Below are 144,179 nucleotides of genomic sequence, written 5' to 3' on the forward strand. Positions count from 1 at the left end.
GGGAAGACACCAGTTGTTAGTGACAGGTTGAAGAGGTGGGTTAGGCTTGAGATGAAGACTGTGATAAGGTTTGGAATGAGGTGGGACGGTATTGGGTCAAGTTCACAGGTGGTGAGATTTGATTTGGAGAGTAAAGATGATTTTCCGTGATGGCTGAGAGGCTGGTTTTGAAGGAGGAGAGTTGAGTCGTTATGAGGAGGGTCTGTGGGGACTTTAAGCAAAAGCTTTGCCTTATGTTGGTCACGGAGAGTGAAGGAAGCGTCAGAGAACCTCCAGAGGCAGACAAGTGGAGGCAAGTGACCAAAAGAAGCAAGAAGACCATGGAGACACCACCAACCACGCAACTGAGAAACAGATTCCAAGGACTTGTGGAGGACGAAGATGGCACACCTAAGGATGAGGAACTACCAGCAAGCAAAAGAGAAAAGAGTACCCAGAAACACCCAGAAGCGACAAGAAAAAGGACAGCCAAGAAGGGAAGAAGAGTGGTGGTGGTGGGAGACTCACTACTGAGAGGAACAGAAGCAGCTATCTGCAGACCGGACATAACCGCAAGAGAAGTATGCTGCCTCCCAGGGGCGAAGATCAAGGATGTTACCGATAGGATACCGAAGCTCATCAGTTCCAAGGATGTCCACCCATTTCTTCTGATACATGTTGGCACCAATGACACGGCAAAGAAGGACCTACCAACAATCTGCAAGGACTTTGAAGCATTGGGGAAGAAAGTAAAAGAACTGGATGCGCAGGCAGTTTTTTCTTCTATCCTTCCAGTAGACGGGCATGGCGTCAGGAGATGGAACAGGATCCTTGATGTGAACAACTGGCTGAGACGATGGTGCAGACAACAAGGATTTGGATTCCTGGACCACGGTGTGAATTACCTCTATGACGGACTCCTTGCCAGAGACGGACTACACCTCAACAAACCCGGGAAACACACATTCGCCAGGAGACTCGCAACACTCATCAGGAGGGCGTTAAACTAGAAGAAGAGGGGATGGGAAGAAAAACGCCGGACACGAACATGCAACCAGAGAACATACTAATGAAAGATATGAAGTGCGACAAAGAAGGTCCAAGACAAGATACTTGGAAGGGAGGTAAGAAATTTCTAATACAATCCACAGGGAGAAGATTGGAACAAAACAAAATCGTGTAAACTGTGTGCTAGCAAATGCCAGGAGCCTGACAAACAAGATGGATGAACTGGAAGCAGAAATATCTACAGGTAACTATGACATAGTGGGAATAACCAAGACATGGTTAGATGAAAGCTATGACTGGGCAGTTAACTTACAGGGTTACAGTCTGTTTAGAAGGGATCGAAGAAGTCGGAAAGGGGGTGGAGTCTGTCTATATGTAAAGACGTGTCTAAAGCCTACAATACGGGAGGATGTATGGGAGGGAAATGAGGAGGTCGAGTCCTTATGGGTGGAGATACATGGGGCAAAGAACAGTAATAAAATTATCATAGCAGTCTGTTATAAACCACCAAATATAGCAGAAGCCACGGAAAGTCTATTAATGAGACAAATAGACGAAGTAGCAAAAAATAACGAGGTGATTATAATGGGGGACTTCAACTACCCCGATATAGACTGGAAAACCGAAAGCTGTAGATCTCAGAAAGGAAACAGGTTTCTGTCAATTATCAAAGACAATTATTTGTCACAACTTGTGCAGGAACCAACTAGAGGGACGGCCCTTTTAGACTTAATATTAACTAACAGGCCAGACAGAATAACTGAGGTGCAGGTCGGGGGGCACCTGGGAAATAGTGACCACAACATTATACAATTCCACATGTGCTTCAGTAGGGTGCCAAGCAAGGGAGTCACAAAAACACTGAACTTCAGGAGGGCAAAGTTTGATCAGCTAAGAGATGCCCTTCACCTTATAGACTGGGATAGTATCTTCAGTAATAGGAGCACGGATAGAAAATGGGAAATTTTCAAAACAGTCCTACATAGTCACTGTAGAAGGTACATACCTTATGGGAATAAAAGGGCTAGGAATAGGAGGAAGCCAATGTGGCTAAATAAGGAAGTCAAGAGGGCAATGAAAAACAAAAAAAGGGCTTTCGGTAAACTTAAACAAGAAGGCAGCGAGGAAGCGCTAATATAGGGAAAAAAACAAAATCTGTAAGAAACAAATAAGAATAGCAAAAGAGGAGACAGAGAGACTAATTGCCAAGGAAAGTAAAACGAATCCCAAACTGTTCTTTAACTATATAAACAGTAAAAGGATTAAAACTGATGGAGTTGGCACATTGAAAAATAACCTGGGTAAAATCATAGAGGGCGATGAGGGTAAAGCAAACCTACTCAATAGCTTCTTCTCCACTGTTTTCACAAAAGAAAACAATTTATCGGAGGAAATGCAGAGTGATAAAGTAAACCCTCCGCTAAATATCACCCACCTAACCCAGGAGGAAGTTCAGAAACGCCTAAATAATATCAAAATAGACAAGTCACCAGGCCCAGATGACATACACCCCCGGGTACTAAAAGAATTAAGTAATGTGATAGACAGACCGCTGTATCTTATTTTCAAGCACTCTTTATGGACAGGGACTGTCCTACTAGACTGGCGCCAAGCAAATGTGGTACCAATATTCAAAAAGGGGTCTAAAAGTGACCCTGGGAACTATAGACCAGTCAGCTTAACGTCTGTTGTGGGTAAATTGTTTGAAGGATTTCTTAGAGATGCTATTGTAGAATATCTTAATGATAATAACTGTCTAACTCCATATCAACATGGATTCATGAGGGATCGCTCCTGCCAAACAAACCTGATCGCCTTCTACGAGGAGGTGAGCTCACAGCTGGACCGGGGAGAGTCAGTGGATGTTGTATACCTTGACTTCTCCAAAGCGTTTGATACCGTGCCACACAAAAGGTTGGTATATAAAATGAGAATGCTTGGTCTGGGGGATAATGTGTGCAAGTGGGTAAATAGCTGGCTGAGTGATAGAAAGCAGAGGGTGGTTATCAATGGAGTAAGCTCAGGGTGTGTCAGGGTTACTAGCGGGGTGCCTCAAGGGTCTGTCTTGGGCCCTATATTATTTAATATATTTATTAATGATCTAGTGGAAGGGTTGCATAGTAAAATAGCAATATTTGCAGATGATACTAAACTTTGTAAAGTAGTTAATACAGATGAGGATAGGGCACAGCTACAGGAGGATTTAGATAAATTGGGGAGTTGGGCCAAAAAATGGCAAATGGGGTTCAATGCCGATAAATGTAAGGTCATGCACATGGGAAAGAAAAACAGCAGTCACCCATACATATTAAATGGGAAACCGTTGGGGAAATCTGACATGGAGAAGGACCTGGGCGTCTTGGTTAATAGCAAATTAAATTGGAGTGCCCAGTGTCAGGCAGCAGCTGCGAAGGCAAATAGAGTCATGGCATGCATCAGAAGAGGAATAGGGGCATATGATGAGAACATTGTTCTTCCTCTGTATAAAGCGCTGGTAAGGCCGCACTTAGAATATTGTGCACAGTTCTGGGCTCCGGTGCTCAGGAAAGACATATTGGAGCTAGAGAGGGTACAAAGGAGGGCGACTAAGGTAATAAAGGGAATGGAGGGAGTAGAATACCCAGAGAGGTTGTCAAAATTAGGCCTATTTACGTTGGAAAAGAGAAGGCTTAGGGGAGACCTCATAAACATGTATAAATACATCAGGGGGCAGTACAGAGATCTCTCCCATGACCTGTTTATACCAAGGATGGTGACAAAGACGAGGGGGCACACTATGCGTCTGGAGGAAAGGAGGTTCCTGCACCAGCATAGAAGGGGATTCTTTACGGTCAGAGCCGTGAGACTCTGGAACTCTCTGGGAGAGGAAGTGGTGATGTCCAACTCACTTAATGAATTCAAGAGAGGCCTGGACGCCTTTCTTGAGAACAATAAAATTACATCTTATGCTTAGTGATAGTTAATTAATCCAGGGATTTAATCTGACCGCCAGATTGGAGTCGGGAAGAGAATTTTTCCTCAATGATGTAAATTGGCCTATACCGCATGTTTTTTTTTTTGCCTTCCCCTGGATCAACGCTGTGGAATAGCTGCAGTGCACAAGAAATAGGCTGAACTCGATGGACGCTTGTCTTTTTTCGGCCTTATAAACTATGTAACTATGTAACTATGCAACTATGTTGTCAAGCTTTTGCTTGAAGAATAAGGCAAAGTCTTCAGCTGAGATGAGAGGAGAAGGAGGAGGAGCTGGTGGACGGAGGAGAGAATTGAAAGTACTGAATAGCTGTTTAGGGTTGTGATACAGGTATGATATGAGAGATGAGAAGTAATAATAATTTTTATTTATATAGCGGAATAATAACATATTCTGCAGCACTTTACAATTAAGTAGGGACATATACAGACAATATAAACAATACAATGTATCATATTTCAACAGTTACAGGAGGATTGAGGGCCCTGCTCACAAGCTTACAATCTATATGGAAATGGGGGGACACAATAGGAGGAACATGGTCATCAGCCAGTATCTGTCTAAGGGCAGTTACCGAGTGGTATTTGGTGCATGGAGGATGTGGAGACAGATGAGTACACAGGGGCAGATTAAGATTAATATTTAGGAGGGAACAGGGGAGTTAGGTTGGTGAGTTGAGGTGATAGGCTTGTCTAAACAGATGAGTTTTTAAAGCACGTTTGAAGACATGGGGGCTAGATATCAGTCGGATTGTTTGGGGCAGTGCATTCCAGAAAACTGGCGCGGCACGGGAGAAGTCTTGGAGACGAAGGTGTGAGGTTCGGATTAAGGAGGATGTTAGTTTTAGATCAGTTGCAGAACGGAGGGCATGGGAGGGGCGACAGACAGAAATGAGGGATGAGATATAGGGCGGTGCAGAACTGTGGAGAGCTTTGTGGGTGAGAGAGATGAGTTTGTATTGTATTCTGTGGTGAATGGGTAACCAGTGCAATGACTGGCACAGGATAGAGGCATCGGTGAAGCGCCCTGATAGAAATACGACCCTGGCTTCTGAATTCACTATGGATTGGAGAGGAGAGAGTTTGTTTAGAGGGAGGCAGATCAGAAGAGAGTTGCAGTAGTCCAGATGAGAGTGAATAAGAGCGACAGTAAGTGTTTTTGCTGTATCAAAGGTGAGAAAAAGTCAGATTCTGGAGATGTTTTTAAGGTGCAGGTGACATGAGCGAGTGAGTGATTGAATTTGGGGAATAAAGGAAAGTTGTGTGTCAAATATGACTACAAGACAGCGAGCTTGCTGCTTGGGAGTTATAGTGGCGCCACCCATTGAAATTGAAAAGTCAGGTATAGGTAGATTAGTAGAGGGAGGAAAAACAAGGAGTTCAGTTTTGGAGAGATTCAGTTTCAGATATGATGTTAGAGACAGCGGACAGACAATCACTGGCATTTTGTATTAGAGTGGGGGTGATGTCAGGTGAAGAGGTGTATAGTTGGGTGTCATCAGCATAGAGATGATACTGGAACCCAAATCTGCTGATGGTTTGCCCAATAGGGGCAGTATACAAGGAGAAGAGTAGGGGGCCTAGGACTGATCCTTGTGGAACCCCGATAGAAAGGGGAAGATTATAGGAAGAAGAGCTGGCAAAAGATACCATGAAGGAGAGGTCAGAGAGATAGGAGAACCCGGAGAGAGCTGTGTCCATGAGGCCTATAGAGTGGAGCATAGTGGGGAGGAGCTGGTGATCCACAGTGTCAAAAGCGGCAGAGAGATCCAGGAGAAACAGCAGGTAGTAGTGACCATTAAATTTAGCTGTTAGTAGATTATTTGAGACTTAGTGAGGGCAGTTTCAGTAGAGTGTGAGGAGCGGAAACAGGATTGTAAAGGGTCGAGAAGAGAGTTATCTGAGAGATAGCGGATCAGATGGGAGTGGACCAAGCGGTCCAGGAATTTAGAGATGAAGGGAAGATTATAGACGGGTCTGTAGTTAGCAGCGCAGTTCTCGTCCAGGGATGGCTTTTTAAGTAAAGGGGTTATGATGGCATGTTTGAATGAAGATCGACAGATACCTGAAGAAAGAGAGAGGTTAAATATTTGAGTTAGGTGGGTAGTGACAGCTGGGGAAAGGGACTGAAGGAGATGTGAGGGAATAGTGTCACTGTTGCAGGTTGTAGGGCGAGAAGAAGCGAGTAGTCTTGTCACTTCTTCTGTGACTGGTTCGAAGATGGAAAGTGAACTTGAGGTGCAGGAGGGAAGGGGATACAGACTCTGAGGGGCTTGTGCAAGAATGTCTTGATGGATATGATTGATTTTTTTGTAGGAAATAAGTGGCCAGATCGTCAGCACAGTCTGTTCTTTAGGGCTCAGGAGGGAGTGAAAGGTTTCAAAGAGTCTTTTAGGATTGTTGGCTAGAGTTGTGATGAGAGTGGTAAAGTAGACTTGTTTAGCCAGATGGAGAGTAGAGTTATAAGTTTTGAGCATGAACTTATAGTGGATGAAGTCTTCTGCCGAAGGTGATTTTCTCCACAAATGCTCTGCACACCTTGTGCAGCGCTGTAGAAAACATGTTTGCATTGTGTGCCAGGGATGCGGTCTATGCCAGGTCATTCTGCGTGTAGCAGGTGCTGCTTCATCCAGGGCACTCCACAATGTGTTGTTATAGTGTGACAAAGCTGAGTCTGGACAGATGAGGGAGAGGATGGGGGCTAAAGGTGACTGTAGATTGTTCATAAGTTGCTGGGTATTAATGGCACGTAGATTTCTGTGTGTATGGTAAATGGGGGTGTCCCGGTTGAGGAGACAATTCTTGACAGAGAAGGAAAGAAGGTTGTGGTCAGAGAGTGGTAGAGGGGAGTTAGTAAAGTCATGCAGCGAGCAGAGTTGTGAGAATACCAAGTCAAGAGTATTCCCATATTCATGTGTAGGAGAGTTAGTAAGCTGTGAGAGGCCAAATGAGGAGGTTAGAGAAAGAAGATGAGAGGCAGATGAGGAAAGCGGCTTATCTATGGGTATGTTAAAGTCCCCCATGATGAAAGTGGGAATTTCACAGGATAGGAAGTGTGGAAACCAGGTGGCAAAGTGATCCAGAAACTGATGGCAGGGGCCTGGAGGGCGACATACAACTGCCACTCGCAGGGAGAAGGGTTTGAAGAGTCTAATGGTATGGACTTTCAAGGAAGGAAACATAAGTAACTGGGTGGATGACCTGGAAAGCACATTGTAGTGAAAGGAGCAAACCAACACCTCCACCTCGTTTGCTCTCAGGTCTGGGGGTGTGTGAAAATTGTAGGCTGTCATACGAGAGAGCAGCTGCGGTGATTGTGTCAGACTGCTGGATCCAGGTTTCAGTGAGAGCCAGAAGGTTAAGGGAATTTGAAAGGAAGAAATCTTGGATATAAAGGAGTTTATTGCGGGCTGAGCGCGAGTTCCAAAGAGCACAGTTAAAAGAGGCAGGGGAAGGCAAGCAATGAATGTTTATCAGATTGGCAGGGCTTCTGTATGCAGTAGATATGTTTTGCTGCAGTGAGCAATTGCGCGGCATTTTGACAACTTCTGTTACTAGACAAGCTACTCCACTCCCTTTCTTTGGCAGCCTCACAGCGGTACACTTTGTAGATGAGGGCCAGAAAGAACATGTGCTCCAGTAGATGGCAAGCACTGAATCAAGTGGCCTCTGCTCCTCTTCCTCCACATTAACATCACACACAATACAGTCCTCAGAGGTGGAACCTCAATTACCCTTGTTTTCCCCCTCGTCACAACTCTCCAACCGCCCAACTGACTGTGGGGAACCACAGATGGATGAGTCTGCAGAGCTGTTCACACATTCTATTCAGGGGCATCAGAAGTCTGATCCAAAGCTTCACAGACTCAAGAGGGGGAAAGCATGGGTAGCGATGCCCAAATTTTTTTTCAGTTTGATCTAGGGCCGGACAAAGTAGGGTCTGAGCAGAATCAAAACCCTCGTCACTAGACGTCAACCCCTGGGGGTGGAGGTGATCCTGATGAGACTCAAATACTTGAGGCGCACGTGGACTGTACTGTGCTATCAGGGCAGGAAGAGGAGGAGGGTGACTCTCAGGGCGAGAAGTGTGAGAACAGAGAGGATGACGATGAGGTTGTAGATATCATTTGGTGTAAACCCAGAGGCATGCACCTTTTGACTACTACACGCATGAACTGGCACATGCGCGATCAACATGTGCTAATCTGGAAATCTCACTGTGCTAAAATGTAGACTAGCGGGCCTCGCCAACCACCGGCCGCCCCATCAACCGCATCTTCTGCTTCTTCCTCCTCTGTCACCGTGGCAAGTGTTCTCACACAGGTCTCCGGCAGCAGGACCTCCATTTGTTTACCCGCTACAGTCGGGGTGAGTGAGAGCCCGTCAGCTGTTATGGAAGTGGACATGCCTGCTGATTTTGACTGATGTCAGACACCAAGCTCAACCCATCTTTCTCAATTCTCCGTAACATCTCTGCCTGCACCTCTGTCACAGTCCAGCAGCTTGTCGTGTTCTTTCTATTCCACCCTCTCTCAGCACAGCCCTCAATCCCACAGTTGTGGTCATGTAAAAGATTGTTTCCTCCAAGAGATGCCAAAGTAAAGAGTTTGAACTTCACCACCTCCAATCTGTTGGCCCTGGAAATGCTGCCTTTCCGCCTAGTGGATGAAGACGATTTCTAACAGCTGATGGCCGTCGCAGTCCCCCAGTACGAGTTGCCCAGTCGGCATTACTTATCTAAGAAAGCTGTACCTGTGCTACACCATCATGCTGCAGACAACATCACCGGTTCCTTGAAAAAAATCTAGGTCTGACAGGGTGAATTTCACCACTGACACCTGGACAAGCAAGCATGGCCAGGGGCGTGACATCTCACTGACTGGGCACTGGGTGACTCTTGTGGCTGTTAGGACAGGCGGGGAATGGGCTGCTCCACAAGTCTTGGAACCCTCAAGGCTTGCAGGGTGCTTGGGGATGGAGAACTTAACCACTACCCACCAGAAGATGGAAAACTAAACTACTAGACAACAGGGGTTGGAGAGCTAAACTACTAAACAGCTTGGGTTGGTGAGATATGGCTTGCTGTATCACATTAGGAACTGAAAAAAAAAATAAGATTTTTAAAGGTGTACTCGTGCATGGAGCACAATAGAAGCAGTGCACAACCGACTTCTATGAAATGTGCCCTGCTGTCTTGGTCTGGACCTCACTAATGGAGCAAGAAAAAAAAATTAGCTGGAAGATCGATTTCACAGCCAGACAGGAAGCTATACAAGTATACTATCTGACTTAGAAGCAACCGTCTAGCTAACTACCTAAAATTTCTAATAAATCCAGGAGCAAACCAGGAGTATCCTCTCTGATCCCTTATAGTCACAAAATGGCACTAAAAGTACATGGCCGTTCTTTATATAGAGATGAACTTGTGATTTCAGCAGCCAATGCCATAAACCCTTGTGTCTGGACACTGTGGATGCTTTCTGTTCCCTGATTGGCTAGCCGCAATTTGCACACATATAGTTAGGGGGAAAAAAACAGATTACAAGCATGCCGCTCTTTTGAGCTCTCCCCATCCCCTCCCCCAGGGGCGTACCGTTCATAGCGGCAGCCCACGCAGCTGCTATGGGGCCCCTGAGACGGGGGGCCCGATGTGAAACAAAATCGGATCCCTCCATCCCGCACCACAATCTCAACAGTATCTGCATCTTAGGATCTGCATCTCCGTCAGGACCTCCAGAGGATTCGGTGGGCCTGGAGTCAGAAGGACCCATCTCTGCTCCTCGGCCTACACTGTGTCTGGCAAGCAGAGGATGCCAGTGTCTGCTCTGTAAGATGAGTGTGCAAATTGAAGTGGTCAGTGGGGCGCTAGAAACGGGATAAGGCGCTGGAAAAGGATAAAACAAACCTCTTTATTAAAGTATTAATGCCCACAACGGGTTTCTGCAGCGGTCTGCTGCCTTCATCAGGTGGAGTGATGAAAGCAGCAGACCGCTGCAGAAACGCGTTGTGGGCATTAATACTTCAATAAAGAGGTTTGTTTTATCCTTTTTCAGCGCCTTATCCCGTTTCTAGCGCCCCACTGACCACTTCAATTTGCACACTGTTCACTTTTCCCTTGGGAGTTGTGGCTGGAGGCTGCAGAGAACTGGATACAATTTCAGCTGCAGGACCTGCGATGATGTCATCACCCATGTGACCCCACCCGGAATCACATGATTGGAAGCTCCATCTGCTAATCCAGAGGAGACACTGAAGGCATCGTGGCAGCGCTAGTAGCTGTTTAACCTGGGTTGTGCGGTCTGCACAACCCACTCAGGTGAGCAGACCACTGTACCTGCACGTATATTCTATTTCCATACAGGTTCACACAAGCACTGCGCTTTTCCACCCCACCCCCTTTTTTGTCTTGCTCTGTAAAATGAGGCTCCGCTCACTAGCTCCGGCCTGCAGCTCCAGCAGAGGGCTGCTCCCAGCATGGCCCCTGCTCCGCTCTCCCCCGCCTGCCTTCAGCCCTGCAATTTGCAAGAAAGCTCAGCAGTCGGGCCCTGGGAGATAGGAGGCTGCACCAGAGAGAAATGCATCATGTGGAATCATCTGCAGAGAGGGTAAGTCCATGTGTAATGTGTGTGTGTGCATATATGTGTGCATGTTTGTGTGTGTGCATATGGCACCGCACTGGGCCCCGCTTCCACCCGCACTTCCCTGCCGCTCGCCCGCACAAAATGATGGGAATGGAAACGTCTTCTGACGCTTCCTCCTCTATTATTATTGTTCGCGCTGATGGCCAGAGGAAGGGGCCCAATGCAAGCAATGATGATGGAGGAGGAAGCTTCAGAAGACGTTTCCATATTCATCATGATTCCTTGACATATGATGTCATTACAGGGCGCTCACTGATCTGAGATGTCCAGTGCTTCACACTGCACGCTGAGTGCACTGGCGCATCGGGTGGAACCAGGAGAGGTGAGTATTGCATTTACTTTTTTTAAAATCAGTGACCAATGGCTATAATACAGTATGAGGAGTGCATTATACTGTGTGGAGGACCATGGGGAGTGCATTATACTGTATGGAGGACCATAGGGAGTGCATTATACTGTGTGGAGGACCATGGGGGTGCACTATATTGTATGGAGGACCATGGGGAGTGCATTATATTGTATGGATGACCATGGGGCGTGTATTATACTGTGTGGAGGACCATGGGGGTGCATTATACTGTATGGAGGACCATGGGGGTGCATTATACTGTATGGAGGACCGTAGGGAGTGCATTATACTGTGTGGAGGACCGTAGGGAGTGCATTATACTGTGTGGAGGACCATAGGGAGTGCATTATACTGTGTGGAGGACCATAGGGAGTGCATTATACTGTGTGGAGGACCATAGGGAGTGCATTATACTGTGTGGAGGACCATAGGGAGTGCATTATACTGTGTGAAGGACCATAGGGAGTGCATTATACTGTGTGGAAGACCATAGGGAGTGCATTATACTGTGTGAAGGACCATAGGGAGTGCATTATACTGTGTGGAAGACCATAGGGAGTGCATTATACTCCATGGAGGTGCATTATACTATATGGAGGATCATGGTGGGCACATTATACTGTGTGGAGGACAATGGGGGGGGTGCATTATATTGTGTGGAGGACCATAGGGAGTGCATTATATGCTATGGAGGACCATGGGAAGTGCATTATACTATATGGAGGATTATGGGGGTTCATTATACTATATGGAAGGCTATGTGGGGCCATTATACTATGTGGGGTCTATTATACTGTATGCAAGCAATTATACAGTATGCAAGCAATTATACAGTGTGAAGGTTTGCGTGGGGTCCTTCATACAGTGTGGGGGCCTTTATACTGTTTGGAGGGCTAGTGCAGGTCATTATACTGTATGTAGGCCCAATATACTGCATGGAGGGCTGTGTGGGGGTCACAGTTGGAGGATCATACTGTGTTGGGGTCATCATACTTTGCCCTGGGTGTTGAGGTGGGGTACAGTAAGGTTATTATACTGTGCATGTGGAGGAATTCACCATGGGGGTATCATACTGTGTTTGGGGGGCACTTTTGTTTGCATAATACATTATGGGGGCAATGAAAGGGGAATCTAAGATTTCAACATGAGGAAAATTACTATGTAAAGGCTGGAAAGTTGTGATATGTGCTCTTCTGTGACCCCGACAATTATTTAATTTATTTTTGGGGGGGATGGCCCAATTAGCACTTCTGCTATGGGGCCCCATTATTCCATAGTACGCCCCTGCCCTCCCCTCATCAAACTTGTCCCCTCTGCTCATCATACACCACCACTACCTTAGCCAAAGTGATGAAAAATACTTTACTGGCAACGCAATCATTTCCTGCACTTTTACCGATTTTTGCAGATTTTAAGAAAAAATGTTAATGTTTCCGATCACGAATCTGAATGTGTCGTTTTCTTGTCCCGAATTTGAAATTTGCGAAAGTTTTTCTATCATATTCGCTCGTGACGATTCAAACATAACACCGAGCAGCTGTAACTACTCGGTCCTAGGCCAGAGCATACTTGCCGAAAGGGTTAACAGAACATACTCGCTCATCACTAGTCGCTAAGTGTGACGGTACCTTAAGGACCAGGGGGCGCTCATTATGGGTGGAAGAAAGGAGATTCCGGCAACTAAACAGGAAAGAGTTCTTTACAGTCAGAGCAGTCAGACTGTGGAATGCTGACCACAAAAGATAATGATGGCCGACATTGTAACAGCTTTTATACAAGGACTGGATGATTTCCTCAGTGCACATAACATTGTTAGTTATAGTTAAATTAGTGACAAAAGGCACTGACATACAGAGACAATCCCCGCATGCTTTGTAGCCAACATGCTGGCGCAGGGACCCGAACAAGTCCCTTGAGCACTCGCTATCCTCAGTGCATACCCGAGCACCCTCGGCAAACTCGAGTAACACGCACTTGCACTCATCACTAGTGACAGCAAGTCATGGACAAGAAGCACTGATGTTTTTGGTCTCAGAATTGCCATAATGCGACACACTTCTCCATGTAGCCTCTCGGATAGTCGTCGTCTTGTCCTTCTGAAATTCTGTGGAGCCAGATCGCATTTAAAGCTGCATCTTCTGAAAATTTTACCCAGTGACGTAAAAACACGTCAATGACACATGTAAGACATTTTTCATTATGTTCTACCCCCCAACCTGTGTGTGAACAAAGCCTGAAGGAGCATTTCCCATTAAATTTGCAGGTCAGATGTCAGTGGCCTTGTGGTATAAAATAGCATCCAAAGTATCTGCAAGAAATATTATAAAAGCAGCGCTAACTAGTGCTACCAAGCAGTATATATATATTTTGAAGCAATTGTTTTAAGATCACATACTAGTGGCAAGGAGCAGAGTCGAAAAAGACTGTTCCTGGTACCTGGAGGGAATCCTCTTGATACACGGTAAGTCTTTATTTTTTAATCCGACAAGCAGCGATATCATGTTTGTTGTTTTGTACATTTTAAAGTAGATACAATTATTAGGTTATTTTTTTTAATATTACAATATTTAGTTTCAACCTTAGGTCCTTTAAGATACATAAAAAAACAAACAAAAACAAAACAAAAAAAAAACTGCAATCGTGTTAAGGAAGGTGAAGGGGCAGAAAAAAACCCAAAACAAAATTACCCAAAGCAAAAAAAAAAAAACTAAGATAAAAAAAACGAAATAAATTCCACATTCCAGAAATACTTCACTCATTCCTTTTTAGTAGAGTTGTCAGAAATGTTACAATGGCATGAGCTGGAAATATTTATAGGCATTTTGACTGACGCTCATGACGTGGCACTGGTGATGTTGTAAACAGCAGAAAAACAGGGACTGCCAAGGTGACAAGAGTATGGAGGCAAAGGCCAGCTTCTTCCAACAGGAGCACACCAAACAGTGACGTGATGACTTCCTCTTACACGTGCCGACACCATCATGCTACGTAACTGTATTCATCTGCTGACGCTTGACTGCGCTCTATGTACTGCTTGTCTATGAGGACCTCAATACACTTCTTTATCATACTGATGCTTGGGTTAAATCGTGCTCTGGACTGGCTGATGACCTGAGGAGGGACAGGAACAGAAAATTACAATCACGTCAACAAGAAACATTTCACATTCACTGTAAAAGGAAATACAGATGAAGTTTGGTAGGATCTAGACTTCTGATCTGCAGCTTAAAGGGGGTGTCCACTAATGGATAATTTCAGCCAGCTTAATGAATATATGACCAATTAAAATAAAAATGGTGCTGCAGTCCCAGCCATGTGGCCGCTGCTGCAGTCCCAGCCATGTGGCCGCTGCTGCAGTCCCAGCCATGTGGCCGCTGCTGCAGTCCCAGCCATGTGGCCGCTGCTGCAGTCCCAGCCATGTGGCCGCTGCTGCAGTCCCAGCCATGTGGCCGCTGCTGCAGTCCCAGCCATGTGGCCGCTGCTGCAGTCTCACGAGACTCATGTGACTTGTTGTGTGCTATCCATGAGCGGCCACTTGGCAGCTGCAGACTTTACTATTCCATCAGAGTGGACATCTGCCCTGATGGAATATGGGTGAGTGGCCGCTCATTGGCTGGAGATGGCACATGACACTCACTGGAAACAGCAGCACTGACAGGGCTGGAACGTAGCCGTTGAAGGAGGGGAGTATATATATTATTTTTTATTTTAATAAGGGCACCAAATTGTTTAAGTTGGGTTTGTCCAGTAGTAGACAGCTCCTGTAAGGCCATGTATAAAAGTTTGCACAGAATTTTTTTTTATTATTATTGTTCATTGGCTTCCTCCATGCCAAGTTAAGAAACTTTCCAAATTGTGATTTCCTTAAAAAATGTTCTACCATTTCAATTTGGGGCTGCAGTATCGCCAAGTGCTTTATGTAGTTGAGTGCTCAGCAAAAAAAAAAAAAAAAAAAAAAAAGATACAAATCCATCAGAACTTTGGCTCCTGACAGGTTTCCCTTCTCTCAGTGTTAGATAGAGCAGCAGGGATAGTGGCTGTACACAGATCTCCATACTGTGGACTGGTGAGAAAGCAGGTACAATCGCCGGAAGGAAAGAGGCAACGTGCTACAGATTATGAGGAATGTACATGAAAAGGAAATAAATGCAGGGCAGAAGCTGTGCGGATATAGGAGCTACTGAACATAGCAGCACCCTGGAATCACATAGCTCAGATCCAGCATGCATTACAGGCAGAGGCACTCCTCAGAACAGAAAAAAACAACACAAAATCAGGTTGCAAACTGCACATGAAATCTGGAAACTAAAGAAAAGAATGAAGATTGTGGACTGATGCTTAGTGGTTAACATTATTTAATAAAAGCACCAATATATGGAGCATCGTGGCTCAAGGGTTAGCACTGTTGCTTTGCAGCGCTGAGGGGTCCTGGGTCCAAATCCCACCAAGGACAACATCTACAAGGAGTGTGTATGTTCTCCCCATGTTTGCCTGGGTTTCCTCCAAGTTCTCCGGTTTCCTCCCACACTCCAAAGACATACTGACAGGGAATGTAGATTGGGAGCCCCAATGGGGACAGTGATGATGTCTGTAAAGCGCTGTGGAATTAATGACGCTATATAAGGCAGTAAAATAAATTAAAAAAAAAGTGCAAAAATGTTTTTTTTTTGTCATGTTAACGGACTGTGAAAAACTGGTGTGTGAATGCGCTCTAACATTTATTACCTAACCAGTGACTGATCAATGTTTGCTGCTGTACTATCTCTTTAAGGAAAAATTCCTGAAATAAAACATAAGATCGTGTTTAAACAATGCAGGTATGATACAGGATTGAACCCAAAAATAAGCAGCACCAATTTTAACGATTCACTCAGATTTGGATAAAACCAAAATTCAAGAACTGTCCCTAACTTGACTTAAACCAGCATATAGCGTCCATAATATAAAATAATAAATCCACACTTATCTAACCATCATCTAGACACCAGCAGAGTCCTACCATACAGCTAGTGACAGCGCTGCGTGCGGACTGGCTGTGAACGTGTGCGGTATGGGCCATGGAAATGCACTTTGTGAATATTTGATGAGAACGATGCTTTGTTCATAGCCTATTAGAGTGATGGCTTATGTAATGAACTCAGAGTGACAGCTTCTCCACAACATACATGGGATCCCAGAGAGCGCAGAGGACAAGTCACAAGGTGAACTCGCATCCAGGTGTACAAGTATCTGCTGCAAGTCCGAACTTTTTCTACATCCGGACACACACACACGGCTCCACTGTTCCATTTCTAAATCACTGGAGCCTTATAGGGATTTTTCTCTTGTACTATAAAGTCATAAATTAAAATGGATCTGTCACAACACTATGCAGCCCTAAAAGATAGTCTCAGGATTAAATATTAATTTAAATCAAGTAGAAAAACAAAAACAAGTTTTCAATTGTAATCGTTAAAAGAAAAAAAGTCTCGATATTAAACATCCACACAATATTTTGAATAATTGTCAGCAGAGATGAGTGAACCCGAATTTAAAAGTTTGGAGTTCATACGGGAGAGAGTCGGTGTCCATTGCCCAGCTCTGAACACGGACTTCTTTTGGAATGCAGTTTCAATGTTCTGAGTTCCGGGGGAAAAGAGACGAGAGAGAAAGAGAGAGGGGGGGGACAGAGAAGAGTCGAGAAAGAGAGAGGGGGGGAACAGAGCAGAGACGAGAAAGAGAGAGGGGGGGGAACAGAGCAGAGACGAGAAAGAGAGAGAGGGGAACAGAGCAGAGACGAGAAAGAGAGAGAGGGGGGGGAACAGAGCAGAGACGAGAGAGAGGGGGGGGAACAGAGCAGAGACGAGAGAGAGGGGGGGGAACAGAGCAGAGACGAGAAAGAGAGAGAGGGGGGGGGAACAGAGCAGAGACGAGAAAGAGAGAGAGGGGGGGGGAACAGAGCAGAGACGAGAAAGAGAGAGAGGGGGGGGAACAGAGCAGAGACGAGAAAGAGAGAGAGGGGGGGGAACAGAGCAGAGACGAGAAAGAGAGAGAGGGGGGGGAACAGAGCAGAGACGAGAAAGAGAGAGAGGGGGGGAACAGAGCAGAGACGAGAAAGAGAGAGAGGGGGGGGAACAGAGCAGAGACGAGAAAGAGAGAGAGGGGGGGGAACAGAGCAGAGACGAGAAAGAGAGAGAGGGGGGGGAACAGAGCAGAGACGAGAAAGAGAGAGAGGGGGGGGAACAGAGCAGAGACGAGAAAGAGTGAGAGGGGGGGGAACAGAGCAGAGACGAGAAAGAGTGAGAGGGGGGGGAACAGAGCAGAGACGAGAAAGAGAGAGAGGGGGGGGAACAGAGCAGAGACGAGAGAGCGCGCGGGGGGGGGAACAGAGCAGAGACGAGAGAGCGCGCGGGGGGGGGAACAGAGCAGAGACGAGAGAGCGCGCGGGGGGGGAACAGAGCGCAGAGAGCGCGGGGGGGACAGAGCGCAGAGAGCGCGGGGGGGACAGAGCGCAGAGAGCGCGGGGGGGACAGAGCGCAGAGAGCGCGGGGGGGACAGAGCGCAGAGAGCGCGGGGGGGACAGAGCGCAGAGAGCGCGGGGGGGACAGAGCGCAGAGAGCGCGGGGGGGACAGAGCGCAGAGAGCGCGGGGGGGACAGAGCGCAGAGAGCGCGGGGGGGACAGAGCGCAGAGAGCGCGGGGGGGACAGAGCGCAGAGAGGGGGGGACAGAGCGCAGAGAGGGGGGGACAGAGCGCAGAGAGGGGGGGACAGAGCGCAGAGAGGGGGGGACAGAGCGCAGAGAGGGGGGGACAGAGCGCAGAGAGGGGGGGACAGAGCGCAGAGAGGGGGGGACAGAGCGCAGAGAGGGGGGGACAGAGCGCAGAGAGGGGGGGACAGAGCCGAGAGAGAGGGGGGACAGAGCCGAGAGAGAGGGGGGACAGAGCCGAGAGAGAGGGGGGACAGAGCCGAGAGAGAGGGGGGACAGAGCCGAGAGAGAGGGGGGACAGAGCCGAGAGAGAGGGGGGACAGAGCCGAGAGAGAGGGGGGACAGAGCCGAGAGAGAGGGGGGACAGAGCCGAGAGAGAGGGGGGACAGAGCCGAGAGAGAGGGGGGACAGAGCCGAGAGAGAGGGGGGACAGAGCCGAGAGAGAGGGGGGACAGAGCCGAGAGAGAGGGGGGACAGAGCCGAGAGAGAGGGGGGACAGAGCCGAGAGAGAGGGGGGACAGAGCCGAGAGAGAGGGGGGACAGAGCCGAGAGAGAGGGGGGACAGAGCCGAGAGAGAGGGGGGACAGAGCCGAGAGAGAGGGGGGACAGAGCCGAGAGAGAGGGGGGACAGAGCCGAGAGAGAGGGGGGACAGAGCCGAGAGAGAGGGGGGACAGAGCCGAGAGAGAGGGGGGAGAAGAGCCGAGAGAGAGGGGAGAAGAGCCGAGAGAGAGGGGAGAAGAGACGAGAGAGAGGTGAGAAGAGACGAGAGAGAGGGGAGAAGAGACGAGAGAGAGGGGAGAAGAGACGAGAGAGAGGGGAGGAGAGAGAGGGGAGAAGAGAGAAGAGACGAGGGGGGGAGGGGGGAGAAGAGACGAGAGAGAGGGGGGGGGGGGGGAGAGAGAAGAGGGATTCCAGCTCCAATGTTTGGGTGCTCATTGTTATCAATGGGTTTCGGGTTCCAAACGGAAGTTTGTACTATCAGAACCCGAACTTCTATAGGTCCGTTCATCACTACTGGTGAGAAAATCCGTCAGTGTTCAAGAGGATCCAGGAGGGGGGACTGATCTACTCAAGCATGTGTGACCACTGGAGCTGGACACATGAGGAAGATGCTCCAGGGGGAGTCATAAGAAACATGTAGCCGTATTATCTAGACAGAAGCTTTTTCTTTTAATACATGTTTTGAGTGATCTGATACGTGGCAGCCCTTCCCTGGTGAATATTAGAAGTCTGATGCACTCGGTGATGGTTCCCATCTGTCAAACAGCATCTTGGTTTTTTGTTTCAGTACTGGCAGCAAATCTTCAGCCCCATCACAGGAAAAAATAAGCATTATGCCGTCCCCATAGCATCCAGAGATTTTTATGTAGTTGCTCTACTAGAGGAGGGTCCTGAATGGTGGAAGTCCCTCTATAACTAAATATTCACTGATACAATATTTGAAAATAGATAATTTACACAAAACAAAGATTTTAAAGAGGACCTGTCATCCAAACAGATCTAGTTTTTTTTAGTAAATATTAGTATTCCTCAATAAATATTTTTAAGCATCTTTTCCTAAAACTCTGCTAGTCCTACAAAATAAATGTATAAATTGACAAGTGGATGTTACCATTTGGCAAATGTGAGTGTCCATAAACAATAAGAACTGTTACTCACTGAGGGATCAGTTTACAGCTGGTGATTTTCCATGATGAAGACTATGGAGAGGGGAGGTGGAGCAAAGCAGAGTGAGACACAGACACAATGTGCTGCTGCTTTCCAGTAAGCATGCGACTTACTCCGGTGCTGATTGCACAGCTACACTACTCAGTACTGGTCTATAATGTCCTCCATGCTCCTGTTGCTTTTGAACATGTGGTACATAGATAAGAGGGCAGGAATCTCTGTGTGTGCTGTGAATGGAAGATATCATAACGACTCTCCAGGAACTAGCTCAGAGGCAACTGATGATTGAAGATAGAGCCTGCAGAGGGGAAAACTGGTGAGAAATGCACGATACAAGTCACCTGAAATTACTGCTACACTTTAAAGAGGTTGTCCGGTTAAAAACAAAAAGCTCCCCAGGAACTTGGAGTTATAAAAAAATAAATTAGGTTATATTCACCTACCGGCACCCACCTAGATCCAGAGCAGGGTGCCCTTTGGTGGTACGAGCTGACACAGAAAAGAAGAAGTCACCGTTCCACTAGCAGCAACACCAGCAGGTAATTTCTGATGACGTGTTGCTCATGACAGGATGCTGCAGGTGGAAGAACAACTTCTCCTGTTTCTGAGTCCGTGCAGACCATGGAGGAGCTTATATTAGATCCAGGTGGGTGCTGGTAGGAGAGTATCATTTACTTTATTTTTTACAGCGCCAAGTCCCTAAGAAAGTTTTCTTTTTGCCAGGACCACTTTTAAAATGTTATACTTTTCCAGGCATAATAAACAGAGGAACAGAACAGGGCAGATTCTGAGAACACGATGCTACAGAAATGGTGTTTCATGGGGAATACAGATATTTCTTAAAACTAATAGGTTTGGAGATCTGACGGGTCCTCATCAAGAAACTGACAGAAGAGGACAACATGAATAATTATGCTCCATATGCAGAAAAATAAAACCTAAAAGCAAATGACTAGGCCGTCAGGATTGCTGGGAAGGAGCCAATAAGTCGTAAATTTATTCCTTGATCTGCATTTCATCTGCATCAGCACATGCAAATATTTCTAGCAACCACTTACCAGTCTGCCTGCAATCTGTGATAAGGTATGGCGGAAGAAAAATGTAAATGGCAGGGAAGTGAGTGCTGATTATACAGGGTGTAGCCATGCAAGAAGTGAAAACCAGAAATGTACGGAGACACCGCCAAGGACGGTGAGAACAGCTAAGCAATGTAATGTGCAAATGGTAACATCTGAGGAAAGCAGGCAATCACTCTCACTGCCCTTGGTGGCGAGGATGTCCTTCTGTATTGTACAGCTCATAATCTAATTATCTCTTCTCTCATGATATATTTTTCCAGAAAAAAAACTCACTTTATATATGAATGAGTCAAAGAGTTCGGTTGTGAAGTATTGTCATTTCTTTTCTACATTCTAAAAAAAAAAATTCTTAATACTTACAGCATTCAGCATATACAGAAATAATTTCATATCTCCATACAAGTCACCCGTGTGCTAACCTCTCGGCTACCAGGTGGCCCATGATGATGGTCATAGATGTAATGGTAAAATCTATAAAGCCATCTCTTAAGAAGGGATGTGTCACTCATATTGAACATTGAAGATGGCTTAATCATAACTTGGGAAATTAACAAGAGCTAGCTCTTCACCTGACCCTGGTTTAGTTATGACCTCCTGCTGTGAACAGGTAATTGAAGTAGCTTATCTCTTGGAGATAGACAGAAGGTCTGGACTCAGTACATGTAGGAAACCGAGAAGTGACAAATCTATCACCGCGGGAGAAAACTCGTTTCATCTTCAAAGGAATTATAGCAGACTTATTGGAGCTGGATTCAAGTTATGAATATTGTTTTTTTGTGACAGGTGTAGGTCCTATAGTTATGGGAGAGATATTTTTGGCGTTGTGACAAAGTGGCAAACATAACGCTTTTACTTACATCACTGGGTGGCCTGCACATCAGTCCCAAATTAATATCGGACAGATGGGACAACGATATATAGGCCATGGTTTCTATCTAAGGAAAGCTAAAATCGTGATAGGAAATGTGGCATTAACATCTCCCACCTGAGACCTCCAGGGAAGCAGATATCCTGAAACTCGGGGGATCTCAATTTTTTGGGACGTTTGAACAGCCTCAATCTGAGGTCACCCAGGGGAGGTATGAGGGAGTGACTTATCTGATAAATAAGCTGAACAAAGATTCTCCATTCAAACCAGGTCAACATAGTGGGCTTTTGTAACCTTCACATTTCTAGACGTCTCAGCACTAGAAGCTTTTTTACTTGTGCACTTCAAAGACTAATCTGAAGCTAGCAGGATCATGGGACAGGATTGTAACTAGTTCTACCTAGAAAAGGAAATGCTCATGACATTCAATTATTCTCCTGATTAGAGACAACCACTCCATAACAATCACATAAGAGCAAACACAGTGGTGGGTCTGTGGTGTAATGGGAACGTTAGGTCATCTCAAGTGGAAAATTAGGTTATGTTAATTCTTATATCTGCAGAAATTGGGGTCAGGACATGTTTTTCTCTTTTCCCATCTTACAAATGTAGAACTTTCATGGATGTCATCAAGATGTGGACACAAACATAGACGTTGGTACCGTTGCCATTTACGTTCTGTAATGCCGGCTGCTATTTTAGTCCTGTGCAGTTCGGGCGAAGCTATGAACAATGGGTTTTGCACAGGAAAGTTGATAAATTTCTGATTACAGGGGCCTTGATCCTGCTACTCCTCATAAAACTGCTGATCTGTGCCTGGCCATGCTTTACACTGCAGCGTTTTTTTTCTGATAAATGTGTTCTGATATACAGCCAATAAGAACATTAAAGTATGGAGAGCAGTATTTGACAATATATTTCTAATTAACAGACAAACCAAAAAGTAATTAACACTTATACAGAGCTTTTAAAAAGCTTGCGCCGATCTAGAAAATGGGTCTCTTATCAGTAATGTCACTCAAAATACCTTAACTGGAATTTCACTGATTGGCGAGAGAATTAGAGGGAAAAAAATTAATAAAGAATAAAAAAAAATTAATAAATAAAAATGCCATGAGCGCTGCTTTTGGTCAAAGTAACCAGCAAGGTCCAGGAGAGTTTCACTGACCACCACCATGAGGACACCACGCTCTGTGAAGCAGAAAGTGGCTCTCAATGTCAAAGACGAGTCCTTACCTCCTGTATCAATGCGTTATGTCGTAGTATTTTGCGGGCTTTCATGATACGGACTATAGCAGCTTGAAGATACATTTTTCGGTCTTCATCTACAGCACTTCGGGTCTGTTCCACTTCCTATAGACACAAAGACAGACAATTAGGCAGTGTAGTTCTGGCTGCACTTTATCCTTCTCACCAGGGCTGTGGAGTCGGAGTCGTGGAGTCAGAGCTCATTTTGGTGGAGTTAAAGTCAGTATAAAATGGACCGACTGCAACTCCTAAAATATATAATAAACTGGGTACAGTAGTTCAATGCAGTTTGTGGGGAATATTTTTTCATAAGAATTTGGGAAAGTTATGAAATGTCCTATAAATGTCTGTCCTATTCCTGATCTAAGGGTCTAGACTTTTAGCGGAAATTAATCTGTGTTACAGTAAATGTATCACTTAAACATGAGCCATGTATGAGGGAGTCGGATTCGGAGGTTTGGCTTACCGACTTCACAGCCCTGCTTCTCACTACATTTACCTTAGAGGGAATCTGTTGGCAGGTTTTTGCTACTTCCTCTGAGAGCAGCCTGATGAAGGCAAAGAGAAGCTGAATCCAACGATCTATCACTTAGTTTACTGGGTGCAGCCGTTCTCACACAATCAGAGTTTATAGGTTTAGCAATATAGCAGAGCTGAGGAAGCTAACCCCGCCCACACCAGGCTTTGTATATGCAAAGTCCATAGACAGTGAGGTGCCTATCACAGAAGGGGGTGGAGTTGGATTAGCAGGAATGCACTATTGTGTCCTAGCAATCAAGCTCCTGGTGCTAAAACAATCATTACAAGCAAACAAAATCACGGAGCTTCCAGCGTTTTTCTAATCACTGAAAATAAGCAGCAAACAAAAAAGCAACATGTGGGAACAGTGAATTCTGGCTTCTCATACACTTGCTGGTACAGCCAGACACAGCTGAAATTTACATAAAAATCTGCAGCAAATACACAGCAAAACACAACGTGTGTGCACATACCCTGAGGCTGTGTGCCCACGAAGCATTTTCCAAGCGTTTATGCTGCGGAATTTCCGCAGCGTAAACGCTTGGTAATCCGCACCCCATGGTCCCCAATGACAAGCCGCAATGTCAATGCCCATGCTGCGGATTTTTCCGCAGCATTTATGCTGTGCTCAAAAATCCGCAGCATGTCCATTAATTTTGCGGACACGCAGCGTAATCGCCGCCATTGACTTGCATTGGACCGCGTGACATCCGCATCACTACATGTGGATAAGCGGATATCACACGGTTCAATGTGCAGATGGTACCCAGGTCTGGAGGAGAGAAGACTCTTATCCAGACCTGGGTACCATAGAAACTGTAAAAAAAATAAATAAATAAAAAAATAAATAAATAAAGATTATACTCACCTTTCGATGTCCTCCCGGTGTTATCTCCGCTGCGTCCGGTCTCTTGCATTGCTCGCGCTGTTGTGAAGGACCTGCCATGACGTCATTGAGTCATGTGACCTGACACATGACTGAATGACGTCACCGCAGGTCCTTCACAACAGCACGAGCAGTGCAAGAGACCGGACGCAGCGGAGATGACACCGGGAGGACATCGGAAGGCGAGTATAATCTTTTTTTTTATTATTTTTTACCATTCTTATTCTTTTTTTTTTTTAACTAACTTGGTCACACTACTATAAATCCATGCCATTTTGCCATGACTAAGACCATCTGTCGAAACATGTTGGCTTAAGCACTGTGTAACTCCCTGTTTGGATTGAAGATTTTATTTTCTGCATAAAAAATTTTGGAAATTGGATACCACTCCGCTGGAAAACTTTTTCTTCTATGTCGATTACTGGTCACAGGACGGTGTCCGTGCGAGTGAGTATCTAACGGGACAGATTTATACTACTGGCTGGGGAGCTGCATCACCTCCTTTTACCATGGATGTATATAGTGTGACCAAGTTGTCAAGCACTTTCCAAGTGATGCTAAAATCGCTTGGAAAATCGCTTGATAACTCGCATGCAGAAACGCTTGACGAACGCTTCTACCTGGTGGGAAAAACGCATGTAAAATCCACATGCGTTTTTCCTGCCAGGGAGAAGCGTAAAAAATATGCAGCATTTCTGCATCGTGGGCACATAGCCTAAGAGAGACATTGCTGAAATCAGTGTTTTAAACCCTACCTCATGTTGTCTTCAGATTCATAGGAAAAACATGCTGACAGACTCCCTTTAAGGCAATTGCCCTGCTGTGACCCTGAAAACTATATGATGTACAACCCATGTCCTATTTATGATGCTTAACACTTTCATTTTCCTACATATTCGCTGATTTTTAGCTGAACTAATGGCAGATTTGTAATTGGAGACTACAGTGTAGATTGCAGAAATTCAGTTCAAGAGGTGCTGATTTCTATTAGAGAAAGAACATCAGTTAAACACCAGATTGAATTTTGAGAGCAGATCTCATGAATCCACATGACATTCATAATGATGTAACCCACAACTCTGCGGCATTCAAAAAACTCCTTTCCGGGGCAGGGTGAAGCGAAGCCAGCGTGGTGAGGCTACGAAGCGGGCAAAAAAACATGCCAACCTTTCACTGTTGCCGTTTTTTTTTTTGTGATTGCATAAAAAGCAAAGCATTTGATTTTGTGGGGGAACGACTGTTTCGGACGCAAGAGTCAAACAATTGCTTAATGAGTAATTTGCAAACTGCATCCACCCCAGTATTTGGCAGCATCGTAGTCGCACCAAAGCCATGACCCGTCCGCTGTTTGTTCTAAAGCCCTCAATGGACTTTTAATTACAAGTTATTTTGCCCGTCTCTCTGATGCACAGGAGCACTCGCTTTGTTGAGCACTCGCTTTGTTCTCCATGAGAAAGCTGCTGCCAGACATTTCTGGCGGTGACTTATCTTAGGGAGAAGAAAAGGATTGTCAGACTCCTCTGAAATCAACTGTTGAGGGCCCCCATACACATTACACTGTAGGGGAAACCCATCAGTATCAGTGGGTTCGGACCATGTTAGTAAGGCTAAAGCTTCGCATACACTTTAGACCAAGCTGAAAACAATGCAAAAAAATCAAGGAAAAATCAAAGGTTAATAGATAAACTAGGTCAATAGCCGGCCACCCATCGCCCTCTGGTCACACTACAGACAAAAGTAGCTTCTGGGTTAATATGAATCCACATGCCGGCCATTAAACCCTGTGTGTCTGCACTCACTAAAAATCTTTGAAGTGTAGTCATATGAAACAGCTACACTAATCTGCCAAATATGTGATTACAATTAATCCAGAAAAATATCACAGGTTCATTTCTGAGAAATGAATGAAACAAACATTCTATCAAATTCATTAATGTGGTATTCCCATCTCATACATTTATGGCAAATTCATACAATAGGTCATAAATGTAGAGTAGACACCAATGGGACCTAGATCATTCTCAAGAACAGGGCTCTCAAACACGTTGGTGGGGAGGTGGTGGGACTCTCACTCATTTGTATCGCAATTTTGACCACCTCTTCAATGAAGGTAACACGGAGCAGGACCCTCATTATGGAGTCAGATGTAGGGGTTATTGGTAAAACCCTCATATAATAAGCATTTGCAGCACAACCCATTTAGATTAAGATTTAGGCTCAAGCACTGGGGACAGAACAATGAGATGGAACACCTCCATTACAAAGTGGCTAATTGCATGATTATATGAAGACATAAAGAGGCCTCCTGGGAAACTTCATGACGTAAAAGCAAGCCAAAATATAAACCTTCTCAAAGATATACTGTTTAATTAAAGTAAAACATGTCCTCTTTAATTTAGTAATTAAAGTTGTGGCCCTTTAGAAAGGACAGGATGAAGTCGGGCTCTCCACGGTCTCACACACTTGAAAGCTGTGTGAGACTTCCTGCCAGTGAGCTGGGAGATAACAGTATGAGGGATTGTGTAAAGCACAGAAGAACAGGAGGTCTGTGCTGCGGATTGACTGTAATTATATTAGGATCAGTATAACATGGATTCTTGTGTATTACAGTGTATCAGGTGGAGATGCAGGAAGAAATTGAGGTAAAATATGTCACAGCTACTCAGCGTGTTCTGTGTATATGTAGAGAGATAATAAACCCTTTAGAAGCAGCTATGCCCTCATCTAATAGATTATCCCTTTATAAGCAGCCATGTCCTGCTCTTGCAGATTTTTCAATTGAAAACAATTCATCTATTCCGCGGAAAGGTGATAACTTGTTGATCGCTGGGGATATGACTACTGGGACCCACAATGATAAGCAGGAAGCAGGTTAAATGAAAGTAAAACCTGCACCACTGTAATACTTAATGAAATCATCGAATATGCTAAATATATGCATTTGAGAAAAGTCTTATTTCATATTTTGTCTCTTTGTTTGTGTTTTTCTCAGAAGTGATAGTCCCCCTTTAAGATACACCATTATTCTTTGCAAATTTTCCAATCCAGCTCTACTCACTAGGACATCGATGAGTGTACAATTAGATCAGCCTGCGTAGCGGAAGCAATACACTGCTAGTGGTGGACAATGTGCCTGATTATATATTATGTATACTCATAACGAACGATTGGGTCAATTAAATATTTGTATTTATAATTCAATTATTAAAAGGGTTATTCGAAGAACCAAAACCTTTATCCGGGACAAGAAGAGAGGAGGCACCGGATCAAGAACAGAGACGCCCATCTGAGCGGACCGCACCTTAGGTGGGTATAATAAAAGCTTTTTTTTACCTGGTATAATACCCTGCAATACTTCTGTACTGCAGTGCATTATGCCCGTCATTGTGACATGCATTCGTGTAGTATTGATAGCAGACCTGGTGGACATTGTCAGGTTCCAGAGTGCCATAGTAACACGTGCCATGAGGCCCAGGCTGCGTGGCCTAAATGTGCTACAATGGCCTGCAGAGTTTCCAGACTTGTCTACCATCAAGGCCATCATTGATTGGCAATTACAAAGGGAGCTGCCAGCAGCGGATCTTGATGGTTTATGTGCCCAAGTGTATTAACATATTTACAGTATATTGCAAAAGTAAGCACATTTAAAAACAAGCCTACATGGTCCATATCTATCCATCAGTGGTTCATCTGTTTTGATGGGCCAGAGTTGTCCAGCAGGCCCATTAAAAAAATAAAAACACCCATAACAATGATGGTAGCATATCAGCAGTCTCCTGGTACTGGTAAATATCACTAGGCAATAAATACCATTTTAGCACACAAATGTGAATTTTCCACAAATTAGATGTGAATGAGACCTTGGTGACCCACTGGTCAAAAATGAAACTTACCTGTGGTGTATCCTTTTGCATTGGTGTAGTGATTTTGAATTTCGTCCTTTTACTGCTGAAATTCATATTTAATGAAAATATTGATTCGACGTCCACATCTTCCTGCAGAGGGATAAAAAAAAACGAAGATTCATGTATAAAACGACATCATGGCAGAGGCCCATAAGAAAGGAACCTAAATGTGGCACTTAGTGGCCGAAACTAAAATCTATCATTATGTGTCCGGAACCCCAATCCTTCATCTCTTCCTGCGCCAGATCAGAGCACAGAAAATCCAGTGGAAAGTGGAGGTTTATTAGGCAATCCTGTTTGTTTTTTTCCATCTCAACCACGGATTCGAAAATATGTATTCAGTTCGGGAAAGTAAAGAAAATAAGAACTGGCTCACCATCTAATGTACACAGGGGTGTACAGACGTCCCTTTGATGGCAACTGTCAAGGGAAAGAAGGATTGGACATGTCTGATTTGAACAAACCTGATCCTTTCTCAAGGAAGATCAATTCCTGCCAGAGTTGTATGGCAACAGCCATATCGCTTCCCACACAGAAAACGTGCACCCTCAGGTGAGTGGAGCGTGCAAGTGTTTGAAGGAGCTGGAAGGCTTAGCTTTTGGTTTTAGAGACTCAACTCAAGACATGGTTGTCACTTGTGTATGAATGCATTGGCAAGAGCTGTGTATATAAAGATGGATACATGCATTTACTAGGGGTGTCCGATACCTGGACAAGGTTAAAGGGGTTGTCCTGTTCGAAAGATTATTGCTGCAAATGCACAGGGTCCAGCATCGCCTCTTGATGATCCTCCTCTGTTTGTGAATTGGCTGCAGTGTCATGTTTCTGATGTCAGTTTGACAGCACTGCAGCCAATCACTGAGCTCAGCTTTGCCGCCAATATAGCTGGCTCGGTCAACAAAGACTGGAGCAACGACGAGAGGCAACTCTGTACCATGTGAGGGTGAGTAAAAGCTCAGTTTGTTTTATTGCTTTTGGGTGGGATATTTTTTGGACTATAAATCAATTTTTTGACTATAATCTAATGCCCATGAGAACAACTAGATAGCCTGCCCTAAGGGAAAACATAGATCAGATGAGATGTGTCTTGGCACTGTTACAGGTTATACCAGGGCAAAGGGGAGCCTTCCCTATGCCTTAAGCTAGGGGGCCTCCTAGTTTATCCAGGTCACACGGATTACTTTTGATGGTGAAGATGCCAGGGTCACAAGCTTTGTTATGCTCCTATATCAACCCTAATCTGTCACCCCCCCCACCCAGGGAGGTGGGAAGCTGAAGTGTATAGGAACACACTAACCAGAAAAACCAGGGAAGACGGACAGGGATAAATGAAAATACCAATCATACAAAATGCACTCACAAACAACAGAGTGGGAGACAGCAGAGTTCTAGGAAGGAGAAACCAAATAGGAGATTATGAGGATGTGTAAACAAAAACTCCAAGCAACAGTCTTAACAAATCTCCAAACACCGCCTCCAACTACACCTCCAATTCCAGAACCAGGCAATATGAACTAACACTGGCAATCCCAGAAAGTACCAGGAGCTTTCAACAAGACAGATTAACCCTTGCACTGCTAGCAAGTAAAAAAACAGCACTGTTTAATAAGATTTTGTGCTTCTAAACAGTGCAGGAGTTTGTGAAACCAGACCTCGCTGTCTTCTGGCCCCTCGCTGTCATGGTATGCCCATGATAAGATGTATTTGTCAACATGCATGTGTTCGTGGAAATTTGGAGCACATCAGTATGAATGGAGAAACTTAACACTGCAAAAGCCTAGTCAAAAAAGCTCCGGGTGATGATATATATAAGTGATCTTCCTCTTAAACTCGACTTGCAACATGAATAAACTCATACCTTGTCAGAATCGTGGTTTAACATTTTCACGTCCAGTAGAGATTTGATGGTCTTGGTCAGCTCCTTCTCATTCATCTGAGTGCTGTCTTGTAGCTCCTTATAGGTGACTGATTCACTGTTGTTGAAGGCAAGCAGGACGGCCATTTGGTATGTAGTGACCATAGCTACGTACGGTTTAGACAAGTAATTCATTTTCACTTCACCTGTATGGAAAGAAAATATGTTGATTTAAAGATATAAATTCAGCTAGTGTTCAACACTCGTCCACAAACACCACAAAACTTTTGTACATACAAAGTCTAACAGCACATGCCATGATTTGTCTTGGTTGAATTTGACCACCTCTATATTAAACTGGGGGTACAGTAGAGGCCCAATGTACCCCAACCGTAGCCCCTTTTTACAACACATTCCGTATGACTTCCAGACCAGTTTTTACACGGCAAATGTGATAGGATCGTAACTCGTGTTGAGTGAACGTGCTCAGATGTGTTATTCAAGCACACTCGTGTGCTAACAGAGTATCTTCGGCGTGCTCGAATACTATGCTCGAGTTGCCGCGTCTGCATGCCTAGCGGCTGTTCGCCAGCCGCAACACAGCATGGATTGCCTAACAAACAGGCAATCTGTGCTGCGTTGCGGCTGTCGAACAGCCGCGGGACATGCAGCCGTGGCGACTCGAGCATAATATTCGAGCAAGCCAAAGATACTCTGTTAGCACATGAGCGAGCTCAGATAACGCCTTATCTGAGCACGTTCACTCAACACTAATCGTAATCTCTACAACTCCAGCTCTGTGTGATGGATGTGTACAATGCTTTATATAAATACATTTGCTTGCAGCGTTATTACATACCCTGGACTGTTTAATGGGGCTTAGTACTAATGGCCTCTGCTAGGGAGCCGCAGCCGCATACACTAATTGAGTCGTGTGACCCATCAGGTCAATATATAAATGAAGGTGTCTCGCAGCACTCCAATATCGGACAATTATAGAGGGCACACAGGCCCAAAGATGGGTGCACCGTCAAAGAATTCCCAAAGGAGTCCACTAAGAAACAATTCAATTGAAGAAAAAGACAGCGTCCGAATTCATTGGAAAAAAAAATTCAAAGTTCCATTTATTCTGCCATAGATGAGACGTTTCGATCACCTATGGTTTTTTTTTCATGCTTGTAAAAGACCTATGGCTGGTCGAAACGTCGCATCTATGGCAGAATAAATGGAACTTTGAAATTATTTTTTCACATGAATTTGGACAATGTCTTTTTCTTCTATCGGGTCAAAAATCACCCAGTGAACAAATGCACAACATTTCACGAACCCTTCAAATAAACGCAGCATGTAGTAATGCAAATACATACAGTACAGACCAAAAGTTTGGACACACCTTCTCATTTAAAGATTTTTCTGTATTTTCATGACTATGAAAATTGTACATTTACACTGAAGGCATCAAAACTATGAATTAACACATGTGGAATTATATACTTAACAAAAAAGTGTGAAACAACTGAAAATATGTCTTATATTCTAGGTTCTTCAAAGTAGCCAGATGACTTGGCCTCCACAGTCTCCAGACCTGAACCCAATCGAGATGGTTTGGGGTGAGCTGGACCGCAGAGTGAAGGCAAAAGGGCCAACAAGTGCTAAGCATCTCTGGGAACTCCTTCAAGATTGTTGGAAGACCATTTCCGGTGACTACCTCTTGAAGCTCATCAAGAGAATGCTAAGAGTGTGGAAAGCAGTCATCAAAGCAAAAGGTGGCTACTTTGAAGAACCTAGAATATAAGACATATTTTCAGTTGTTTCACACTTTTTTGTTAAGTATATAATTCCACATGTGTTAATTCATAGTTTGATGCCTTCTGTGTGAATGTACAATTTTCATAGTCATGAAAATACAGAAAAATCTTTAAATGAGAAGGCGTGTCCAAACTTTTGGTCTGTACTGTACATTTAGTATTCTACGTTCCCCATTGCTAAGTTCCAGCTTCAGCACTACGTCATATGCAGATCTTACCTGTACACAGATAGTGCAGCCACGTCAGCTTCCGACCACTGAAATGCTGGTTGTAAAATAATTCAAACTGAAGAAAAAAAAATAAACACACGGATTGCATCAATCACAATCTCTAGCAGAAAAAAATAAATAAAAAGTGCACCGTCTGGAAAGTGCCGACACCCCTTTCACAGTACTCGGGGGGTCGTGGGAGCCATCTGACTGTACCCTTATAGTAAATGTAGGGATTGGGGAAGAAAAGTAATGTCTTATTTTCCTCTTGCCCGCTTTGCTGAGCAGAGGGTGCATGTATATGGGGGGGGGGGGGTACGAAGAGATAACTGCATATGGGTATGTGAGTTCCAGTGACGGGTAATCCATCACTGGGGCTCACACCAATCATAGGCACAAGGGTCCTAAATGCTGTGTGAATGCAGCATTGGTCGCTTGTGGAGGCTGTCATTATTTAAAGCCCCCACCATACACTTTAGATAACGAAGCCATCTCGCCTGTCTCTCTCATACAAAAGGAGTGCTCAGTTGTCTGATCTATGCAGTATTCTCTACGAGAGAGCGGCAGCCGGCCACCTCCTAGAGAACTGGCAGTCAGATATCGGACATGACCAATCCTTATCTCCCCAACATCACCTTAGTCTAATATTTAGGGGGGCTTTAAAGGATAGTCGAGAGTCACACCCAGCTACTTCCCATCGGTCCCATAGACTTTGAATGTCGCGCCAGTGTGCATACTACTGTAGACCTCCATTCCATTCAAACAAGGAGGACCCCCGAGAATTAAAGTCGACTCTTGAGGTGATCCTACAAATATAAAAAACCCTACAGAATGTATAAAAGCTTGCACTTACCATCTGAACGCTCTTTTCCAGTTCCTGAGGGATGGCAAATGTGGAGGATGGAGCCTGAGTCAAAGGCCATGCACCAGCCTAAAATAAATGTGTGCAGAAATCAGACATTGTACATTAAATAGCAATACAGAACAGGCAATACACTGCCCACAAGGTCTCATTCAGATGGTGTTTTTTTTTTTTCTTGTACGGAAAAAACACCAAGGTTACTTACCGGTAGCCGGTTTTTCCTGAACCCATGACAGCACACCTTGCGAGAGGGATCCGTCCCACCAAGGACAGGAAACCATCTGAAATAAAAGGGTGGTAGCTCTCCCTCGCTTCAGATGGATTACAGAGCATTGAGAGGACCTCCACAAAAGGTTAGACACATAACCAAACACCTACAATATATATATCACCCAAAACGTAAAGTGCTTCACCAGGGAGTGAGAAAGACAGGAGGGGAAACTAAGGGTGCTGTCATGGGTTCAGGAAAAACCGGCTATCGGTAAGTAACCTTGGTGTTTTCCCCTCACCCATGACAGCACACCTTGAGAGAATTTTGGAAAATATGAGCACCCTAGGGAGGGACCACCGCCTGAAGTACCCTTCTCCCAAAGGTAAGGTCAGAGGAGGATAGATCCAACCAATAGTGCTTGTAGAAGGTGGATGGTGCAGACCAAGTAGCAGCTTTACATATCTGGTCAATTGAGACGTCTGTTCTCTGGCCAGGAGGTCGCTACAGCTCTGGTGGAATGAGCTTTAATACCGTCCGGTGCAGGAACACCTGTAGATGTATAAGCTAGACAAATGGCCTCCCTAAGCCACCTAGAAATAGTTCCCTTTGATACCCCGTGACCTTTCCTACTCCCCTGAAAGGCCAGAAACAAGGACTTGTCTCTCCTCCACTGACTAGTCATGTCTATGTACTGTAGTAACGCCCTTCTAAGATCTAGATTGTGGAATCTAAGCTCTCCGGGGTTTTATGGGTTACTGCAGAATGAGGGAAGCACAATCTCTTGATTACAGTGGAATCTGGAAACTACTTTCAGAAGGTATGCCGGATCTGTACGTACGACAACCCGGTCATCGTGAATTTGGGTGTATGGGGGATCAACAGAAAGGGCCTGCAGGGCCTACGGGCCGACGTTAAGGCCACTAGGAGAATGGTTTTGAGGGTGAGGAACTTTGGAGAGCTAACCTGCAGGGGTTCAAATGGGTCACCAGAGAGTGGGTTTAAAACCAAATTCAGGTCCCAGGGAGGAACTCAGAGCCCGAACTGGTTTAGCTCTGGAACAGGATTTAATGAATCTAGAGACCCACCTGTTCCCCGCCAGGTTGCAATTATAGAGCGCCCCTAGGGCGGACACCTGAACTTTAAGTGTTCCCGTAGCTAACCCCAGGTCAAGTCCCTTCTGTAAAAATTCTAGGACATCTTTAATTGGAGGTTTATCAGACAATGAGGAGTCTATAAAATCCAGGAATATTCCCCAGATTCTGGAATAAATCTTAGTTGTTATGGGCTTCCTACTACCCAATAGGGTGGAAACTAGGCCTGGTGAAAACCCCCTATTGCTCAGTAACAACCTCTCAAATTCCAAGCCGCCAGATGGAAACCTTTGGCTTGTGCATGGAACATCGGCCCCTGGATGAGAAGGTCCGGCCTGTCCGGCAGGACCCAGGGATCCGAGATCGACATTATGCGAAGCAGGGAGAACCAGGGTCTTTTTGGCCAAAAGGGGGCTATCAGAATTATCCTCACAACTGTCGGGATCATTACTATCGGTGGAAAAGCATAGGCCTTCCTGAACTTCCAGGGTATCTGGAGAGCGTCTACAGCATAGGGATTCTCTGTTGGATTTAGTTAACAGAATCTCTCCACCTTCCTGTTCGCCCTGGTGGCAAACAAATCTATGTCTGGTGACCCCCATAGTTGGATAATCTGTTGGAAGACTATTGGGTTTAGAGCCCACTCTCCTTGTCTTAAAGTGTGGCGACGGAGGAAATCTGCCCTTGAATTTTCTACCACCCGGATGTAAAGAGCACTGAGGGATGGGAGATGCTGTTCTGCTAGTTGCAGGATGCTGTTTGCCACTACCATAAGGAAGCGTGATCTTGTTCCTCCCTGGTGATTTATAAGCTACTGTCGTCCGATTGTCGGACCTGATCTGGACATGGCGACCCTGTATGTGGGGAAGGAAGCCTATCAGGGATTTCTCCACTGCCAAAAGCTCTTTTAGGTTCGATGATGTTTCTATTTCGTGACGTAGCCAGAGCCCCTGAACCGAGAGATCTGCTAGATGACACCCCCCAGCCGGAGCCACTTGCATCTGTTGTAATTGTATGGTCGACTGGTCTGGACCACTGCAAGCCTGAGGTCAGATTCTCCCTGTTTGTCCAACAGGAGAGGGAGTCTACTGTCTCCAAAGAAAGAGAGATAGTATTTTTTCTAAATTTGCGTTGAAGGATTTTTGCGCCGACAGGACCTCCCACTGAAGAAGCCTCATATGACTTTGGGCCCATTTGACTGCCGGGAGACAGGAAGTCATGGAGCCTAGTAGGGACATTGCTCCACTCAGGGACATCACTGGAGACTTTATGGCCCTTGAGACCAGGCTGATTATTTTGCAAACCTTGTCTTCCGGGAGGAAGCAGGATTGGAGTTGGGAATTTAGAGTCAAGCTCAGAAAGATCTGAGTGCTTGAGGGGGATAGTTTTGATTTTTGAATATTTATCAACCATCCTAGCTGATGTAAGGCTGTCCTGACCTCTAAAAGTTGAGAGGAACAGTGGTCCTCCGATTTCCCTATTATCAGAAAGTCGTCCAAGTAGGGAACAATCACCACATTTTTGATTCGGAGAAAAGTTTGTCACCTCTGCTATAACCTTTGTAAACACTCTCTGTGCTATCGAGAGTCCAAAAGGTAGGGCAGTAAATTGGAAAGGTCTCAATTCCCCTTGGATAAATAGGGCTACCCTTAGGTACTTCTGGTAGTCTGGATGGATTGGGAAGTGATAGTAGGCATCTTTTAGGTCGATAACTGCCATGAAACAATTGTGGTGTAAGAGTTTTACTGCAGAGTTCACTGATTCCATCTTGAAAGTCTGGTTCTCTATCAGTTGATTTAGACTTTTGAGGTTGATAATGGTCCTTAAGGACCCATTTGTTTTTTTTAATCACGAATAGGGGGGAATAAACTCCCCGTCCCCATTGTGAATTTGGAGCTTCGTGAAGGACCTGCTTGTTGACTAAATCTAGCACTTCCAACTCTAGGGCTATCGTCTCCTCCCTGGACTTCCTCCTGGAGGTGATCATGAAGGTTCGGTGAGGGACTTCACTGAAGTGTATCTTTAGGCCATTCTTTAGGATACTTAACACCCAGGGATTTGAAGTGATGGCTTCCCAAGCTGGGATAAAATGGGAAAGCCTTCCCCCGAACTCTAGCCTTGCATCATTGGGGAGATTTTTTGGTACTGGAGGATGGCCCACCAAACATGTAACCACAGTCCTTTTTAGATCTGGGCTCTCATCTTTTCCTTTCTCCCAAAGGGCGACCCTGGTTAAATCTTTTCCTCCGAAAGTAGGACCTTTTTGTGTCCCCCGTGAACCCTGGGAAACCTCTCTTTCTGTCGCCAGCCTTCTCCAAAAGCTCGTCCAGTTTTTGGCCAAACAAGAGTTTACCATCACAAGGAAGGGAACATAGTTTATGTTTAGATTGTAGGTCTCCTGGGCAACCCTTGAGCCACAGGGCTCGTGTGGCAGCATTAAATAAGTTAGCAGACCTGGCAGCGAGTTTAACCGAATCCGCTGAGGATTCGGCAAGGAAAGCGGACGCTGCTTGTAGTAAAGGTAGATTGGAGAGGATTTTATCTCTGGATACCTTTTTATCCTTGAGCTGGTCTCCTAATTGTTGAAGCCATACTATGAGTGACCTAGCGACACAAGTGCCTGCTACCGCTGGCTTCAGGCCCCCTGCCGCCGCTTCCCAGGTGTGACGCAGGAAGGAATCTGCCTTCTTATCAAGAGCATCCTTTAGACTGCCTGAATCTTCCAGGGGTAGGGATGATTTTTTCGATGATCGGGCAACAGACCCGTCAACTTTAGGAATTTTATCCCAGGACCCAGAGACACTATCCTTGAAGCGGTACCTTCTTTTAGAGGATGAGGGCAACACTCCCGATTTCTCAGGCTTCCTCCATTCCCTGTCTATAAGGGTCTGAATTTTAGGATTCACTGGAAAGGAGCATCTGCGAACATAATGTCTTCCAGGGACCTGGCTGCCTTTTCCTCCCTCAACCCCATGGTAGATCTGACCGCTCTGACTAAAGACTTGTCAGTATCCTCAATAGGGAAACAGGGCCTACCACTGTCTGATGAAGAGGATGCTGAATCACTGAGGCAAAGATCCTCTGACTGGGAGGATAAATCATAGTCGGAGGAGATATCCTTATGGGATCTCTTCTTCCCCTTAAGTAAGCCTTTCAGGGAATCTTGAACCTCTGTACGGATTACGGACCTCAAATTAGAAGCAAAATCCGGGGTGCTCTCAGCTATGGTTTGGTTAATACAGCTAACACAAAGCTGTTTCTGCCAATCTATGGAAAGGGGGACTTGGCATAAGGCACAAACCCTGTGCTTCTGTTTAGCGCTACTCTTCTTAGGTTCCTAAGGAATGAAGCACATAACTTTCCATTACCATTAAGTGACATTCACGAAGATCACTCACCCCTGAAGTCACAAAAGGGTACCGGATTTGGAGGCTGTGGCGGGACATAAGATGAATCCCTTCTGGATGGCCTTGAAGCGTCCAACACCTTACTTCTCCTGCTGCCGCTACGGTTGCTGGAGCGGCCGTCTGTGTGAGAGGCGTCCGACTGCTTCTTCCGCTGGCGTTGTTGAGATAGGAGGGGTCAGCTGCTGCTGCTCCTGACTGTCCTGGTCTGCCATAGCTGCTATACCACAAGCATGAGTATAGGCAGCGTATGACCAGGACAACCCCTCCACCTTAAATAGGGCACATCCGGAACTCCCTCCGGTTCTTGTGTCCTCGCCCCTCCTGACAGCCGCCGGCCGAGGTTTGAAAAGCCGGCCGGCAAGCGCTTACAGGGCGCCGCCATGTTGGATCCGGGTGCCGCCCTCCGACGTCATCGGGCACGCCTCTCCCAGCGTGCACCGCGCCGTGACGTCAGGCGCGTCACACCCGGAAGACGCCGCTTGCGGCGTGCGGCCAGCCAGGAGCCTGCGGCAGTGAGAGGACAGCGCAGCGGTCTGCGGGGAGCCGGAGCCCTCCTCACCGCCTGCGCACGCTCGGACATGGCTCCAGGGAACCGCGGACGGCGCTTCTGGAACCTGGAACCCGGTGCACAGGCTGGTGTCCGCTCTTCCACACCGGAACAGGCCCAGGTAAGTATGGACATCTTCTTCAGACAGGTTCCCATCAAGGACAGGAAACCAACTGAAGCGAGGGAGAGGTACCGCCCTTTTATTTCAGACGGTTTCCTGTCCTTGGTGGGGCGGATCACTCTCTCAAGGTGTGCTGTCATGGGTGAGGGGAAAAAGACCATTTTTCATCGTTGTGTCTGATCCCCCCCCCATCAGCATTTTGTCTGATTTTCATCAAAGTCCAAAAACAAAAAGCAAAGCTTGGTCTAGCCATTACAATGTTAATAATGGATGACATCACTGTACTGTGACATTCACAGACCCATGGACTAATTTTGATCCGTGACTCGGACCAAACATGGACATGTCTCCTTTAGTTTTTTGCAAACACTTGGTCATCAAAAAAACATGGACATGTGAACAGCCCCAGTTAATATTCCATCCGTGAAAAAACAGAAATAGAACATAGAAATGAAAAACGTATGTCTGAATGAGACCTTAAGCCCCCTAACACATTAGATTAACAACGAGTTCAGCAGACGGTCTAATGTGTATGGGGCAGAGGATATTTCTCGGGGAAGGTAAAGGGATGGTTCGTTACTTCAACTTGATAACCTATCCTCAGGTTAGGTCATCAATATCAGATGGGTAGCGGTGCAATACCTGGCACCCCCGCTGAGCTGTTGTTCCCGGTGTCGGCGGAGCTGAATGGAGTGGATCTGCGATACCCCACAGCTGTGCAGCTCTGCAACTGCTCACATCCGGATGCCACCGGCACTGGGAACAGATGAACGGCGGGGGTGCCAGGTATCACAACCCAAATGATCTGATATTGGTGACCTATCCTAAAGATAAGCCATCAATATAGACATGCTGTACAATCCCTTTAAGGATTTAGCATGTCTGTTTTCAGTCATGAGATCCTTTTATTCTCCTTGAGGTAATCCATCATCATCAAAGTCTGGCAACAGCTTTCTCATAGATGACCACAGGAGCCCTCAGCCAAACCAGCACCTATGTGTATGGTATATTGGGACAAGATGGCTGCCTCAGACCACCTACAGAAGCTGCGGTGTATATGGACTGATACATCCGGGTATAAATTTATGTTTGTATATTAAAATATATCCCAACAAATGATTTAAAAGGGGTTTATCATCATATATATCTATTTTTTTTTTTTAAACCATCCAAAATGTTCTAAAATAATAGAATTACCACTCCCTCAGTGCTCCTCTTCCAAAAGGTGCTCAGTTTGGTGGATGGGCTCCATAGTTCCTGTTCGGTTTGGACATTCATGTGAGCGCGTCAGCTGATCAGTAGTTGCAGCGATCACATGCTCATCCAGACTGAGTAGTTAGTACAGAACTGGTCCTTTTACATCCTGTTCCAGCCCAATAGATATGTGAAAGCTGCAGCCAATCACTGGTCACAGCGGTAACACGTGAGCAGTCTTGTTTGGCCAGAAATATTACTTGAATAGTTTAATTGTTCTGGCTCATACAGGAAGGTCGGGGGTGTAATCCACTAGCGCTGTGCGACCCAGAGCGTTACCAATCCAATGTGTGAACCGTCACATACACATCGCACTAACAGACCAAATCTGCACTAAAGCAATGATCACCCGCTGCGTGGTGTAGAGGAAAGCTTCCTGCAGTTCTGATAATGACGTCCTCTAGTGGAGATACAGGTGATGACAGATTGGCATTGTTCGGATGTTATTACCAGTGTGGGTGAAGTCACAGAGTTGTCAGACCGGTGCGTCCGTCTATTTGCCAATAACCTGGGATCAGCAGTAAAAGGTATATCCTCAGCCAGGGCTGGGCCGCTGATACACAGATTATGTTATCAACTACAACAGTCAATTAATAACATTTTAAAAATGCACAATTTGTTAGAAATCAGCACGATATAAAGCCTTGGATAGAAATGAGGAATTAAGAGCAGGAGACACCTTAAAGGTGTGAAAATCGATGAAATAGGACAGTCGGATAAGTCACCAATCTTATACGATAGTCCTGGGTGACTACCCCGACACCTGCAGAGTTACAGCGCTGCTTCTTTTACTTCCACTTTGCTTTCATTAATATTTACGATTTGACAATCCCTTTAAAACCTTTTAGACCTAATTAAGCTGGTGTACGTACTGTGAAACTTTATGTCAGAATAGCTGCATAACACTGATCTTAACATGAGCTATAAAGAGCTCACGAGTCCGAGTACATTCAATCTTTGCCCACGCAGCCTGAGATCTGCGGCTTGTACTAAGCAGTGCGAGATCTCCTCAGCAGCAGGGAGGAGGGACACTGCTGGAGCTGTCAATTAGAATAGACTTTCAAAATCGATTATATGGCCAACCTTAGATGGAATATCACGGTAAGTACACCAGTCTCACTAGGTCTATTTAAAAATGGATGCAGTTAGGATTTTGGAAAATCTCATGACAGATCCACTTTTAATTAGTATGTAAGGAACATTACATTGTGGGTAGTGATCCATCTATCATACTCTTGCCCCCTGCAAGTCCTCCACCCACATGCTGTGGGCCTTCTTTTCACCAAGGTCAGATCTGTGTGTTACACATAATATATGACAACTGAAGGGACAACTTACCTGTAATACATAGATCTGAAAGCTGATGCCCAGATCTACCACTGTGTCTTGGTTTCTGATGAAGTTGTTAAACTTGTTATTCAGATCGGCGCTCACGCTCATGTCCGTGTACATTCGATGCAGCTTACTGGTGAATTCATACCCGCACGCTTGCTGTAACAAAAGTATGTAATACTGATTAGAACAACATTTGACCAGGTGAAAGTTACTTTTCATGTTATCAAATCACTAAAAAGGGGTATTTTCAAGTTTTAAAATGATCCCTAGCCCATATCTTCCCGATCTCTGGGGGGGGGGTCAGACCTCGGATTCAGCCCCAAGTCTATAATTTTATCAGAGTATTTATTAACCTAAAAAGTTTTACTTCTACAACAATGGAATAAATAGAAGATGGGAGCACTTAGCAAAGACCAAACAGAGCTCCACTTCAGTGCCGGATTTTGCCACAAAGCAAATATTGAAGAAGGGAATTGAGCCATCAAATCTGAGCCCCCTCTGCCCAAGACCCCAGATAATATGTTTCCTCCATAGTACATATGGAGGCCACATAGAAATAAAATAATAAACTACTCCAACGCTCCATTTCAAGTGCACCGGCTAGCCACGCATCAATGGTGTAATCACTGGATATAAAAAACAAAAAATATGCAAAACTTTCTGCACGTCTGTCTGTCCCTTTAATAGAAGTCTTGTAAAGCCGGCTTATGTGTTCTTGCAAATGACCCAAGCGGCCTCTGCTCTGTTACTATATGTATTCGTTGCCTGTTCATCCACTTCCCAGAAATAAAACAAGGCAGGAGACGGTCAGAGGGGGATCGATGTACCACTCTGAAGGGTTTTCATGTAGCAATCAGTGGATTTAACAGTCCTTTGTTATGTATTCAAATGAGACACCCTAAAAATCGTGGTTTTACAGCGCCCCCTCCTGTCTTTTACAGTCCTTTTCTAAATAAGCAGTTCAGGCCATTAATAAGACAACCCCAAAAGACAATTTTAAGATCCCTGCAACTTCCCATCCTTGAACATCTTTTTGTCTTGATGGGTCTAAAACTCTGGTCTGAATAATTTGCTAATTTGGGTTTTACATCACTACAGGTTTTTTTTCTCCCTCATCTGAGAGCAGCATGATGTAGGGATAGAGACCCTGTTTCTGGCGATTTGTCACTTACTGGGCTGATAAAAATCACAGTTTTCTCTGCTGCTGCTCTCCCAGCTCTCTAAATGCTGAGCTCTGTATGACCCCGCCCACACCACTGATTGGCAGCTTTCTCTGTACACTGTGCATAGGCAGAAAGCGGACAATTAATGGTGGGGGCAGGGTTATACAGAGTTCATGAATATGGAGGACTACATGGCAGTAGATTTTTACTAGTCCTGTAGTGATAATCTCCTGCTGATAAAAGTTATTCTATCACAATGACAGCAAGCAGCTCAGTAAGGGACATCTCTGGTATCAGGGTCTCTGCGCCTCCATTATGCTGTTCATAGATTAGGTGGTAATATCCTGTTGACAGGTTCTGCTTAAAGGGTTACTCCCATCATGGACATTTTTTACCTATCCACATAATATGCCATACTGTAATTGTCTGATAGATGTAGGTCCCAGGTGTGCAGCACAGATGACTACGCCACATGTGTATGGCTTATTCACATCTATGGAAGATTTGATAATACCAAAGCACATCTGCTTGACTGATTTAGAAGTAAACGTGCAGCTCCACCCTTATGCGCGTCCATCTCTCCATTTCCGGCAGAGCAAGACTCCTTCTCAAGGAGGAGGTGGGATCCACATCTGTCAGACTTACGACCTGTGCATTGGATACAAGCCTCATCTTTCGCTGTTTTTGACTATCAAATGCAATTTGCCTACAAAAATGAAATCTAACATTACCTTTAATTTATTGATCATAGTTTCTTCGGAGTCCATGGACATTGACAGGCCGTGGATCAGTCGCTTTGCCAGCATTCTAGCATAGAACTAAGAAGCAACAGACACATATTACACCACGGATGAAGGAGGACGCCATCGGGTGAATAGAGGAAATAAAACATTTCTTAGTAACTAGATTGTAAATGTTCTGATCCTTACAATGTCTGAGTGGACAGACTGGAATCCAGAGCATTGTGTAACCAGGGTACGGTAACCCAAGCACACCAGATATCCGACAGCTCAGTCATCACATGGATAACGTTATCAGCCCTGATCCTCCAGTAACATGCACATTGCAGCAAGCCGGGGGTCTGCCTCTCACTAGTAACATCAAATATACTTTGGGGACTAACATAACGGGATCTAGATGAAAATCATATAGTATAAACCCAGCACCAATAGCAGGAAAAAGATCAGTTAAAGGAGTTGTCATTTAGAATATGTGATTAGTTGTATAAAAGAACAAAAACAAGCTGTGCATTACTTACCCTCCTGGGGTCCCGCACAGTATCTTTGCCCCTGCCTTGGTCTCCGTTATGTGGCTGCAGTGATGGCATTTACATGGCTGCAGCTAGTCACTGAGCTCAGCGATACTCTGCCTGTGTAGACGGCAGCGATGTTGATATGAAGACAGCACTGCAGCCCAACAGAGACCAAGGTCACGGTGGCAATACAGACGGTAATCAAAAGGGTATTCCCATCTCCAAGATCTGATCCCAATATGTAGTAGGTGTAATAATAATAATATTAACAAATACCTCCAATTAGTAAAGCAGTGTAGTTCTTCTGATTCGCTATGCTGCTTACCGCATGTGCAGGGCATTGCAGTAGCTTAGGTATCCAAGGTTATGACCACTCATACAGTGACCGTTAGTTGCTAGTGGTCGTAACCATGGATCCATAAGCTACTGCAAAGCCTGCACATGAGGTAAGTGACATAGGTTATGAGGAGAACTATACTACTGTTCTAATTGGAAGAAATTTGCTAATATCATCATCATCACTACTACTACATATTTTAGGATCTTGGAGATGGGAATACCCCTTTAAGGCATAGTTTGTTTTTTTCACAAATAGCAGTGCAAATGGGTTAAAAGTTTTCTCTGAGGGGATAACCCCTTTAAGACGATCAAGGTGCGGAGTTCCTCGGTGGAGAGCGCAGTTGCTGCACATGTGTGCTGACGAAGCTTCAGGAGGGTACTCATATTTGGTGCTTCCTGCCCCGTTTTATTAAATCTCTGATAACCCATTTAAGCAAAACCATCTCTCTAACTTAATCACTAAAACACAGAAGTTGGAGAGGAAATCTTAAGTGTAACAGTTGTTTTACAATTTTTATTCTATAAATCATTAGCAGACATGAAAATAAGGAACTTTCTAATATATCGTATCAGAAAAATCTGCTTCTTTCTCCTCCTGGACTGATGATTAATTATAGAAAAATTCTCACTTCACGGGTAAAATCTGTATTCAGTGAAGACAGATTGTTACATTACTGAGACAGGAGATGGCAGCAGTTTGTTTTACGATTCTATGTAGACGGAAGTGGGTGGAAGAGGGAGAAGCAAAAAGGCAGCGCTCTTCCATCCTCCCTCCTTCCCTCTACACTGAATCTTATCAGCACCAACTGTCATCTCCTATCTCAGCAATACAATCATCTGTCTTCACTGAATACAGATTTTACCCGTTAATTGAGAATTTTGAAAATGAATGATCAGTCCTGGCAGAGAAAGAAGCAGATTTCTCGGATAAGATATATTACAAAGTTCCTTATTTTCATGTGTATTATCGATTTATGAAATAAAAATTAAAACGCCAAGTTAAACTTTGAAGAAAAATCAGTCACCATGTTTTTGTTGCCCCAGGTGAAGGATAAAGTAAGGACAGAGACCTTGATTCTGCAGTGTGTCACTTCTAGGTTTCTTGCTGTAGATTTCATAAAATCACTTATCTGCTTCAGCTCTGCTAGGCATCTTAGTGATTAACTCCTGCTATATAGTCCTCAATATTTATGACCTCTGACTATACCCGCCTGATTGGCAGCTTTCTGCCTATGCAGAGTGTACACAGAAAGCTGCCACTTAATGATGTGTGCGCAGGACTAGCAAAGCTTCAGCATATAATACAATGCTATTAGCAAAACTACAAACAAGGAGTCCAGTAAGTGATCCAGCACTGGAATCAGGGTCCCTGCCCTTATTTTATACTGCCCTTAGACGGAGATGCATAAACCTGGTGACAGATTCCCTTTAACCCCTTTCGGTTATTTTTTAATGGCACATTTTTTTATGTACCGTATATTCCGGCGTATAAGACGACCTGGTGTATAAGACGACCCCCCTACTTTCCTGTTAAAATATAGAGTTTAGGATATATTCACCGTATAAGACTACCCCTTTTCCAACGCATACCAAACACCGGTAAAAATTAAAAAAAAACAGATTTGAATTTAACATTGTCCTTTTTTTAATTTAAATTCTTATGACATGCAGGTATATAGCAGGAAAACTGTCACTCATAAACATATTAAAATAGGGGGGACCCCACGTCATTTTTTGGGGGGGTCCCCCATTCTAATAGCTAGTAAAGGCTAGGTATTCAGCTGGGGGCTGATATTAGTAGCCTGGGAAGCTCCGTGGGTATTACCCCCTTCCCAGCCGTCTGCTTAACCTCCGCTAGAGACTATAATGATGGTGGATCCCACGCCAATTTTCTTTTTAAAAAATCCTTTATTTTAACACTAAATGACAATTGAGGGGTTAATAAAGATGCAGTCCCTAAATTATTAATTTTGTAATTAATTTTTCCCAAAAATGTTGACGTGGGGCTTCGCCATATTTTTGTGTCCAGCCAGGTACAGCAGGCAGGAACAGGCTGCACCCAACCACCAGCTGCCTATTTGTACCTGGCCGGACACAACAATATAGGGAAGCCCTTTTTTTTTTTAAATTATTTCATGAAATAATTTAAAAAAAAAATACGTGGGGCTTCGCCCTATCTTTGTGTCCAGCCAGGTACAACTAGGCAGCTGGGGGCTGGAATCCGCAGCGCAGGGAGGCCCAAGCTTTCTGGGCCCCCCCCCGCTGCAAATTGCAGTCCGCAGCCACCCCGGAAAATGGCGCGTTCATAGAAGCGCCATCTTCTGGCGCTGTACCCAACTCATCCAGGGCCCTGGTGCGGTGGCTCACTGGGTAATAAAGGGGTTAGGGCCAGCTTGGCATTATCAGCTGGCCCTAAGCCCGAAATTCATGGGGTCACGCCAATATTAGACATGACCACCATGAATTTCTAGTAAAGTAATTAAAAAAAACACAACACCCAGAATAAAGTCCTTTAATTGAAATAAAGACACAATTTTTTAATGTTCTAAATTAAACCATACTTACCATCACGCCCATTCCAGCTGAAGCCAACGATCTCCTGCAATAAAAGTAAAATAATAAAGCAACCTCATCTTTACCTCTCCATGGTTCCCAGGACCGGTCCAGCTCTGCTACATTCACATGACAGGCTGCACCGCAGCAGAACGCTGCCGTTCAGCTTGCCATGCGGCAGACACTGAGAAGCGCAGGCATGCTTGCGCTCCTCAGTGTCTGACTGTGACGGCATCCAGATGAGCCGAGATCATGTCCAATGAACTCGGCTCACCTCATGCACGTCACTGACAGCGTGGGAAAATTCTCCTGCTCCCCGCATGCGCAGTAGAAGTTTCCCACGCTGTCAGTGACGGACGTCCAGGAGGTGAGCTGAGTTCATTGTCGGCTCATCTGGATGCCGTCACAGTCAGACACTGAGGAGCGCAAGCATGCCTGCGCTTCTCAGTGTCTGTGGGATGACAGGCTGGATGGCGGCGTTCTGCTGCGGTCCATCCTGTCATCTCGATGTAGCAGAGCTGGACCCGTCCTGGGAACCATGGAAAGGTAAGGATGAGGTTGCTTTATTATTTTATTTTTATTACAGGAGATCGTTGGCTTCAGCTGGAATGGGCGTGATGGTAAGTATGGTTTAATTTAGAACAATAAAGATTTGTGTCTTTATTTCAATTAAAGGACTTTATTCTGGGTGTTTGTGTTTTTTTGTAACTTTGACTATGGGGTTAGTAATGGGGGTGTCTTATAGACGCCTCTCCATTACTAACCTGGGCTTGATGTCAGCTGGCATTATAAGCTGACATCAACCCCAGCCCTATTACCCCACTGCCACCGCTACAGGGCAGTGGGAAGAGCGAGGCTAAGTGCCAGAATTGGCGCATCCTATGAATGCGCCATTTCTGGGGCGGCTGACGGCTGGTGTTTCTAGCCTGGGAGGGGGCTAATATTCATGGCTCCCTTCCTGGGCTATTAATATCAGCCTCCAGCTGTCTGCCTAGCCTTTGCTAGCTATTAAAATAGGGGGGACCCCACGTCATTTTTTTGGGATCCCCCATTTTAATAGCTAGTAAAGGCTAGGTATTCAGCTGGGGGCTGATATTAGTAGCCTGGGAAGCTCCGTGGGTATTACCCCCTTCCCAGGCTTCAAACATCTGCCCCAGCCGTCTGCTTAACCTCCGCTAGAGCCTAAAATTAAGGGGAACCCCACGCCAATTTTTTTTTTAATAAATCCGTTATTTTAACACTAGATGACAAGTACAGTAACCAGCACTGTCCCTGTACTTCATATATATGTGACTGACATGTTTCTATCTATCTAATCTATGTGTGAAGCTCTATTCTGTCTGTTATAAATTGTCAGGTACCGCTGCTGAATTGCCGGCCGGCTTTTTTAAAGAGACGGTGCATGAAAACACTATTATTTGTTTTAATAAATCCTTTACACTAAATGACAAGTACAGTAACCAACACTGTCACTGTACTTCTTATATATGTGACTGACATGTTTCTATCTATCTAATCTATGTGTGAAGCTCTATTCTTTCTATTCTAAATTGTCGGGTGGCGGCTTATGCGGCTGCTGAATTGCCGGCTTTTTATATATTGTCACAGAAGCGATGCGAACTTCCCTGCTCCGGACACAGCGCAGCGCTTCTGTGACAAGTGAAAGCTGTCGCCACAGAAGCCCTGCGCTGTGTCCGGAGCTGGGAATACGCAGCGATGTGTCAGTTTCAGCACAGAAGCGCTGACTGTCTGGACCTACCGCCGCCGTATTTTAACTCCCTCCACCTTATATTAACTCCGACATGGCAGGGATACGGCCACGGCAGCTTATTAACACCCCCAGAGTATCCCCGCATGTCAATTTCTGAAAGTTCAAAAGCATTACCGGCGTATAAGACGACCCCAGACTAGACAGAAGATTTTTCAGTCTTCAAAAGTCGTCTTATACGCCGGAATATACGGTACTATTTTGGGAAATATATTGGATATGGTGAATAAAAATCTGACTTAAAAGAATACTTTTTTTTCTATTTGATAAATGGCCTTTTATTAAACACAATTCTTTACTTGTGTATGCCAGTATAGTGTGGATATACCTCCGTTCAGGGAATATAACTGCACCGATAGGAAGCATTACAGAATGTGAAAAAGGTATGAAGACGGCTGTTCAGGTTACGCTGATGTAACACATACCTTCTGGAAAACATCTTTATCGTCTATGTACTTGAAGACGGTAATAAAACTTGTTAGCTTGTCTTCCACCTCATTCTCCGTCATTCCTTTGGCTGATTTTTTCAGCATGTTATCACAGTATTTGGCCAGCTGTGTGGATTATGGAGACACAGATGACAAGGCATTAGTCTTACACTACAGAGGACAGCTGCTCGGATTATGGAGAAAAAACATCATTTATTTTACTTTATTGGTCCACATTTGGGGCCACATTCATATAGCACATAAGAAATGGCTCTCCCTATGCCCCCTGAGACTTTTCACGAGGCCCCGTCTTTAATCCCGTAAGTACCAGACCACTTTCAGCTTTTGTGCTTTAACCCCTTCATGACTTGGCAATTTTCCGCTTTATTTTTTGCTCCCCTTCTTCCAAGAATCATAAATGTTTATTTTTCCGTCAATACAGCCGTTAGAGGGCTTATTTTTTGCAGGACGAGCTCTACTTTTGAATGACACCATTCACTCTACTCCATAATGTACTGGAAAACGGGGAAAAAAATCCAAGCGCATTGAATTTGCAAAAAATGTAAAAAAAATTCAGAAATTTGTAAAAAAAAATTAAAATGTGTGTATATATATATATATATATATATATATATATATATATATATATATATATATATATATATATATATATATATATATATATATATATATATATATATATATATATATATATATATATAGGCTTTAATTGCCATTTTCCAAGACCCGAAACGCTCTCATTTTTCAGGATCTGGGGCATATTTTTTGCGCCCTGAGCTTTCCTTTTACTGATACCATTTTGGGGTACAGTAGATACAATGTTTTGATCTTATCGCAAAGTTACGGCGGCCAAAAATTTTTTAATTCTGGCATTTTTATTTTTTTCTCATTACGCTGTTTACCAATCAGACTAATTTATTTTATATACACTGCTCAAAAAAATATAACGTCAAGTAAATCAAACTTCTGTGAAATCAAACTGTCCACTTAGGAAGCAACACTGATTGACAATCAATTTCACAAGCTGTTGTGCAAATGGAATAGACAATAGATGGAAATTATTGGCAATTATCAAGACAACCTCAATAAAGGAGTGGTTCCGCAGGTGGGGACCACAGACCACATCTCAGTACCAATGCTTTCTGGCTGATGTTTTGGTCATTTTTGAATGTTGGTTGTGCTTTCACACTCGTGGTAGCATGAGACGGACTCTACAACCCACAGAAGTTGCTCAGGTAGTGCGGCTCATCCAGGATGGCACATCAATGCGAGCTGTGGCAAGAAGGTTTGCCGTGTCTGTCAGCGTAGTGTCCAGAGGCTTGAGGCGCTACCAGGAGACAGGCCAGTACACCAGGAGACGTGGAGGGGGCCGTATGAGGGCAACAACTCAGCAGCAGGACCGCTACCTCTGCCTTTGTGCAAGGAGGAACAGGAGGAGCACTGCCAGAGCCCTGCAAAATGACCTCCAGCAGGCCACAAATGTGCATGTGTCTGCACAAACGGTTAGAAACCGACTCCATGAGGGTGGTATGAGTGCCCGACGTCCACAGATGGGGGTTGTGCTCACAGCCCAACACCGTGCAGGACGCTTGGCATTTGCTACAGAACACCAGGATTGGAAAAGTCGCCACTGGCGCCCTGTGCTCTTCACAGATGAAAGCAGGTTCACACTGAGCACATGTGACAGACGTGACAGAGTCTGGAGACGCCGTGGACAGCGATCTGCTGCCTGCAACATCCTTCAGTATGACTGGTTTAGGAGTGGGTCAGTAATGTTGTGGGGTGGGGTGGCATTTCTTTGGAGGGCCGCACAGCCCTCCATGTGCTTGCCAGAGGTAGCCTGACTGCCATTAGGTAACGAGATGAGATCCTCAGACCATTTGCTGGTGCGGTTGGGCCCTGGGTTCCTCCTAATGCAGGACAATGCCAGACCTCATGTGGCTGGAGTGTGTCAGCAGTTCCTGCAAGATGAAGGCATTGACGCTATGGACTGGCCCGCCCGTTCCCCAGACCTGAATCCGATTGAGCACATCTGGGACATCATGTCTCGCTCCATCCACCAACGTCACGTTGCACCACAGACAGTCCAGGAGTTGGCCGATGTTTTAGTCCAGGTCTGGAAGGAGATCCCACAGGAGACCATCCGCAACCTCATCAGGAGCATGCCCAGGCGTTGTAGGGAGGTCATACAGGCACGTGGAGGCCACACACAATACTGAGCCTCATTTTGACTTGTTTTAAGGACATTACATCAAAGTTGGATCAGCCTGTAGTGTTTTTCCACTTTAATTTTGGGGGTGACTCCAAATCCAGGCCTCCATTGGTTAATAAATTTGATTTCCATTGATGATTTTTGTGTGATTTTGTTGTCAGCACATTCAACTTTGTACAGAATAAAGTATTCAATGAGAATATTTCATTCATTCTGATCTAGGATGTGATATTTGAGGGTTTCCTTTATTTTTTTGAGCAGTGTATTTTGATAGATTGGACTTTTCCGAATACAGCAATACCAAATATGTACTTTTTTTTTCATTAGTTTTATTTTTAATGGGGCAAAAGGGGGTGATTTGAACTTGTGCTTTTATTTCAATTTTTTTTTAAAAATTGTTTTTACTGTATTTAATAGTCCCCCCCCCCCCCCTTAGGAGACTCAGCATTGTTATGGACAGCTAAAATTACGATCTCCTATGAATGCCAGCTACGGGTTGGCTTTCACAAGACATTTGTAATGACAGGCACAGGGGTCACCAGCAGACCCCCAGCTATCATGGCAAACCATCAGCTCAGCGCAATCACATCAATTACGGGACGCTCCCTGCGGCGTGTTAAATGCCGCTGTGAGCACGGGAAGCATCTGTCTGCCATCGCGCTCACACAGGTCTGTGAAGCAGAAAGATCTCACCCAGAGTGTGAGCGCAAGGGGAAGAATCACTGCCACACTTCTGTGCTTTCAGGAATCTGCTCCCTGCGCTCGCTGTCAGACCCTTGTCAGTGCAGGTATCATATGTTGTGCACACTGGGAGTGTGGAGTTGGGGGGGAACTCCAAGAATAACGCCAGGGGGCATATTTCAGCAGATGAAAGCTTGGTATTTATTGAATGGAGCATAATTTTTAATTACAAAACCATTTATTTCCAGCTTTTTTGCTTAGCTAAATATATTCTTTATGGTGGCACAACCCCTTTAAGTGCCACGGTTGGCATCTAAATCGCAGGTATCAGAGCTTGCACCAGCTGTATGGCTGGAGATCAGCTCCTTAACCGGCTATAAAACACAAGGACCCGAGCTGTGGCAAAAATGTGCGTCACAGGTCGTTTAATGTGAAGCTTCACTTTAAGGGCTCGTTCACATGACCGTATTGTCGGTCCGAGTGCTGTCTGTAGAAAAAAAAAAAAAAAAACGCACAGCACTCGGACCAATGTTATTCAATGGGGCCGTGCAGATGAGTGATTTTTTCAAGGACTGAATCTGCGCATGCAAAAATTTTTTTAAAAATCGCAGAGTCCCCTAGTTTCTTCCATAAATCAGAAGGCAGGTCTGTGTGCATCCAAAAACAAAAAAGACGGATGCACAGTATGGCATCAATTTTTTACAGCTACATTGCAATTTTGTAATATAGGAAACTGTAAAATGATTAATAGCTGCTGTGAAAAAAGGATTTTATATGGATGACAAGTGAGAAAAACATAATCGGACTTTTCTGGATGACTTTTACATGCTGGTGTGAATTTGGCCTAATAGAAACCCATTATTGGTTTGGGGAGAGAGGACTCACCAATTCAGGTGCTTTGCAGACAGATTTGGGTTCTTTGTAGTTGACGACACACGTAAGAGCCTGTATAGAAAAAGCAGTAAAGTATTAACCCAAATACACCGTCCGGGCCACAGGGAGAGATCTGTACATCGCTATCATGTCATTCAATCCAGCAGCTTTCCTCCCATATACCATCATGACACTAAAGCTATAATTACACTGAAAGATAACAGTGAAGGAGTGTCCGTAAGACGTCTCGTTTCACAATCATCTTTCAGTGTAAGCAGGCTGCCGATCACCTGATCTGGGAGCAAAATGCTCATTATGTTTTGTGCAGCGCAAAAGAATAATTCTCGGCCGCGCATCATCCGGTGTAAACAGGACTCGAGCTGCAGAGAACAATGGCCGCCTATGTGCACCGAGCAGTCTATTACTGACCGGTCAGGGCGTATCAGTCACTGCGGCCTGTGTAAGCATGCTATTAAAACAACTGTTTAGTGATCGGCGGTCATTTAAAGCTGCTGGTCGGATTGTGACAACACAACTTAAGGCTAAAAGTCTGCCTAAATTACACCCCTTTTGGTAGAATTGGATTGATATGGCCATTGCTTTATGACCAGGAATTGGGCTGTAGAAATAAAAAAAAAAAAAAAAAAAAAAAAGGGAAGGTGACGGCAATAGTCACGGCTTTGTGTTATGTAATGAGTGCACACATCGGGCGGGCTGCCACCATCAGGCAAAACACTGCAACTGCATAAAGAAAAAAAAAACTTTTTTAAAGTTACAGGAGAGCAGTCTGTGCTTTGAGACACAAAAGAAAATGAGCATGTCCGTACATAGCACAACGATGGTGAGACTCTGACCGCTGTGTCAGCTAAATACGGGCAGTAATACAACAAGTGACATGAAAATGGGAATAAAGAACAGAAAAAGAAGATGGAAGACCGATAATAGATGATCATTTCACCGCTATATTTGTTGTTCCATTCATGGTCTGTGGGACTGGCGGAGGAAACTCTGCAATCTGTGCAAAAAAGTGGCGGCTAAGCGTCATTCCGACAGAGCTCTGTTCTCAGGATAAGGCAGGGTCCCACCGGTCGGACCACAATTGATCAGAAAGTTATCACCTAATCACCTATTCTCTGGATAGGTAATATCTTTCAATGCTGGAAATGATTCTTTAAAAAGGGGTTGTCCAGGGAAAACAAGTTCTCTCTTATCTGCAGGATGGGGACTGGACCACTGGGACTGGCACCGATCAGGAAACTTTGTGAGGTGGCCGCACAAGGTTGCAGCGGTCTTCATTCAGTTTTATGGGAGCAGTAAAATATTCATCCGTTTCAGCAACTTGCACACATCAGCTCTTCCTCTCTGGACGGCAATCAGGAGGAGAGACAAAGCCGGGGTCAGCCATTCTCCCGACAGGCGAGATTCCTGAAGATGGAACCAGCACCCGGAACAGTCATGTCACATACATTCTACACACCATGAATGTCTTAGATAATAATACCACTCTGGATTTATTGTGGCCCTTGGGATTAGTTCAGTCTGACAATGTGGCCCTTGGACCAGAAAAGGTGGTGCTCCCCTGCTCTAACATTATGTGACCAGGGCCCGACGTTCACAAGTGTTCTCCATGTTAGTGACCATCTTCTCTGCTGAAAGCTCAATAACTTTTCTCTACACTTCTAGTTTGACGTACCTTGTCTAGTGCGCTCATAAAATGTTGATCTCCGTTTAAAACGGTGTTGACGAGCTGGACAAATTTACTGTGGACCTCTAAGACAGACTCCACAAACAGGGTTGGCATCTGGAAGCGAATAAAGGCAGGAGAAAAAATAATTAAATACATATTTTACATAAAAGTGTAATATTGAAATCAACCTATGGAACAAATGGTTGACAAATTTTTTTTTAACCGCTTAAAAAAGCTATTTTATTGTTTTGTATTTTGTATCTACAGCTCCCATGCAGATCCATGCGTCTCTACGGTTCAACAAACAAACTCTTTGTAATCTGATCCTGCAGTCTTACTATGACTGTCCCCTACTTGAAGCTAAGCTTCCCAACAACATAATTAGACCATATAGTCTTTGTTCGTAGCCCGTTACATAAATTATAGGTTTGCTACGTAATTATAAGCTGGATATTCGGCAGGTCGTACACAGGAGATAGAGGTCGGTCAAACACCTGCCGTGAAAAGAAAAAGATCAAGTTTTGAAATTCCAAATTTGTGTCTTCCCTGACATTATCTGTCGAGGGAGAGTTGGGAAACTACCAAACATCAGATGGGTTCAGCCATTTTTGATCCAATGTGAATGGGGGTCTCTACACTCATTGAGCTGTGGGAGGAAATCACCCAGGAAGAATGCGGAGAACGCTGCACGTGACTTACTATACATGCACCTTCCTTCCCAAAAAACCTATAAAATAACAGGCCCAAGAGATGAAAAAGTCGGATCCACATGGATAAAATAACTGTGCTTAGGAAATACTCACATTTTCCTGAGAAAGATTACTAACAGCTCTAAGGCCCTCATCGTGGATATGGTTTTGTAATTCCTGAATCATGTGAGGTAAGCCATTAGATACAGCACGAAGAAGGGTGTACATATTGGCCATGTCTGGAAGTAGGAAAAACAGACCCATGTTACGCACAGGATTCAGATTTATGCCATGCAGGGGCCACAAGTGTTACACCGGAACCCGTAAAGCTAATATACCCTGATATAGCCCTGATTCTTCACCAATTCATCTTCTCACCCATTAGATCTGTAGGAGGAATCTTTTGCTCGACACACAAGGCTGAGTAAATACAACAATTGAAGGGGGCTGGCTTGGCTGATCTATTGAACTGCAAAGCCAGCTCCCCTCATACATATCACTAGTCATGTGCTAACACACAGGAGAAAACCCCTTTTTAACCCCTTTACGACATGTGCCGTAATAGTATGGCACACGTTGTATCCCCCTGTTTAGTGCGGGCTCCGGCACTGGGCCTGCGCTAAACCAGGCACATGTCAGTCGACATGTGCCCGCAACAGCCATGGGTGGAATTGCGATCCATCCGCGACTGTTAACTAGTTAAATGCCGCTGTCAATCTGACAGCGGCATTTAATGGCACTGCGACGGAAGCGCGTCACTTACTTCGCCCATTTGTGACCCCGTCACATGATCGTGGGTCATCGATGGGTTGGCATGACAACCCAGGGTCTGCAGCAGACCCATGTGGTTGTCAAGTCCAGATTTCTATGAGAGCCGCCCAGTGGTTGGTGCTCATAATAAGTGAGCAAATCTGCTACATACAGGCAATCTGCTCATCGCCTGTATGTAGCACAGCTGATCAGACAACTGCAGCTTCTAGTCTCCCATGGAGACTATTGAAGCAAGCAGAAAGTAAAAAAAAAACAAAACAATTTTTTTTAAAAATAAAAAATATATAAAAGTTTAAATCTCCCCCCTTTCGCCTCCATTAAAAATAAAACAATTAAAAAAACCTCCACATGCACATATTTGGTATCGCCGCGTTCAGAATCGCCCGATCAACATAAAAAAAGAATTAATCCGAACGGTAAATGGCGTAATGAGAAAAAAATTCAAAATGCCAGAATTACGTTTTTTGGTCACCGCAACATTGCAATAAAATGCAATAACGGGCAATCAAAACATCGGATCTACCCCAAAAAGGTACCAATAAAAATGTCAGCTCAGCGCACAAAAAATAAGCTCTCACCCGGCCCCAGATCCCGAAAAATGGAAGCGCTGCGGGTCTCGGAAAATGGCGCCATTTTATTTATTTTTTTTTTTTAAGCAAACTTTGGATTTTTTTTCCACCACTTAAAAAAAAGAACCTATACATGTTTGGTGTCTACAAACTCATAATGACCTGGAGAATAATAATGGCAGGTCAGTTTTAGCATTCAGTGAACGTGGTAAAAAAAAAAAAAAAACCACAGAACAACTGTGGAATTGCACTTTTTTTTGCAATTTCACTGCACTTGTAATTTTTTCCCCCGTTTTCCAGTACACGATATGGTAAAACCAGTGATATCGTTCAAAAGTACAACTTGTCCTACAAAAAAATAAGCCCTCACACGGCCATATTGACCGAAAAAAAAAAAAAAAAAAGTTATGGCTCTGGGAACAAGGGGAGCAAAAAACGAAAACGCAAAAACGGAAAATGCTCCAGTCATTAAGGGGTTAAGGAACAAATCTGGACCAGAGCAAATAACGGGACAATGGGGAAACCACCATAATTAAAATATATTAGTGACAAATACACTAACCCCTTCATGACCGGCCTATTTCCAATTTTTTTTCCTCCCCCTTCTTCAAACAGCCACAACTTTTTTCTTTTTCCGTCCCCATAGCCGTATGAGACCTTGCTTTTCTTTTGTGAGATGAGTTGATCTTTTGAATGACACCTTTTACTTTATCATGTGATGCACTGGAAAGTGGGAAAAAAAATTCCAAGTGCGCTGAAATTGCAAAATAAAAGGTGCAAATCCACAAGGTTTTTTTTTGGGGGGGGGGGGGGGGGTATTTACCATACTCGCTATATGGTAAAACTGACCAGGAGATATGACTCTCTAGGTCACTACAATTATGCAGATAAACATATAAAGTTTTATTATTGTTTAAGTGATGAAAAAGAAATTTGAAAAAAATTTTTTTTTTTTTTTTTTTTTGCTTGTGTCACCTATTTCTGAGACCCATAACATTTTCAGTTTTCAGGATATGGGGCTGGGTGGGGGCTTATGTTTTTACTGATACCATGTTAGGGTAGATACGATATTTTTATCGCCTCTTATTGCAATGTTGTGTCAGCCAAAAAAAACTCTTGCGTTTCGATTTTTCTTCTTGTTACACCACTTACCAATCTAATTACCGTATTTTTCGGACTATAAGACGCACCTAGGTTTTAGAGTAGGAAAATAGAAAAAAAAATTTAAGCAAAATATGTGGTCACGATGCCCTGTTAAGGGGGAGCGGATTTGCTGCTGACACCGGTATAGGGGAAATGCCCCCCCCTTCCTATTATACGTGGCCCCCATCCTGATATGCATGCCCCCCCCATCCTTGTCCTTGTACGCATGGCCCCCCCCCTCCTCGTCCTGGTACGCATGGCCCCCCCCCCTCCTCGTCCTGGTACGCATGGCCCCCCCCCCCCCCATCCTCATCCTGGTACGCATGGCCCCCCCCTCATCCTCATCCTGGTACGCATGGCCCCCCCTCATCCTCATCCTGGTACGCATGGCCCCCCCCCTCATCCTCATCCTGGTACGCATGGCCCCCCCCCTCATCCTCATCCTGGTACGCATGGCCCCCCCCCTCATCCTCGTCCTGGTACGCATGCCCCTCCCCCCTCATCCTCGTCCTGGTACGCATGGCCCCCCCCCTCATCCTCGTCCTGGTACGCATGGCCCCCCCCCCTCATCCTCGTCCTGGTACGCATGGCCCCCCCCCCTCATCCTCGTCCTGGTACGCATGGCCCCCCCCCCCTCATCCTCGTCCTGGTACGCATGGCCCCCCCCCCTCATCCTCGTCCTGGTACGCATGGCCCCCCCCCCTCATCCTCGTCCTGGTACGCATGGCCCCCCCCCTCATCCTCGTCCTGGTACGCATGGCCCCCCCCCTCATCCTCGTCCTGGTACGCATGCCCCCCCCCCCCCCATCCTCGTACGCATGCCCCCCCCTCCCTCATCCTCATCCTCGTACGCATGCCCCCCCCTCCCTCATCCTCGTCCTGGTACGCATGCCCCCCCCCCCCATCCTCGTCCTGGTACGCATGGCCCCCCCCCCCTCCTCGTCCTGGTACGCATGGCCCCCCCCCTCCTCCATCCTCGTACGCATGGCCCCCCCCCCTCCTCCATCCTCGTCCTGGTACGCATGGCCCCCCCCTCATCCTCGTCCTGGTACGCATGGCCCCCCCCTCATCCTCGTCCTGGTACGCATGGCCCCCCCCTCATCCTCGTCCTGGTACGCATGCCCCCCCCCCTCATCCTCGTCCTGGTACGCATGCCCCCCCCCCCCCCATCCTCGTCCTGGTACGCATGCCCCCCCCCCCCTCATCCTCGTCCTGGTACGCATGGGCCCCCCCCCTCATCCTCGTCCTGGTACGCATGGCCCCCCCTCATCCTCATCCTGGTACGCATGATCCCCCTAATCCCCATCACGCTGCACATAAAAAATAAACACTCATACTCACCTCTCTTCTCTCCTCCAGCTGCGTCCTGTCTGCCCACACTGATCTCGCCATGTGAGCCGCGCATGGCGTCATTGCCATGCGCGGCTCACAAGGAGAGATCAGCTGCCGGAAATCACTACTCCCCACGACAGGACTGTGTGCGCGGGGAGCAGTGACTTCATGCTCCTTAATAGCCGGCACACAGCGTAGCCGCAGCGGGGCTCCTGCCAGGCGATCGCGTGTGCCCGCTATTAAAGGGCATGAATATTCACCCCCTCTCCACACCCATGAGCGTGGAGACTGGGTGAATATTCATGCCCTTTAATAGCGGGCACACGAGATCGCCTGGCAGCAGCTACGCTGTGTGCCGGCTATTAAGGAGCAAAGCGCCAGGCTGCCTCCTGTGCCCCGCTCCCCTCACAGCGTATATATTATATATATACACACACACATACATACAGTACAGACCAAAAGTTTGGACACACCTTCTCATTTAAAGATTTTTCTGTATTTTCAGGACTATGAAAATTGTACATTTACACTGAAGGCATCAAAACTATGAATTAACACATGTGGAATTATATACTTAACAAAAAAGTGTGAAACAACTGAAAATATGTCTTATATTCTAGGTTCTTCAAAGTAGCCACCTTTTGCTTTGATGACTGCTTTGCACACTCTTGATGAGCTTTTATGGTTTTATTTTTAATTGGGCAAAAGAGGAGTGATTTGAACTTTTGTATTTTTACTTTTTTCATATATTTTCTTTTATTTTTTTACTGTATTTAATAGTCCCCTTCATGGACTGGAAGCTGCGATCATTTCATTGCTTGTAATATACATAGCAGTGCTACAGCTTCCCATTGCTGGGTATCCAAATTCGGGACACTCTCCTGTTCGACCCTTATTCACATTAACATCAATTTGTCAGCATTAAAGCAGAGGCGTAGATGACAGCTGAGGTAGGTATTGCTGCTTTTGTATATTTTTTAACCGATATGTAACTTTTGGCAAAAAAAAATAAAAAAGTTACCCATTGGACAACCGCTTTTAACAATGTAATAACAAATACAACAATATCCACTTACCACTTCTCCTTTCTTGCCTAATGATATTGTGACATTCTGCATGTAGGAACTGCAAGTGGTCGGCGACCATTCTCTGTTGGCATTCATGTATCACTTTAGTATATGAACTGGGGTTTAAATACTTTCTACATCGAATTTCTTCATCTTTTAATCTACCTAAAATCTAAATGGATATATAAACAAAAATCATCATCACAACAAACACAGATCAATTTAACACAATAGTTCATATAAAGGAAACAAAGGCATGTGTATTGTTAAAGGGGTATTCCCATCCCCCAGATCTTATCCCAATATGGAGCAGGAGTAAAGACCCCGTCTCACATAGCGAGATTGCTGCTGTGTCACAGTTTTGGTGACGCAACAGCGACCTCACCAGCGATATCGCTATGTGTGACACTTTGCAACGATCAGGCCCCTGCTGTGAGGTCGCTGATCGCTGCAAAGTGTCCTGGACCATTTTTTGGTCGTTGCCCTCCCGCTGGTCAGCACACATCGCTGTGTGTGACCAGCGGGAGCAGCGATCAGGCTGGTAACTATGGTAAACAGCGGGTTACTAGGGGCACAAACGCACTTAGTAACCCGCTGTTTATCATGGTTACGAGCCTGCTAAAGTGAGCAGTAACCTCCCGCTCACCGTAGCAGAGTGGTAACCATGATAAACAACGGGTTACTAGGAGCGCGTGTGCCCCTAGTAACCCGCTGTTTATCATGGTTACCAGCTTGCTCCTGCTTCAGCAGGCTCGTAACCAGGAGCAGGACATCGTGGAAAGATTCTCTCCACGATGTCGCTGCTCCCCTGATCGCTGGTGAGCCTGCCTGTTTGACAGCTCACCAGCGACCACATAGCGACGCAGCAATGATCCCGACAAGTGTGACGGGGCCTTAATATTATTATTATTAGCTAACACCAATTAGAAATGTAGTATAGTTCTCCCGATTCACTACGCTGCTTACCCCATGTGCAGGGCATTGCAGTAGCTTAGGTATCCATGGTTACAACCACTAGCAACTAAGTAAAGGTCACCATATGAGTGGTGGTAACCATGAATACCTAAGCTACTGCAATGCCCTTCTCATGGGGTAAATAATATTGCGAAGGACTATGCTACATTTCTATTTGGAGGTATTTGCTAATATTATTATTATACCTACTACATATTGGGATGGGATCTTGGACATGGGAATAGCCCTTTAGGTTTGCATTCCACATTCTCCATTTAAGGGATAGTTGTTTAGATAAACTGGATTTGTGTGGCCGGCAAAACTGTCACAACTTTTTAGATTTTGTTTTTCTTGTCTGTATGACTCTTGGGACCATTTATGTCCAGCTGTAGCTTTCAGATAATTTTCACCATTATATACTGAAGTGTTGTATGAACAATTTAAAAATTTCTCATTTCTAAAATACCACCATTAAATGGATTTTCTGGGAACTTAATATTGATAACCGATCAATATTGGTTTGGTAAAGTCCGACCCCTGGAATCCCCAATGATCAGCCGATTGAAGAAGCCATGATACAACGCAAGTGGCAAAGCGCGGTACAGTATGTAGAGGCCATGAATGGTACTGCAAGCTCTTTTCTATACAAGTGAACAGGGGATAGCAAGCGGTACCATATACTACCACTACACAATATATACAGCAGTGACACTTCTGGGTCCCTTACAGCGGTTATCCATCTTCGGAAAACTCCTCTATCCAATAACTGTTTGTTTTCCAAAAATAAACTGTGCTTTGCTCACCCTTCCTGGGTCCACAGCCGACTCTCCGCCCTAGCTAAGCAGTGAGCTCGGTGGCTCTGCCCGAGTAGAAGGCAAAAGTCAGTGAGTTCACAGACTGGCTGCAGTGCTGTCCAAATGAGGCAAGCGCTGCAGACAATAACAGACAATAGGAGCAGCGGCGGAGGCTCAGTGCTGGACCCATGGTGGGCGAGTAAAGCACTTAAATTAACTGTGCCTGGGGACCAAGCTTTTTTTTTTTTAAATAGAAAACCCCTTTAAATCAGCTGATCGGTGGGGTGTCAGAAGTATGACCTCCACCAATCTGAAAAGGATAGGTCAAGATAAAATCCCCTTTAAATGTTAATAGTAATAATAAAAGTACATTAATACCTACTTTTTCCATATATTGTGAGCAGTTTGACTCTTGTAATAAATTTGAAGCTTCTTGCTTGTAATACTCCCCTGTTTCAGCCAGAAAAGGCCACTCAAAAATTTCATGATAAAACTAAAAAAAGGGAAAAAAAAAACAGAACAGATAAGATGAGACAAACTGCAAGGAACACTGCAAAACAAACACAAAGAGCAGAAGCCTACAAGACTCGAGTACCTTTAAGGGAAATTTTTTCTTATACTGTTCAACATGAACAAAGGAGTTGATAACCCCGTGGATTACTTTTTGATTTGGGTCTTCCCCACATCGATCACTGAAAAGTAAAGAAAAGAAATTGTGAAAAATAAACTGGACAAAGCAAAAATTGCTCCCAGGCTATATTATATATATATGATAGGCGTTAAGTAGCTGATCGCTGGGGGGCAGAGTGCTGGGAACCTAAATGATACAGAGGACGGAGCTGTGGTGTCCCCTATAGTCACGTATGTGCACCAGTGCTCCATCATTGTGTAGGGGCAGACAGCGATACCCGTCCTCTGGACTCTCCGTCAGTCCCATATACAGAGTATGGCTCAGTGGTGTGCACTGACACAGGGGATCTTAAGAACCCCGGTTCTCTGGATCGGTGGGAGTCTCAGTAGTCAGACTCCCAGTGATCAGAAAGTTATCCTCTAACCCATATATAGGGGATAATTTCTAAATTTGAGAGTATTGCTTTAGTGGCTAAAGAAGGCAAATAAACCCCCCCCCCCCCCCAAAAAAAAACAAACAATCATTCACTAACCTCCCAGACTGACCCCGATCCTCCGATATCAACGCTCTCTTCCCCGGTGGTCACTTGACATGTTATTATGGCCATTTTAGCAGTTAAAGGGGTTTTCCAGATTTAGAAAACATCCCACAGCAACAGTTTGTTTCAATCAACAAACTCTGCATTACTCACCCTCTCCAGGTCCAATGCAAATTCTCCGTTGCTGCTCCCGGTGTCTATTATTGTCTGTAGCACTGACAACATGTTGACAGCACTGCAGACAATCAGTGAGCTCAGAGCCTCGTCCAATCAACACGTGCAGAGTCGCTGCGCTCACTGATGGCATTGTCAGAGCTGAAGAAAGTAACAGACACTGGGAGCTGCAGAAGATATTGTGCACTAAACCTGGGGAAGGTGAGTAAAGCACAGTTTTTTTTAACAATCTGCACAGAAAACTCTCTAAGACTATGTGCACACAATGTTTTTTTAAACTCATGTGAGTTTTTTTTCAAGTAGAAGACAGTTCAGGAAACTCAGGAGTTTTTTTTTTTTGTTTTTTTTGTTCCTTAGAGCGTCTTTTATGTAGTTTTTATTTTTGTTGCTTCCTGAGTGTTTTTCAGACAGCATTGCCCACTGGCGTTTTTTATGGAGGATTTTTCTATGCATTCGCTCTTTGTGTTGTGACGTCTCTTTTTTAAATATATCGCATTTTTGTTTTTTTCCACTCCACTGAAAAGTGAAGAAACTGCTGTTTTTTTTTTTTTTTTTTAGAAAAACCGATGGCAAAACATTAAAAAAAAAATAGGAATCTTTCGAGCTTTCCCAATGACTTGTATTGTAAAGTACAAAGCATCTAATGAGCGAAAAATGGCAGAAGAATGGACAGGTCACTTATTTCAACCGTTTAGTGTTTTTAGAAACCTGATGTGATTAAAAGATGTTCAAAATATTAATCATATGCACAGCAAGCAGTATTACCTAGGAATGATTATGGTCATTCTTTTAAGCGTTTTATTGGTTTCCACCTGAAAAAGACAGTGTCCACACAGCCTTAAAGGGGCTTTCCCATCTCAAAGATTCTATCCCAATATGTAGTAGGTGTAAAAATAATAATATTAGCAAATACCTCTAATTAGAAATGTAGTATATTTCTTCTGATTAGCGGTGTCTCTTTCCTCATGTGCAGTAGCTTAGGTATCCATAGTTACGACCACTCATATAGTGATTGTTAATTCTTAGTGGTCGGAACCATGGATACCTAAGCTACTGCAACGCCCTGCACATGGGGTAAGCGACATTGCTAATCAGAAGAACTATACAACATTTCTAATTGGAGGTATTTGCGAATATTATTATTATTACTACACCTACTACATATTGGGATAGAATCTTGTAGATGGCAATATCCCAAGTCCAGTAGAGGACAACCCCTTTTAAAGCGTGTTTACAGACACAATCTTTTGAGCACAATTATGCTAGAAGGAAACAATCTACAGTAATATATTAATAAAAATATCTGTTGAAGACTTCCCGACATATAAGTTGGCTGAGACAGCTGCTGATAACTGTAAGGAAGAAGAAAGCTGTTCTCTTAACTTAAAGGGGCATTTCCATCTCCAAGATCCTATCCCAATATGTAGTAGGTGTAATCATACTATTAGCAAATACCTCCAATTAGTAATGTAGTATAGTTCTTCTGATTCGCTATGTTGCTTACTTCATGTGCAGGGCATTGCAGTAGCTTAGGTATCCATGGTCATGACCACTCATACAATGACAGTTAGTTGCTAGTGGTCGTAACCATGGATAACTAAGCTACTGCAATGCCCTGTACACAGAGTAACAACAGTGAATCAGTAGAACTTTGGAGTGTGGGAGGAAACTGGAGAACCCGGTGGAGACCCCTGCAAACACGGGGAGAACATACAAACTCCTTGCAGATGTTGTCCTTGGTGGGATTTGAACCCAGGACCTCAGCGCTGCAAGGCTGCAGTGCTAACCCCTGAGCCACTGTGCTGTTAATACATGTGTTGCAGGATCTAGTTGTACAATATATATATTTTTTATTATTTTATTTATTTATTTTTTTTAAAAAAAGGAGTAAAATTTGTGCATCTCCAAAGTATAAAAATTGCCGCAGCAGCTAAAGGGTTATTCCGAATTGTCCACCAGGAGCGGTCAATGATCTCACTCAGGTGAAATATTCAAGAGTGCAAAAGAAGCTTCTCTGGAGTAACAAGTCTGCAGTGCCAGCACAGACCTGCTAGAGCAAGCACAGGCCTGCTAGGGCAAGCACAGGCCTGCTAGGGCAAGCACAGGCCTGCTAGGGCAAGCACAGGCCTGCTAGGGCAAGCACAGGCCTGCTAGGGCAAGCACAGGCCTGCTAGGGCAAGCACAGGCCTGCTAGGGCAAGCACAGGCCTGCTAGGGCAAGCACAGGCCTGCTAGGGCAAGCCCGGACCTACCCACCTTTTTATCTCTTTCAGAAGCATTCGAAGGAGGGTTTCCTGCAGCGGTTCAATCATCAGCTTCCTCCACATATCCAGCGCTAACTGCAACAATCACAATATGTTACATTACATCAGTTACATTATTTGCAAATTGTGTTATATTAATAAAACGTGGTGATATACAATGAGTTTTTACGAGACAAAGGCAACAAAATCATGACATAGCGGTCAGTCAAAAGATCAGAACCAGGTACCCTATAAGAAACTGTGCACAGTTTGGTCACGGGATTGTCCAGGGTTAGGGAAAAAAAGGGATATGCTTTTCCTTTCTATAAACACTGCTACTCTTGTCCATGGGCTACGTCTAATCCTCCCATGAAAGCTATTGAACTGCAATACTAGACTCAGCCTATGGACAAGTGTGTTGCTGTTTCTACAAAATAATAATTAAACAAAAATGAGTCCCTTTTTTACAAACCTTGGTAAAAAATGTAACTATTAATTGCACAATAATGAAAATATTAAAGGGGTTATTCATTTTAAAGAAAAAAGCGGTCCCTAAAAGCTTTTATACTTCTAAAATAACAAGAAAAGCAGGTACATCACTGCTGCAGACAATTACTAAGCTCAGCAGCTTGTGCAACCTGCATCGGCAACCACTGAGCTCAGTGATTGGCTGCAGTGGTGAACTGAGTGGTCAACATGACGTCACTGGCATATCTCAGCATGTCATATAAAAGACAAAAACATAATGGGGCGATTCATCAAAGCTGGTGCAGCGCATGCTCAAGCTACACCAATCTTTCTGGAGTTAAAGGCACTGAATTAAAGGGAATCTGTCAACCCCCTGGGCGATATCAGACCTCTACTATCGGCATACAGGGTATAGAAAAGTAAGTCTATACATACCTGTATGGCCAATAGCAGAGGTCTGATTGCAGAGAAAAGCACTTTAATCAATTCTTTTTCCCACAGGCTTGGCGTCCAGGGGAAGCCAAGCAATCCCTGCCTATCTGCTTATTATTCCCCTAAATCCGCCTGCCTGCTTAATTATCATATTCCCCCCTCCCCTGCACGTCACAGGGCCCTGTGGCAGGCCCTGTGATGTGCACTGTGCTCCCTGACTTCCGGACATGCGCAAAGCACCGCTCACATAGAGCGCACTTTGCTTCATTCCGGCCCCGTCTGCCTGAGCACTGCGCCGCAGGTTTCTATTGAGCAGGCGCCAGGGAGTCACTGTCACTTCCCAGCGCCTGCGCAATAGAACCCTGCGGCGCAGAGCATGGAGAAACAGGACCGGGATGAAGCAAAGTGCGATCTATGTGAGCGGTGCTGGGCACATGCCCGGAAGTCAGGGAGAACAGTGCACATCACAGGGCCTGTCACATGCAGGGAAGGGGGGGGATATAATAATTAAGCAGAGAGATGGGGATTTAGGGGAATAATAAGAACATAGGTGGGGATTGCTTGGCGTTCCCCAGGAGCCAAGCCTGTGGAAAAAATAATTGATTAAAGTGCTTTTCTCTGCAATCAGACCTCTGCTATTGGCCATACAGGTATGTATAGATTTACTTTTCTATACCCTGCATGGCCATAGTGGAGGTCTGATATTGCCCAGGGGGGTGACAGATTCCCTTTAAGAGGTGTGCGCCACTTACTGAATTTGTCGCTTCTTCTGAGCGACTCTGAGCCGCGCTAAGAATGCTACCCTAATCAAACAGTCCCACACTCTCCTCCCCAGGTCCGACCATTTCGGCAGAGCTGATTCAAACGGCGTGAAAATGGCAAAAGTTGCAAAATTTTTGAGCCAAAAAATTGCAACTTTTCGCCTTTTTTACGCCAATTTTTAAAGCAATGGTTGGTTTAGTGGCTGCCAACAGAATAATAGCTGATATTATATTGTCAGAGGATTGTGCTTTAGATAGCAGGATTCATCAAATATGCATAGTCTCAGGGAAACTTATGAACTGGCCTCCAAAATAAACTACCATGGTTGACCAGCCGGCCTTCTGCACAGACCCCGGGATTTCACCCTGCCTGTCAGTGCTCGGGATATCTATTACAGTACTCACTTCCCCGATCTCCATCAGCGGCTCATTCATGTCCACCCCGCCGTAGCCGTACTGCAGATCGGCTTCTGTCAGCTTGTTCTTCTTTATGAACTGTGTGTTGAGATACCTGTGGAGGAGAAATCATCACCATCATGAGAACAAGGTGCCGCTGCTCCCGACCAGATGTCGTTCATTGTGATAAGCATTATACAGCATCGGAAAATGGGCTGCAAGAGCAGATTATGAGTCCCAGAAGTGATCTGGAAACAGACTCACTGGTTACTATAGACTGGTTCTGCAAAAACACAAAAAAAGGTGTAAGTCGAATTGCAACAAACATATAAATCGCATTAACCAGTTCAGGACCGGGCCATTTTTTTTCCCGTTCCTGACCAGACACGATTTCAGGATTTTTCATACATAGACTTTAAAAAATTGCTTCCCATGAATCATTTTTACCTGATACATGGGGCTTAACTTAATGTCATTTTTATATTATTTTTTGCTGCCGTCGGGGAAAAGTGTAAAGAAATATGAGAAATACATGTTTATTTCTCACATTATTTTTTTTTTACGATCACAAAAAGAGTGCTAGAAAACATTTTGAACTGTTCTGCTCTTTCCACAGAAATTATTTTTATATGCTGGATTTTTTTCTTTTATTTAAATTAATTGTCAAGGGCGGAGCAGCTTTTTTTTTTTTTTTTTTTTTTAAATTAAGTTTCGTTTTTGTTTTTTTTCTTCTTCTATTTATTTTTAACACTCTGCCTCCCATAAAATCTTTCAAACCTTTGGGAGGACATTTTAACACAATATATTCCTTTTATTGCCAATTTCCCCTGTGACTGTGGCTAGTATAATAACCCCAGTTGCAGAGGAATGCCAGCCTTCTGCCTGCATAGCAGAGCTGACCGTGTCCTACAACCCATCAGCTCCTGCTCCTGAGGGTGTGGGTCTCATACCCATCGGTCACAATATAGTGCTTCATTCCCTGGACCCAGCTCTCAGTGTTTCCCAATGTACATACACAACTGCTGGTTCAGCGCTGTCTGTAGAGCGATCAGATTGGCAGAAAGAGTAATTAACCATCTCTGCCTTCTCTATGGGGAGTCCGGTTGTACCTGACAGCCAGCTCTCCGGCCCCACAGATGCCCAATCTCCTGGAAGCTGCTTACTCTGCATTGACATTTTAGGGAGGTCCAAAAGTAGTTAAAGATTATACATTACTCCTCCATGCCATAGGTGGGGACACAGGACCATGGGTTATAGCTGGCAGCCTCAAGGAAGAAGACACTAAAAGGGTCCACAAACACATTAGACCAAACCAGCCAATATCAATAGGTTTGGCGACAGTCTAATGAGCAGGCAAGGCATTGGACAATGGCAGAAGCAATGTATGATGGGAAATGAAAGGAAATCCCAGCACCTATAGTGCTAGCAGAAAGCAGATTAAAAGAAACTACGCATTTAAAAATATTAAGTGGCAAGTTGCAAGAGAATAGTTCCTGGAAAAAACTGCTTTCGCGCATATACTAGTCTTATAAGTTATTGTTGGGGGTGAAGGCAGCAAGACCATGCTTTTTTTTGTGAAAAAGGACAGATATGCTTTAAGTCAGGATAACAAATCCTAATCTATTCCTTACCTATATAGACAGTCCATGTAGTCAGCTCCTCTACTGTATTCCTCCCAGGACCGGTGATACACCACCAGGACTTGTTCTGCAGACTCCAAAACTTTCTGTGAAATACAAAGTAAATTATTAGTTATCTTAAATAGTAGCCAGAATCTCTTGCTTAAAGCAATTGCATGTATGTGATTAGAAAGACAGGAGCACTTTCTTCTACAAACATCACCCCTCTTGTCTATGGACGGTGTAAGGTATCGCTGCTCAGTCCCATGCAAGCAAAGCTAGTGATTACATGGTCCAGTCTCCCTGAATGAGTGCACATGCTGAGAGAACGGACAACCAGACCCAACCCCACACAAAGCCGGTAGACAACTACAAGACAGATTCCCAGCTCTACTGGTTTGCTGGGTGATGATACATATCAGTCTTGTGCTGCCCATACACTTAAAGGTGTCTAATTTTTTTTTTTTTTAAAAAGATTGCTACCCATTTTAAAACAAGCCCATGAGACATACAGGTGCATCTCACAAAATGAGAATATCATCAAAAAGTAAAACTCATTATATAGAGTCATTACAAGCAGAGTGATCTATTTCAAGTGTTTATTTCTGTTAATGTTGATGATTATGGCTTACAGCCAATGAAAGCACAAAAGTCATTATCTCAGTAAACTAAAATAATTAACAAAAAACACCTGCAAAGGCTTCCTACGTGTTTTGAAAAGGTCCTTTGGTCTGTTTCAGTAGGCTCCACAATCACAGGGAAGACTGCTGACTTGAAAGATGTCCAGAAGGTAGCCATTGACACACTCCACAAGGTCCCAGAGTTCCAATTTTCATTTGGAAATCAAGGTCCCAGAGTCTGGAGGAAGAGTGGAGAGGCCACCATCCAAGCTGCTTGAGGTCTAGTGTGAAGTTTCCACAATCAGTGATGGTTTGGGGAGCCATGTCATCTGCTGGTGTAGGTCCACTGTGTTTTATCAAGACCAAAGTCAGCGCAGCCGTCTACCAGATGTTAGAGAACTTCATGCTTCTCTCTGCCAACAAGCTTTTTGGAGATGGAAATTTCATTCTCCAGCAGGACTTGGCACCTGTCCACACGGCCAAAAGTACCAATACCTGGTTTACACACAACAGTATCACTGTGCTTCATTGGCAGCAAACTCGCCTGACCTTAACCCCATAGAGAATCTATTATAGAGAATCTATGGGGTATTGTCAAGAGGAAGATGAGAGACACCAGACCCAACAAAGCAGACGAGCTGAAGGCTGCTATCAAAGCCACCTGGGCTTCCATAACACCTCAGCAGTGCCACAGGCTGATCGCCTCCGTGCCACATTGCCGCATTGATGCAGTAACTGATGCAAAAGGAGCCCCGACCAAGTATTGAGTGCATTTACTGAACATACATTTCAGTAGGGCAACATTTCTGATTTTAAAAACATTTTTCAAGCAGTTGTTATAAAGTATTCTAATTTACTGAGATAATGACTTTTGTGTTTTCATTGGCTGTAAGCCATAATCATCAACATTAACAGAAATAAACACCTGAAATAGATCACTCTGTTTGTAATGACTCTATATAATATATGAGTTTCACTTTTTGTATTGAAGAACTGAAATAAATTAACTTATGATGATATTCTAATGCAGTGAGATGCACCTGTATGTGTTTTTTGACTACCATGGGCCTATTTAAAAAAATAAAACCTTTAAAATTGTCAATAGAGATCAGACCTTTCTATTATCATCCAACAATCTAAGATGTGGTGGCATTAAAATGCTTGTAACTCATTGTGGGAGACAAATGATCGGCCATGCTGGAATTTATTATTCAGACATTCCTGTGGTATCTGAAAGGAGGTCACTTACCCATAGATACATAAAGTGTGAAGCTGAGCTGACGGTGCGGATTAATAAAAGGACAAGGTGTGAATTCCTACCTTGCATGACAACAGCCAGTGTACTCCGCAGGAGCCCCGCAGCAGCCAGAGCCCCGCAGGAGCCAGAGCCAGGCAGGCGCCAGAGCCCTGCAGGAGCCAGGCAGGAGCCAGGCAAGAGCCAGAGCCCCGCAGGAGCCAGAGCCAGGCAGGCGCCCCGCAGGAGCCAGGCAGGCGCCAGAGCCCCGCAGGCGCCAGGCAGGAGCCAGAGCCCCGCAGGAGCTAGAGCCCCGCAGGAGCCAGGCAGGAGCCAGAGCCCCGCAGGAGCCAGGCAGCGGCCAGAGCCCCGCAGGAGCCAGGCAGCGGCCAGAGCCCCGCAGGAGCCAGGGGAGAAGGGATCTTAAGTAGAGAAAGTGTTTTTTCTAAGTCAATGGTGGGGGAAAACGGTGGGTTCACGATAGGCCAAGATTATATAATAACTGCTATTTTATAAACCAGGACAGCGAAAGTCTCTTACCGCATGCAACTGCAAGACATGATTCTCCAGAAAGGTCTTCGTTTCGGAGTACAGCTTTTCTCCAAGAGGTTCTGGATAGGCCACACAGAGTGCATATATATCGCTTAGCAGAAATTAAAGAAAACACATAAAAAGCAAATACAGACCTGTATAGACATGGATGAGTACCCCTAATCATCAGGGTCTTTATCTGACCTCCCAAGTAGCAGCTGAAAACATGTCTGCAGTACCCTCCCCTTCACTGTAAGGCTGCTTATCCATTTGTGACTGCAAGTGTTGTCATAGGGAGCATTTACATGATCTGACAGTATGGAGTACACGCCCGCTGTCTTCATCGTATGTAAAGGTTTCCTAAGGTACCAGCAAAGCACTGCCAATAATAACCCTCACAGCCGTGCCAGCATGCCCACAGGCTAAGAAATGACAGATATGCCAGTTTTAAAATAGTGCGTGCTGGCACCATGCTGGAGATCAAAGCCGACTTGGAGGAAAGCAACATGTGCAGCTCCTGCCAGGCAGATCCCAATCTAAGCCTTCATAATAAGAATGCACAAAAACACACGGATCATTCATCATCTACTATTAAATCCGCCGCGGGCGGCACTGTACGGGAACAGCGGAGCTGCTCTATTAACAGGTGCTGGCAACAGGACGGACAGAAGCCAGCGGAGCCGCCAGGTGCAGCACGTGAGGATACCCTGCCAGCAAGAGGCCGTCACAGGCTGTGCCGTAATAGGGGAAAGATCCACAGAAATCCATGTAATCCATAGAGAGGCCTCGCCAACAGCACCATCTTATGGATTTCTCATCACTTATTCAGCTACCTGCAAATATGGACACTTATCGGAATATTGATTTATCGATTCTACAAGCCTAACGCGCGCCTTATTGTGCCGCAGAGCCATGGTTTATTTTCCACAGTGATGTGGGTGGGCTGCAGTGTGATTTGGGGGTGACTTTTTTTTCTAAACCCCTTCTTTTTTTGTATTCTCTGTATTTGTCCATTGATGCTACTTGAGTTCTGTGTTCTTGGTTGTCTTTTTAAGAAAAAAATAATAATCTGAAACGGTTAACTTTCCAATATATCTTTATTGCAGTTATGTGGGAACGTAACCGGACATCATTCGGAGATCGCCGGAGTGATTTGCATGCTATTTATTACCATACAAGCTCCTCTTAAAGGGAACCTGTCATATCCAGAAATGCTATTTACTCGTAGATATAGGGTTAATCTGCAGATAAATGGCATTACAATTCTGCCTTTACAAGAGCAGGGGCTAGAGAAAATTACCTTACATCCTCCCTGCGTCCGCTGGCTTCCAGTCATCGGGGTGGTGCAGGGAGCAGATACAGTCTCTGTTCACTGTGCTGCGGGCCCGCCGCACTGACTCTCCCGCGCTTTGACAGAGTCCACTCTGTAGCGGGCTGTCAAAGTGCGGGGCAGAGATTCCAGCCGCACTCACTGTACAGAAAGAGGTGTCTAATTGTTCCTTGCACCGCCCCGATGCCAGCAGGCCAGCGACTACAGGGAGGATACAAGTTCTTTTCTCCCTGAAGCTGCTCTTATAGTAAGGTAGGCATGATCTTGAGGCAATTTACTTACAAATTAATCCCATATCTACATGTAAATAGTGTTTGACCATGACAGGTTCAAATTCAATAATTTTGATGTATCTGGGAATGGCCACAAGTCCTAAAATAAAATTTTGCGCCACTTTTTATATGAAACAAAGAATCCAAACTGCGTGAAGACCACACTCAGTTTTCTAGGCCATTTTCAACTTTGCCAAATATAGAGAGAAGTCCCAATTTTTGTGCAAATCTAATTTATTGCGATTTGCACAAGATGGACTCAATCAAGTGTCAGGAAATCCTAGGAGAAAATGTCATGTCTTCCGTGAGGAATCTGAAGCTTGGAAGTCATTGGACCTTCCAACAACAACAAAAAAATGATCCCAAGCATGCCTCAAAGCCCACCAAGACGAAGTCCTGAAGTTTCTAGAGGGGCCGTCAGTCAGCTGACTTGAACCATTGGTGGGAATTGTAGAAAATGATTGGTGTGCATAAAGAAGAATATTCATTAATGGGAGACCATTACCAATTAGGCCTAATATTCCTCAGGCACACCGCCAGAAGCTGGTGCCTAGCTATGCATCAAGTCTGCAGCGGGTCATAACAGCCAGAGGTGCTATACTACATACTAAAGACGCTTGTCATAAAAGGGTTAAATAACTCAGACTGCAGTATTCATTAAAAGTGGCAATTTGAGCTGCAGTTAGATTAACCCCTTTTAAGGATTGTGGGTTGTTATATGTTGTGGGTGTTTGTATCATTTTAATTGCAACTGTAGCTGGACTCATAATATCAGGATTATACCGACATTTAAAAATGGATTTTCACAGTCAGTACACCAGCCTCATCAGGTCTGCTTAATAAAGCATGTATTGTACAATCTTGTAAAAGATCCACTTTATGATCTCCTTTTTAATCAAATCAGATTTCCCATGACAGGTTTTTAGCTCTAACATTTCTTTCCCCACTGCAGAAAGTAGTAAAACTTCGAAAATGACTAGTTAAAAAAAAAAAAAAAAAAAAAAAGGAGTGTTCAGTCATTGTTTGTGAATATGCCTAATGAATGAACGCAAAAGTATTTACAAGAACGATTTATTTGCCAAGATTTCCTCCGCTTTGGCCGCTTCTCACAGAAGTTGTGCCAGAGCAGAGCTCACACGCTGCCAGACGCCGTGTTCAGTGCTCCGCAGATACATGGATGGGGCCAATGCCTACAACGGAGAGGACGTAACTAGTGACCTTACATCCTCATATAAAACATCACACTCACTTTCAAGTGAATATCCACGTTTTAACAAGAAGTCAATTTTAAAGTCCAAATATCTGATTTTTTTTTCTTTAAACTTTTTTACAACTAATTTTTTTTTTTTACATATGGTGCTCCAAATTCTCTGTGGTCAACCCCTTCTTAAATACTATATAACAATACCTCATACTCCCGTGCCGGCGTCGTTCCAGTGGCTCGCGTGATATTGGTATGCCACGTAATGGCTGCAGAGCTCACACCTCCCCTGGACGTCCGAGGAGGTAAATGAGAGCACAGAGGTTCAATAGTGGCTGCTACTTGGCTACAGGAAACACGCGGTAAACCACAGGAGAAGCGGTACAGACAACGCTGAAACAACGCCGGTACGGTAGGCAAGTACAGAGTATGTTTATTTTACACAAAAGGAGTTGTTCGAGTACTGGGCAAGCCCTTTAAAGGTCAATCTCCGTCCATATAGCCTTATTGTCAGCTCCTCAGTATCCCTCCTCCCTGCTGCAATCTCTCACAGCTTGATACAAGCTATAGCTAATGCAAAAAAAAAACAAAAAAAAAACCTGAATAATCTGGACTCATGAGTTATTTTTATGCTTTTTCTGGGCTTACAAAATGCTCATTTTCATGACAGGATTACACAGCCATTCGGATATGAATTTTCAAAATAAGTACACCAGTCTCATCAGGTGTAAGAGCTAAGGTGAGGTAAAAAACTTGTTAGAAAGCTCAACATGATCTTTCTGTGTCTCCCCCGTGTACATCTCAATGTGCATGCAGTCCAACATGTTTTGACCAAGATAGAGTTAAAGAGAATCTGTCCTTGGAAAAAGCCATTTACCTACAGATATAGGGTTAATCTTAAGGTAAATGGAATTACAATGCTGCCCGGCCGCCTTACAAAAAGTGCGGCTACTGGGAGAAAATGAACTTATTTCCTCCTGGGAGCTGCTGCTTTCAGTCATGGGGGCGGTGCACAGAGCGGCTACAGTCACGATCACAGCAACGCTCACTATACTATGAGTGGGGGTACGAAACGCGCCCTGGCACTTTGTCGCTCTGCACAGAGGCACCGCAGAGCAAGCTATGAATCAAAGTGCCAGGGCGCGCGCCTACATCCACCGCTCACATCATAGAGAGTGGTGAATAGCTGCTCCATAAATGAAAATTGGTGGCTACCAGGAGGAACTGTAGAGGCTCACAGGAGAAACACCAGGCGGCGTTAGTTAGCGCAGCAGTTAAGTTAAACTGAATGGCATAGGAGCTCCAAAATAATAGACTGATGAAGACCTGAAGCAGAGGTAGAAACGCATTTCTTGTGTCATTACAGTCCATGCGTTAATTTGCATTGCACTTTTAAGGCGTAGAGGCTCGATGCCATTCAGTTCAGCTTAAGGGACTGTCAGCACTCGGTGCACCCTTGGTGTGGTCAAACATCTAAGTGCACCTTCCCACCTACTTGGTTTCCACCCATCTCTGCCTTTTCCTCGCTCTATGAAACCAGAGATGTCAATCAAAGAAGTGAGGAGTGGATATAGATGGAAACCAAGAGGTGGGAAGGTGCACTTAGATGTTTGGCCCCACCCTGGTGCACCGAGCGCCTGTGCTTTGTTTGAATAGTCATTCTGTGCTGACAAACTCCCTTTAAAGGGAACACATCACCTTGGAAAACGCTGTTTGTTTTTCAGAATGTCTGAGGAGCTCAGGAGGCGGAGGATGAGAAAGAAGGCGAATTCTCTGATAAGATACATTACAAAGTTCCATATATTCGTCTGTACTATTGATTTACGCAAAGTTTGCTCAAAGTACAAAGTACAGTCTCATTTAAAGTAAAATTGAGCAGAATATAATAATAATATAAAATTATGAACTCTCAATAACTTTTTCGGGACTAAGGCCTTCAGTGCCTAAATATCCACAGGAATATTTGGATTTAGAATTGATACGTTTGAAGGCTAAATATTTTTGTGGGCTTCTTTTTGTTTTTTCTTTTTAATTTTAGTCAAATTCTTTCATTGCCATCAATTAAAGAAAAAAAAAAAAAGTATCAGTCTAAAACACAAAAAAACAGAGCAGACACAGAGCACAGACAGTCAGCTCACACCTGACTCTATACAATCTGACAAAGCATGAATATTATAGAAAGGATACGAGAAGCGGTCATTCCATGTTGCCCTCTCGACGTAATCCAACTTGACAACGGCGTTGATTGTCGTTAAAAGTTTGTTCCATGTCTCATCAAAATCCACGACTCGTGGCTTCAATGACATGGTGGGGTTTTAATGTTAAAACCTGAAAAAATTAAAAATAAAAACAAATTAAAATCAATTCCATCACTTACATTTGCTGCTATTCTATCATTTTCTAATTCTTACTTCTTTAGATACCCCCCCTGCTTGTTAGAGCGGACTCATATTAAAGGTGATCACCAAGTGACCTCCTTCTGGCATTCTCAAATCATCAAGCTTAATTTGTGGGCAAAACTTGCTCTAAAAGTGTTTAATGTCCCTGCAGCTCCCCCGCAGGAGAAATGAAGAATTACATGAAGAGATCCACCACCAGCTCAGAGGCAGGGGGGGCGGCGCCACCAGCTCAGAGGCGAGGGGGGGGGGGTGGAGAGCTGCCACCAGCTCAGAGGCGAGGGGGGGGGGTGGAGAGCTGCCACCAGCTCAGAGGCGAGGGGGGGGGGTGGAGAGCTGCCACCAGCTCAGAGGCGAGGGGGGGTGGGGGTGGAGAGCTGCCACCAGCTCAGAGGCGAGGGGGGGTGGGGGTGGAGAGCTGCCACCAGCTCAGAGGCGAGGGGGGGTGGGGGTGGAGAGCTGCCACCAGCTCAGAGGCGAGGGGGGGTGGGGGTGGAGAGCTGCCACCAGCTCAGAGGCGAGGGGGGGTGGGGGTGGAGAGCTGCCACCAGCTCAGAGGCGAGGGGGGGTGGGGGTGGAGAGCTGCCACCAGCTCAGAGGCGAGGGGGGGTGGGGGTGGAGAGCTGCCACCAGCTCAGAGGCGAGGGGGGGTGGGGGTGGAGAGCTGCCACCAGCTCAGAGGCGAGGGGGGGTGGGGGTGGAGAGCTGCCACCAGCTCAGAGGCGAGGGGGGGTGGGGGTGGAGAGCTGCCACCAGCTCAGAGGCGAGGGGGGGTGGGGGTGGAGAGCTGCCACCAGCTCAGAGGCGAGGGGGGGGGGGGGTGGAGAGCTGCCACCAGCTCAGAGGCGAGGGGGGGGGGGTGGAGAGCTGCCACCAGCTCAGAGGCGAGGGGGGGGGGGGGTGGAGAGCTGCCACCAGCTCAGAGGCGAGGGGGGGGGGGGGGTGGAGAGCTGCCACCAGCTCAGAGGCGAGGGGGGGGGGTGGAGAGCTGCCACCAGCTCAGAGGCGAGGGGGGGGGGGTGGAGAGCTGCCACCAGCTCAGAGGCGAGGGGTGGGGGGGTGGAGAGCTGCCACCAGCTCAGAGGCGAGGGGAGGGGTGGAGAGCCGCCACCAGCTCAGAGGCGAGGGGGGAGGTGGAGAGCCGCCACCAGCTTAGAGGCGGGGGGGCAGTCACCAGCTTAGAGGCGGGCGGGGGCCGCCACCAGCTCAGAGGCGAGGGGGGGGGGCCGCCACCAGCTCAGAGGTGAGGGGGGGTGGACAGCTGCCACCAGCTCAGAGGCGAGGGGGGGGCAGTCACCAGCTCAGAGGCGGGGGGGGGGGGGGCGCCACCAGTAAAGAAACAGTTCACAGGGCTCCTGTCCAGCTGACAGAGAAAATAACCTAAAGTTAGACAGTGGGAACATATTTTCAGATGGATTAATGACTTGGCTGCTCATCTTGGCCTAGCACTGGAATAAATGCAGCTCTAAGTAAAATTGTGAAATCTCTGTTCATTTGTTATTCCGTCCTGGATGAAACCTTCTAAAATATTCATCAGGCAAATATCATATGCATACAACTTAAAGGGGCAGTCCTACCTGGAGCACCTCAAAATGTAGTAAGCCAAGATAAGGCATCTGGAAGTTATACGGAGGGGGCTTTTACTATGCGCCAAGACAGAAGGCCGCGGTGCTGGAAGACTTGGTTAATTCATGCATTACTCTGGTATGTAATGTCGTTGCTGTGGGGGAAATCAGTTACCGACCCCGGCTTTCCATTATACCTGGGTATAAGGGTAATATGCAATCTGTGAGAAGTGCAAGGACCAAGACACAAAGAACTGACGTGAGCGACAGTCACGGTCATGATAATGGCCCCGCTAGTATGTAGATATCAAGACCAACTGTACACAGACGTGTCTTTTGGCCAAGTTCACACGGATATGGTAAAACTCGGATTAGTGACATCAGTAAACAAAGGACCTTACTAGCTCCGTGTGCTCGCCATCACAGAGGACGGGTGTAGGAGCAGCCCAGCCATGCTCCGTGTGCTCGCCCTCACAGCAGACGGGTGTAGGAGCAGCCCTGCCTAGCTCCGTGTGGTCGCCATCACAGCAGACGGGTGTAGGAGCAGCACAGCCTAGCTCCGTGTGCTCGCCATCACAGAGGACGGGTGTAGGAGCAGCACAGCCTAGCTCCGTGTGCTCGCCCTCACAGCAGACGGGTGTAGGAGCAGCCCTGCCTAGCTCCGTGTGCTCGCCCTCATAGCGGACGGGTGTAGGAGCAGCACAGCCTAGCTCCGTGTGCTCGCCCTCATAGCGGACGGGTGTAGGAGCAGCACAACCTAGCTCCGTGTGCTCGCCATCACAGAGGACGGGTGTAGGAGCAGCACAACCTAGCTCCGTGTGCTCGCCATCACAGAGGACGGGTGTAGGAGCAGCACAGCTTAGCTCCGTGTGCTCGCCCTCACAGCAGACGGGTGTAGGAGCAGCACAGCCTAGCTCCGTGTGCTCGCCCTCATAGCGGACGGGTGTAGGAGCAGCACAGCCTAGCTCCGTGTGCTCGCCCTCATAGCGGACGGGTGTAGGAGCAGCACAGCCTAGCTCCGTGTGCTCGCCCTCATAGCGGACGGGTGTAGGAGCAGCACAGCCTAGCTCCGTGTGCTCGCCCTCATAGCGGACGGGTGTAGGAGCAGCACAGCCTAGCTCCGTGTGCTCGCCATCACAGAGGACGGGTGTAGGAGCAGCACAGCCTTGCTCCGTGTGCTCGCCCTCATAGCGGACGGGTGTAGGAGCAGCCCAGCCTAGCTCCGTGTGCTCGCCCTCATAGCGGACAGGTGTAGGAGCAGCCCAGCCTAGCTCCGTGTGCTCGCCCTCATAGCGGACGGGTGTAGGAGCAGCCCAGCCTAGCTCCGTGTGCTCGCCCTCATAGCGGACGGGTGTAGGAGCAGCCCAGCCTAGCTCCGTGTGCTCGCCCTCATAGCGGACGGGTGTAGGAGCAGCACAGCCTAGCTTCGTGTGCTCGCCCTCATAGCGGACGGGTGTAGGAGCAGCCCAGCCTAGCTCCGTGCGCTCGCCCTCATAGCGGACGGGTGTAGGAGCAGCACAGCCTAGCTCCGTGTGCTCGCCCTCATAGCGGACAAGTGTAGGAGCAGCCCAGCCTAGCTCTGTGTGCTCGCCCTCATAGCAAACGGGTGTAAGAGCAGCCCAGCCTAGCTCCGTGTGCTCGCCCTCATAGCGGACGGGTGTAAGGGCAGCCCAGCCTAGCTCTGTGTGCTCGCCCTCATAGCGGACGGGTGTAGGAGCAGCCCAGCCTAGCTCCGTGTGCTCGCCCTCATAGCGGACGGGTGTAGGAGCAGCCCAGCCTTTACATCCACTAGTCTTGTATGAAAATTGGACCAGGCTTGACCAGGGGTGGGCAATTCATTTTCCTGAGGGGCCACATGAGAGGCAGTGACTGTTGTTGAGGCCGAAGCAATAGAGGGAAATTAATTCTGTTCAATGTTAATAACATTATTTATAATTACTTTACATTAAAATAATTGTATCACTTAATATTGAGCAGAATTAAGTATGCTGACATCCCCTATATACTGTATGAGCCTACACACAACCCCCTACATACAGTATGAGCCCCCACATGCGGATAGCAGCGACAGCGGCCATGGTGCGGACCGGAGTTCGCCCTGCTATGGACTAGAGTATGCTGTGATTTATTCCGCACGTACCGGAGGTCCATTTGGAAAGTTGCTGATGTTCAGTAGCTTATGTGTCACAGCTCACCTTTACCCTCTCCCTACAGAGCATGCCTAGCACACTTTCCCATTGAAGTCAATGAACATATCCAGATGTTGTCTATGGTTCATGTGGCAGCTGTAAAGAAAAAAGTATTTCAATGCTGATAACAGGAATTCAGGCAAGATGGCTGCTATCAATAATGTACAGAAAATTTAAAAAAAATGGAAACAAATAAGCAAAACATCTGGTTTTAAATTTATAAAAAAAATACTGGTTGATAAAAGAGTCAACCGTTCACCAGGAAAAGCCAATGCAAAATACAAGCGGAGCTTGACAAACCACATGGCTACATTTGGACACTCCCCTACAAAGGTGCCCTCCATGTGGTCTGTTCTTGGCCAATCCATCTGTATTTTGCCTCTTGTGTATACAGCTTTCCATGGTCATGCGCAAAACAGTGGGATCTGGGTCCTGCTCTGTCTCGGTCTATTTTGAGGCTTTCTTGCACATAGCGAGGAACTACAAGGGCTCGGGTCAGTCACGATCGGGTTCACCTTGTCGCGGTGGGATGGTTTTTACCCTCTTTTGATTAAAATAGTGTCAGCTAAGTCCCCCATGTTATTTACATGTAATATTACTACTTACTGCAGGGTATTTGCTCATTTTGTTTTTATCCCAGGTTCTGTCTGTTAGTGGCCACAGTGTGAATGTGCAGCTACATAATGCACTTACACCAACATTTTACATACTGCAGTAACCACTGACACTACAGACGTTAAAAGGACAATTATCAAAAATAGTTAATATTGCAAAGTGCTTGTAAAAACAAGGAAACTTGTTATTAAAAATCTCCATTTTCAAGAGTGGAGGGATTTTTAATTTTAGCCAGGGTTTGGTAAAGAACTCTTTCAGAAAGCTTGTAAGCGCTGCTCTGTAGCTGGCCAGATGGATGTATCCAGCCTTCCAGCGCTCCTCAGATGCGGCAGAGGCAAAGCTGCCATAGAGGACAACATCAGGGATGGCACAGCCCCGCGGCGCAAGAATGACTGCTGAAAACTGTCAAAGAGGGGCGCACAACATTCTGGAAAAAAGTAAGCTGAGAGGGTGAAAGTTGAGAAGACCCATTAAAGGGGATATGTCCAAAAGATAGATCCTCTATAAAGAAATATACATATTTTTCCTGTTGAGCTAAACACACAAGGTATTTACTGAAAAGAAGAATAAAACTTTGTGTGGCTTTATCTTAATTTATTTATTTTGCCTTGCTTTGTTGAGGAAATATTACCAAAGTATTTTGCACCTGATGGAGTTAACTTTTTTTAAGTCCAAGTGGGTGTTATCAAATAGCAACTCATACAGAGAGAAGTACAGGCCAACACACTTGGACCTAATAAAAGTTAAAGGGGTGATCCAATACCTATAAAGCCCTTTATAAACACCTATCTTTAAGCCCTAACCACTTTTGAAGTTAGCATTATTATTAAATTCCCTAAACTTCTCCCTATCCTGCCATTTCCTTATATGCTTTTTTTTACGTCAAGTCCTGTGACATTTAGTTTGAGAGGAGTCTCAAACAGAACGTCACAGGAGGCTGGGGCTGCACTCACTTCCCTCTATCACCCCTCCTGAAACAGAACGTCACAGGAGGCTGGGGCTGCACTCACTTCCCTCTATCACCCCTCCTGAAACAGAACGTCACAGGAGGCTGGGGCTGCACTCACTTCCCTCTATCACCCCTCCTGAAACAGAACGTCACAGGAGGCTGGGGCTGCACTCACTTCCCTCTATCACCCCTCCTGAAACAGAACGTCACAGGAGGCTGGGGCTGCACAAACTTCCCTCTTTCACTCCTCCTGAAACAGGATGTCATCAGGGGGTGACGCTGCAGTTACTTTCCACAGCTACTGTTACTGCTGTCCCCTCATGATATCCTGGTTCAGTAGAGGTGATCAAGAAGTGACCACATCTTCAGTCGCTGCCACTGTCACTCCTAACACCACAGTCTCTTTCTCTGAAATGATTCATCATCAGCGGCTGGTGATAAAATAAGGGTGAGTGACCGCAAGGCTGCTCCACAGCTTCTATCACCACTCTCAATTGAATCATCACCATAAGGCGGCGCTGCTGTCACTCACCCTGCTTATATTACTGTTGCATGATGAGGATTCATTTTAGGGAAAGAGACTGCAGTGTTAGAAGTAGTAATAGTGACCGTGACTGTAGATGTGGTCACTTCTCAACCAAGATGTCATCAGAAGATGGTGGTGACAGTAGCTTTCATGCAGCGCCGCCCCCTGATGATGACCTGTTTCACAAGGGGTGCTAGAAGCAACAGAGAAGTGAGTGCAGCCCCAGCCTCCTGCAATATCTCATTTGAGACTCCACTCAAACAGATCGTCATAGGAAGTAAAGTAAAAAAACATGTATAAGGAAATAGCAGGATAGTGAGAAGTGTAGGGAATTTAAGAGTAAAGCTAATTACAAAAGGGATTATGGCTTAAAGATATATTTCTTTATAGGTACTGGATTACCCCTCTAGGAGCCTAATACTTTGATTGCTAATATCTCTGCAATGGAGAGATGAAATAAAAAAAAAAGTTTTATTCTGCTCTGTAGCCACTATTAATTACCGTACATTGTTTGTCCAACTCCATCTGAAAGATTTGGTGGCAGGTCTTCATTAAACATTATAATCAGGAATTGCATGATTAGCAACTCCCCAATTTGCATCTCTTGCCTAAGTGAGGGGCAGCAGAAAAAGCCAATGCTTCGCAGAGTCAGACAGCAGCAGATATTTCGTGAGTAAGAGGATCAGAGGAGGCTTTACTGCTCTCTCTAAGCACAGAAAACAGACTGCCATAGACAGCACCAGCCAATGAGAAATTGAATTGACTGCTACCTGTGCTGACCATAAAACCCCCTTCTCTAAAGCCAGAGGCAGAACAACCAGTCTCTGATAATTCAGAGGAGAGAAAAAAGGGGTGCAGCTATAGGGGTGCAGCGGCAGCAGCTCCCAGTCCTGGGTGCAGCATAAGCTCATCACCTCTCCGCCATATAAGACGACAGCAGCATCATGACTGACAAGTGGTGGCTGAAGATCCGGTTACAGAATTTGTATTGGGACCCAGTAGCTTCCAGTTACGCTTCTGTCATCAGATAGTTCAGGCGTCAGAGTACGAGGCCTCACGCCGGACCATTAACCAGGTAACGGGCCCTAGATGCAGACACACAAAGGGCCAGCAACACAACGGTTAGACAAAACACAACGAAGGCTTTGAACACCTTCAGGGGCATTTTTTTTATTTATTTAACTAATGCACGTATATTTGAGTAGAATTTTTTTTTTGCACGTTATTGCAAAATACTGTACGTTTTGCCTTCAATAGCCTCGGTGAATGAGTCATCTGAGAACCTGTAAGTGAGCAGAGGGAGAATTTGTAACACATACATACACACACATATATATATATATATATATATATATATATATATATATATATATATATATATATATATATATATATATATATATATATATATATATATATATATATATATATATATATATACATATATACACATACATATATACACATATACATATATATATACACACACACAGTACAGACCAAAAGTTTGGACACACCTTCTCATTTAAAGATTTTTCTGTATTTTCATGACTTTGAAAATTGCACTTTCACACTGAAGGCATCAAAACTATGAATTAACACATGTGGAATTATATATTTAACAAAAAAGTGTGAAACAACTGAAAATATGTCTGATATTCTAGGTTCTTCAAAGTAGCCACCTTTTGCTTTGATGACTGCTTTGCACACTCTTGGCATTCTCTTGATGAGCTTCAAGAGGTAGTCACCGGAAATGGTTTTCGCTTCACAGGTGTGCCCTGTCAGGTTTAATAAGTGGGATTTCTTGCCTTATAAATGGGGTTGGGACCATCAGTTGTGTTGTGCAGAAGTCTGGTGGATACACAGCTGATAGTCCTACTGAATAGACTGTTAGAATTTGTATTATGGCAAGAAAAAAGCAGCTAAGTAAAGAAAAACGAGTGGCCATCATTACTTTAAGGAATGAAGGTCAGTCAGTCCGAAAAATTGGGCAAACTTTGAAAGTGACCCCAAGTGCAGTTGCAAAAACCATGAAGCGCTACAAAGAAACTGGCTCACATGAGGACCGCCCCAGGAAAGGAAGACCAAGAGTCACCTCTGCTTCTGAGGATACGTTTATCCGAGTCACCAGCCTCAGAAACCGCAGGTTAACAGCAGCTCAGATTAGAGACCAGGTCAATGCCACACAGAGTTCTAGCAGCAGACACATCTCTACAACAACTGTTAAGAGGAGACTTTGTGCAGCAGGCCTTCATGATAAAATAGCTGCTAGGAAACCACTGCTAAGGACAGGCATCAAGCAGAAGAGACTTGTTTGGGCTAAAGAACACAAGGAATCGACATTAGACCAGTGGAAATCTGTGCTTTGGTCTGATGAGTCCAAATTTGAGATCTTTGGTTCCAACCACCGTGTCTTTGTGCGACGCAGAAAAGGTGAACGGATGGACTCTACATGCCTGGTTCCCACCGTGAAGCATGGAGGAGGAGGTGTGATGGTGTGGGGGTGCTTTGCTGGTGACACTGTTGGGGATTTATTCAAAATTGAAGGCATACTGAACCAGCATGGCTACCACAGCATCTTGCAGCGGCATGCTATTCCATCCGGTTTGCGTTTAGTTGGACCATCATTTATTTTTCAATAGGACAATGACCCCAAACACACCTCCAGGCTGTGTAAGGGCTATTTGACCAAGAAGGAGAGTGATGGGGTGCTACACCAGATGACCTGGCCTCCACAGCCACCAGACCTGAACCCAATCGAGATGGTTTGGGGTGAGCTGGACCGCAGAGTGAAGGCAAAAGGGCCAACAAGTGCTAAGCATCTCTGGGAACTCCTTCAAGATTGTTGGAAGACCATTTCCGGTGACTACCTCTTAAAGCTCATCAAGAGAATGCCAAGAGTGTGCAAAGCAGTCATCAAAGCAAAAGGTGGCTACTTTGAAGAACCTAGAATATAAGACATATTTTGAGTTGTTTCACACTTGTTTGTTAAGTATATAATTCCACATGTGTTAAATCATAGTTTTGATGCCTTCAGTGTGAATGTACAATTTTCATAGTCATGAAAATACAGAAAAATCTTTAAATGAGAAGGTGTGTCCAAACTTTTGGTCTGTACTGTATATATATATATATGTTACAAATTCTCCCTCTGCTCACTTACAGGTTCTCAGATGACTCATTCACCGAGGCTATTGAAGGCAAAACGTACAGTATTTTGCAATAAAATATATATATCTTCCTGAGCTCCTCTCTGTTGACTTACGGCCCCAGACAACATCTCCGTACAGCTCAGCTTTCACGTGGTGATAAATAAGATCAGAGAGTCTTAGTATAAGGCCTCGCTCACACCACCGGCTACATCGAACGAGCGCTAGCCAGTGTTTTATCGGACAGCTCTCGGACCGATGTTATTCAATGGGGCAATGTTGATGACCGAGTTTTTTCACTTTGAATTTGGATGCCACTCATCCAATTAAATCTATGGGTGCGTGGAAAACAACGGACTGCACTCGGATGACATCTGAGTGCAGTCCGATTTCCACGGATTCACAGAATGGAGAAGTTGGAGAAACGTTGTTCTCCATTTTCTCCCAGTGCGCTCTGATTCTGTTATCTGAGAGAATTGAATCACACTAAGCAAACTCAGATTATGTAAATGACACTCAGATCATTCTCTGGGAGGACACAATCTACATCCGTCAGACCGTAGACAGGAAAAAAAAAAGTTACAAACTCTCAATGAGAACTAGCTCACTGACAGATGCTCAGTTGACTTATACTGCAGCAAGCACTGTATAGGGAAACAGACTGAAAAAGACAAGCAGTCCAACATTTTTAATGAACCATGCAGTAGGTGTAATAATAATAAATAATAATAGCAGATACCTTAAATTCGAAATGTAGTATAGTTCTTCTGATTCGCTATGTCTCTTTCCTCATGTGCAGGCATTGCAGTAGCCTCGGTATCCATGGTTACAACCACTAGAAACTGTCACTATATGAATGGTTGTACCCATGGATACTACAACATGTTGGGATAGGATCTTCGGTCAGTATTTTACATCAGTATTTGTAAGCAAAAACAGTAGAACAATAAGAGGAAAAGTATAATAGAAACACGTCACCACTTCTGTATTTATCACCCACTCCTGGTTTTGGCTTACAAATACTGATGTAATATACTGACCATGTGAACATGGCCTTAAAGGGGTTTTCCCACGAGCAGACATTACAGCACGGGATCACATATGATTCTTTCTTTGAGGTAAAACATTGTTTAATAACAGGCAGGGAAATGTTTTAACTAACAAAAAGAATCAGCTGTGATCCCGTGCTGTAATATCTGTATATTCTATTGCGTCCTCCCCTGTCCAGGAGCTGTGGTATGATCAGACCATGTTCCTGTACGGTCAGACACAGCCATTACACAGTACACAGCAGGGGCACATTTATAAGATTATCTCAGCACAGGAACATTTTATTTAAACACAATCAATTGTGGAAGTTATTATTATTCCAAGATCTATTGATTAAAGTTTGCTCATGGGAAAAACCCCTTTAAGTTAAAGTCCATTTCTCATGTACATTTACAGTCTATGTGGCAGCTTACATGACTATTTAGTAGGCAGCGGTAGGCGGGCACAGACCCATCGGCGGCACTGGCCCGTGCTAGTAGGTGGGCACAGACCTATCGGCGGCATTGCCACATGCCGGTAGGCAGGCACAGACCCATGGGTGGCACTGCCTGTATGAAGGCACAGACATGTCGGTGGCACTACCCCGTGCCGGTAGGTGGGCACAGACCTATCGGTAGCACTGCCCCATGCCGGTAGGAAGGCACAGACCTATCGGTGGTACTGCCCCGTGCCGGTAGGAGGTCACAGACCTATCGGTGGCACTACCCCATGCCGGTAGGGGGTCACAGACCTATCGGTGGCACTACCCCATGCCGGTAGGAGGGCACAGACCTATCGGTGGCACTACCCCGTGCCGGTAGGAGGGCACAGACCTATCGGTGGCACTACCCCGTGCCGGTAGGAGGGCACAGACCTATCGGTGGCACTACCCCATGCCGGTAGGAGGGCACAGACCTATCGGTGGCACTACCCCGTGCCGGTAGGAGGGCACAGACCTATCGGTGGCACTACCCCATGCCGGTAGAAGGGCACAGACCTATCGGTGGCACTACCCCGTGCCGGTAGGAGGGCACAGACCTATCGGTGGCACTACCCCGTGCTGGTAGGAGGGCACAGACCTATTGGTGGCACTACCCTGTGCTGGTAGGAGGGCACAGACCTATCGGTGGCACTACCCTGTGCTGGTAGGAGGGCACAGACCTATCGGTGGCACTACCCTGTGCTGGTAGGAGGGCACAGACCTATCGGTGGCACTACCCTGTGCTGGTAGGAGGGCACAGACCTATCGGAGGCACTGCCCTGTGCCGGTAGGAGGGCACAGACCTATCGTTGGCACTACCCTGTGCTGGTAGGAGGGCACAGACCTATCGTTGGCACTACCCTGTGCTGGTAGGAGGGCACAGACCTATCGGTGGCACTACCCTGTGCTGGTAGGAGGGCACAGACCTATCGTTGGCACTACCCTGTGCTGGTAGGAGGGCACAGACCTATCGTTGGCACTACCCTGTGCTGGTAGGAGGGCACAGACCTATCGGTGGCACTACCCTGTGCTGGTAGGAGGGCACAGACCTATCGGTGGCACTAACCCATGAAGGTAGGAGGGCACAGACCTATCGGAGGCACTGCAGGCAGCAGTACATGGATGCAGCCGCACTGACACGTCGTCCATAGCTCTGGCACATTACACGGGGGCAGCACCTGTGCCAGCGCTCATGTAGTGAATGCCCCTCATATGTAAGGGGCAGGGGGCATTCTAAAAGCCGCAGTGGTCGCAGTACATAACCCCCATACTCCGGCCCTGCTGGGGGCCACACTGCCAGCCTGTATGCCTGGGGCCCTCACAGATATCAGCCCTGGGGATGGAGCCCGCACAGCTCAGCACAGAGGCCTACACGTGTGTGCAGAGCATGGGCCGGTGAAGAGCTGCCGGCTCCCCGAGGTATGAAGGGCAGAGACCCCGGCTGCACACTGCCGGCTGCTCCAGAGCTGCGAGCGGGAAGGAGAGCGGAGGGCGGCCAGTACCTGTCACACGGTCCCTGGGAGTCCTCCGCGGGAGATCATCAGCTGTCACCGACGCCGCTCACTCAGCTGCCATTACCTGGGATGCCGGAATGTACCATCCACTCTGCTCATGGAGGGGGGAGCAGGCACATCTACTTACTGCACCACCAGCCAGATGTGTCTCCTTCCCTGCACCGCGCACACACTGAGGCCCTCACTACTCCCCGCCAATCACCGGCAGGGGTCAGTCTATAATGCAGGAGGACGTGCGGAGAAGGGGGCTGTCGGGGTTACCGTCCCCCCGTCTGCGGAGTAGACTGGTCCAAAGTACGGGAGCTGCGGAGGCTCAAACAGCCTTGGGTCCATGACCTGATGACAAGCAGGAAAGGGAAAGGGGAAGCCCGTGGTGGGCGGCTCCTGCGTGATCAGAGCATGGACTGTGGAGAGCTGCTCCGGGAACATGTCCTCCCGGACTGCGGGAAAGGAGTATAAGGGAATAGTGTGCCGGACTGTCTGCTGCAGGATAATAAAGCTACGCCTGTTTGAATCACTACAGAACTTCACTTTGCGCTGATGAGGTGTGAGAAGGCAGGCACAGTGTGTACAGGGTCAGACAGGGATAGGGCAGCACAAGCCTGACACAGTGTGTACAGGGTCAGACAGGGATAGGGCAGCACAAGCCTGGCACAGTGTGTACAGGGTCAGACAGGGATAGGGCAGCACAAGCCTGGCACAGTGTACAGAGTCATACAGGGATAGGGCAGCACAAGCCTGGCACAGTGTGTACAGGGTCAGACTGGGGTAGGGCAGCACAAGCCTGGCACAGTGTGTACAGGGTCAGACTGGGGTAGGGCAGCACAAGCCTGGCAGTGTGTACAGGGTCAGACTGGGGTAGGGCAGCACAAGCCTGGCACAGTGTGTACAGGGTCAGACAGGGATAGGGCAGCACAAGCCTGGCACAGTGTGTACAGGGTCAGACAGGGGTAGGACAGCACAAGCCTGGCACAGTGTGTACAGGGTCAGACAGGGGTAGGACAGCACAAGCCTGGCACAGTGTGTACAGGGTCAGACTGGGGTAGGGCAGCACAAGCCTGGCACAGTGTGTACAGGGTCAGACAGGGATAGGGCAGCACAAGCCTGGCACAGTGTGTACAGGGTCAGACAGGGGTAGGACAGCACAAGCCTGGCACAATGTGTACAGGGTCATACAGGGATAGGGCAGCACAAGCCTGACACAGTGTGTACAGGGTCAGACAGGGGTAGGGCAGCACAAGCCTGACACAGTGTGTACAGGGTCAGACAGGGGTAGGGCAGCACAAGCCTGGCACAGTGTGTACAGGGTCAGACAGGGATAGGGCAGCACAAGCCTGGCACAGTGTGTACAGGGTCAGACAGGGATAGGGCAGCACAAGCCTGGCACAGTGTGTACAGGGTCAGACAGGGGTAGGACAGCACAAGCCTGGCACAATGTGTACAGGGTCATACAGGGATAGGGCAGCACAAGCCTGGCACAGTGTACAGGGTCAGACAGGGATAGGGCAGCACAAGCCTGACACAGTGTGTACAAGGTCAGAGAGGGGTAGGACAGCACAAGCCTGACACAGTGTGTACAGGGTCAGACAGGGGTAGGGCAGCACAAGCCTGGCACAGTGTGTACAGGGTCAGACAGGGGTAGGGCAGCACAAGCCTGACACAGTGTGTACAGGGTCAGACAGGGGTAGGGCAGCACAAGCCTGGCACAGTGTGTACAGGGTCAGACAGGGGTAGGGCAGCACAAGCCTGGCACAGTGTGTACAAGGTCAGACAGGGGTAGGGCACCACAAACCTGGCACAGTGTGTACAGGGTCAGACAGGGGTAGCGCAGCACAAGCCTGGCACAGTGCGTACAGGGTCAGACAGGGATAGGGCAGCACAAGCCTGGCACAGTGTGTACAGGGTCAGACAGGGATAGGGCAGCACAAGCCTGGCACAGTGTGTACAGGGTCAGACAGGGATAGGGCAGCACAAGCCTGGCACAGTGTGTACAGGGTCAGACAGGGATAGGGCAGCACAACCCTGGCACAGTGCGTACAGGGTCAGACAGGGATAGGGCAGCACAAGCCTTGCTAAGTGTGTTCAGGGTCAGACAGGGATAGGACAGCACAAGCCTGGCAGAGTGTGTACAGGGTCATACAGGGATAGGACAGCACAAGCCTGGCACAGTGTGTACAGGGTCATACAGGGATAGGACAGCACAAGCCTGGCAGAGTGTGTACAGGGTCATACAGGGATAGGGCAGCACAAGCCTGGCACAGTGTGTACAGGGTCAGACAGGGAGAGGGCAGCACAAGCCTGGCACAGTGTGTACAGGGTCAGACAGGGAGAGGGCAGCACCAGCCTGGCACAGTGTGTACAGGGTCAGACAGGGAGAGGGCAGCACAAACCTGGCACAGTGTGTACAGGGTCAGACAGGGGTAGGGCAGCACAAGCCTGGCACAGTGTGTACAGGGTCAGACAGGGATAGGGCAGCACAAGCCTGGCACAGTGTACAGGGTCAGGCAGGGATAGGGCAGCACAAGCCTGGCACAGTGTGTACAGCGTCAGACAGGGATAGGATAGCACAAGCCTGGCACAGTGTGTACAGGGTCATACAGGGATAGTGCAGCACAAGCCTGGCACAGTGTGTACAGGGTCAGACAGGGATAGGACAGCACAAGCCTGGCACAGTGTGTACAGAGTCAGACAGGGATAGGACAGCACAAGCCTGGCACAGTGTGTACAGGGTCATACAGGGATAGGACAGCACAAGCCTGGCACAGTGTGTACAGGGTCATACAGGGATAGGACAGCACAAGCCTGGCACAGTGTACAGGGTCAGACAGGGATAGGACAGCACAAGCCTGGCACAGTGTGTACAGGGTCAGATGGGAATAGGGCAGCACAAGCCTAGCACAGTGTGTATAGGGTCAGACAGGGATAGGACAGCACAAGCCTGGCACAGTGTGTAGAGGGTCAGACGGGAATAGGGCAGCACAAGCCTGGCACAGTGTGTACAGGGTCAGACAGTGATAGGACAGCACAAGCCTGGCACAGTGTGTACAGGGTCAGACAGGGATAGGGCAGCACAAGCCTGGCACAGTGTGAACAGGGTCATACAGGGATAGGACAGCACAAGCCTGGCACAGTGTGTACAGGGTCATACAGGGATAGGACAGCACAAGCCTGGCACAGTGTGTACAGGGTCAGACAGGGATAGGGCAGCACAAGCCTGGCACAGTGTACAGTGTCAGACAGGGATAGGGCAGCACAAGCCTGGCACAGTGTGTACAGGGTCATACAGGGATAGGACAGCACAAGCCTGGCACAGTGTGTACAGGGTCAGGCAGGGATAGGATAGCACAAGCCTGGCACAGTGTGTACAGGGTCATACAGGGATAGGGCAGCACAAGCGTGACACAGTGTGTACAGGGTCAGACAGGGGTAGGACAGCACAAGCCTGGCACAGTGTGTACAGGGTCAGACAGGGGTAGGGTAGCACAAGCCTGGCACAGTGTGTACAGGGTCAGACAGGGGTAGGGCAGCACAAGCCTGGCACAGTGTGTACAGGGTCAGACAGGGATAGGGCAGCACAAGCCTGGCACAGTGTGTACAGGGTCATACAGGGATAGGGCAGCACAAGCCTGGCACAGTGTACAGGGTCAGACAGGGATAGGGCAGCACAAGCCTGACACAGTGTGTACAGGGTCAGACAGGGGTAGGGCAGCACAAGCCTGGCACAGTGTGTACAGGGTCAGACAGGGATAGGGCAGCACAAGCCTGGCACAGTGTGTACAGGGTCAGACGGGTAGGACAGCACAAGCCTGGCACAGTGTGTACAGGGTCAGACAGGGGTAGGGCAGCACAAGCCTGACACAGTGTGTACAGGGTCAGACAGGGGTAGGGCAGCACAAGCCTGGCACAGTGTGTACAGGGTCAGACAGGGGTAGGGCAGCACAAGCCTGGCACAGTGTGTACAGGGTCAGACAGGGATAGGGCAGCACAAGCCTGGCACAGTGTGTACAGGGTCAGACAGGGGTAGGACAGCACAAGCCTGGCACAATGTGTACAGGGTCATACAGGGATAGGGCAGCACAAGCCTGGCACAGTGTACAGGGTCAGACAGGGATAGGGCAGCACAAGCCTGACACAGTGTGTACAAGGTCAGACAGGGGTAGGACAGCACAACCCTGACACAGTGTGTACAGGGTCAGACAGGGGTAGGGCAGCACAAGCCTGGCACAGTGTGTACAGGGTCAGACAGGGGTAGGGCAGCACAAGCCTGACACAGTGTGTACAGGGTCAGACAGGGGTAGGGCAGCACAAGCCTGGCACAGTGTGTACAGGGTCAGACAGGGGTAGGGCAGCACAAGCCTGGCACAGTGTGTACAAGGTCAGACAGGGGTAGGGCACCACAAACCTGGCACAGTGTGTACAGAGTCAGACAGGGGTAGTGCAGCACAAGCCTGGCACAGTGCGTACAGGGTCAGACAGGGATAGGGCAGCACAAGCCTGGCACAGTGTGTACAGGGTCAGACAGGGATAGGGCAGCACAAGCCTGGCACAGTGTGTACAGGGTCAGACAGGGATAGGGCAGCACAAGCCTGGCACAGTGTGTACAGGGTCAGACAGGGATAGGGCAGCACAACCCTGGCACAGTGCGTACAGGGTCAGACAGGGATAGGGCAGCACAAGCCTTGCTCAGTGTGTGCAGGGTCAGACAGGGATAGGACAGCACAAGCCTGGCAGAGTGTGTACAGGGTCATACAGGGATAGGACAGCACAAGCCTGGCACAGTGTGTACAGGGTCATACAGGGATAGGACAGCACAAGCCTGGCAGAGTGTGTACAGGGTCATACAGGGATAGGGCAGCACAAGCCTGGCACAGTGTGTACAGGGTCAGACAGGGAGAGGGCAGCACAAGCCTGGCACAGTGTGTACAGGGTCAGACAGGGAGAGGGCAGCACCAGCCTGGCACAGTGTGTACAGGGTCAGACAGGGAGAGGGCAGCACAAACCTGGCACAGTGTGTACAGGGTCAGACAGGGGTAGGGCAGCACAAGCCTGGCACAGTGTGTACAGGGTCAGACAGGGATAGGGCAGCACAAGCCTGGCACAGTGTACAGGGTCAGGCAGGGATAGGGCAGCACAAGCCTGGCACAGTGTGTACAGCGTCAGACAGGGATAGGATAGCACAAGCCTGGCACAGTGTGTACAGAGTCAGACAGGGATAGGACAGCACAAGCCTGGCACAGTGTGTACAGGGTCATACAGGGATAGGACAGCACAAGCCTGGCACAGTGTACAGGGTCAGACCGGGATAGGACAGCACAAGCCTGGCACAGTGTGTACAGGGTCAGATGGGAATAGGGCAGCACAAGCCTGGCACAGTGTGTATAGGGTCAGACAGGGATAGGACAGCACAAGCCTGGCACAGTGTGTAGAGGGTCAGACGGGAATAGGGCAGCACAAGCCTGGCACAGTGTGTACAGGGTCAGACAGTGATAGGACAGCACAAGCCTGGCACAGTGTGTACAGGGTCAGACAGGGATAGGGCAGCACAAGCCTGGCACAGTGTGAACAGGGTCATACAGGGATAGGACAGCACAAGCCTGGCACAGTGTGTACAGGGTCATACAGGGATAGGACAGCACAAGCCTGGCACAGTGTGTACAGGGTCAGACAGGGATAGGGCAGCACAAGCCTGGCACAGTGTACAGGGTCAGACAGGGATAGGGCAGCACAAGCCTGGCACAGTGTGTACAGGGTCATACAGGGATAGGACAGCACAAGCCTGGCACAGTGTGTACAGGGTCAGGCAGGGATAGGATAGCACAAGCCTGGCACAGTGTGTACAGGGTCATACAGGGATAGGACAGCACAAGCCTGGCACAGTGTACAGGGTCACACAGGGATAGGACAGCACAAGCCTGGCACAGTGTGTACAGGGTCAGAAAGGGGTAGGGCAGCACAAGCCTGGCACAGTGTGTACAGGGTCAGACAGGGATAGGACAGCACAAGCCTGGCACAGTGTGTACAGGGTCATACAGGGATAGGACAGCACAAGCCTGGCACAGTGTACAGGGTCAGACAGGGATAGGACAGCACAAGCCTGGCACAGTGTGTACAGGGTCAGATGGGAATAGGGCAGCACAAGCCTGGCACAGTGTGTATAGGGTCAGACAGGGATAGGACAGCACAAGCCTGGCACAGTGTGTAGAGCGTCAGACGGGAATAGGGCAGCACAAGCCTGGCACAGTGTGTACAGGGTCAGACAGTGATAGGACAGCACAAGCCTAGCACAGTGTGTACAGGGTCAGACAGGGATAGGGCAGCACAAGCCTGGCACAGTGTGAACAGGGTCATACAGGGATAGGACAGCACAAGCCTGGCACAGTGTGTACAGGGTCATACAGGGATAGGACAGCACAAGCCTGGCACAGTGTGTACAGGGTCAGACAGGGATAGGGCAGCACAAGCCTGGCACAGTGTACAGGGTCAGACAGGGATAGGGCAGCACAAGCCTGGCACAGTGTGTACAGGGTCATACAGGGATAGGACAGCACAAGCCTGGCACAGTGTGTACAGGGTCAGGCAGGGATAGGATAGCACAAGCCTGGCACAGTGTGTACAGGGTCATACAGGGATAGGACAGCACAAGCCTGGCACAGTGTACAGGGTCACACAGGGATAGGACAGCACAAGCCTGGCACAGTGTGTACAGGGTCAGACGGGAATAGGGCAGCACAAGCCTGGCACAGTGTGTACAGGGTCAGACAGGGATAGTACAGCACAAGCCTGGCACAGTGTGTACAGGGTCAGAAAGGGGTAGGGCAGCACAAGCCTGGCACAGTGTGTACAGGGTCATACAGGGATGGGACAGCACAAGCCTGGCACAGTGTGTACAGGGTCATACAGGGATAGGACAGCACAAGCCTGGCACAATGTGTACAGGGTCAGACAGGGATAGGGCAGCACAAGCCTGGCACAGTGTGTACAGGGTCAGACAGGGAGAGGGCAGCACAAACCTGGCACAGTGTGTACAGGGTCAGACAGGGGTAGAGCATCAGAAGCCTGGCACAGTGTGTACAGGGTCAGACAGGGATAGGGCAGCACAAGCCTGGCACAGTGTGTACAGGGGTAGGGCAGCACAAGCCTGGCACAGTGTGTACAGGGTCAGACTGGGGTAGGGCAGCACAAGCCTGGCACAGAGTGTACAGTGTCAGACTGGGATAGGGCAGCACAAGCCTGGCACAGTGTGTACAGAGTCAGACAGGGATAGGGCAGCACAAGCCTGGCGCAGTGTGTACAGGGTCAGAAGGGGATAGGACAGCACAAGCCTGGCACAGTGTGTACAGGGTCAGACAGGGGTAGGGCAGCACAAGCCTGGCACAGTGTGTACAGGGTCAGAAGGGGATAGGACAGTACAAGCCTGGCACAGTGTGTACAGGGTCAGACAGGGCTAGGGCAGCACAAGCCTGGCACAGTGTGTACAGGGTCAGACAGGGATAGGGCAGCACAAGCCTGGCACAGTGTGTACAGGGTCAGAAGGGGATAGGACAGCACAAGCCTGGCACAGTGTGTACAGGGTCAGAAGGGGATAGGACAGCACAAGCCTTGCACAGTGTGTACAGGGTCAGACGGGAATAGGACAGCACAAGCCTGGCACAGTGTACAGGGTCAGACAAGGATAGGGCAGCACAAGCCTGGCACAGTGTGTACAGGGTCAGACGGGAATAGGACAGCACAAGCCTGGCACAGTTTACAGGGTCAGACAGGGATAGGACAGCACAAGCCTGGCACAGTGTGTACAGGGTCAGACAGGGGTAGGGCAGCACAAGCCTGGCACAGTGTGTACAAGGTCAGACAGGGGTAGGGCACCACAAACCTGGCACAGTGTGTACAGGGTCAGACAGGGGTAGCGCAGCACAAGCCTGGCACAGTGCGTACAGGGTCAGACAGGGATAGGGCAGCACAAGCCTGGCACAGTGTGTACAGGGTCAGACAGGGATAGGGCAGCACAAGCCTGGCACAGTGTGTACAGGGTCAGACAGGGATAGGGCAGCACAAGCCTGGCACAGTGTGTACAGGGTCAGACAGGGATAGGGCAGCACAACCCTGGCACAGTGCGTACAGGGTCAGACAGGGATAGGGCAGCACAAGCCTTGCTCAGTGTGTGCAGGGTCAGACAGGGATAGGACAGCACAAGCCTGGCAGAGTGTGTACAGGGTCATACAGGGATAGGACAGCACAAGCCTGGCACAGTGTGTACAGGGTCATACAGGGATAGGACAGCACAAGCCTGGCAGAGTGTGTACAGGGTCATACAGGGATAGGGCAGCACAAGCCTGGCACAGTGTGTACAGGGTCAGACAGGGAGAGGGCAGCACAAGCCTGGCACAGTGTGTACAGGGTCAGACAGGGAGAGGGCAGCACCAGCCTGGCACAGTGTGTACAGGGTCAGACAGGGAGAGGGCAGCACAAACCTGGCACAGTGTGTACAGGGTCAGACAGGGGTAGGGCAGCACAAGCCTGGCACAGTGTGTACAGGGTCAGACAGGGATAGGGCAGCACAAGCCTGGCACAGTGTACAGGGTCAGGCAGGGATAGGGCAGCACAAGCCTGGCACAGTGTGTACAGCGTCAGACAGGGATAGGATAGCACAAGCCTGGCACAGTGTGTACAGGGTCATACAGGGATAGTGCAGCACAAGCCTGGCACAGTGTACAGAGTCAGACAGGGATAGGACAGCACAAGCCTGGCACAGTGTGTACAGAGTCAGACAGGGATAGGACAGCACAAGCCTGGCACAGTGTGTACAGGGTCATACAGGGATAGGACAGCACAAGCCTGGCACAGTGTACAGGGTCAGACAGGGATAGGACAGCACAAGCCTGGCACAGTGTGTACAGGGTCAGATGGGAATAGGGCAGCACAAGCCTGGCACAGTGTGTATAGGGTCAGACAGGGATAGGACAGCACAAGCCTGGCACAGTGTGTAGAGGGTCAGACGGGAATAGGGCAGCACAAGCCTGGCACAGTGTGTACAGGGTCAGACAGTGATAGGACAGCACAAGCCTGGCACAGTGTGTACAGGGTCAGACAGGGATAGGGCAGCACAAGCCTGGCACAGTGTGAACAGGGTCATACAGGGATAGGACAGGACAAGCCTGGCACAGTGTGTACAGGGTCATACAGGGATAGGACAGCACAAGCCTGGCACAGTGTGTACAGGGTCAGACAGGGATAGGGCAGCACAAGCCTGGCACAGTGTACAGGGTCAGACAGGGATAGGGCAGCACAAGCCTGGCACAGTGTGTACAGGGTCATACAGGGATAGGACAGCACAAGCCTGGCACAGTGTGTACAGGGTCAGGCAGGGATAGGATAGCACAAGCCTGGCACAGTGTGTACAGGGTCAGACAGGGGTAGGGCAGCACAAGCGTGACACAGTGTGTACAGAGTCAGACAGGGGTAGGGCAGCACAAGCCTGGCACAGTGTGTACAGGGTCAGACAGGGGTAGGGCAGCACAAGCCTGGCACAGTGTGTACAGGGTCAGACAGGGATAGGGCAGCACAAGCCTGGCACAGTGTGTACAGGGTCAGACAGGGGTAGGACAGCACAAGCCTGGCACAATGTGTACAGGGTCATACAGGGATAGGGCAGCACAAGCCTGGCACAGTGTACAGGGTCAGACAGGGATAGGGCAGCACAAGCCTGACACAGTGTGTACAAGGTCAGACAGGGGTAGGACAGCACAAGCCTGACACAGTGTGTACAGGGTCAGACAGGGGTAGGGCAGCACAAGCCTGGCACAGTGTGTACAGGGTCAGACAGGGGTAGGGCAGCACAAGCCTGACACAGTGTGTACAGGGTCAGACAGGGGTAGGGCAGCACAAGCCTGGCACAGTGTGTACAGGGTCAGACAGGGGTAGGGCAGCACAAGCCTGGCACAGTGTGTACAAGGTCAGACAGGGGTAGGGCACCACAAACCTGGCACAGTGTGTACAGGGTCAGACAGGGGTAGCGCAGCACAAGCCTGGCACAGTGCGTACAGGGTCAGACAGGGATAGGGCAGCACAAGCCTGGCACAGTGTGTACAGGGTCAGACAGGGATAGGGCAGCACAAGCCTGGCACAGTGTGTACAGGGTCAGACAGGGATAGGGCAGCACAAGCCTGGCACAGTGTGTACAGGGTCAGACAGGGATAGGGCAGCACAACCCTGGCACAGTGCGTACAGGGTCAGACAGGGATAGGGCAGCACAAGCCTTGCTCAGTGTGTGCAGGGTCAGACAGGGATAGGACAGCACAAGCCTGGCAGAGTGTGTACAGGGTCATACAGGGATAGGACAGCACAAGCCTGGCACAGTGTGTACAGGGTCATACAGGGATAGGACAGCACAAGCCTGGCAGAGTGTGTACAGGGTCATACAGGGATAGGGCAGCACAAGCCTGGCACAGTGTGTACAGGGTCAGACAGGGAGAGGGCAGCACAAGCCTGGCACAGTGTGTACAGGGTCAGACAGGGAGAGGGCAGCACCAGCCTGGCACAGTGTGTATAGGGTCAGACAGGGAGAGGGCAGCACAAACCTGGCACAGTGTGTACAGGGTCAGACAGGGGTAGGGCAGCACAAGCCTGGCACAGTGTGTACAGGGTCAGACAGGTATAGGGCAGCACAAGCCTGGCACAGTGTACAGGGTCAGGCAGGGATAGGGCAGCACAAGCCTGGCACAGTGTGTACAGCGTCAGACAGGGATAGGATAGCACAAGCCTGGCACAGTGTGTACAGGGTCATACAGGGATAGTGCAGCACAAGCCTGGCACAGTGTACAGAGTCAGACAGGGATAGGACAGCACAAGCCTGGCACAGTGTGTACAGAGTCAGACAGGGATAGGACAGCACAAGCCTGGCACAGTGTGTACAGGGTCATACAGGGATAGGACAGCACAAGCCTGGCACAGTGTACAGGGTCAGACAGGGATAGGACAGCACAAGCCTGGCACAGTGTGTACAGGGTCAGATGGGAATAGGGCAGCACAAGCCTGGCACAGTGTGTATAGGGTCAGACAGGGATAGGACAGCACAAGCCTGGCACAGTGTGTAGAGGGTCAGACGGGAATAGGGCAGCACAAGCCTGGCACAGTGTGTACAGGGTCAGACAGTGATAGGACAGCACAAGCCTGGCACAGTGTGTACAGGGTCAGACAGGGATAGGGCAGCACAAGCCTGGCACAGTGTGAACAGGGTCATACAGGGATAGGACAGCACAAGCCTGGCACAGTGTGTACAGGGTCATACAGGGATAGGACAGCACAAGCCTGGCACAGTGTGTACAGGGTCAGACAGGGATAGGGCAGCACAAGCCTGGCACAGTGTACAGGGTCAGACAGGGATAGGGCAGCACAAGCCTGGCACAGTGTGTACAGGGTCATACAGGGATAGGACAGCACAAGCCTGGCACAGTGTGTACAGGGTCAGGCAGGGATAGGATAGCACAAGCCTGGCAGAGTGTGTACAGGGTCATACAGGGATAGGACAGCATAAGCCTGGCACAGTGTACAGGGTCACACAGGGATAGGACAGCACAAGCCTGGCACAGTGTGTATAGGGTCAGACGGGAATAGGGCAGCACAAGCCTGGCACAGTGTGTACAGGGTCAGACAGGGATAGGACAGCACAAGCCTGGCACAGTGTGTACAGGGTCAGAAAGGGGTAGGGCAGCACAAGCCTGGCACAGTGTGTACAGGGTCATACAGGGATGGGACAGCACAAGCCTGGCACAGTGTGTACAGGGTCATACAGGGATAGGACAGCACAAGCCTGGCACAATGTGTACAGGGTCAGACAGGGATAGGGCAGCACAAGCCTGGCACAGTGTGTACAGGGTCAGACAGGGAGAGGGCAGCACAAACCTGGCACAGTGTGTACAGGGTCAGACAGGGGTAGAGCAGCACAAGCCTGGCACAGTGTGTACAGGGTCAGACAGGGATAGGGCAGCACAAGCCTGGCACAGTGTGTACAGGGTCAGACAGGGGTAGGGCAGCACAAGCCTGGCACAGTGTGTACAGGGTCAGACAGGGATAGGGCAGCACAAGCCTGGCACAGTGTACAGGGTCAGGCAGGGATAGGGCAGCACAAGCCTGGCACAGTGTGTACAGCGTCAGACAGGGATAGGATAGCACAAGCCTGGCACAGTGTGTACAGGGTCATACAGGGATAGTGCAGCACAAGCCTGGCACAGTGTACAGAGTCAGACAGGAATAGGACAGCACAAGCCTGGCACAGTGTGTACAGAGTGAGACAGGGATAGGACAGCACAAGCCTGGCACAGTGTGTACAGGGTCATACAGGGATAGGACAGCACAAGCCTGGCACAGTGTACAGGGTCAGACGGGGATAGGACAGCACAAGCCTGGCACAGTGTGTACAGGGTCAGATGGGAATAGGGCAGCACAAGCCTGGCACAGTGTGTATAGGGTCAGACAGGGATAGGACAGCACAAGCCTGGCACAGTGTGTAGAGCGTCAGACGGGAATAGGGCAGCACAAGCCTGGCACAGTGTGTACAGGGTCAGACAGTGATAGGGCAGCACAAGCCTGGCACAGTGTGTACAGGGTCAGACAGGGATAGGGCAGCACAAGCCTGGCACAGTGTGAACAGGGTCATACAGGGATAGGACAGCACAAGCCTGGCACAGTGTGTACAGGGTCATACAGGGATAGGACAGCACAAGCCTGGCACAGTGTGTACAGGGTCAGACAGGGATAGGGCAGCACAAGCCTGGCACAGTGTACAGGGTCAGGCAGGGATAGGGCAGCACAAGCCTGGCACAGTGTGTACAGGGTCATACAGGGATAGGACAGCACAAGCCTGGCACAGTGTGTACAGGGTCAGGCAGGGATAGGATAGCACAAGCCTGGCACAGTGTGTACAGGGTCATACAGGGATAGGACAGCACAAGCCTGGCACAGTGTACAGGGTCACACAGGGATAGGACAGCTCAAGCCTGGCACAGTGTGTACAGGGTCAGACAGGAATAGGGCAGCACAAGCCTGGCACAGTGTGTACAGGGTCAGACAGGGATAGTACAGCACAAGCCTGGCACAGTGTGTACAGGGTCAGAAAGGGGTAGGGCAGCACAAGCCTGGCACAGTGTGTACAGGGTCATACAGGGATGGGAAAGCACAAGCCTGGCACAGTGTACAGGGTCATACAGGGATAGGACAGCACAAGCCTGGCACAATGTGTACAGGGTCAGACAGGGATAGGGCAGCACAAGCCTGGCACAGTGTGTACAGGGTCAGACAGGGAGAGGGCAGCACAAACCTGGCACAGTGTGTACAGGGTCAGACAGGGGTAGAGCAGCACAAGCCTGGCACAGTGTGTACAGGGTCAGACAGGGATAGGGCAGCACAAGCCTGGCACAGTGTGTACAGGGGTAGGGCAGCACAAGCCTGGCACAGTGTGTACAGGGTCAGACTGGGGTAGGGCAGCACAAGCCTGGCACAGTGTGTACAGTGTCAGACTGGGATAGGGCAGCACAAGCCTGGCACAGTGTGTACAGAGTCAGACAGGGATAGGGCAGCAGAAGCCTGGCGCAGTGTGTACAGGGTCAGAAGGGGATAGGACAGCACAAGCCTGGCACAGTGTGTACAGGGTCAGACAGGGGTAGGGTAGCACAAGCCTGGCACAGTGTGTACAGGGTCAGAACGGGATAGGACAGTACAAGCCTGGCACAGTGTGTACAGGGTCAGACAGGGCTAGGGCAGCACAAGCCTGGCACAGTGTGTACAGGGTCAGACAGGGATAGGGCAGCACAAGCCTGGCACAGTGTGTACAGGGTCAGAAGGGGATAGGACAGCACAAGCCTGGCACAGTGTGTACAGGGTCAGAAGGGGATAGGACAGCACAAGCCTTGTACAGGGTCAGACGGGAATAGGACAGCACAAGCCTGGCACAGTGTACAAGGTCAGACAGGGGTAGGGCACCACAAACCTGGCACAGTGTGTACAGGGTCAGACAGGGGTAGCGCAGCACAAGCCTGGCACAGTGCGTACAGGGTCAGACAGGGATAGGGCAGCACAAGCCTGGCACAGTGTGTACAGGGTCAGACAGGGATAGGGCAGCACAAGCCTGGCACAGTGTGTACAGGGTCAGACAGGGATAGGGCAGCACAAGCCTGGCACAGTGTGTACAGGGTCAGACAGGGATAGGGCAGCACAACCCTGGCACAGTGCGTACAGGGTCAGACAGGGATAGGGCAGCACAAGCCTTGCTCAGTGTGTGCAGGGTCAGACAGGGATAGGACAGCACAAGCCTGGCAGAGTGTGTACAGGGTCATACAGGGATAGGACAGCACAAGCCTGGCACAGTGTGTACAGGGTCATACAGGGATAGGGCAGCACAAGCCTGGCACAGTGTGTACAGGGTCAGACAGGGAGAGGGCAGCACAAGCCTGGCACAGTGTGTACAGGGTCAGACAGGGAGAGGGCAGCACCAGCCTGGCACAGTGTGTACAGGGTCAGACAGGGAGAGGGCAGCACAAACCTGGCACAGTGTGTACAGGGTCAGACAGGGATAGGGCAGCACAAGTCTGGCACAGTGTGTACAGGGTCATACAGGGATAGTGCAGCACAAGCCTGGCACAGTGTACAGAGTCAGACAGGGATAGGACAGCACAAGCCTGGCACAGTGTGTACAGAGTCAGACAGGGATAGGACAGCACAAGCCTGGCACAGTGTGTACAGGGTCATACAGGGATAGGACAGCACAAGCCTGGCACAGTGTACAGGGTCAGACAGGGATAGGACAGCACAAGCCTGGCACAGTGTGTACAGGGTCAGATGGGAATAGGGCAGCACAAGCCTGGTACAGTGTGTATAGGGTCAGAAAGGGATAGGACAGCACAAGCCTGGCACAGTGTGTAGAGGGTCAGACGGGAATAGGGCAGCACAAGCCTGGCACAGTGTGTACAGGGTCAGACAGTGATAGGACAGCACAAGCCTGGCACAGTGTGTACAGGGTCAGACAAGGATAGGGCAGCACAAGCCTGGCACAGTGTGAACAGGGTCATACAGGGATAGGACAGCACAAGCCTGGCACAGTGTGTACAGGGTCATACAGGGATAGGACAGCACAAGCCTGGCACAGTGTGTACAGGGTCAGACAGGGATAGGGCAGCACAAGCCTGGCACAGTGTACAGGGTCAGTCAGGGATAGGGCAGCACAAGCCTGGCACAGTGTGTACAGGGTCATACAGGGATAGGACAGCACAAGCCTGGCACAGTGTGTACAGGGTCAGGCAGGGATAGGATAGCACAAGCCTGGCACAGTGTGTACAGGGTCATACAGGGATAGGGCAGCACAAGCGTGACACAGTGTGTACAGGGTCAGACAGGGGTAGGACAGCACAAGCCTGGCACAGTGTGTACAGGGTCAGACAGGGGTAGGGGTAGCACAAGCCTGGCACAGTGTGTACAGGGTCAGACAGGGGTAGGGCAGCACAAGCCTGGCACAGTGTGTACAGGGTCAGACAGGGATAGGGCAGCACAAGCCTGGCACAGTGTGTACAGGGTCATACAGGGATAGGGCAGCACAAGCCTGGCACAGTGTACAGGGTCAGACAGGGATAGGGCAGCACAAGCCTGACACAGTGTGTACAGGGTCAGACAGGGGTAGGGCAGCACAAGTCTGGCACAGTGTGTACAGGGTCAAACAGGGATAGGGCAGCACAAGCCTGGCACAGTATGTACAGGGTCAGACGGGTAGGACAGCACAAGCCTGGAACAGTGTGTACAGGGTCAGACAGGGGTAGGGCAGCACAAGCCTGGCACAGTGTGTACAGGGTCAGACAGGGATAGGGCAGCACAAGCCTGGCACAGTGTGTACAGGGTCAGACAGGGGTAGGACAGCACAAGCCTGGCACAATGTGTACAGGGTCATACAGGGATAGGGCAGCACAAGCCTGGCACAGTGTACAGGGTCAGACAGGGATAGGGCAGCACAAGCCTGACACCGTGTGTACAAGGTCAGACAGGGGTAGGACAGCACAAGCCTGACACAGTGTGTACAGGGTCAGACAGGGGTAGGGCAGCACAAGCCTGGCACAGTGTGTACAGGGTCAGACAGGGGTAGGGCAGCACAAGCCTGGCACAGTGTGTACAGGGTCAGACAGGGATAGGGCAGCACAAGCCTGGCACAGTGTGTACAGGGTCATACAGGGATAGGGCAGCACAAGCCTGGCACAGTGTACAGGGTCAGACAGGGATAGGGCAGCACAAGCCTGACACAGTGTGTACAGGGTCAGACAGGGGTAGGGCAGCACAAGTCTGGCACAGTGTGTACAGGGTCAAACAGGGATAGGGCAGCACAAGCCTGGCACAGTATGTACAGGGTCAGACGGGTAGGACAGCACAAGCCTGGAACAGTGTGTACAGGGTCAGACAGGGGTAGGGCAGCACAAGCCTGGCACAGTGTGTACAGGGTCAGACAGGGATAGGGCAGCACAAGCCTGGCACAGTGTGTACAGGGTCAGACAGGGGTAGGACAGCACAAGCCTGGCACAATGTGTACAGGGTCATACAGGGATAGGGCAGCACAAGCCTGGCACAGTGTACAGGGTCAGACAGGGATAGGGCAGCACAAGCCTGACACCGTGTGTACAAGGTCAGACAGGGGTAGGACAGCACAAGCCTGACACAGTGTGTACAGGGTCAGACAGGGGTAGGGCAGCACAAGCCTGGCACAGTGTGTACAGGGTCAGACAGGGGTAGGGCAGCACAAGCCTGACACTGTGTACAGGGTCAGACAGGGGTAGGGCAGCACAAGCCTGGCACAGTGTGTACAGGGTCAGACAGGGGTAGGGCAGCACAAGCCTGGCACAGTGTGTACAAGGTCAGACAGGGGTAGGGCACCACAAACCTGGCACAGTGTGTACAGGGTCAGACAGGGATAGCGCAGCACAAGCCTGGCACAGTGCGTACAGGGTCAGACAGGGATAGGGCAGCACAAGCCTGGCACAGTGTGTACAGGGTCAGACAGGGATAGGGCAGCACAAGCCTGGCACAGTGTGTACAGGGTCAGACAGGGATAGGGCAGCACAAGCCTGGCACAGTGTGTACAGGGTCAGACAGGGATAGGGCAGCACAACCCTGGCACAGTGTGTACAGGGTCAGACAGGGATAGGGCAGCACAAGCCTTGCTCAGTGTGTGCAGGGTCAGACAGGGATAGGACAGCACAAGCCTGGCAGAGTGTGTACAGGGTCATACAGGGATAGGACAGCACAAGCCTGGCACAGTGTGTACAGGGTCATACAGGGATAGGACAGCACAAGCCTGGCAGAGTGTGTACAGGGTCATACAGGGATAGGGCAGCACAAGCCTGGCACAGTGTGTACAGGGTCAGACAGGGAGAGGGCAGCACAAGCCTGGCACAGTGTGTACAGGGTCAGACAGGGAGAGGGCAGCACCAGCCTGGCACAGTGTGTACAGGGTCAGACAGGGAGAGGGCAGCACAAACCTGGCACAGTGTGTACAGGGTCAGACAGGGGTAGGGCAGCACAAGCCTGGCACAGTGTGTACAGGGTCAGACAGGGATAGGGCAGCACAAGCCTGGCACAGTGTACAGGGTCAGGCAGGGATACGGCAGCACAAGCCTGGCACAGTGTGTACAGTGTCAGACAGGGATAGGATAGCACAAGCCTGGCACAGTGTGTACAGGGTCATACAGGGATAGTGCAGCACAAGCCTGGCACAGTGTACAGAGTCAGACAGGGATAGGACAGCACAAGCCTGGCACAGTGTGTACAGAGTCAGACAGGGATAGGAGAGCACAAGCCTGGCACAGTGTGTACAGGGTCATACAGGGATAGGACAGCACAAGCCTGGCACAGTGTACAGGGTCAGACAGGGATAGGACAGCACAAGCCTGGCACAGTGTGTACAGGGTCAGATGGGAATAGGGCAGCACAAGCCTGGCACAGTGTGTATAGGGTCAGACAGGGATAGGACAGCACAAGCCTGGCACAGTGTGTAGAGGGTCAGACGGGAATAAGGCAGCACAAGCCTGGCACAGTGTGTACAGGGTCAGACAGTGATAGGACAGCACAAGCCTGGCACAGTGTGTACAGGGTCAGACCGGGATAGGGCAGCACAAGCCTGGCACAGTGTGAACAGGGTCATACAGGGAGAGGACAGCACAAGCCTGGCACAGTGTATACAGGGTCATACAGGGATAGGACAGCACAAGCCTGGCACAGTGTGTACAGGGTCAGACAGGGATAGGGCAGCACAAGCCTGGCACAGTGTACAGGGTCAGACAGGGATAGGGCAGCACAAGCCTGGCACAGTGTGTACAGGGTCATACAGGGATAGGACAGCACAAGCCTGGCACAGTGTGTACAGGGTCAGGCAGGGATAGGATAGCACAAGCCTGGCACAGTGTGTACAGGGTCATACAGGGATAGGACAGCACAAGCCTGGCACAGTGTACAGGGTCACACAGGGATAGGACAGCACAAGCCTGGCACAGTGTGTACAGGGTCAGACGGGAATAGGGCAGCACAAGCCTGGCACAGTGTGTACAGGGTCAGACAGGGATAGGACAGCACAAGCCTGGCACAGTGTGTACAGGGTCAGAAAGGGGTAGGGCAGCACAAGCCTGGCACAGTGTGTACAGGGTCATACAGGGATGGGACAGCACAAGCCTGGCACAGTGTGTACAGGGTCATACAGGGATAGGACAGCACAAGCCTGGCACAATGTGTACAGGGTCAGACAGGGATAGGGCAGCACAAGCCTGGCACAGTGTGTACAGGGTCAGACAGGGAGAGGGCAGCACAAACCTGGCACAGTGTGTACAGGGTCAGACAGGGGTAGAGCAGCACAAGCCTGGCACAGTGTGTACAGGGTCAGACAGGGATAGGGCAGCACAAGCCTGGCACAGTGTGTACAGGGTCAGACAGGGGTAGGGCAGCACAAGCCTGGCACAGTGTGTACAGGGTCAGACAGGGATAGGGCAGCACAAGCCTGGCACAGTGTACAGGGTCAGGCAGGGATAGGGCAGCACAAGCCTGGCACAGTGTGTACAGCGTCAGACAGGGATAGGATAGCACAAGCCTGGCACAGTGTGTACAGGGTCATACAGGGATAGTGCAGCACAAGCCTGGCACAGTGTACAGAGTCAGACAGGAATAGGACAGCACAAGCCTGGCACAGTGTGTACAGAGTGAGACAGGGATAGGACAGCACAAGCCTGGCACAGTGTGTACAGGGTCATACAGGGATAGGACAGCACAAGCCTGGCACAGTGTACAGGGTCAGACAGGGATAGGACAGCACAAGCCTGGCACAGTGTGTACAGGGTCAGATGGGAATAGGGCAGCACAAGCCTGGCACAGTGTGTATAGGGTCAGACAGGGATAGGACAGTGTAACATACCTGGCGGCGTCCTTGCATAGTGGTCCATCTCCCACTGTGCAAGAGCGCGCACTTGATCTCCTGTCCAGAATGTCTCTCTGGCTTCCCTCCATGCTGTCTGTTTGTGTCTGTTTCTGCTGCTTAAGGGCGGCGCCCGATCACTTCCTGCTTTTTGTACCTGCTGTGGGTCACACCTCTTGTGCGTCCTCAGCCTATTGCTGTCTGTCACCTGGTATATAGCTCAGCTGCGCCCATCTATCCCTGCCTGAGCATAGTGTTTCTTTCAGTGTGTGCTTGCACTCTGAAGGTGCCAGGTCCCGTTCTGTGTTCTCTTGTCTGCCTATCCTGGAGGCTGTATTTCCAGGCCTGTCTGAACACGCTCCTAGCCTGTTCCTCCTGCCTTCTAGGGGCCGATTACCTAGACCTGTTCCTGTATCTTGTCTGACCTGTCTGAACACGCTCCTAGCCTGTTCCTCCTGCCTTCTAGGGGCCGATTACCTAGACCTGTTCCTGTATCTTGTCTGACCTGTCTGAACACGCTCCTAGCCTGTTCCTCTCGCCTTCTAGGGGCTGATTACCTAGACCCGCTCCTGTATCTTGTCTGTCCTGTCTGAACACGCTCCTTGCCTGTTCGTCCTGCCTCTCTGGGGGCCGTATTCCCAGACCCGCTCCTGTATCCCGCTGCAGTGTCGGTCTCCTCCGTACACTCAGTTCCAGTCTGAACTCTCTCCTATCCTTTACCTGTTTTGCCTCTATGTCCGTTCCCTTCCTTTTTCTGCAGAGTCTGAACTCGTACCTAACTCCTGCTTGTTGTCTCTGTACTCCCGTTTGTGAGTTTGTGGTCCACTCGCTACTTCACTGCAAGTACCCTGTGGGTGTCTGGCTCTGCCTTTCCCTTCCTGTCTGTTCCGTGTGAACAGAGCCCTATCCCCCCTACTCAGCCTAGCCTGCTCTGACTCCTTTGCTCACCGCTCCGGCGGTTCTAGCCTGCTCTGACTCCTTTGCTCACCGCTCCGGCGGTTCTAGCCTGCTCTGACTCCTTTGCTCACCGCTCCGGCGGTTCTAGTCTGCTCTGACTCCTTTGCTTACCGCTCCGGCGGTTCTAGCCTGCTCTGACTCCTTGCTCACTGCTCCGGCAGTCCTGTCCTGCCCTGCTTCTGCCCGCTGCTCCGGCAGTCCTGTCCTGCCCTGCTTCTGCCCGCTGCTCCGGCAGTCCTGTCCTGCCCTGCTTGTGCTCGCTGCTCCTGCAGCCCTGTCCTGCTCTGTTCTTGCCCACCGCTTCGGGCGTTCCCTCTCTGCTGTGGTTGTCTACCGCATCTGCGGTTCTGTGACCCAGTCTGTACTGGGTCTTAACCTTTCTGTGCTCCAGCCCGTCCTTTCGGCCAGTACCTCCCTGCCTGCATACTCGCCTGTATCCACCCATCTGCATACCTGCCGTGTTTGCTTATATCCACCAGTCTGTGCCAGCCTAACCTGCCTGTTCCTGAGTCCCAGTGTGTACTGGGTCCTATCCCGCCTGTGTTCCTACCTGCTAGTGCCTCCCTGTCTGCACTCTAGCTGTGTTTGCCTGTACCCCTCTACCTGTATTGTTCCTAAGTCCCAGTGTGTACTGGGTCCTATCCCGCCTGTGTTCCTACCTGCTAGTGCCTCCCTGTCTGCACTCTAGCTGCGCTTGCCTTTACCCGCCTGCCTGCATACCAGTCGTGCCTGCCTATACCCTCCAGTCTGTGCGCCAGCCTAACCAGCCTGATCCAGTAATCCCTGTGTGGGTCAACCCCCGTGTCCGGAGTTTGACCTGGAGTAGCACCTGGTCCCTCTGCCCAGTTTCTCCCTGGTGCACTGGCGTCGTATGCCGTCGTGCCATCTTGGTCGGATCGGCCAGATACTTAGTCACGCCCCTCCAGGCACTCTCCGGTTCATGGTCCAGTGGAATCACTACAATCACACGCACACGCCGCTCAGCCCGGGCGTGTGCATAACAGCATGCTCAGGCCATGGTTCCCGTTGAGCCCCACGGCCTTCGCTCTCTGAGAAGTTTTCCAGCGAATACATGCATTAAAATAAATAAATAATTTTTTTTTTTTTTTCCTTTAGCTGAGTTCCAGGCGAATTACGCACCCGTCCAGATGGATCTATCTGCTCTCGTTCCCGCGGATCCGCTACGTTATTATGGGGATCCAAGACAAAGTCGTGCATTTGTGGAGCAATGCATGCTACACTTCAAGTTCTACCCTCTATGTTTTCCCACCGATCGGGTTAAGGTGGCATTCATTATGTCTTACCTGGCGGGTGATGCCTTGGAATGGATCAACCCCCTATATGAAACACAGGATCCGATCCTCCTGGACCTAATGGCCTTCCTGGTGGCCTTTCTAATGGTCTTCGATGATCCTAACCCGGAGGCTCCTGCTGAAGCTTCACTTCCCAATATCCCGGAGCAGCCCCAATGGGTAATGTGTGTGGGTAGCGCAATAGTCCTCCAGCCCAATGAGACTACTGCCCACCCAGAATCCTCACAGGGTGACTACGCTTTCCGGAATACTTCTCCCAACCTCAAGAGGCAGTCCAGACGTGCTAGACGTAGAGGCAAGCCGTCACGCCAGGGTCTGTCCTCCCTGAGACCTCCTGACCCCAACCTTGAAGTCCCTACTGAAGCTTCATCTCCCTGTATCCCGGAGAAGCCCCAACGGGTAATGTGCGTGGGTAGTGCACCAGTTCTCCTGCCCGAAGAGACTTCTGCCCATCCAGACTCCACACAGGAGAACTTCCTGCACCCGGCATCAGATGCTTCACCCACTTTAACCGGTGTGCATGTCCAAGGATGCTCCAAAGCTGTGGTTACCTCAGAGTCTGTGCACCTCTACTACCTGGCGGAGGACCCCCTGTTGCCTCCTGAATCCTCCGGGATACCACTCGATGACAAATGTAGAGAGAATTCTCTACACCCGGTACTCGATACTTTGTCCGCTTCGTCCTGTGAGACTGACAATGGGTACCCCAAAGTGGTAGTTACCTCCGAGTCTCTACACCCCTCCGACCAGGCGGAGGACCTCCAGTTGTCTCCTGAACCCCTCGGGGTGCTACCTGGTAGCGAAAGGACAGAGACTCTCCTATACTCTGTACCTGATACCTCGCTCGCTTCGTCCAGTGAGTCCAACCTAGTGTACTCTGAAGCAGTGGTTACTCCCGAGTCTCTACACTCCTCTGACCAGGCGGAGGACCTCCAGTTGTCTCCAGAACCCTTCGGGGTGCCACCTGGTGGTAAATGGACAGAGACTTTCCTATATCCTGGATCTGATACCTCGCTTGCTTCGTCCAGTGAGTCCGACCTAGTGTACTCTGAAGCAGAGGTTACCCGTGAGTCTCTACACCCCTCTGACCAGGCGGAGGACCGCCAGTTGTCTCCAGAACCCTTCGGGGTGCCACCTGGTGGAGAATGGACAGAGACTTTCCTATACTCGGTACCCGATACCTCGCCTGCTTCGTCCAGTGAGTCCGACCTAGTGTACTCTGAAGCAGATGTTTTCTCTGAGCCTCTGCACTCTTCTGACCCGGCGGAGGACCTCCAGTTGTTTCCTGAATCCTCCGGGGTACCACCAGAAAACAAAGACAGTGACTTTTCCTCATTATGTACCTGATAACCCGTCTATTTCTTCCTGTGAGCTTGACAAGATGTACCTCGAAGCAGAGATTACCCCCAAGTCTCTGTCCCCCTCCAACCCGGTGGAGGACTTCCAGTTGTCTCCTGTACCCTCTGGGGTGCCACCTGAAAATATGTGGAGAGAGACTTCCTTGTGTGCTGTTCCTGGTACTCCACCCGTTTCGTCTGTTGCTAAGGGTGGCTGGATGGGAGGTAGCATCCTAGCTACCCAGAGGAGACCAGTTTTTCCGGTGGACAGTGGAAGTGATCTCTTCGAAGTGAAGAATTGGCCCTCGAATTCCCTGCGGAAGATTCTGGCAGGCCTGAAGAAGAGGGGGCGTAAGGGGGGGGGGTACTGTAACATACCTGGCGGCGTCCTTGCATAGTGGTCCATCTCCCACTGTGCAAGAGCGCGCACTTGATCTCCTGTCCAGAATGTCTCTCTGGCTTCCCTCCATGCTGTCTGTTTGTGTCTGTTTCTGCTGCTTAAGGGCGGCGCCCGATCACTTCCTGCTTTTTGTACCTGCTGTGGGTCACACCTCTTGTGCGTCCTCAGCCTATTGCTGTCTGTCACCTGGTATATAGCTCAGCTGCGCCCATCTATCCCTGCCTGAGCATAGTGTTTCTTTCAGTGTGTGCTTGCACTCTGAAGGTGCCAGGTCCCGTTCTGTGTTCTCTTGTCTGCCTATCCTGGAGGCTGTATTTCCAGGCCTGTCTGAACACGCTCCTAGCCTGTTCCTCCTGCCTTCTAGGGGCCGATTACCTAGACCTGTTCCTGTATCTTGTCTGACCTGTCTGAACACGCTCCTAGCCTGTTCCTCCTGCCTTCTAGGGGCCGATTACCTAGACCTGTTCCTGTATCTTGTCTGACCTGTCTGAACACGCTCCTAGCCTGTTCCTCTCGCCTTCTAGGGGCTGATTACCTAGACCCGCTCCTGTATCTTGTCTGTCCTGTCTGAACACGCTCCTTGCCTGTTCGTCCTGCCTCTCTGGGGGCCGTATTCCCAGACCCGTTCCTGTATCCCGCTGCAGTGTCGGTCTCCTCCGTACACTCAGTTCCAGTCTGAACTCTCTCCTATCCTTTACCTGTTTTGCCTCTATGTCCGTTCCCTTCCTTTTTCTGCAGAGTCTGAACTCGTACCTAACTCCTGCTTGTTGTCTCTGTACTCCCGTTTGTGAGTTTGTGGTCCACTCGCTACTTCACTGCAAGTACCCTGTGGGTGTCTGGCTCTGCCTTTCCCTTCCTGTCTGTTCCGTGTGAACAGAGCCCTGTCCCCCCTACTCAGCCTAGCCTGCTCTGACTCCTTTGCTCACCGCTCCGGCGGTTCTAGCCTGCTCTGACTCCTTTGCTCACCGCTCCGGCGGTTCTAGTCTGCTCTGACTCCTTTGCTTACCGCTCCGGCGGTTCTAGCCTGCTCTGACTCCTTGCTCACTGCTCCGGCAGTCCTGTCCTGCCCTGCTTCTGCCCGCTGCTCCGGCAGTCCTGTCCTGCCCTGCTTCTGCCCGCTGCTCCGGCAGTCCTGTCCTGCCCTGCTTGTGCTCGCTGCTCCTGCAGCCCTGTCCTGCTCTGTTCTTACCCACCGCTTCGGGCGTTCCCTCTCTGCTGTGGTTGTCTACCGCATCTGCGGTTCTGTGACCCAGTCTGTACTGGGTCTTAACCTTTCTGTGCTCCAGCCCGTCCTTTCGGCCAGTACCTCCCTGCCTGCATACTCGCCTGTATCCACCCATCTGCATACCTGCCGTGTTTGCTTATATCCACCAGTCTGTGCCAGCCTAACCTGCCTGTTCCTGAGTCCCAGTGTGTACTGGGTCCTATCCCGCCTGTGTTCCTACCTGCTAGTGCCTCCCTGTCTGCACTCTAGCTGTGTTTGCCTGTACCCCTCTACCTGTATTGTTCCTGAGTCCCAGTGTGTACTGGGTCCTATCCCGCCTGTGTTCCTACCTGCTAGTGCCTCCCTGTCTGCACTCTAGCTGCGCTTGCCTTTACCCGCCTGCCTGCATACCAGTCGTGCCTGCCTATACCCTCCAGTCTGTGCGCCAGCCTAACCAGCCTGATCCAGTAATCCCTGTGTGGGTCAACCCCCGTGTCCGGAGTTTGACCTGGAGTAGCACCTGGTCCCTCTGCCCGGTTTCTCCCTGGTGCACTGGCGTCGTATGCCGTCGTGCCATCTTGGTCGGATCGGCCAGATACTTAGTCACGCCCCTCCAGGCACTCTCCGGTTCATGGTCCAGTGGAATCACTACAATCACACGCACACGCCGCTCAGCCCGGGCGTGTGCATAACAGACAGCACAAGCCTGGCACAGTGTGTAGAGGGTCAGACGGGAATAGGGCAGCACAAGCCTGGCACAGTGTGTACAGGGTCAGACAGTGATAGGACAGCACAAGCCTGGCACAGTGTGTACAGGGTCAGACAGGGATAGGGCAGCACAAGCCTGGCACAGTGTGAACAGGGTCATACAGGGATAGGACAGCACAAGCCTGGCACAGTGTGTACAGGGTCATACAGGGATAGGACAGCACAAGCCTGGCAGAGTGTGTACAGGGTCAGACAGGGATAGGGCAGCACAAGCCTGGCACAGTGTACAGGGTCAGACAGGGATAGGGCAGCACAAGCCTGGCACAGTGTGTACAGGGTCATACAGGGATAGGACAGCACAAGCCTGGCACAGTGTGTACAGGGTCAGGCAGGGATAGGATAGCACAAGCCTGGCACAGTGTGTACAGGGTCATACAGGGATAGGACAGCACAAGCCTGGCACAGTGTACAGGGTCACACAGGGATAGGACAGCACAAGCCTGGCACAGTGTGTACAGGGTCAGACGGGAATAGGGCAGCACAAGCCTGGCACAGTGTGTACAGGGTCAGACAGGGATAGTACAGCACAAGCCTGGCACAGTGTGTACAGGGTCAGAAAGGGGTAGGGCAGCACAAGCCTGGCACAGTGTGTACAGGGTCATACAGGGATGGGACAGCACAAGCCTGGCACAGTGTGTACAGGGTCATACAGGGATAGGACAGCACAAGCCTGGCACAATGTGTACAGGGTCAGACAGGGATAGGGCAGCACAAGCCTGGCACAGTGTGTACAGGGTCAGACAGGGAGAGGGCAGCACAAACCTGGCACAGTGTGTACAGGGTCAGACAGGGGTAGAGCAGCACAAGCCTGGCACAGTGTGTACAGGGTCAGACAGGGATAGGGCAGCACAAGCCTGGCACAGTGTGTACAGGGGTAGGGCAGCACAAGCCTGGCACAGTGTGTACAGGGTCAGACTGGGGTAGGGCAGCACAAGCCTGGCACAGTGTGTACAGTGTCAGACTGGGATAGGGCAGCACAAGCCTGGCACAGTGTGTACAGAGTCAGACAGGGATAGGGCAGCACAAGCCTGGCGCAGTGTGTACAGGGTCAGAAGGGGATAGGACAGCACAAGCCTGGCACAGTGTGTACAGGGTCAGACAGGGGTAGGGCAGCACAAGCCTGGCACAGTGTGTACAGGGTCAGAAGGGGATAGGACAGTACAAGCCTGGCACAGTGTGTACAGGGTCAGACAGGGCTAGCGCAGCACAAGTCTGGCACAGTGTGTACAGGGTCAGACAGGGATAGGGCAGCACAAGCCTGGCACAGTGTGTACAGAGTCAGACAGGGATAGGACAGCACAAGCCTGGCACAGTGTGTACAGAGTCAGACAGGGATAGGGCAGCACAAGCCTGGCACAGTGTGTACAGGGGTAGGGCAGCACAAGCCTGGCACAGTGTGTACAGGGTCAGACTGGGGTAGGGCAGCACAAGCCTGGCACAGTGTGTACAGTGTCAGACTGGGATAGGGCAGCACAAGCCTGGCACAGTGTGTACAGAGTCAGACAGGGATAGGGCAGCACAAGCCTGGCGCAGTGTGTACAGGGTCAGAAGGGGATAGGACAGCACAAGCCTGGCACAGTGTGTACAGGGTCAGACAGGGGTAGGGCAGCACAAGCCTGGCACAGTGTGTACAGGGTCAGAAGGGGATAGGACAGTACAAGCCTGGCACAGTGTGTACAGGGTCAGACAGGGCTAGCGCAGCACAAGCCTGGCACAGTGTGTACAGGGTCAGACAGGGATAGGGCAGCACAAGCCTGGCACAGTGTGTACAGGGTCAGAAGGGGATAGGACAGCACAAGCCTGGCACAGTGTGTACAGGGTCAGAAGGGGATAGGACAGCACAAGCCTTGCACAGTGTGTACAGGGTCAGACGGGAATAGGACAGCACAAGCCTGGCACAGTGTACAGGGTCAGACAGGGATAGGGCAGCACAAGCCTGGCACAGTGTGTACAGGGTCAGACGGGAATAGGACAGCACAAGCCTGGCACAGTTTACAGGGTCAGACAGGGATAGGACAGCACAAGCCTGGCACAGTGTGTAGAGGGTCAGACAGGGATAGGGCAGCACAAGCCTGGCACAGTGTACAGGGTCAGATGGGAATAGGACAGCACAAGCCTGGCACAGTGTACAGGGTCAGGCAGGGATAGGGCAGCACAAGCCTGGCACAGTGTGTACAGAGTCAGACAGGGATAGGACAGCACAAGCCTGGCACAGTGTGTACAGAGTCAGACAGGGATAGGACAGCACAAGCCTGGCACAGTGTGTACAGGGTCAGGCAGGGATAGGATAGCACAAGCCTGGCACAGTGTGTACAGGGTCATACAGGGATAGGACAGCACAAGCCTGGCACAGTGTGTACAGGGTCATACAAGGATAGGACAGCACAAACCTGGCACAGTGTACAGGGTCAGACAGGGATAGGACAGCACAAGCCTGGCACAGTGTGTACAGGGTCAGACGGGAATAGGGCAGCACAAGCCTGGCACAGTGTGTACAGGGTCAGACAGGGATAGGACAGCACAAGCCTAGCACAGTGTGTACAGGGTCAGACAGGGATAGGATAGCACAAGCCCGGAACAGTGTGTACATGGTCATACAGGGATAGGGCAGCACAAGTCTGGCACATTGTGTACAGAGTCAGACAGGGATAGGACAGCACAAGCCTGGCACAGTGTGTACAGAGTCAGACAGGGATAGGACAGCACAAGCCTGGCACAGTGTACAGGGTCAGGCAGGGATAGGGCAGCACAAGCCTGGCACAGTGTGTACAGCGTCAGACAGGGATAGGATAGCACAAGCCTGGCACAGTGTGTACAGGGTCATACAGGGATAGTGCAGCACAAGCCTGGCACAGTGTACAGAGTCAGACAGGGATAGGACAGCACAAGCCTGGCACATTGTGTACAGAGTCAGACAGGGATAGGACAGCACAAGCCTGGCACAGTGTGTACAGGGTCATACAGGGATAGGACAGCACAAGCCTGGCACAGTGTACAGGGTCAGACAGGGATAGGACAGCACAAGCCTGGCACAGTGTGTACAGGGTCAGATGGGAATAGGGCAGCACAAGCCTGGCACAGTGTGTATAGGGTCAGACAGGGATAGGACAGCACAAGCCTGGCACAGTGTGTAGAGGGTCAGACGGGAATAGGGCAGCACAAGCCTGGCACAGTGTGTACAGGGTCAGACAGTGATAGGACAGCACAAGCCTGGCACAGTGTATACAGGGTCAGACAGGGATAGGGCAGCACAAGCCTGGCACAGTGTGAACAGGGTCATACAGGGATAGGACAGCACAAGCCTGGCACAGTGTGTACAGGGTCATACAGGGATAGGACAGCACAAGCCTGGCACAGTGTGTACAGGGTTAGACAGGGATACGGCAGCACAAGCCTGGCACAGTGTACAGGGTCAGACAGGGATAGGGCAGCACAAGCCTGGCACAGTGTGTACAGGGTCATACAGGGATAGGACAGCACAAGCCTGGCACAGTGTGTACAGGGTCAGGCAGGGATAGGATAGCACAAGCCTGGCACAGTGAGTACAGCGTCATACAGGGATAGGACAGCACAAGCCTGGCACAGTGTGTACAGGGTTAGACAGGGATACGGCAGCACAAGTCTGGCACAGTGTACAGGGTCAGACAGGGATAGGGCAGCACAAGCCTGGCACAGTGTGTACAGGGTCATACAGGGATAGGACAGCACAAGCCTGGCACAGTGTGTACAGGGTCAGGCAGGGATAGGATAGCACAAGCCTGGCACAGTGAGTACAGCGTCATACAGGGATAGGACAGCACAAGGGTGGCACAGTGTACAGGGTCACACAGGGATAGGACAGCACAAGCCTGGCACAGTGTGTACAGGGTCAGACGGGAATAGGGCAGCACAAGCCTGGCACAGTGTGTACAGGGTCAGACAGGGATAGGACAGCACAAGCCTGGCACAGTGTGTACAGGGTCAGAAAGGGGTAGGGCAGCACAAGCCTGGCACAGTGTGTACAGGGTCATACAGGGATGGGACAGCACAAGCCTGGCACAGTGTGTACAGGGTCATACAGGGATAGGACAGCACAAGCCTGGCACAATGTGTACAGGGTCAGACAGGGATAGGGCAGCACAAGCCTGGCACAGTGTGTACAGGGTCAGACAGGGAGAGGGCAGCACAAACCTGGCACAGTGTGTACAGGGTCAGACAGGGGTAGAGCAGCACAAGCCTGGCACAGTGTGTACAGGGTCAGACAGGGATAGGGCAGCACAAGCCTGGCACAGTGTGTACAGGGGTAGGGCAGCACAAGCCTGGCACAGTGTGTACAGGGTCAGACTGGGGTAGGGCAGCACAAGCCTGGCACAGTGTGTACAGTGTCAGACTGGGATAGGGCAGCACAAGCCTGGCACAGTGTGTACAGAGTCAGACAGGGATAGGGCAGCACAAGCCTGGCGCAGTGTGTACAGGGTCAGAAGGGGATAGGACAGCACAAGCCTGGCACAGTGTGTACAGGGTCAGACAGGGGTAGGGCAGCCCAAGCCTGGCACAGTGTGTACAGGGTCAGACAGGGGTAGGGCAGCACAAGACTGGCACAGTGTGTACAGGGTCAGACAGGGATAGGGCAGCACAAGCCTGGCACAGTGTGTACAGGGTCAGAAGGGGATAGGACAGTACAAGCCTAGCACAGTGTGTACAGGGTCAGACAGGGCTAGGGCAGCACAAGCCTGGCACAGTGTGTACAGGGTCAGACAGGGATAGGGCAGCACAAGCCTGGCACAGTGTGTACAGGGTCAGAAGGGGATAGGACAGCACAAGCCTGGCACAGTGTGTACAGGGTCAGAAAGGGATAGGACAGCACAAGCCTGGCACAGTGTGTACAGGGTCAGACGGGAATAGGACAGCACAAGCCTGGCACAGTGTACAGGGTCAGACAGGGATAGGGCAGCACAAGCCTGGCACAGTGTGTACAGGGTCAGACGGGAATAGGACAGCACAAGCCTGGCACAGTTTACAGGGTCAGACAGGGATAGGACAGCACAAGCCTGGCACAGTGTGTAGAGGGTCAGACAGGGATAGGGCAGCACAAGCCTGGCACAGTGTACAGGGTCAGACGGGAATAGGACAGCACAAGCCTGGCACAGTGTACAGGGTCAGGCAGGGATAGGGCAGCACAAGCCTGGCACAGTGTGTACAGAGTCAGACAGGGATAGGACAGCACAAGCCTGGCACAGTGTGTACAGAGTCAGACAGGGATAGGACAGCACAAGCCTGGCACAGTGTGTACAGGGTCAGGCAGGGATAGGATAGCACAAGCCTGGCACAGTGTGTACAGGGTCATACAGGGATAGGACAGCACAAGCCTGGCACAGTGTGTACAGGGTCATACAAGGATAGGACAGCACAAGCCTGGCACAGTGTACAGGGTCAGACAGGGATAGGACAGCACAAGCCTGGCACAGTGTGTACAGGGTCAGACGGGAATAGGGCAGCACAAGCCTGGCACAGTGTGTACAGGGTCAGACAGGGATAGGACAGCACAAGCCTGGCACAGTGTGTACAAGGTCAGACGGGAATAGGGCAGCACAAGCCTAGCACAGTGTGTACAGGGTCAGACAGGGATAGGATAGCACAAGCCCGGCACAGTGTGTACATGGTCATACAGGGATAGGGCAGCACAAGCCTGGCACATTGTATACAGAGTCAGACAGGGATAGGACAGCACAAGCCTGGCACAGTGTGTACAGAGTCAGACAGGGATAGGACAGCACAAGCCTGGCACAGTGTGTACAGGATCAGGCAGGGATAGGATAGCACAAGCCTGGCACAGTGTGTACAGGGTCGGACAGGGATAGGGCAGCACAAGCCTGGCACAGTGTGTACAGGGTCGGACAGGGATAGGGCAGCACAAGCCTGGCACAGTGTACAGGGTCAGACAGGGATAGGACAGCACAAGTCTGGCACAGAGTGTACAGAGTCAGACAGGGATAGGACAGCACAAGCCTGGCACAGTGTGTACAGGGTCAGGCAGGGATAGGATATCACAAGCCTGGCACAGTGTGTACAGGGTCATACAGCGATAGGACAGCACAAGCCTGGCACAGTGTGTACAGAGTCAGACAGGGATAGGACAGCACAAGCCTGGCACAGTGTGTACAGGATCAGGCAGGGATAGGATAGCACAAGCCTGGCACAGTGTTTACAGGGTCAGACAGGGATAGGACAGCACAAGCCTGGCACAGTGTGTACAGGGTCAGACAGGGGTAGGACAGCACAAGCCTGGCACAGTGTGTACAGGGTCGGACAGGGATAGGGCAGCACAAGCCTGGCACAGTGTACAGGGTCAGACAGGGATAGGACAGCACAAGTCTGGCACAGAGTGTACAGAGTCAGACAGGGATAGGACAGCACAAGCCTGGCACAGTGTGTACAGGGTCATACAGGGATAGGACAGCACAAGCCTGGCACAGTGTGTACAGGGTCATACAGGGATAGGACAGCACAAGCCTGGCACAGTGTACAGGGTCAGACAGGGATAGGACAGCACAAGCCTGGCACAGTGTGTACAGGGTCAGGCGGGGATAGGATATCACAAGCCTGGCACAGTGTGTACAGGGTCATACAGCGATAGAGCAGCACAAGCCTGGCACAGTGTACAGAGTCAGACAGGGATAGGACAGCACAAGCCTGGCACAGTGTGTACAGAGTCAGACAGGGATAGGACAGCACAAGCCTGGCACAGTGTGTACAGGGTCAGGCAGGGATAGGATAGCACAAGCCTGGCACAGTGTGTACAGGGTCAGGCAGGGATAGGATAGCACAAGCCTGGCACAGTGTGTAAAGGGTCATACAGGGATAGGACAGCACAAGCCTGGCACAGTGTGTACAGGGTCATACAGGGATAGGACAGCACAAGCCTGGCACAGTGTGTACAGGGTCATACAGGGATAGGACAGCACAAGCCTGGCACAGTGTACAGGGTCAGACAGGGATAGGACAGCACAAGCCTGGCACAGTGTGTACAGGGTCAGGCGGGGATAGGATATCACAAGCCTGGCACAGTGTGTACAGGGTCATACAGCGATAGAGCAGCACAAGCCTGGCACAGTGTACAGAGTCAGACAGGGATAGGACAGCACAAGCCTGGCACAGTGTGTACAGAGTCAGACAGGGATAGGACAGCACAAGCCTGGCACAGTGTGTACAGGGTCAGGCAGGGATAGGATAGCACAAGCCTGGCACAGTGTGTACAGGGTCAGGCAGGGATAGGATAGCACAAGCCTGGCACAGTGTGTAAAGGGTCATACAGGGATAGGACAGCACAAGCCTGGCACAGTGTGTACAGGGTCATACAGGGATAGGACAGCACAAGCCTGGCACAGTGTACAGGGTCAGACAGGATAGGACAGCACAAGCCTGGCACAGTGTGTACAGGGTCAGGCGGGAATAGGGCAGCACAAGCCTGGCACAGTGTGTACAGGGTCAGACAGGGATAGGACAGCACAAGCCTGGCACAGTGTGTACAGGGTCAGACGGGAATAGGGCAGCACAAGCCTAGCACAGTGTGTACAGGGTCAGACAGGGATAGGATAGCACAAGCCCGGCACAGTGTGTACATGGTCATACAGGGATAGGGCAGCACAAGCCTGGCACATTGTGTACAGAGTCAGACAGGGATAGGACAGCACAAGCCTGGCACAGTGTGTACAGAGTCAGACAGGGATAGGACAGCACAAGCCTGGCACAGTGTGTACAGGATCAGGCAGGGATAGGATAGCACAAGCCTGGCACAGTGTGTACAGGGTCATACAGGGATAGGACAGCACAAGCCTGGCACAGTGTACAGGGTCAGACAGGGATAGGACAGCACAAGCCTGGCACAGTGTGTACAGGGTCAGATGGGAATAGTGCAGCACAAGCCTGGCACAGTGTGTACAGGGTCAGACAGGGATAGGACAGCACAAGCCTGGCACAGTGTGTACAGGGTCAGGCAGGGATAGGATAGCACAAGCCCGGCACAGTTTGTACATGGTCATACAGGGATAGGGCAGCACAAGCCTGGCATATTGTGTACAGAGTCAGACAGGGATAGGACAGCACAAGCCTGGCACAGTGTGTACAGAGTCAGACAGGGATAGGACAGCACAAGCCTGGCACAGTGTGTACAGAGTCAGACAGGGATAGGACAGCACAAGCCTGGCACAGTGTGTACAGAGTCAGACAGGGATAGGACAGCACAAGCCTGGCACAGTGTGTACAGGGTCAGGCAGGGATAGGATAGCACAAGCCTGGCACAGTGTGTACAGGGTCATACAGGGATAGGACAGCACAAGCCTGGCACAGTGTGTACAGGGTCATACAGGGATAGGACATCACAAGCCTGGCACAGTGTACAGGGTCAGACAGGGATAGGACAGCACAAGCCTGGCACAGTGTGTACAGGGTCAGACGGGAATAGGGCAGCACAAGCCTGGCACAGTGTGTACAGGGTCAGACAGGGATAGGACAGCACAAGCCTGGCACAGTGTGCACAGGGTCAGACGGGAATAGGGCAGCACAAGCCTAGCACAGTGTGTACAGGGTCAGACAGGGATAGGATAGCACAAGCCCGGCACAGTGTGTACATGGTCATACAGGGATAGGGCAGCACAAGCCTGGCACATTGTGTACAGAGTCAGACAGGGATAGGACAGCACAAGCCTGGCACAGTGTGTACAGAGTCAGACAGGGATAGGACAGCACAAGCCTGGCACAGTGTGTACAGGATCAGGCAGGGATAGGATAGCACAAGCCTGGCACAGTGTGTACAGGGTCATACAGGGATAGGACAGCACAAGCCTGGCACAGTGTACAGGGTCAGACAGGGATAGGACAGCACAAGCCTGGCACAGTGTGTACAGGGTCAGACGGGAATAGTGCAGCACAAGCCTGGCACAGTGTGTACAGGGTCAGACAGGGATAGGACAGCACAAGCCTGGCACAGTGTGTACAGGGTCAGGCAGGGATAGGATAGCACAAGCCCGGCACAGTTTGTACATGGTCATACAGGGATAGGGCAGCACAAGCCTGGCATATTGTGTACAGAGTCAGACAGGGATAGGACAGCACAAGCCTGGCACAGTGTGTACAGAGTCAGACAGGGATAGGACAGCACAAGCCTGGCACAGTGTGTACAGGGTCAGGCAGGGATAGGATAGCACAAGCCTGGCACAGTGTGTACAGGGTCAGATGGGAATAGTGCAGCACAAGCCTGGCACAGTGTGTACAGGGTCAGACAGGGATTGGACAGCACAAGCCTGGCACAGTGTGTACAGGGTCAGACGGGAATAGGGCAGCACAAGCCTGGCAAGGTGTGTACAGGGTCAGACAAGGATAGGACAGCACAAGCCTGGCACAGTGTGTACCGGGTCAGACAGGGATAGGGCAGCACAAGCCTGGCACAGTATGTGCAGGGTCAGACTGGGATAGGGCAGCACAAGCCTGGCACTGTGTGTACAGGGTCAGACAGGGATAGGGCAGCACAAGCCTGGCACAGTGTGTACAGAATCAGGCAGGGATAGGATAGCACAAGCCTGGCACAGTGTGTACAGGGTCAGACAGGGATAGTACAGCACAAGCCTGGCACAGTGTGTACAGGGTCAGACGGGAATAGGGCAACACAAGCCTGGCACAGTGTGTACAGGGTCAGACAGGGATATGACAGCACAAGCCTGGCACAGTGTGTACAGGGTCAGACGGGAACAGGGCAGCACAAGCCTGGCACAGTGTACAGGGTCAGACAGGGATAGGACAGCACAAGCCTGGCACAGTGTGTACCGGGTCAGACAGGGATAGGGCATCACAAGCCTGGCACAGTGTGTACAGGGTCAGACTGGGATAGGGCAGCATAAGCCTGGCACTGTGTGTACAGGGTCAGACAGGGATAGGGCAGCACAAGCCTGGCACAGTGTGTACAGGGTCAGACTGGAATAGGACAGCACAAGCCTGGCACACTGTACTGGGTCAGACAGGGATAGGACAGCACAAGCCTGGCACAGTGTGTACAGGGTCAGACAGGGATAGGGCAGCACAAGCCTGGCACAGTGTGTAAAGGGTCAGACGGGAATAGGGCAGCACAAGCCTGGCACAGTGTGTACAGGGTCAGACAGGGATAGGACAGCACAAGCCTGGCACCGTGTGTACAGGGTCAGACAGGAATAGGGCAGCACAATCCTGGCACAGTGTGTACAGGGTCAGAGAGGGGTAGGACAGCACAAGCCTGGCACAGTGTGTACAGGGTCAGACAGGGCTAGGACAGCACAAGCCTGGCACAGTGTGTTCAGGATCAGACGGGAATAGGACAGCACAAGCCTGGCACAGTGTGTACAGGGTCAGACAGGGATAGGGCAGCACCTGCCTGGCACAGTGTGTACAGGGTCAGACAGGGATAGGGCAGCACAAGCCTGGCACAGTGTGTACAGGGTCAGACGGGAATAGGACAGCACAAGCCTGGCACAGTGTACAGGGTCAGACAGGGATAGGGCAGCACAAGCCTGGCACAGTGTGTACAGGGTCAGACGAAAATAGGGCAGCACAAGCCTGGCACAGTGTGTACAGGGTCAGACAGGGATAGGACAGCACACGCCTGGCACAGTGTGTACAGGGTCAGACAGGGCTAGGGCAGCACAAGCCTGGCACAGTGTGTTCAGGATCAGACGGGAATAGGACTGCACAAGTCTGGCACAGTGTGTACAGGGTCAGACAGGGATAGGGCAGCACCTGCCTGGCACAGTGTGTACAGGGTCAGACAGGGATAGGGCAGCACAAGCCTGGCACAGTGTGTACAGGGTCAGACGGGAATAGGACAGCACAAGCCTGGCACAGTGTACAGGGTCAGACAGGGATAGGGCAGCACAAGCCTGGCACAGTGTGTACAGGGTCAGACGGGAATAGGGCAGCACAAGCCTGGCACAGTGTGTACAGGGTCAGGGTATAAGGCAGCACAAGCCTGGCACAGTGTGTGCAGGGTCAGACGGGAATAGGACAGCACAACCCTGGCACAGTGTGTACAGGGTCAGACAGGAGTAGGGCAGCACAAGCCTGGCACAGTGTGTACAGGGTCAGACAGGGATAGGACAGCACAAGCCTGGAACAGTGTGTACAGGGTCAGACGGGAATAGGACAGCACAAGCCTGGCACAGTGTGTACAGGGTCAGACGGGAATAGGACAGCACAAGCCTGGCACAGTGTGTACAGGGTCAGACAGGAATAGGGCAGCACAAGCCTGGCACAGTGTGTACAGGGTCAGACAGTGATAGGACAGCACAAGCCTGGAACAGTGTGTACAGGGTCAGGCAGGGATAGGGCAGCACAAGCCTGGCACAGTGTGTACAGGGTCAGACTGGGATAGGGCAGCACAAGCTTGGCACAGTGTGTAGAGTGTCAGAGTGGGATAGGGCAGCACAAGCCTGGCAGTGTGTACAGGGTCAGACAGGGATTGGATAGCACAAACCTGGCACAGTGTGTACAGGGTCAGAGAGGGATAGGATAGCACAAGCCTGGCACAGTGTGTACAGGGTCAGACGGGAATAGGGCAGCACAAGCCTGGCACAGTGTGTACAGGGTCAGATGGGGATAGGGCAGCACAAGCCTGGCACAGTGTGTACAGGGTCGGATGGGGATAGGGCAGCACAAGTCTGGTACAGGGTCAGAAAGGGATAGGACAGCACAAGCCTGGCACAGTGTGTACAGGGTCAGACAGGGATAGGATAGCACAAGCCTGGCACAGTGTGTACAGGGTCAGACAGGGATAGGACAGCACAAGCCTGGCACAGTGTGTACAGGGTCAGAAGGGAATAGGGCAGCACAAGCCTGGCACAGTGTGTACAGGGTCAGATGGGGATAGGGCAGCACAAGCCTGGCACAGTGTGTACAGGGTCATACAGGGATAGGACAGCACAAGCCTGGCACAGTGTGTACAGGGTCAGACGGGAATAGGGCAGCACAAGCCTGGCACAGTGTGTACAGGGTCAGATGGGGATAGGGTAGCACAAGCCTGGCACAGTGTGTACAGGGTCAGACGGGGATAGGGCAGCACATGCCTGGCACAGTGTGTACAGGGTCAGATGGGGATAAGGGCAGCACAAGCCTGGCACAGTGTGTACAGGGTCAGACAGGTATAGGGCAGCACAAGCCTGGCACAGTGTGTACAGGGTCAGACAAGGATAGGATAGCACAAGCCTGGCACAGTGTGTATAGGGTCAGGCAGGGGTAGGGCAGCACAAGCCTGGCACAGTGTGTACAGGGTCAGGCAGGGATAGGATAGCACAAGCCTGGCACAGTGTGTACAGGGTCATACAGGGATAGGGCAGCACAAGCCTGGCACAGTGTACAGAGTCAGACAGGGATAGGACATCACAAGCCTGGCACAGTGTGTACAGAGTCAGACAGGGATAGGACAGCACAAGCCTGGCACAGTGTGTACAGGGTCAGACGGGAATAGGGCAGCACAAGCCTGGCACAGTGTGTACAGGGTCAGGCAGGGATAGGATAGCACAAGCCTGGCACAGTGTGTACAGGGTCAGGCAGGGATAGGACAGCACAAGCCTGGCACAGTGTACACGGTCAGACAGGGATAGGACAGCACAAGCCTGGCACAGTGTGTACAGGGTCAGACGGGAATAGGGCAGCACAAGCCTGGCACAGTGTGTACAGGGTCAGACAGTGATAGGACAGCACAAGCCTGGCACAGTGTGTACAGGGTCAGACGGGAATAGGGCAGCACAAGCCTAGCACAGTGTGTACAGGGTCAGACAGGAATAGGGCAGCACAAGCCTGGCACAGTGTGTACAGGGTCAGAGAGGGATAGGACAGCACAAGTCTGGCACAGTGTGTACAGGGTAAGACAGGGATAGGACAGCACAAGCCTGGCACAGTGTGTACAGGTACAGGCAGGGATAGGATAGCACAAGCCTGGCACAGTGTACACGGTCAGACAGGGATAGGGCAGCACAAGCCTGGCACAGTGTGTACAGGGTCAGACAGGGATAGGACAGCACAAGCCTGGCACAGTGTGTACAGGGTCAGACGGGAATAGGGCAGCACAAGCCTAGCACAGTGTGTACAGGGTCAGACAGGAATAGGGCAGCACAAGCCTGGCACAGTGTGTACAGGATCAGAGAGGGATAGGACAGCACAAGTCTGGCACAGTGTGTACAGGGTAAGACAGGGATAGGACAGCACAAGCCCGGCACAGTGTGTACATGGTCATACAGGGATAGGGCAGCACAAGCCTGGCACATTGTGTACAGAGTCAGACAGGGATAGGACAGCACAAGCCTGGCACAGTGTGTACAGAGTCAGACAGGGATAGGACAGCACAAGCCTGGCACAGTGTGTACAGGATCAGGCAGGGATAGGATAGCACAAGCCTGGCACAGTGTGTACAGGGTCATACAGGGATAGGACAGCACAAGCCTGGCACAGTGTACAGGGTCAGACAGGGATAGGACAGCACAAGCCTGGCACAGTGTGTACAGGGTCAGACGGGAATAGGGCAGCACAAGCCTGGCACAGTGTGTACAGGGTCAGACAGGGATTGGACAGCACAAGCCTGGCACAGTGTGTACAGGGTCAGACGGGAATAGGGCAGCACAAGCCTGGCACAGTGTGTACAGGGTCAGACAGGGATAGGACAGCACAAGCCTGGCACAGTGTGTACCGGGTCAGACAGGGATAGGGCAGCACAAGCCTGGCACAGTATGTACAGGGTCAGACTGGGATAGGGCAGCACAAGCCTGGCACTGTGTGTACAGGATCAGACAGGGCTAGGGCAGCACAAGCCTGGCACAGTGTGTTCAGGATCAGACGGGAATAGGACAGCACAAGCCTGGCACAGTGTGTACAGGGTCAGACAGGGATAGGGCAGCACCTGCCTGGCACAGTGTGTACAGGGTCAGACAGGGATAGGGCAGCACAAGCCTGGCACAGTGTGTACAGGGTCAGACGGGAATAGGACAGCACAAACCTGGCACAGTGTACAGGGTCAGACAGGGATAGGGCAGCACAAGCCTGGCACAGTGTGCACAGGGTCAGACGGGAATAGGGCAGCACAAGCCTGGCACAGTGTGTACAGGGTCAGACAGGGATAGGACAGCACAAGCCTGGCACCGTGTGTACAGGGTCAGATGGGAATAGGGCAGCACAAGCCTGGCACAGTGTGTACAGGGTCAGACAGGGATAGGACAGCACAAGCCTGGCACAGTGTGTACAGGGTCAGACAGGGATAGGACAGCACAAGCCTGGAACAGTGTGTACAGGGTCAGACTAGGATAGGGCAGCACAAGCCTGGCACAGTGTGTAGACTGTCAGAGTGGGATAGGGCAGCACAAGCCTGGCACAGTGTGTACAGGGTCAGACAGGGATAGGGCAGCACCTGCCTGGCACAGTGTGTACAGGGTCAGACTGGGATAGGGCAGCACAAGCCTGGCACAGTGTGTACAGGGTCAGAGTGGGATAGGGCAGCACAAGCCTGGCAGTGTGTACAGGGTCAGACAGGGATTGGATAGCACAAACCTGGCACAGTGTGTACAGGGTCAGAGAGGGATAGGATAGCACAAGCCTGGCACAGTGTGTACAGGGTCAGACGGGAATAGGGCAGCACAAGCCTGGCACAGTGTGTACAGGGTCAGATGGGGATAGGGCAGCACAAGCCTGGCACAGTGTGTACAGGGTCGGATGGGGATAGGGCAGCACAAGTCTGGTACAGGGTCAGAAAGGGATAGGACAGCATAAGCCTGGCACAGTGTGTACAGGGTCAGACAGGGATAGGACAGCACAAGCCTGGCACAGTGTGTACAGGGTCAGACGGGAACAGGGCAGCACAAGCCTGGCACAGTGTGTACAGGGTCAGACGGGAATAGGGCAGCACAAGCCTGGCACAGTGTGTACCGGGTCAGACAGGGATAGGGCATCACAAGCCTGGCACAGTGTGTACAGGGTCAGACTGGGATAGGGCAGCACAAGCCTGGCACTGTGTGTACAGGGTCAGACAGGGATAGGGCAGCACAAGCCTGGCACAGTGTGTAGAGGGTCAGACGGGAATAGGGCAGCACAAGCCTGGCACAGTGTGTAGAGGGTCAGACGGGAATAGGGCAGCACAAGCCTGGCACAGTGTGAACAGGGTCATACAGGGATAGGACAGCACAAGCCTGGCACAGTGTGTACAGGGTCATACAGGGATAGGACAGCACAAGCCTGGCACAGTGTGTACAGGGTCAGACAGGGATAGGGCAGCACACACCTGGCACAGTGTACAGGGTCAGACAGGGATAGGGCAGCACAAGCCTGGCACAGTGTGTACAGGGTCATACAGGGATAGGACAGCACAAGCCTGGCACAGCGTGTACAGGGTCATACAGGGATAGGGCAGCACAAGCCTGGCACAGTGTACAGAGTCAGACAGGGATAGGACAGCACAAGCCTGGCACAGTGTGTACAGAGTCAGACAGGGATAGGACAGCACAAGCCTGGCACAGTGTGTACAGGGTCAGAAGGGGATAGGACAGCACAAGCCTGGCACAATGTGTACAGGGTCAGAAGGGGATAGGACAGCACAAGCCTGGCACAGTGTGTACTGGGTCAGACGGGAATAGGACAGCACAAGCCTGGCACAGTGTATAGGGTCAGACAGGGATAGGGCAGCACAAGTCTGGCACAGTGTATACAGGGTCAGAGAGGGATAGGACAGCACAAGTCTGGCACAGAGTGTACAGAGTCAGACAGGGATAGGACAGCACAAGCCTGGCACAGTGTGTACAGGGTCAGGCAGGGATAGGATAGCACAAGCCTGGCACAGTGTGTACAGGGTCATACAGGGATAGGGCAGCACAAGCCTGGCACAGTGTACAGAGTCAGACAGGGATAGGACAGCACAAGCCTGGCACAGTGTGTACAGGGTCAGGCAGGGATAGGATAGCACAAGCCTGGCACAGTGTGTACAGGGTCATACAGGGATAGGACAGCACAAGCCTGGCACAGTGTGTACAGGGTCATACAGGGATAGGACAGCACAAGCCTGGCACAGTGTACAGGGTCAGACAGGGATAGGACAGCACAAGCCTGGCACAGTGTGTACAGGGTCAGACGGGAATAGGGCAGCACAAGCCTGGCACAGTGTGTACAGGGTCAGACAGGGATAGGACAGCACAAGCCTGGCACTGTGTGTACAGGGTCAGACGGGAATAGGGCAGCACAAGCCTAGCACAGTGTGTACAGGGTCAGACAGGGATAGGATAGCACGAGCCCGGCACAGTGTGTACATGGTCATACAGGGATAGGGCAGCACAAGCCTGGCACATTGTGTACAGAGTCAGACAGGGATAAGGCAGCACAAGCCTGGCACAGTGTGTACAGGGTCAGACGGGAATAGGGCAGCGCAAGCCTGGCACAGTGTGTACAGGGTCAGACAGGGATAGGACAGCACAAGCCTGGCACCGTGTGTACAGGGTCAGACGGGAATAGGGCAGCACAAGCCTGGCACAGTGTGTACAGGGTCAGACAGGGGTAGGACAGCACAAGCCTGGCACAGTGTGTACAGGGTCAGACAGGGCTAGGGCAGCACAAGCCTGGCACAGTGTGTTCAGGATCAGACGGGAATAGGACAGCAAAAGCCTGGCACAGTGTGTACAGGGTCAGACAGGGATAGGGCAGCACCTGCCTGGCACAGTGTGTACATGGTCAGACAGGGATAGGGCAGCACAAGCCTGGCACAGTGTGTACAGGGTCAGACGGGAATAGGACAGCACAATCCTGGCACAGTGTACAGGGTCAGACAGGGATAGGGCAGCACAAGCCTGGCACAGTGTGTACAGGGTCAGACGGGAATAGGGCAGCACAAGCCTGGCACAGTGTGTACAGGGTCAGACAGGGATAGGACAGCACAAGCCTGGCACCGTGTGTACAGGGTCAGATGGGAATAGGGCAGCACAAGCCTGGCACAGTGTGTACAGGGTCAGGGTATAAGGCAGCACAAGCCTGGCACAGTGTGTACAGGGTCAGAAGGGAGTAGGACAGCACAAGCCTGGCACAGTGTGTACAGGGTCAGACAGGAATAGGGAAGCACAAGCCTGGCACAGTGTGTACAGGGTCAGACAGGGATAGGACAGCACAAGCCTGGAACAGTGTGTACAGGGTCAGACGGGAATAGGACAGCACAAGCCTGGCACAGTGTGTACAGGGTCAGACAGGAATAGGGCAGCACAAGCCTGGCACAGTGTGTACAGGGTCAGACAGGGATAGGACAGCACAAGCCTGGAACAGTGTGTACAGGGTCAGGCAGGGATAGGGCAGCACAAGCCTGGCACAGTGTGTACAGGGTCAGACTGGGATAGGGCAGCACAAGCCTGGCAGTGTGTATAGAGTCAGACAGGGATTGGATAGCACAAACCTGGCACAGTGTGTACAGGGTCAGAGAGGGATAGGATAGCACAAGCCTGGCACAGTGTGTACAGGGTCAGACGGGAATAGGGCAGCACAAGCCTGGCACAGTGTGTACAGGGTCGGATGGGGATAGGGCAGCACAAGTCTGGTACAGGGTCAGAAAGGGATAGGACAGCATAAGCCTGGCACAGTGTGTACAGGGTCAGACAGGGATAAGACAGCACAAGCCTGGCACAGTGTGTACAGGGTCAGACGGGAACAGGGCAGCACAAGCCTGGCACAGTGTGTACAGGGTCAGACGGGAATAGGGCAGCACAAGCCTGGCACAGTGTGTACCGGGTCAGACAGGGATAGGGCATCACAAGCCTGGCACAGTGTGTACAGGGTCAGACTGGGATAGGGCAGCACAAGCCTGGCACTGTGTGTACAGGGTCAGACAGGGATAGGGCAGCACAAGCCTGGCACAGTGTGTAGAGGGTCAGACGGGAATAGGGCAGCACAAGCCTGGCACAGTGTGTAGAGGGTCAGACGGGAATAGGGCAGCACAAGCCTGGCACAGTGTGTACAGGGTCAGACAGTGATAGGACAGCACAAGCCTGGCACAGTGTGTACAGGGTCAGACAGTGATAGGACAGCACAAGCCTGGCACAGTGTGAACAGGGTCATACAGGGATAGGACAGCACAAGCCTGGCACAGTGTGTACAGGGTCATACAGGGATAGGACAGCACAAGCCTGGCACAGTGTGTACAGGGTCAGACAGGGATAGGGCAGCACACGCCTGGCACAGTGTACAGGGTCAGACAGGGATAGGGCAGCACAAGCCTGGCACAGTGTACAGAGTCAGACAGGGATAGGACAGCACAAGCCTGGCACAGTGTGTACAGAGTCAGACAGGGATAGGACAGCACAAGCCTGGCACAGTGTGTACAGGGTCAGGCAGGGATAGGATAGCACAAGCCTGGCACAGTGTGTACAGGGTCATACAGGGATAGGACAGCACAAGCCTGGCACAGTGTACAGGGTCACACAGGGATAGGACAGCACAAGCCTGGCACAGTGTGTACAGGGTCAGACGGGAATAGGGCAGCACAAGCCTGGCACAGTGTGTACAGGGTCAGACAGGGATAGGACAGCACAAGCCTGGCACAGTGTGTACAGGGTCAGACAGGGGTAGGGCAGCACAAGCCTGGCACAGTGTGTACAGGGTCATACAGGGATAGGACAGCACAAGCCTGGCACAGTGTGTACAGGGTCATACAGGGATAGGACAGCACAAGCCTGGCACAGTGTGTACAGGGTCAGACAGGGATAGGGCAGCACAAGCCTGGCACAGTGTGTACAGGGACAGACAGGGAGAAGGCAGCACAAACCTGGCACAGTGTGTACAGGGTCAGACAGGGGAAGGGCAGCACAAGCCTGGCACAGTGTACAGGGTCAGACAGGGATAGGGCAGCACAAGTCTGGCACAGTGTGTACAGGGTCAGACAGGGATAGGGCAGCACAAGCCTGGCACAGTGTGTACAGGGTCAGACTGGGGTAGGGCAGCACAAGCCTGGCACAGTGTGTACAGTGTCAGACTGGGATAGGGCAGCACAAGCCTGGCACAGTGTGTACAGAGTCAGACAGGGATAGGGCAGCACAAGCCTGGCGCAGTGTGTACAGGGTCAGAAGGGGATAGGACAGCACAAGCCTGGCACAGTGTGTACAGGGTCACACAGGGGTAGGGCAGCCCAAGCCTGGCACAGTGTGTACAGAGTCAGACAGGAGTAGGGCAGCACAAGACTGGCACAGTGTGTACAGGGTCAGACAGGGATAGGGCAGCACAAGCCTGGCACAGTGTGTACAGGGTCAGAAGGGAATAGGACAGTACAAGCCTGGCACAGTGTGTACAGGGTCAGACAGGGCTAGGGCAGCACAAGCCTGGCACAGTGTGTACAGGGTCAGACAGGGATAGGGCAGCATAAGCATGGCACAGTGTGTACAGGGTCAGAAGGGGATAGGACAGCACAAGCCTGGCACAGTGTGTACAGGGTCAGAAGGGGATAGGACAGCACAAGCCTGGCACAGTGTGTACAGGGTCAGAAGGGGATAGGACAGCACAAGCCTGGCACAGTGTGTACTGGGTCAGACGGGAATAGGACAGCACAAGCCTGGCACAGTGTACAGTGTCAGACAGGGATAGGGCAGCACAAGTCTGGCACAGTGTGTACAGGGTCAGAGAGGGATTGGACAGCACAAGTCTGGCACAGAGTGTACAGAGTCAGACAGGGATAGGACAGCACAAGCCTGGCACAGTGTGTACAGGGTCAGGCAGGTATAGGACAGCACAAGCCTGGCACAGTGTGTACAGGGTCATACAGGGATAGGGCAGCACAAGCCTGGCACAGTGTACAGAGTCAGACAGGGATAGGACAGCACAAGCCTGGCACAGTGTGTACAGGGTCAGGCAGGGATAGGATAGCACAAGCCTGGCACAGTGTGTACAGGGTCATACAGGGATAGGACAGCACAAGCCTGGCACAGTGTGTACAGGGTCATACAGGGATAGGACAGCACAAGCCTGGCACAGTGTACAGGGTCAGACAGGGATAGGACAGCACAAGCCTGGCACAGTGTGTACAGGGTCAGACGGGAATAGGGCAGCACAAGCCTGGCACAGTGTTCAGGGTCAGACAGGGATAGGGCAGCACAAGCCTGGCACAGTGTACAGGGTCATACAGGGATAGGACAGCACAAGCCTGGCACAGTGTGTACAGGGTCATACAGGGATAGGACAGCACAAGCCTGGCACAGTGTGTACAGGGTCAGACAGGGATAGGGCAGCACAAGCCTGGCACAGTGTGTACAGGGTCAGACAGGGAGAGGGCAGCACAAGCCTGGCACAGTGTGTACAGGGTCAGACAGGGGAAGGGCAGCACAAGCCTGGCACAGTGTGTACAGGGTCAGACAGGGATAGGGCAGCACAAGTCTGGCACAGTGTGTACAGGGTCAGACAGGGATAGGGCAGCACAAGCCTGGCACAGTGTGTACAGGGTCAGACTGGGGTAGGGCAGCACAAGCCTGGCACAGTGTGTACAGTGTCAGACTGGGATAGGGCAGCACAAGCCTGGTGTAACGGGTCTGGGAGGCGGAACCTCTGAGCTACTATACAAGGGGGCAGTCCTTGTAAGGGAGCGGGTGGCGACCAGGGAAGACGGGCAGGAGGTCACAGCAGGTGACCGGGACAGTCTCTGAGTGAACGGGCTGGAGGTCACGGCAAGTGACCGGGGCAGTCTCTGGATGAACGGGCTGATGGTCACGGCAAGTGACCGGGGCAGTCTCTGAATGAACGGGCAGATGGTCACGGCAAGTGACCGGGGCAGTCTCTGAATGAACGGGCAGATGGTCACGGCAAGTGACCGGGGCAGTCTCTAGGTAAAGGGTTGGTACGACCTGTGGCGGCTGATGATAGACGTGAGCTCCCAGGTGAGCAGGCGAGAGTCTCTGGATGAACGGGTGGTCACAGCATGTGACGGCGGAGCCTCCAGGAAGACCAACAGACAGGCGGCAGATGAGCGCTCCCAGGTGAGCGGGCAGAAGTCTCTGGACAGGCGGGTGGTCACAGCACGTGACGGCAGAGCCTCCAGGTAGGCTAGCAGACAGGCAGCAGATGAGCGCTCCCAGGTGAGCGAGCAGGAGTCACTGGACAGGCAGGTGGTCACAGCACGTTACGGCGGAGCCTCCAGGTAGACTAGCAGGCAGGTAGCAGGTGTGTGCTCCCAGGTGAGCGGGCAAGCTGGTCCATAGACAGACTGACAGGAGTTGGAAGGCAGACCGTCGGACCTCAGGCAAGCAGGCAGGTGGCTGATGTGCGCTCCCAGGTGAGCGGGCAGGCTGGTCCTTAGACAGACTGACAGGAGTAGTAAGGCAGACCGTCGGACCTCAGACTAGCAGGCAGGTAGCAGATAATCAGGCAGGAATCTGGCAGGTAACTGGCAACGGGACCTGAGGGCTGAAGCAGAGTAGTGAACAGTGCAACAACATTGCTCGGGCACCTCCATTTTGGAGGAGGTGCCTTATATATGGTAAAGTCCTCCGGCCATTGGCCGGGGACTCCTTAGGACGGCGCGCGCGGCCCCTTTAAGAGAGAGGGAGGGCGCGCGCGCGCGCCCTAAGCACAGTGGCCGGGAAGGAGCGCGCGCTGCCAGCAGAGAGGGAGAGGGACGCCGGGCACGGAGCAGAGCGGTGAGGGGAACAGCGTCCCTGCCTAGCAGAGGGCAGGGACGCCGGCACTACAGTACCCCCCCCTTTAGGCCCCCCCTTTTTTAGGCCAGATAGAAATTTAGCTAGGATGAGAGGGGCATGGATGTTCTCCCGGGGCTCCCACGTTCTCTCCTCAGGACCAAACCCCTTCCAATCTACCAGAAAAAAGGTCTTTCCTCTTACCCTTTTGGTGGCAAGAATGTTCTCTACCTCAAACTCGTCCTCAGCAGAAACCGGAGCAGGAGGCGTACCTGTAGACTTGGAAAAAGAGTTAAGCACCACGGGTTTGAGGAGAGATACATGGAAGGAGTTAGGGATCCGTAAGTTGGCCGGGAGTTTCAATTTATAGGCCACCGGGTTGATCTGACTGATGACCTCCAGAGGACCGATGAACCGAGGCCCTAACTTGTAAGAAGGTATCTTGAGTCGAACATATTTAGATGAGAGCCAGACTTTATCTCCTGGACGAAATTGTGGAGGATCCAGGCGTTTTTTGTCAGCGTGTCTTTTCATACGCTCGGATGACAGAAGGAGTGCGGACCGGGTACTCTCCCATATGGAGGAAAATTTGCTAACGAGAGATTCCGCAGCCGGGTTGTCCACAGAGGTGGAGACAGGAAAAGGAATCCGAGGATGCTGACCAAAGACTACAAAAAACGGGGATTTGGAGGAGGATTCGCTCTCGTGATTATTATAAGAGAACTCGGCCCATGGTAGGAGATCCACCCAGTCAGAATGGTGGGCATTAACGAAGTGCCGGAGGTAACTGGTCAGGTTCTGATTGATCCGCTCCACTTGACCATTGGACTGTGGGTGGTAAGCGGAAGAGAAGTCCAGGGTGACGTCTAGTAGTTTACAAGTGGCTCTCCAGAAACGTGAGGTGAACTGTACCCCACGATCCGACACGATGTGGAGGGGCAGGCCATGAAGACGGAAGATGTGGCGGATAAAGTCTTTAGCCAGCTCGGGTGCAGACGGAAGGCCTGGCAGGGGAATAAAGTGAGCCATCTTGGAAAAGCGGTCAGCGACCACCCAAATGACCGTACAACCGGCAGAGACGGGGAGATCAGTTATAAAGTCCATTGCTATATGCTGCCAGGGGGCAGCAGGTACAGGAAGCGGAAGGAGGCGTCCGGCTGGCAGATGTCTCGGGACTTTGTTGCGGGCGCAGGACACACAGGCAGAAACAAAGTCTATTATGTCCTTGTGCAGGGTAGGCCACCAATAGTGCCGGGCAATAAGCTGGAGGGTCTTTTTCTGACCGGCGTGGCCAGCTAGTTTAGACGAATGGCCCCAGTGTAGGATCTTCTCCCGATCAGGTACTGAAACAAACGTCTTACCGGGAGGGAGACGATTTAGACTCACGGGAGCCACCTGCATTACTCTGGCGGGATCGATGATATGTTTAGGTTCTTCCTCGAGATCGGACACCAGAAAGGATCGGGACAAGGCGTCTGCTTTGACGTTTTTGTCAGCCGGGCGAAAATGAAGAACAAAATCAAAGCGAGCAAAAAACAAGGACCACCGGGCTTGGCGCGGGTTAAGTCTCTGGGCATGCTGGAGGTAAGCCAAGTTCTTGTGGTCAGTGTAAATTATTACCGGATGAAGAGCCCCCTCGAGTAGGTAACGCCACTCCTCCAACGCCAGCTTGATGGCCAATAACTCTCGGTCTCCTATGGAATAGTTGCGCTCAGAAGAGGAGAAGAGTTTGGAGAAGAAGCCACAAGTTACCATTCTCCCGGAAGATGATTTTTGAGTAAGTACCGCTCCGGCTCCAGAGGAGGAGGCGTCAACTTCCAGGAAGAACTGCTTGTTGCCGTCCGGGCGATGCAGCACCGGGGCGGAAGAGAAGGCCTGTTTTAGGGAAAGAAAGGCCTCCTCTGCTTCGGGCGGCCACTCTTTGGGATTAGTACCCTTACGGGTGAGCGCGGAAATTGGGGCAGTCCGGGAAGAGAAGTGCGGTATGAAGAGGCGGTAATAGTTGGCGAAGCCCAGGAACCGTTGAATAGCCTTCAACCCCTCTGGTCGGGGCCATTTCTCGATGGCAGACAGTTTCTCAGGATCCATTTGTAGGCCGGTCTGAGAGATAATGTAGCCCAGAAACGGAAGCGAGGTCTGCTCAAAGAGGCACTTCTCATATTTAGCGTAGAGATGGTTCTGCCTGAGCCTGAGCAGGACCTGACGAACATCCCTCCGGTGAGTCTGGAGATCCGGAGAGAAGACCAAGATGTCGTCCAGGTACACCACTACGCAGGAGTAGAGAAGGTCCCGGAAGATGTCATTGACCAACTCTTGAAAGACGGCAGGAGCGTTACAGAGGCCAAAGGGCATTACCAGATATTCATAGTGGCCGTCCCGGGTGTTGAATGCCGTCTTCCATTCATCCCCCTGACGGATACGAACCAGGTTGTACGCCCCACGGAGGTCCAGTTTGGTGAAGATTCTAGCCCCCCTCAGACGATCAAATAACTCCGGAATGAGCGGAAGGGGGTACTTATTCTTCACCGTGATCTGGTTAAGGCCTCTATAGTCTATACAGGGACGGAGAGAGCCGTCCTTCTTTTTGACGAAAAAGAAGCCTGCTCCCGCCGGGGAGGTAGATTTCCGGATGAATCCCCTGGCCAGATTCTCCTCAATATATTCGGACATCGACCGGGTCTCAGCAGCGGATAATGGATAAATACGCCCACGGGGAGGAGAAGTACCAGGTAACAGGTCGATAGGGCAGTCGTATGGTCTATGAGGGGGTAGTGTCTCTGCCTCCTTTTTATTAAAGACATCAGCATAAGACCAATAAGGAATCGGAAGTCCAGGTAGATTAGCTGGGGTAGGAGAAGGACGGACGGGATGAACGGGAACCAGACAGGTCTTATGGCAGCCCTGTCCCCAGCGAAGGACTTCTCCGGTCTGCCAGTCAAGAACGGGTGCATGTTTCTGGAGCCAAGGTAGGCCTAGCAAGAGGGCGTGAGAGAGTCCAGGCAGAACATGGAAGGAGATACTTTCAGAATGCAGCATTCCCACCTGCAGAGTAATGGATTCGGTGATGAGTTGGATGGGGCGTGGTAAGAGCCCCCCATCCACGGCAGCAACAGACAAGGGTACAGCCAGAGGTTTGGTGGGGATGCGGTATTTCTCTACCAGGGACTGTGAAATAAGATTCCCGGCTGCTCCAGAGTCCAGTTGGGCTAGTTCGAAATAACGGTTCTCCCCGTAGACGATTGAAACTGACAACAGCAGGGATGGAGAGGATTTATTCTTGTCTAGGTGGACCTCTCTGAGCGAACCTAGACACAGGCGTTTCCCGACCTCTCTGGGCAGGCACGGATCCGGTGCTCCTTACTGCCACAGTAGAAGCAGGTCCCCTCGGCACGGCGTAAGTCCTGACGGGTCTTGACCATCTTGGTCTGGTCGACCTGCATAGGCTCAGGAGGGTGTACCTGGTTAGAGACAGAAGGAGTGACGGGTTTCTGAAAAGTAGGAGCTAGACGTGGAAACCTCCTCTCACGGGTGACCTCTTTGGCACGCTCCTGGAACCGTAGGTCAATCCGGGTGGCAAGAGTTATTAGGTCATCGAGAGTGGTAGGAATGTCCCGACCGGCAAGTTCATCTTTAATACGGCCGGACAGACCCTCCCAGAAGACGGAAACCAGAACGTCGTTATCCCAGGCCAGCTCCGAGGCAAGGGTACGGAACCGTATGGCATATTGGCCCACGGTGAGACTCTCCTGACGGAGGCGTAGCAACGATGATGCGGATGAGGTCTTCCGTCCGGGTTCGTCGAAGACTTTCCGGAAAGCCGTGAGAAAAGCAGGCAAGTTGGACACCAGGGGGTCTCCTCTCTCCCATAGAGGATTTAGCCAGGCCAGGGCCTCCCCGGTGAGATGGGACATGATGAATGCAATTTTGGCTCGGTCGGAGTTAAACTGGTGGGACAATAGTTCAAAGTGCAGGGTGCACTGATTTATGAAGCCCCGAGCCTGGGCTGAGTCGCCTCCGAAGCGAGGAGGTGCAGAAAGCCGAGGTCCGGGGTAGGATATCATGGTGTTAGTGGACAGCGGAGCTGCCGGATTGCGAGACATGGCACTGGCGGAGGTTGTTGGTGGAGCAGTCAGAGTGTCCAGGCGAGTATTGACATTCCGCAGGTGACCCAGGATGGACTCCTGTTGGGACCTTTGACGGGACAGTTCATGACACAGGTCCGAGAGCGAGGGAGCTTGGGTGCCACCGGGTTCCATGGCCCGAGCAAACTGTAACGGGTCTGGGAGGCGGAACCTCTGAGCTACTATACAAGGGGGCAGTCCTTGTAAGGGAGCGGGTGGCGACCAGGGAAGACGGGCAGGAGGTCACAGTAGGTGACCGGGACAGTCTCTGAGTGAACGGGCTGGAGGTCAGGGCAAGTGACCGGGGCAGTCTCTGGATGAACGGGCTGATGGTCACGGCAAGTGACCGGGGCAGTCTCTGAATGAACGGGCAGATGGTCACGGCAAGTGACCGGGGCAGTCTCTGAATGAACGGGCAGATGGTCACGGCAAGTGACCGGGGCAGTCTCTAGGTAAAGGGTTGGTACGACCTGTGGCGGCTGATGATAGACGTGAGCTCCCAGGTGAGCAGGCGAGAGTCTCTGGATGAACGGGTGGTCACAGCATGTGACGGCGGAGCCTCCAGGAAGACCAACAGACAGGCGGCAGATGAGCGCTCCCAGGTGAGCGGGCAGAAGTCTCTGGACAGGCGGGTGGTCACAGCACGTGACGGCAGAGCCTCCAGGTAGGCTAGCAGACAGGCAGCAGATGAGCGCTCCCAGGTGAGCGAGCAGGAGTCACTGGACAGGCAGGTGGTCACAGCACGTGACGGCGGAGCCTCCAGGTAGACTAGCAGGCAGGTAGCAGGTGTGTGCTCCCAGGTGAGCGGGCAAGCTGGTCCATAGACAGACTGACAGGAGTTGGAAGGCAGACCGTCGGACCTCAGGCAAGCAGGCAGGTGGCTGATGTGCGCTACCAGGTGAGCGGGCAGGCTGGTCCTTAGACAGACTGACAGGAGTAGTAAGGCAGACCGTCGGACCTCAGACTAGCAGGCAGGTAGCAGATAATCAGGCAGGAATCTGGCAGGTAACTGGCAGGTAACTGGCAACGGGACCTGAGGGCTGAAGCAGAGTAGTGAACAGTGCAACAACATTGCTCGGGCACCTCCATTTTGGAGGAGGTGCCTTATATATGGTAAAGTCCTCCGGCCATTGGCCGGGGACTCCTTAGGACGGCGCGCGCGGCCCCTTTAAGAGGGAGGGAGGGCGCGCGCGCGCGCCCTAAGCACAGTGGCCGGGAAGGAGCGCGCGCTGCCAGCAGAGCGGGAGAGGGACGCCGGGCACAGAGCAGAGCGGTGAGGGGAACAGCGTCCCTGCCTAGCAGAGGGCAGGGACGCCGGCACTACACCTGGCACAGTGTGTACAGAGTCAGACAGGGATAGGGCAGCACAAGCCTGGCGCAGTGTGTACAGGGTCAGAAGGGGATAGGACAGCACAAGCCTGGCACAGTGTGTACAGGGTCAGACAGGGGTAGGGCAGCCCAAGCCTGGCACAGTGTGTACAGGGTCAGACAGGAGTAGGGCAGCACAAGACTGGCACAGTGTGTACAGGGTCAGACAGGGATAGGGCAGCACAAGCCTGGCACAGTGTGTACAGGGTCAGAAGGGAATAGGACAGTACAAGCCTGGCACAGTGTGTACAGGGTCAGACAGGGCTAGGGCAGCACAAGCCTGGCACAGTGTGTACAGGGTCAGACAGGGATAGGGCAGCACAAGCATGGCACAGTGTGTACAGGGTCAGAAGGGGATAGGACAGCACAAGCCTGGCACAGTGTGTACAGGGTCAGAAGGGGATAGGACAGCACAAGCCTGGCACAGTGTGTACTGGGTCAGACGGGAATAGGACAGCACAAGCCTGGCACAGTGTACAGGGTCAGACAGGGATAGGGCAGCACAAGTCTGGCACAGTGTGTACAGGGTCAGAGAGGGATAGGACAGCACAAGTCTGGCACAGAGTGTACAGAGTCAGACAGGGATAGGACAGCACAAGCCTGGAACAGTGTGTACAGGGTCAGGCAGGGATAGGATAGCACAAGCCTGGCACAGTGTGTACAGGGTCATACAGGGATAGGGCAGCACAAGCCTGGCACAGTGTACAGAGTCAGACAGGGATAGGACAGCACAAGCCTGGCACAGTGTGTACAGGGTCAGGCAGGGATAGGATAGCACAAGCCTGGCACAGTGTGTACAGGGTCAGGCAGGGATAGGATAGCACAAGCCTGGCACAGTGTGTACAGGGTCATACAGGGATAGGACAGCACAAGCCTGGCACAGTGTGTACAGGGTCATACAGGGATAGGACAGCACAAGCCTGGCACAGTGTACAGGGTCAGACAGGGATAGGACAGCACAAGCCTGGCACAGTGTGTACAGGGTCAGACGGGAATAGGGCAGCACAAGCCTGGCACAGTGTGTACAGGGTCAGACAGGGATAGGACAGCACAAGCCTGGCACAGTGTGTACAGGGTCAGACGGGAATAGGGCAGCACAAGCCTAGCACAGTGTGTACAGGGTCAGACAGGGATAGGATAGCACAAGCCCGGCACAGTGTGTACATGGTCATACAGGGATAGGGCAGCACAAGCCTGGCACATTGTGTACAGAGTCAGACAGGGATAAGGCAGCACAAGCCTGGCACAGTGTGTACAGGGTCAGACGGGAATAGGGCAGCGCAAGCCTGGCACAGTGTGTACAGGGTCAGACAGGGATAGGACAGCACAAGCCTGGCACCGTGTGTACAGGGTCAGACGGGAATAGGGCAGCACAAGCCTGGCACAGTGTGTACAGGGTCAGACAGGGGTAGGACAGCACAAGCCTGGCACAGTGTGAACAGGGTCAGACAGGGCTAGGGCAGCACAAGCCTGGCACAGTGTGTTCAGGATCAGACGGGAATAGGACAGCACAAGCCTGGCACAGTGTGTACAGGGTCAGACAGGGATAGGGCAGCACCTGCCTGGCACAGTGTGTACAGGGTCAGACAGGGATAGGGCAGCACAAGCCTGGCACAGTGTGTACAGGGTCAGACGGGAATAGGACAGCACAAGCCTGGCACAGTGTACAGGGTCAGACAGGGATAGGGCAGCACAAGCCTGGCAGAGTGTGTACAGGGTCAGACGGGAATAGGGCAGCACAAGCCTGGCACAGTGTGTACAGGGTCAGACAGGGATAGGACAGCACAAGCCTGGCACCGTGTGTACAGGGTCAGATGGGAATAGGGCAGCACAAGCCTGGCACAGTGTGTACAGGGTCAGGGTATAAGGCAGCACAAGCCTGGCACAGTGTGTACAGGGTCAGACGGGAGTAGGACAGCACAAGCCTGGCACAGTGTGTACAGGGTCAGACAGGAATAGGGCAGCACAAGCCTGGCACAGTGTGTACAGGGTCAGACAGGGATAGGACAGCACAAGCCTGGAACAGTGTGTACAGGGTCAGACGGGAATAGGACAGCACAAGCCTGGCACAGTGTGTACAGGGTCAGACAGGAATAGGGCAGCACAAGCCTGGCACAGTGTGTACAGGGTCAGACAGGGATAGGACAGCACAAGCCTGGAACAGTGTGTACAGGGTCAGGGAGGGATAGGGCAGCACAAGCCTGGCACAGTGTGTACAGGGTCAGACTGGGATAGGGCAGCACAAGCCTGGCACAGTGTGTAGACTGTCAGAGTGGTATAGGGCAGCACAAGCCTGGCAGTGTGTACAGGGTCAGACAGGGATTGGATAGCACAAACCTGGCACAGTGTGTACAGGGTCAGAGAGGGATAGGATAGCACAAGCCTGGCACAATGTGTACAGGGTCAGACGGGAATAGGACAGCACAAGCCTGGCACAGTGTGTACAGGGTCAGATGGGGATAGGGCAGCACAAGCCTGGCACAGTGTGTACAGGGTCGGATGGGGATAGGGCAGCACAAGTCTGGTACAGGGTCAGAAAGGGATAGGACAGCATAAGCCTGGCACAGTGTGTACAGGGTCAGACAGGGATAGGACAGCACAAGCCTGGCACAGTGTGTACAGGGTCAGACGGGAACAGGGCAGCACAAGCCTGGCACAGTGTGTACAGGGTCAGACGGGAATAGGGCAGCACAAGCCTGGCACAGTGTGTACCGGGTCAGACAGGGATAGGGCATCACAAGCCTGGCACAGTGTGTACAGGGTCAGACTGGGATAGGGCAGCACAAGCCTGGCACTGTGTGTACAGGGTCAGACAGGGATAGGGCAGCACAAGCCTGGCACAGTGTGTACAGGGTCAGACTGGAATAGGACAGCACAAGCCTGGCACACTGTACTGGGTCAGACAGGGATAGGACAGCACAAGCCTGGCACAGTGTGTACAGGGTCAGACAGGGATAGGGCAGCACAAGCCTGGCACAGTGTGTACAGGGTCAGATGGGAATAGGGCAGCACAAGCCTGGCACAGTGTGTACAGGGTCAGACAGGGATAGGACAGCACAAGCCTGGCACCGTGTGTACAGGGTCAGACGGGAATAGGGCAGCACAAGCCTGGCACAGTGTGTACAGGGTCAGACTGGGATAGGGCAGCACAAGCCTGGCACTGTGTGTACAGGGTCAGACAGGGATAGGGCAGCACAAGCTTGGCACAGTGTGTACAGGGTCAGACTGGAATAGGACAGCACAAGCCTGGCACACTGTACTGGGTCAGACAGGGATAGGACAGCACAAGCCTGGCACAGTGTGTACAGGGTCAGACAGGGATAGGGCAGCACAAGCCTGGCACAATGTGTACAGGGTCAGATGGGAATAGGGCAGCACAAGCCTGGCACAGTGTGTACAGGGTCAGACATGGATAGGACAGCACAAGCCTGGCACCGTGTGTACAGGGTCAGACGGGAATAGGGCAGCACAAGCCTGGCACAATGTGTACAGGGTCAGACAGGGGTAGGACAGCACAAGCCTGGCACAGTGTGTACAGGGTCAGACAGGGCTAGGGCAGCACAAGCCTGGCACAGTGTACAGGATCAGACGGGAATAGGACAGCACAAGCCTGGCACAGTGTGTACAGGGTCAGACAGGGATAGGGCAGCACCTGCCTGGCAGTGTGTACAGGGTCAGACAGGGATAGGGCAGCACAAGCCTGGCACAGTGTGTACAGGGTCAGACGGGAATAGGACAACACAAGCCTGGCACAGTGTACAGCGTCAGACAGGGATAGGGCAGCACAAGCCTGGCACAGTGTGTACAGGGTCAGACAGGGATAGGGCAGCACCTGCCTGGCAGTGTGTACAGGGTCAGACAGGGATAGGGCAGCACAAGCCTGGCACAGTGTGTACAGGGTCAGACAGGGATAGGGCAGCACAAGCCTGGCACAGTGTGTACAGGGTCAGACGGGAATAGGACAGCACAAGCCTGGCACAGTGTACAGGGTCAGA

General features: G+C 49.9%; 1 protein-coding gene across 2 annotated transcripts; it reads right to left on the reverse strand.

Moving 5' to 3' along the window:
- Window positions 1-13,697: 13,697 nt before the first annotated feature.
- Window positions 13,698-87,965, reverse strand: CUL2 (cullin 2). 2 transcript variants are annotated; one of them, XM_073677634.1, is made up of 22 exons: window positions 87,656-87,965; window positions 79,411-79,500; window positions 75,442-75,582; window positions 70,461-70,563; window positions 68,079-68,173; window positions 66,457-66,562; window positions 64,404-64,486; window positions 61,401-61,497; window positions 61,188-61,298; window positions 59,067-59,229; window positions 54,290-54,414; window positions 53,493-53,600; window positions 51,812-51,871; window positions 48,010-48,138; window positions 42,404-42,490; window positions 40,513-40,665; window positions 32,535-32,612; window positions 31,691-31,757; window positions 29,668-29,870; window positions 27,798-27,899; window positions 22,488-22,604; window positions 13,698-14,061 (listed from the first exon to the last, which is right to left on the reverse strand). In XM_073677634.1, exons 3-22 carry the CDS (start codon window positions 75,558-75,560, stop codon window positions 13,930-13,932), a joined length of 2,238 nt encoding a protein of 745 aa, XP_073533735.1. In that variant the 5' UTR covers window positions 75,561-75,582; window positions 79,411-79,500; window positions 87,656-87,965; the 3' UTR covers window positions 13,698-13,929. The 2 variants fall into 2 exon arrangements, with proteins under 2 accessions (XP_073533735.1, XP_073533734.1); XM_073677633.1 differs by lacking the exon at window positions 79,411-79,500 and having other exon boundaries at window positions 87,656-87,963.
- Between the last annotated feature and the right edge of the window lie 56,214 nt (window positions 87,966-144,179).

This window comes from Phyllobates terribilis, unplaced genomic scaffold, assembly GCF_046119375.1.
Source record: "Phyllobates terribilis strain yellow unplaced genomic scaffold, ASM4611937v1 Scaffold_4__5_contigs__length_816908805, whole genome shotgun sequence".
Classification (NCBI taxonomy): Eukaryota; Metazoa; Chordata; class Amphibia; order Anura; family Dendrobatidae; genus Phyllobates; species Phyllobates terribilis.

Coding starts and splice junctions, on each gene's coding strand:
- CUL2 (XM_073677634.1), bottom strand. CDS start 75,560: ATGTCATTGAAGCCACGAGTCGTGGATTTTGATGAGACATGGAACAAA. Junction 61,498..64,403: donor CTTCTGAAAGAGATAAAAAG/GTGGGTAGGTCC, acceptor TTTACTTTTCAG/TGATCGATGTGGGGAAGACC. Junction 32,613..40,512: donor TTCAGATCTATGTATTACAG/GTAAGTTGTCCC, acceptor CATTTATTTTAG/GCTGGTGCATGGCCTTTGAC.